This window comes from Saccopteryx bilineata, chromosome 6, assembly GCF_036850765.1.
Source record: "Saccopteryx bilineata isolate mSacBil1 chromosome 6, mSacBil1_pri_phased_curated, whole genome shotgun sequence".
NCBI classification, from domain to species: Eukaryota; Metazoa; Chordata; class Mammalia; order Chiroptera; family Emballonuridae; genus Saccopteryx; species Saccopteryx bilineata.
The window spans coordinates 29,434,131-29,575,641 of NC_089495.1; the positions used below are offsets into that span (position 1 = coordinate 29,434,131).

Below are 141,511 nucleotides of genomic sequence, written 5' to 3' on the forward strand. Positions count from 1 at the left end.
TTTATGAGTTTATTTAAGTCAAACTGACAACAATTGCCAGGAAGCAAAATCTCCATGGATTGAGAAAATGTTCCAAAGAATGGCAGTTTAGCAGTGTATTTTATCCACTAGAATAAAAGGAGACATAAGAAGATTACATTAAATCCACTGGTGGTCAATGGGGAGGGGAGCCAAGCAGAGAAATCTCCGAGACTGGATAAAAAACAAAATGGAGAGACACGTACTTCCTTTACATTGATGGGTACAGGATAGTTAATACTTAACGTTTACAGCACAGAGATGGTATTCAGGAACAAGATAACGAGGGATTCTGTGGTCTTGTGCTCTATTGCACAAGATTACAGGGGGTCCTCGGGTTACAACACAGTTCCGTTCCTACGACAGAGACATAACCCGAATTTTGGTGTAAGTCAAAACACACCCTAGACTAAGTCACTTAGCTATCCTAACACAGTGGTAAAATCATAATCTAGAACATAAACATACAACTAAGCCACAGAAAAAGGAAAAGGACATGAATATACTGTACTGTCCACTGCACTGTGTATTCTTCCACCCTGTGCAGTCAAACTAGTTCACCCACGTAGTCCGTAAGTATGACACTAACAGCGTAAGCTGAAACACTCATGTCTCAATTGTTTAAAGTTTTTATGGGCATGAGCATCGTGAACTCGAAACGCATATATCGAGACTGTCATAACCTGAGGAGCCCCTGTACTTTGACATTTCAAAGTAATCTTAGGTGCAAAAAGACAGCCTGACCTGTGGTGGCGCAGTGGATAAAGCGTTGGCCTGGAACGCTGAGGTCGCCGGTTCGAAACCCTGGGCTTGCCCAGTCAAGGCACATATGGGAGTTGATGCTTCCTGTTCCTCCCCCCTTCTCTCCTCCTTCTCTCTCTCTCTCTCTCTCTCTCTCTCCCCCCTTCTCTAAAATGAATAAATAAAATCTTAAAAAAAAAAAAAAGACAATAGACAGGCTTGCTTAAGGTAAAGGTTGACCTTAGTCAAGGAAGCCACAGGCCTAGGAGCAGACTACCTGCCAGGGTTTACTTTTAGGAGTTTTTATGTTTAGACCATCCTATACGGTTACTTACAGTCTCTGAGTTTGGAAGGCCCTTCTTGCAAGCCTCCTCTGAGCTTGTCAGGTTTGGTGGGTGGCCCCTTTTTCATTCACACGTATAATTAACATCATCATCACAATTCTCTGAAGTAATTTTTATCCCCCATTCTGCAGATGAGAAAATTGAGGCCTAGGTAAATTAAGTGACTTGCCCAAAGTCACACGATCAATAACATGGAGAGACAGGATTTGAATTCCACTTCAGAGTTCGTGCTCTTAGCCACTGTGCTCTTAGTGAGGAGATATTCCATCATCTGGGGGAATGTGAGTAGATTTCACTTGCAGAATGAGTCAGATTTTAATAGAGTCAGGGATTATAACCCTGGGAATGTCTAAATTATACACAGGTACCTGGGATGTGGTGAAATCTGAGCACCAAGGGGAAGCCCTTGCAGCCCCAAATATTCAACTGGACAGGAATGAATTCTTATTCATTCCTTCTGGTTGAGGCACAGACAACTGTCATGAACACGCAGTGTAAATGTTCCAACAGGACAGGCTGCTCAGCACAGTCCCCACAGGGAGGTACAGGCAGAGTGGGGGGGGACAGAGTACTCAAAGTGTCTAGTAGAGCCATCCCGGGAGGGAGGTGGGAGAATGCAGTTGAGGGGTGTCACAGGCTCTGTGCCTCCGCTGTCTTTGTAAGCTGATGGAGCCCTTGAGAAATGTCACATCTGCATTATCAATTCCATTATGGGCTATGATCTTAACCACTGTTTGTCCTAGGTCTGTGTCAGTACCTTGCCTCTGAAAACTGACAAGGCACAGAGGGAGCTAGAAACCTTAATAACTAAAAGATGAACATCCAGGGCAGGGCCTCAGACAGCTGGGAGAGGAGAGCAGGGCCTGGAAGTGGGATGTCTTCTGATTCCATAGATGTTTATAGCCTCCCAACAGTCTCTAAACTCTCACTTTCCTCTGAGTAGTGAAACTTCTTTAGAAGTCCCTGTCACCTGACCTGTGGTGGTGCAGTGGATAAGGTGTCGACCAGGAATGCCGAGGTCGCTGGTTTAAAGCCCTAGGCTTGCCCAGTCAAGGCACATGCGAGAAGCAACTCGCTTCCCTCCCTTTCTTTCTCTCCTCTCTCTAAAAGCAAGAGAAAATTTTCTGTCCTCCTTGACTCCACTGGAAGACTAGGGGAGAGGACCCTGGTTCTACTGCCCGTTGTGCTTTGGGAGTGGACATCTTTAAAGGTCCAGCTCAGAGATCAAAAGGGGGACCAAAAGGAGGAAACCTCAAAGGGAGTGAAACTCTTGGGGGACTTGTTGAGAGCCCCGTCCTTCCCTAGAAAGTATAGAGCAGGGTAGTCAACCTTTTTATACCTACCGCCCACTTTTGTATCTCTGTTAGTAGTAAAATTCTCTAACCGCCCACCGGTTCCACAGTAATGGTGATTTATAAAGTAGGGAGGTAACTTTACTTTATAAAACTTATAAAGCAGAGTTACAGCAAGTTAAAGCATATAATAATAATTACTTACCAAGTACTTTATGTTGGATTTTCGCTAAGTTTGGCAGAATAAATCTTTATAAAACAACTTACTATAGTTAAATCTATCTTTTTATTTATTCTTTGGTTGCTCCGCTACCACCCACCATGAAAGCTGGAACACCCACTAGTGGGCGGTAGGGACCAGGTTGACTACCACTAGTATAGAGCATAGCAGTTAACAAATTGGAGTCCAGAGTACCTGATTCAGATCCTGGTTCTATTACTTATTCACTGTACAACCTTAAGCTAGTTATTTTTAAGGTATCTCTTCACGTCTCAGTTCCGTTTGTTAAAACAGTCATCACCACCCTATTGTGAGGACTAAGACTAACTAAGCTAATTATTACAAAATGCAGTCGACAAGTGTCTGGCACACTGGGAGTACTCAGTGGCATTGCCTTCCTTAGGTGCAGGTCCTGCGGTAGCTCTGGTCTGCTCCAGTCTCAGAGAGAAGGGACAGTGGTTGTTCTCCATCTCCGCTCTCAGCTGCTCCTAATGGAGGCCCTGGCTGATTGTGGGCTAGAAGGTCTCAGCCACTCCTTGACAAGAGGGAATGGATCAGCATGACACTGGGGACAGCAGAGAGGTTGGCAGCTAGCACCTGGCAAAGGCAAGCTGATTTTTGAGAGGAGCATGACAGATGTGAGCCACAGACCCTTAAGGGAATAATTATGGTCTACAAGGGTCATGTGGGTTACACATCTGCCCTAGATTGGACTAAAACGTGTGACCAGCTCTGCTCCCTTACTTCAACCTTGTCCCTATATCATGATGCCCTCCCTACTCCATTCAAGGGCTTATCACACACTAGGGACTTTGGGCAAACTCCCTAGCTAGGTCTCCTGAGGTTGGGAACTACTGGTATGTTTGAGTCATCCTTCTAATCTCACACAAACCTCAAGACAAAAAGCTTTTCATGCAGGCCACTCACTCACTCCACCCTGCACCTCTGAGGACAAATAACCAGGAGCTCCCTGTCAGAAAAAGTTTTGAGGGGAAGAAAAGAGCAATTGAAAAGGAGTCAGAGGGTAAGCTCATGCCCCTGGCTCTTTATCGCTCAGGGAGTGATTCGGTTTCCTCATCCACAGGTAAAATGGGAAAGGAACCCCAGCCCCACTCACCTCCTTGGGTGGGTAATAGAAGCCTAAAGTGATGACTAACAGACAAGACAGCATTTTGTAAATATCTTCACCAGGCACCTCATTCCTGCTTGTGGGGAAGCATCACCTTATTCAATGTAATATGGCATCTAGTCAGCCTCCAAGAATGAGTGTTACAGTGGAATTCCTCTCCAGACTTTCAATTTCTTCATTTAGCAAAAAGCTGTGTGACCCAGGCAGAGACCTGCCTCCTCTCCTCCCCTCTCTGACAAGCTTTACTCTCCTGGGCGCGAGAGGGTTGGATGACAGACCCTGCCTCTGGGCTGTGGCTCTGTGACACACTCCACTCTTGACCCTTCCAGAGGAATGCAGCCCCAGCCCGCCTGTCCCCCGCATAGGGCTCCTGCTGAGGACTCCGCTGCCCTCCTCTTTTCCTCCATTTGCAATCACTATTTATTTATATTTGGAAGTTGAAGGAACCAGAGCCTGCAACTGGGAGAGACTTGTGGAGCCAGAGAGGGAAAGTGAAGAAGCCAGTGTCTGGGCCCATGTCTGCCACCAACGGTAAGGGAGAAAAGCTGCTTCCCTGCAAAGGGGGGTGGGAGACCCCTCAGAGACCACCATGCTGGAAATGGTGCCACACTCACCACCAGCAGGGCCAAGAACGCAGAGAGAGGGTGGTGGTCGCCGTAGAGACCACTTTGGTGGCACAGTGAAGGATGTACAGGAGTTCAGTCCAGGAATCATCCAACCCAAGCTGCCTGCCCGTCAACAGCAAGGCTCTGTTAAGTGGCAGAAAAGTCAGCCTTTGCGGGGAAACCAAGGAAGCAGACACACTGGGCCGCACCTCTCTCTTTCTGTTCCCAGCCCCGTTCCCAGCTTGCATTACAGTCCATCCAAGACTCACAGATAATTCTCATCCCCATCCCCAGTTGTCAAGATCAGACCTTGCTCAAAGCCACCAGCTCTCTGCCTCTGGCAACCCAGTGCCCGCTCTCGCTCACTCGCTCATTCTCATGCCACAACTTACATTCATAAACTGGGGGGGAGGGGGGAGCAGGCAGGGCCCCATTTTGACTCCAGAAATTAGATACCCCAGGATGTTAGGGGTTGTGTGCAAGTCACACAGAACTGTCTGGAATGGGTTCTTCTGACTCACAACACAGTACTCTTTCCATACCCCGCAGATTCCTGCTTTTCCTCTTCTTGGGTCCCCTCATTCCCACTGCACTACCCACCCACAAACACACGCTGAGACGTGGAAAAAGTAAAGATCTAGGCTGTCTGCCTTGGCCTTTGCCCCCTGCTTGACCAACTGACATGCACTCCCCGCTGGGCAAGGTCACACCAGCAGAGGAGGGTCTGGGCCTCCCTCGTCTCAGGCTGTGTCCTGTGGGGGCTGAACTAGGGGTATGAGAGTGACAGCCGGGTTCCAGACTGACCCTTCAGGTCAGAGGCCAAGGGAAGCCGAGTCTCAGCAACCCTAGAGCGGTGAACAACGTTCAATTCAAAACATGGAGCACCAGACATCTCCTGTCAATCCGGTACGTCAAGGAAAGCCCCACAAACACAATCGGGATACGAGCTGGATGCGCATAAGGGAAGGTTTTGAGGAAAGTGATGGCGGTGGGCTTGAAGGTCTGAGATGGGCTGCGGAAAGGGGCAGGAGAGAGAAGGAGTCTGGGTTCCCGGTGGGTGCAGAGGACACGCAGGGCCTCAGGTCGGCTTGCCGGCTCTGGCGCGGAGCAGGGCACCGGCCTGGCTGCGCATCAGCAGGCGCTAGGGCCTCGCGGACGAGCCGGCGAGGGGAGGGCGCCCCCTCGGGAAGGCGGGCGGGGTCTGGCGGCGGCGGGAGCTGCGCGGCGCGGAGTTGCCTCCATCCATGGCACGGGGCGGCGGCGGCGGCGGCGGCAGCAGGGGCCCGGCGCGATCCGTTAGGTCCCAGTCCAGCACTGAGGGGGCAGGAGCCGCCGAGGGGCCCGGCCTCCGCCAGCCCGGGAGCAGCGCGCAGAGACTCCGGCTGCGCTGCGGAGGGCCGCGAGCTCTCCGCTGACAGCCGCGCCGGCGTCCTCCCCGCCGGGGCGCTCGCCGGACATGCCCCCGGGGCGCGGCGGCGGGGACCCCGGGGCTCGCCTCCGCCCAGGGCCCCCCGCCCCGCCCTCGGGCGCCCCGGGCCCCTGCTGAGCACGCCTCCCGCACGCCGGGGGCCCTCCGGGCCGCGCGCAGACCGGCCCCAGCGCTGTCGTCCCCGCGGGGCTATGGGCTGATGGGCGCCGGGGGACGCAGGATGCGGGGGGCGCCCGCGCGCCTGCTGCTGCCGCTGCTGCCGTGGCTCCTGCTCCTGGCGCGCGAGACCCGGGGCGCGCCCGGCTGCCCCGTCCCCATCCGCAGCTGCAAGTGCTCGGGGGAGCGGCCCAAGGGGCTAGCCGGCGGCGCCCCCAACCCAGCGCGCAGGAGGGTGGTGTGCGGCGCCGGGGACCTCCCGGAGCCTCCCGAGCCCGGCCTCCTGCCTAACGGCACCGTTACCCTGTGAGTACCCTACTCGGCCGGCCGGGGAACCAATGGAGACAAGACGTTAGGAGCGGGAAGAGGGGGACTGGGACACGGGACACGGCCGCCACTCAGAGCCTCTGGGAGAGGCCTGAGTCCAGGCACCGAGAGGGAGACTTGGAGAACCAGGGGAGAGACTAGGGCTCCATGGGTGTGGAGGGAAGAAGGCGCTTCGGGGACGGGAGCGACCCAGGGGGAGGCACCGCGGCGCCCACTCACCTGCCCAGGTGAGGGGAACGCGCGCTGGCAGCACGCCCACGCCCCTTGAGTTTCCAGCCGGGTTGTGTTGCGAACTTCGGGACCTGAGGTTGGTCGATGGGGAAAAGTAGGAAAGATCAACGGCCGCCCGGCAGTGGTCGTTAGCACCGTCGGCGCGCCCCTGGCCGGACAGGAGTCTCCCCGGTTCGCCCCGCGGGCCCGGCTCCTCCAGTGGGGGGCGCTGCGTTCGCTCTCGGAGCCTGCCAGCCGGCTTCCAGCCAGTGGGTCTGCTTAGGGCAGGCGGGAGGGTGGGTTCAGGAATCTCTGTCCGGGGGACGCAGGCGCTTCTGGTCCGTATGGGACCCTGGCGTCTCTATTCACTCCTTGCGGACCCCTCTCCCGCCGCGCGCATCTAGGAAGTGAGCTCTCCGCTGAGTCCTGCATCCCGCCCGCCCGCTTCTTTCCTCCCCTGGATGTGACACCAGTTTTGGCTGTTTCTCGATTGACATTTTAGAGCAAAGATTGCTAAGAAAGAAACCTGGCCGAGAGGAAGGCGACTGCCTTCTGGCCTTCCGTCATCCCGTTTCCCCTTGCAGCCGGCGCTTTATTGAGTCCTCGCATTGCTGGCACCGGGCTCCAAGCCTCCTCATGGGGGTCTGAGATCCCCGCAACCTCTCTCCCCACGGCAGCGATTTCCTGCCCTGACCACGTGCTTGGGGCTCCACGCGCACTGTGGAGTGGAGGGTCAGGCAGTCCTGGCAGCCCTTTCCTGTCCTGGATCCAGCCTCCAAGCGGCTTCCCCTTCCCTGTCCTCCTGACCCCAGTGGCAACCGTTTCCCCAACGCCCCTTGCCCGAGTTGGGGCTGGCGCACAGTCTCTCTGATTGTGTCCAGAACAATACAGTAACGCCTCTGGTTGGGCGAGTTCAGCGGCTGCCCACTTCCTGACAGGACAACGCTGGTCAGCCTCTGACGCTGGCCCCTGGCCTGCGCTTTCCCTGACCGGGGTGTGTGTATGTGCAGGGGTGGAGGCAGTATGTGCTCTATCCCGCCGCCCAGCAGCTCAGGGCTATGGCTGTGGCCTGGGAAGGCAGCTGTGGATGCTCATTACAGGTCCTGCTGAGTGTCCACTAGTGTCCAGACAGGCCCAGCATTTCCCAGCCCACTCACTTCTAAAGGAGAAAACTGCTTGCTGTGTGGAGTCGCTGGGCCCGTGACTGTGCCGAGTCCACACTGGGCCGTGACGATTCAGTTCTAAGGGGTGTGTGTGTGTGTGTGTGTACTGGATCTTGTGCCTGTGCTCACACACCTGGGAAGAACGCTGTCTCTCTCTCTGTCTGTTTGTTGGGATTAGGGAATCCCAGCACATTCAAGGCAGAAGGAAGGGGGGAAACACTAAAAGGGGGACTAGCAATACATCTTAGAATGACTTGACAGCTAACCCTTTCCAGCCATGGCTAATTCCCATGGACGCCACTCCAAGGAGAGAGCTGGGCCATCTGGGTGAGACTGTATCATGACAGGGTGGCAGCAGACAGGACTGCTAGATCACCTTCCCACCCCAAACCATCCCTAGAGGAATGACCCCCTTTGTCTCAGGTCACTGGCCTAGCTGCCTTTAGGGTACCTTCCAAAGGAGCAGCCCGTGGAGCCTGGCTGGACGTTCTCCCAGGGACAACAGAAAGGGCAGGCCAGAGAAGACCCGGAGAGCCTCCAGCCCCTCAGACGACAGTGTGACTGAACCTCAGCCGCAGGCATATTTCTTAAACTCTCTCTCTCTCTCTCTCTCTCTCTCTCCTCCCCCCCCCCTCTCTCTCTCTCTCTCTCACACACACACACACACACACACACACACACACACACACACACACGATCCTGATCCTGATTACTGCCCCCCCCCACCCCACTATGCTGGCTCCTGAAGGAAAAAGCAGCCCAGTTGGTCTTCAGCAGAAGCCAGGCCGGGATTCTCCTCCGGGCTCAGTCTGGCCAGCACACCATCCCCACCCCAGTGTGCATCTTGAGGGAAGGAGGACGAGAGGCCTGGAAAGGGGCTGCCGCCTCAGCCTGGCAGAGAGTGGGAGGCCGGAGCACGAACGCCTCCTCCACACCCTCCCACACTCCTGCTTACTCTTCTCGTTCTTCCACACACATTTCCCCCCTCACCTTTCTACCTGTCACCTGGTGCAGACAACAGGACTTGAGCCCACAGCGTTGACAGTGGCTTTGTCTTCCCTCCTCCCCTGCTTTCTTCCAGAATGAGCCCCCAGATCCCAGCCCCTCCACACACCACCCCGCTGAAAGGTCCTCGGGAAGTGGGACTCCACCTTGGGAAGCCTGGCCGGCACTGGGTGCAGGCACTGGTGCTGGGACTGTTTAGGCAGAGAAAGTGCTAGATAGGGGGCCTGTCTGCAAAGAGCCTCTGCTCAGAGAGGCCTCCAAGCGGAACAAAGGCATTTCTGTGAACAACCCTCCTTACCTCACGGAAAACCCTCCCACCTCCACCCCATTACCTCAACTTCTGCCTTCTGTTCTTGTAGACTACGTGCCCCCTCCCACCCTTTGCTCCCCCCACCCAGTGGATTTTCATTTGCAGTTTTCCAGGAGAGTAGACCTCTTGGCTTCCTTCCCGACCCATCTGTCCCCCCCACCCACCACCCACCCCCATCCCGAGGCCCAGTCCCCCAGTCCGCAGGACAGCTGGGGCACTTATGCTCCTGTCCTTTATGGGGGAAAGTTTCCTGGGCTAGGGGGTGGCTTATTACAGGGAGGACCTGGATGTGGGACGGAGGTGCAGACCACTGTCAGCTGTGGACCCACTCCTGGGCAGCAGCTGATGGGCCTGCCCTCTGGTTTGCCCCGACAGAGTACTGGGGAGGAGGCATTATAAGGAACTCCAGAGAAGGACTGATGATAGATAACTCCAGAAGGAAATCTCCTAAGAGGACCTCCCAGGACCTCTGATCAGCCCCTCAGAGGATACCAGCTAGTGTCATAAATTTCTAGACCTGTTTGCACTGCAAAGGGCCTCAGAGGTCCCCATGTCCAGCCCCCACGTCTACGCTTCACAGCCGGGCAAGGGAGGTCTGGGCTCTGGCTAATAGTCCTCATGCTAGCTGACACCACCTCGGGGCCAGCTGGGCAGGTTCTCTTAGCGGTCCTCTCAGGTCAGGGACGCGCTGTTCACCTGGCTGGACTTGGGACCCCATGGATACAAAAGCTGCTTTTAAAAACCTTGTTCCTTCCCAGCAGGACCCAGGCCCTTTTGACCTGGGAACATTCCAAGTCTGGGTGGGGAGGGAGCCAGACACGGGACGGACAGGTCACTACAGATTCTCCCAGAGCCAACAAACCCTCATCCATTCCGCCTACCTGGTGAGGGGGGTCGCCCACCACACAGACTGCCCACATAGGGGAGAGGGGCGTCGCCACGCAGATGTGCCTAGTCATGGCTGAGTCCCTTTGCTGTGAGTTTGGTGATCAGAAGCACTGTGGGGTGCAGGCAGCCACTTCACAGCAACTTGCTCCAGCCTCAGGGAAGTGGTTCTGGGGCACAAATCTCCCTCTGGACCTCCAGCTCTGGACTGAGGCCTCCCCGCAGTGCCCCTCACCCCAGCTACCAGGATCCAGTTAGGGGAGTGTGGGGCAGAGTGTACCCACTGCTATGCACGTCGCCCGAGGGGAGTGGAGCGATGCCGGCTGGAGGGGCGGTTCCACGCTGGCTCCCCCACCCCCTTCGCTCCCAGCCTCTTTCTCCCATATGGTTCTCATAAGGTCTGGGCTCAGAGACAGCAGCCAGAGGAAGTGGCTGTGTACAGAGAGCTTTTGTGAGGGGAGGAGGGGGGCGGGGGGAGGGGGAGAGAGTGAAGAGAAAGAAAAGGGAAGAAAAGAAGGAAGAAGCAGAGGTAGGAGGAGGCCAAGACACTCCAACACAACTTCTTTACCCTGCAATGGTGCGAGGTCTGAGCAGCAACACCCCGCGTGGGGTCCAGGACCCCGCTTTTCTGAAAGGAGAAACCCAGAAGAAGTTTAAGTCCCTCACTGACTCTTGCCACCTGCCTGCTAGAGGGGCAGGAGGCAGCCAGACGCTTCCTGGAGGTCCTGGTATCCCTTGCCCTTCAGGCTCCTCCCCTGGTGCAAGACAGCTCGGTGGGTCGGGGGTCAGGGGGGGGGGGTCCCTGGTCCCTGGTGATCACGGGGCAGAGAACAGAGCACTCTGGGGTTCGCTGATTGAGTCTTGATCACACCCAAGAGACTGGAGAGGCCATAGCACCAAGCTCCAAAGACAACACCTAGAACTGATTCTCCAGTGGGCCCAGGACCAGAATGGGTTATTTGGCCTGCCCTATTCAGAACCCGCGAATGAACCCAGGCATTCCTGATGCCCAAGGAAGCTCCTTGCTGCTGGCTGCCATGGATCACCCCTTTGTGTTGGGGAGGGGGGGGCAACCCCTAGTCCTGGGGGCAAGTCTGAGAATTTCCCCTCAAGTCATAGGCAAGCCAGTGTAATTTGAACCTAACCAGAAATTGACCCTTCAATTTGGGGTCATGTTTTTAAAAGGAGAGAGTGTTTCTAAGTTTATGCCACATGGGAGTCATTGGGATAAGAACCTTTTCCTGAGGGAGAACACGTTCCAGCCACCTCTGAGTTGATCCCTGGCCCCACTCAGGAGGCTTTCCTCACCAAAGCCTAGAGAGCGGGGACGAGCTCCCCCGTGCTGCACAGCCTGGCCAGGACCCCCAGTGCCGCCATCACCCTGAGACAGAGTGCCCTGTGTCTCTGGGATCAGCCCGGGAGCAGGGGAGGAGAGAGCAGGGAAGTGGCCCTGGGCTGAGGAACCAGAAGGAAAATCCGGTATCTGCTAGGAAGGGGCTGTTCAGAGGGGCTGTTTATTTTCATTACCCCAGCCCAGCCGCTCTGTTCTATTTAGGGCCCAGACACTGACAGGACAAGGCTCCCTCCTCCCCTTCCTCCCTCCTCGGGGAGGGGGCATCCTTCCCCAACTCCAGAACATTCCTTTGTTTTTCGGTCTGGGTGATGTGGGTGGGGGAGCAGAGAAATTGGAGTTAGCTGCCCAGGCAGCCTCCCAGGACCCATCTTTTCCGGCCCTGGAAGCGGGGAGAGGCCGATGGGGGAGCAAAGGGTGTGCAAGATGGATGGGGCCAGGTGAGGGGCAGGGGAACCGATCTGTCACAGAGAAGCCGGCGATGGGGCCGAAGGAGGGGCCTGAGAGGGAGTTCCAGCCTGAACTTGAGGGGCCAGACGTCTCCCAGCTGGGAAGGGAAGGTCTGAGCCCCCTCCCCCTCGGGCCTTGTGCCTGCTGGGAACTGTGTAGTGAGGCAGAAACCCTAGACCTCGGGCTCCCAGAGTCTCCATATCCAGGATGGGAAAAGCCATCAAGTATGAGGAGTGAGTCTTCAGGACAGACCCTCCTTCTATAGAGAAGAAAACCCCAAGAGAGGGGCAGACCTGCCCAAGGTCACACAGCTCCTAGCCAGACCCCAGGGCTCCTGCTCTCCCCCGGGCAGCTCTTCCCACGCTGACCAATCAGAGATGTCATCCCTGGGGACAGGGCAGGGGAGATCTGTGAATCCACATCCTCCTCATGGATTTGGGAGCCAGGAAAAAGGGGCATCCACCCCAATCATAGCCGAACAAATTTAAGTGTTTAGGGGGCTGCTGTCATCACACAGAGCATTTGAAACAGACTCACCCAGGAAAAGTGCGGCCATGGCCTCTAATAATGCATTGGTCCTGGTGTTTCCTCTCCCTCTCCCGTCAGCTTCTGGGCTGTATGACCCCTATGGTGTCCCGGAAGAGCTGTTCCGAGAGCAGAGTGAGCTCAGGAGTCAGCTCTGCCAAGTCGGCCTGAGCGGTGGGAGGGGGTGGATAATGAAGGTAAGAGGACGCTGCCCCTAACTCAGGAAAATCAGGGTTCAGCATGAACTCTCTAGTGAGGACCCCACCTTCCCTGGAGCTCTGTCCTTCCAGACACCCACCCACTTATTCATCCAATGTGCTATGTGCCCAGCCCCAGGCCAGGAGCTGAGAGACCTGGCCTCTGCCCTCAGGGTGGCAGAGCCCTGTCATAGAAACTGAATACAGACCCACAACGCAGGACAGGCTCGGACTCCTGCAGAAAACTGGTGGAAGGAGTAGAGCAGTGGTAGTCAACCTGGTCCCTACCACCCACTAGTGGGCGTTCCAGCTTTCATGGTGGGCAGTAGCAGAGCAACCAAAGTATAAATAAAAAGATAGATTTAACTATACTAAGTTGTTTTATAAAGATCTATTCTGCCAAACAGTGAAAATCCGACATAAAGTACTTGGTAAGTAATTATTATTATATGCTTTAACTTGCTGTAACTCTGCTTTATAAATTTTATAAAGTAAAATTACTTCCCTACTTTATAAATCACCATTACTGTGGAACTGGTGGGCGGTTAGAAAATTTTACTACTAACAGAGATACAAAAGTGGGCGGTAGGTATAAAAAGGTTGACTACCCCTGGAGTAGAGATAATTTATACTTGTGTAAAAAAGGCTGATAAGAGATTAGTCCTTTCAAGTTTACTTGTATTTAAAAAGAAACTCACTTTCCACTTTCTTCACCCAAAAGCTTGGCTTCCCAGTGCTAAGATTTTAGGCCATGTGTAGAGAAAGTGTTGATGTAACTTCCCAGCTTCCTTAAGTCAGGTGGACACACAAACATTCCATCCTGCCTGACACGTCTCCCTCCACCTTCCGTGCGTGCGTGGGAGACTGTAGGAACCCTGTCTCATTTGTATCTGAAGGACTACTGTGTTGCACAGAAATGAGCCCACATGGGTGTTCATGTAGGTTAGAAGAATGAATGAATGAATGAATGAATGCCCAGGTTTGAAAGATCACAGCAGACTCTATTCCATGTGCTCAAGCTAGGAAGCTGGGAACCCCCAAATCCCCATCAGAGCACACTGGTCACCTACCACAAACACCTGCTCCCCACCAAGATGGGGTGCCTTGTGGAGAGGGTAAATTAGAGAGAAGGAGACAAGGAAGCCCCATTCATAGGAGCCATCGTGAGACTTCTCTCTCTTGCCCTTGACCTAAGGCCCCGTCTGGACAGCCCAGCTGCGAGGCAGAGGTCAGAGGCTGTCTCAGGACATGATGACCCTGTGCAGCCTGAAAGGAGGGCCTTACCTGAGTCTCCTGCTGACCAGTAGGAGGCCAGGGCTGACGGAACAGGCTTCCAGCCGAGGGACAGGACCATGGAAAGTACAGGAGTGTTGAATGTCCTCTCCAACTTTTATGTCCCCTGCAATGGGGCTAAGTGGACATGAAGACAGCCAGGGAGCGAAAGCCACAGGAAGGCGGCCTTTAGCCTGAGGGTGTGCGCCAGAGGGGAGCCTGGGGACTGGAAGCAGTCTCCCTTTGGGGGGCCCTACTGCATATCACCCACACTAAGATGCACCCCATCCTTGAGGAAAAGTAAGTTATTGCTAATTGACATAGTATGATATATTTGGTGGTTATTTAGGCATTTATTTCAATTTTGTAGCATTTATAATTAAGAGGCGATGATTTATTTAGGTTTTAGACATCTTTGTGGTCCCTGGAATTGCTCAGAGGTCCCAGGCATTGTACCGGCAGGGGAAGCTGGCAGTCCAGTGTCACCTTGATGATCAGGGTGGATTATGGGCCTGAAGTTTTTTTGGTATCAGCCAGCAGAGCACCTTCCTCCCCTAAGACACTGCCAAGGTGCCAGCAGCAGTTATTAGAGACGGGGCCTTCCCAACCTAGAAGACCTCAGGGGTGCCCTGAATTCCAGGCTCAGACTCTCTAAGAGATAGCTCCCCGCCATCCAGACCTGTGGCCCTTGCCTCTCTGGGGCGGGCTGGGCTGTCTTACATGTATGACTGCCTGCACGTGGGAGACCGTTTGGTTCAGGCATGTGCTGGCCCCACGCCCACAGAGTCCTGCCCTGATGACCCCTACAGGGTCATCTTTGATGTCGGGCTGGGATCTGGTGAGTTCCTGTGGCTTCCCAGAGGCCACAGGGCCTCTCTGTAGACGCCAGCCACTCGCTCCCTTGGCCTCTAGCCTCATTAGTGGTAGCTCCGCTGGCTTCTGTTCCCTAAAATAGGACCCTAGCTGGGAGAGCGTTCTGAAACGGACTCGCTGTGCCCCTCTCCTTGGCCAGGTTTCAGACTCTGGGTAGGGAAGAGGGGGCTCCAGGCACTGGCTGCTCTCCTATGAAAATTCGATGTTGGAGTGACAGATGGTGGTGGGAGCTGGGTGGGGGGCTGCAGATGCTGGGCTGGGCCGGCCAGGGGCCTGCACAGCGGAGCCAGCGTGGTTGGGAGGGAAGTCCCCGTGGCTGGCTCCCCGTGGCTGGCTCCCCGGGCTGGTGCAGGGCCAGAGGCTGGTGCAGGCCCAGGAAGTGTCTGCGTGGTAGTTGAGGGGAGAGGGGTTGTTAAGATGGGGCATACTGGCCCCGTGTCTGCAAATGCTGGAAAGAACTGTGGGGCTGAGGCTCCCTCCTCTGCTTGACCAGTGGGGTTGCCCTGCCTGTCGTCCTCCCGTGAGACAGCCTAGCATGGTGGGAGCGTTTTTCTCCCCATTGGGCGAGGCTGTGTGTGTGTTTTCATCGGCCCTAAGCAGCCCTGAAACCGCCAGCTTACTACCTGCCTGTAACAACTCCAGACCCAACCACTGCCCTCACCTCCCTCACCAGACCCACAAGGGCACCTCCAGAGAAATAACCCGACAAGCACAACTGAGGCCATTCTCTGGATAATCTGGGTCTAAAATAAAATTTTCTTAACTCTGTCTGGGTTACTAAGGCCAGAAGACCCAATTCTGGGTAGTGGGGCACTTGAATCATACAAATGTCTGCCTAAAATCTGTCCAAGAACTGGAAATATGGCAAGAAGGGGGCCCAGTGGAGAAGGATGTGATGCTGTTTTCCTGGTGTCCCTGCTTTTGTGAGTGGCTTAGAGGGTGGGGCACCAAGGACATGTTCTCTACAACAAAGGGAAGATTCTCATTTTAAGACTTTCAGGGCTTGCCTGACCAGGCGATGGCGCAGTGGATAGAGCGTCGGACTGGGATGCCGAGGACCCAGGTTCAAGACCCCAAGGTCGCCAGCTTGAGCGTGGGCTCATCTGGTTTGAGCCAAGTTCACCAGCTTGGACCCAAGGTCACTGGCTCGAGCAAGGGGTTACTCGGTCTGCTGAAGGCCCGCGGTCAAGGCACATATGAGAAAGCAATCAATGAACAACTAAGGTGTCGCAATGAAAAACTGATGATTGATGCTTCTCATCTCTCTCCGTTCCTGTCTGTCTGTCCCTATCTATCCCTCTCTCTGACTCTCTCTCTGTCTCTGTAAAAAAAAATTAAATTAAATTAAATTTAAAAAAAAAAAAAGACTTTCAGGGCTGGACTTTGCACCCAGTTAGCCAAGCTGGAAGCTGAGCTACAGCTGACCCCCCCCCCATCCTGCTCCCTCCCCCCCAGCACAACAGAGGCTGCCTCTGGCTGGCAGGCCATGTGGGGTCAGGACGGAGAGGGGTGGAACGCTAGGGACGAGCTGTTCTGGGCCCGAGGCTGGTCCTCACCTGCCTCAGGGGCTGGTCTATGATCTTTGGCTCTGCTACCACGCCACACACATGCAGACACATGACCACCGGCCCGGCCGCCTCAGGATCTCATGCAATCTAGACTTCCTCTCGGGAGGAGCTGGCCCCAGGAGGCTGGAGAAGGGGTGAGGCCAAGAGCCCCACGTGGCTCCTGAGCACCTGCAGTGTCAGGTCCTGACTGAGACGTGCTGGGGAGGGGCATGTACCGGATTCTGAAGACTTAGCCCAAAATAAAATAAAAGAAAGAAGCCTGACCAGGTGGTGGCGCAGTGGATGGAGCGTCGAACTGGGATGCGGAAGGACCCAGGTTCGAGACCCCGAGGTCGCCAGCTTGAGCACAGGCTCATCTGGCTTGAGCAAAGAGCTCACCAGCTTGGACCCAAGGTCGCTGGCTCCAGCAGGGGGTTACTCGGTGGGCCAAGGCGCATGTGAGAAAGCAATCAATGAACAACTAAGAAGTCGCAACGCGCAGCGAGAAACTGATGATTGATGCTTCTCATCTCTCTCCATTCCTGTCTGTCTGTCCCTGTCTATCTCTGCCTCTGTAAAAAAAAAAATAAAAAATAAAAAAATAAAAGAAAGAAAAAGAAAATAAATATCTCAATAACTTTGAATATTAATTACATGGTGAAATAATAACATTTTGGATATATGGGTTAAGTTAAATATTAAAGTTAATTTAAAGCTTTTAAAACTCTTGGCTACTTAAACATTTTAAATTCCATATGCGGCTCGTTTCGTACTTCTGTTGGTGAGCTCTCGGTTAAAAAATTTGGAGTCCACTGACCTGTGGTGGTGCAGTGGATAAAGCATCGACCTGGGAATGCTGAGGTCGCTGGTTCAAAACGCTGGGCTTGCCTGGTCAAGGCACATATGGGAGTTGATGCTTCCAGCTCCTCCCCCCTTCTCTCTGTCTCTCTCTCTCCTCTCTAAAAATGAATAAATAAAATTAAAAAAAAAAATTTGGAGTCCAGGGAATAAAGGCCAAAAATGTCTGGAGAATGTGGGTACTTTCACCCCAACACTAGAGACCTCTCTGGACAGGGTTCTCAAATTAGGATCCCAGGTTTTAATCTCAGAGATTTGGGAGTTGGAGGATTTTTAAATATTATGTTTTCAATTCAATGATCTTTTAAAAATCTTTTCCAGATAACTTTTGATTAAGAGATATTTTCATAGTATAAGATTTTAATTTCTTTCTTGTTTTTTTGATTGTTGTTGTTGTTTTTAGAGAAGCCGGGTTGGGGGAAGCATCAACTCATAGTAGTTGCTTCTCATATGTGCCTTGACCAGGCAAGCCCGGGGTTTCAAATGTGTGACCTCAGCATACCAGGTTGATGCTTTACCCGCTGTGCCACCACAGGTCAGGCAAGATTTTTATTTCTAAAGTCAATGTTTCTCAAACTGTAATCCTCAGACATCTTCACTGGAATTAAGATACTTTTTCCCTCCCCTTAACAGGTTTATACTCAGCCCAAGTTTAAGAAATAATGTTCTCAGGCCTCCCACTTCATAGATGGGGCTGTGGTAATCTGGCAGCCCTATTCCCCCCCCCCCTCTTCCTCTCTTTCTTTAGAGGGAGAAGGAGAGAGAGAGAGATGGAGGGACAGACAGACAGGAAGGGAGAGAGATGAGAAGCATCAGCTCGTAGTGGTGGCTCCCTAGTTGTTCATTGGTTGCTTTCTTATATGTGCCTTGACTGAGAGTGGGTGGTTGCAGCCGAACCAGTGACCCCTTGCTCAAGTCAGCTACCTTGGGCTTTAAGCCAGTGACCTCTGGGCTCAAGATAGTGACCTTGGACTTCAAGCCAGTGACCTCTGGGCTCAAGCTAGCAACCATGGGTTTATATCTATGATTCCCACACTCAATCCGGCAACCCCGCACTCAAACTTGTGAGCCCATGCGCAAGTGGGCGATCTTGGGGTTTTGAACCTGGGTCCTCAGCGTCCCAGGCCGATGCTCTATCCACTGCGCCACTGCCTGGTCAAGCTCCTCTATCTTTCCATACCCCTCCTTCCTCCCTTTGAACCTCCCCCCACGCCTATCAGCATCCTCGCCTCTTCCCTCCCCACAAACCCAGAGAGGAGGCAATCCTGGGAAAGACCCCTCTCCTCTTTGGGGAGATTGGAAGGGATGCCCTTTTCCCACATTCTTCCTGAAAGTTTAGGACTCTTCCCTGATATTCCTAAGGATACTAAGGGGTCTTCTTGCCTTCTCAAAGTTTTTTTTTTTTTTTTTGTAATTTATTGATTTTTAGAGAGAGAGAAAGGGAGACAGAGAAAGGGAGAAACATCAATTTGTCGTCCATCTATTTATGTATTCATTGGTTGATTCTTATATGTGCCTTGACTGGGGAATCAGGCAGGCAACCTTGGCGTATCAGGATGATGCTCTAACCAACTACACTACCTGGCGAGGGTCCTTCTCCAACTTTTAATGTAGCCTCTGAAGCTCATACTCCAGGGGAGAATGGAGGGAATGAACTGGAGATGAGGTGAGGCAGGCTTTGCTTTAAAAGTCACACCACAGAGAGCCGGTCACCACCAAGAGGGCCACGTCAGCCCCACCAGCGCCTGAATGAGACCATTAGAGGCACTAAGAACTAACAAGGCCCTGACCGGTTGGCTCAGTGGTAGAGTGTTGGCCCAGCGTGTTGTTATCCTGTGTTCGATTCCCAGTCAGTGCACACAGAAGTGTCCATCTGCTTTTCCACTCCTCTCCCTCTCGCTTTTCTCTCTCTCTCTCTCTCTCTCTTTCTCTGTCTCTTCCCTCCTGCAACCATGGCTCGATTGGAGTGAGTTGGCCCCAGGTGCTGAGGATGGCTCCATGGCTCCATCTCAGGCTCTAAGAAGACCTCGGTTGTTGAGCAATGGAGCAACACCCCAGATGGGCAGAGCATCACCCCCTAGTGAGCTTACCGGGTGGATCCTGGTTGGGGCACATGTGGGAGTCTGTCTCTGCCTCCACGCCTCTCACTGAATAAAAAAAGACAAAACAACAACAACAAAAAAAACTGACAAGACTATGATTTGCCACCACCATGTGTAATGTGATATAAAACTATCCTAATTCATAAAATAAGAATAGATGGACTCAAATTCTAATTGCTCATATAGTGACTCCTGTGATGTACTTCTGGAAACATCAAGATAATGTTGTGTGTGTGTGAAGCCCTCTGGAAACCCACCCGGAACTCCACACAGTCACACCTCAGGCCATGCAGGGAAATGCCGTCGTCGGAGGGACTGTTAGGTGGGGACTGGGAGGGTAGGAAGGGTCTATCTGCAGAGGGCTAGGAGGGAGGAAGAAGATGAGGTTTCCACCCTTCCCACTGACCAGAAAGCCCCTTCTGTTCTTGCTTCCATTCTGGCCATTGTCCTCCACAAACTTTTTTTTTTTTAATTGGCTTTTACAGAGAGAGAAATGGGGGTAGGGTCAGTAACATTGATGTGTTCCACCCATTCTGCATTCATTGGTTGATTCTTGTATGTGCCCTGACCAGGGATCAAAACCACCACCTTGATGTATCGGGCAGTGCTTTAACTAACTGAGCTACCTGGCCAGGGCTCCATGAGCCTCTGGAACATGGAGCGGCTGGAATGGCAGCTGGCTGGTCCTCTTGCTGCCTGTTGGTATATTCACCCACTCACTCCCAGTGAGCTCTGGGGCGGGACTCTGACAGCTCCTCTCAGCGCCTGCCCGCTCCCTTGCCGTCCAGCTCAGAGGCTGCCCACTCATAAGAAGCCCCAAGGCCTCCCCAAGTCCATCCATAGGAGAAAGAAGAGAAACCCTTCGCCTCAGCCCAGGGCAGGCAAGAGTTTGAGTGGAGAGGCTCATTAAAGCGTTTTAATAAGCAATTAACTCAAGAGCTGGGCCCTTTGGCTGGTCTGGAATGCCCTCCTCCCGGCAGGGAGCCTGGCAGAGAAAGGCTGAGTGGGTGGGCAGAGTGGGTCCAGGCAGTTGGCTTGAGGCCTCTTTCCTCCTCCCCTAAACACAAACGAATAAATAAACAGAACTCTGGATGGGCAGAAAGGCTGGGGGGGGGGGCAGTTTCCTGGTCGGGCTTCTGACAGGCTTAGGGAGGCTGGGGCACTCAGGCCCTCTGAGTTGGGGCCCTCTCTGGGCTGGGAGTGTCCCCTTCCAGTGAAGTCCTCAGCTCACAGAGAAAGTGTTGGAGACCCCAAAGAAGGGCAGCTCCTCCCATCTGCCCCCATACCTACTGGGCTTCCTGCTCTACCTGCCAGAGCCCTGACCCAATCCCGGCCATTCTCCGCACCACTGTCCTCACGACACTGGCTGATGGCGTGAGCTAGACAGAGCTGTGGCAGGCTGGAAGGGGGCATTATGGACTGGACCCTGTGGATCCGAGGTGTAAAGGATCATTGCAACTTTACTACCTACTCAGCCCACCTACCTACAGTGCCCTAAGTCAGACCCAGGCTGTTGAGGGACCCAGGGCAGGCGAAATGTCTGATCTGGGGCTCGGGGGGTTGACCAATCTGCCTGAACCATTTGCTGGCTCTTATAGTCTCCTGGAGTTGATGGTGGGTCTGCTGGTTTGCACAACTCGAGGCGGTGCCATTTATAGCAAATGCAACACGGCTGTGGTGGTGAAAGTAGCAGCCCACTCCGTCCACACTTTCCAGCTTGTACCGGCACATTCTCCTATCTGTTTTCTCCCTCTTCCTTCAGGCTCTTGAGCAACAACAAGATCACTGGGCTCCGGAATGGATCCTTCTTGGGACTGCCCCTGCTGGAGAAGTTGTAAGTGCTGGGGCGAGGTGGAGCCGACTTGCAGGATGCTGGTCATGAGCACTGGTTGCTGAGGGACCCCACAACCCAGAGCCTGCCGGCCAAGAGTCAGACCCACTGGGACCCAGCCCAGGATCTGACCACCAAGTAGAAGGCAAAGAGGGGTTGGTCTGCGAGAGAGACCAGCTTCTTCCCCAGTGACAGCAGAGAGGAGGAGAGAAACCTCGCTAGGCAGGGATGGGGCTAAGGGAAGCTCATTAATGCTTTTTAATGAGCAATTAGCTATGAGGACTGAGCCACATATTTGGCTCGAGGCCTCTGCCTCCTCCCAGCTGGGGGCCCAACATAAAGAAAGGGCTGAGAGAGGGTTTAGTGTGACTGAGACCTCTTTCCTCCTTCCCTAAAAACAAATCAACAAAGCCCCCAGGGGCCAGAGCCCTGGGCCGAGGATGGAGACAGTGATCATACCCTGACCTGCCTCCAACCCACACCCTCCGGCCTGGGTTAGAGCCGCGGCGGCGGCCGCTGTCAGCCTGCCCTGCAGACCCAGACCGGCTGGCCCTGGACTCTGGAGGGCCCTGCTGGCCCAAAAGAAACTTATGCTCAGAGCTGGGGACTTGATTCAGTCACGGGCAAGTCACTTAACCTGCCAAATGAGGGGGTGGATCAGCCCCTCTGTCAGTTCCCTGTTGAGCTGGCACGCTCCCGGACCCACAGGCTGTGCAAGAGTTTGGGGTCCTGTCTCCTCCACAGAAGACTGAGCCTCCTGTCCTTCCTGGAGACTGAATGCTTCCACCTCCCCTTCCTCCAAACCCCTTTCCCGTTTCTGCTCCCACCCTGCTGGGCATTCCCAGGTCCTCCCACAGGGCCCCTGCCCCCTCTAGTACCATTTTGCCTAAAAGGCTTGAATGGGTTCGATGGAGGATACAAAAGAATAAGGTCGAAGCTGCGCTGAAGGAGCCGGAGAGAGTACAGTGTAGTGGAGATCACAGCGGCATGTATATGAGAATGAAGTAGGATGGAGTTTACATCAAGTCCGGCATATATGTGAGAATGAAGTAGGATGGGGTTTACATCGAGTCCGGCATGTATATGAGAATGAAGTAGGATGGGGTTTACATCGAGTCCGGCATGTATATGAGAATGAAGTAGGATGGGGTTTACATCGAGTCCGGCATATATATGAGAATGAAGTAGGATGGGGTTTACATCGAGTCCGGCATGTATATGAGAATGAAGTAGGATGGGGTTTACATCGAGTCCGGCATGTATGTGAGAATGAAGTAGGATGGAGTTTACATCGAGTCCGGCATATATATGAGAATGAAGTAGGATGAGGTTTACATCGAGTCCGGCATATATGTGAGAATGAAGTAGGATGGGGTTTACATCGAGTCCGGCATGTATATGAGAATGAAGTAGGATGGGGTTTACATCGAGTCCGGCATGTATATGAGAATGAAGTAGGATGGGGTTTACATCGAGTCCGGCATGTATATGAGAATGAAGTAGGATGGGGTTTACATCGAGTCCGGCATGTATATGAGAATGAAGTAGGATGGAGTTTACATCGAGTCCGGCATGTATATGAGAATGAAGTAGGATGGGGTTTACATCGAGTCCGGCATATATGTGAGAATGAAGTAGGATGGGGTTTACATCGAGTCCGGCATATACGTGAGAATGAAGTAGGATGGGGTTTACATCGAGTCCGGCATATATATGAGAATGAAGTAGGATGGGGTTTACATCGAGTCCGGCATGTATGTGAGAATGAAGTAGGATGGGGTTTACATCGAGTCCGGCATGTATGTGAGAATGAAGTAGGATGGGGTTTACATCGAGTCCGGCATATATATGAGAATGAAGTAGGATGGGGTTTACATCGAGTCCGGCATATATATGAGAATGAAGTAGGATGGGGTTTACATCGAGTCCGGCATGTATATGAGAATGAAGTAGGATGGGGTTTACATCGAGTCCGGCATGTATATGAGAATGAAGTAGGATGGAGTTTACATCGAGTCCGGCATGTATATGAGAATGAAGTAGGATGGGGTTTACATCGAGTCCGGCATATATATGAGAATGAAGTAGGATGGGGTTTACATCGAGTCCGGCATGTATATGAGAATGAAGTAGGATGGGGTTTACATCGAGTCTGAAGGAAGGACAGTGAGGCTGGAAAGTGCAAGGGGAACAGAGATGCAGTATGTACGTGACGAGGAGTTTAGAGCTTTAACCGTGACAACAACCTTATGAGGTTGTCTCCTGTACACCCCCCTCACAGGGAAGGGAAAACCTCTCCTCCCACCCCCACCGCACCCACCCCACCCCACGGGGCACGGAAGGCGTGATGGCCTGGCTCGGTTAGTGTGGGTGGGCCTACTGGGGTCACGGGGTATGGGATGTTGGCCTTGGTGTATGCACACAGCTCTGTGGCCAGGTCCTTCTGCTCATGGGCTCTGCAGCTCACAGGGTGGTCCAGGCAAGGAGAAAGCACCGCCCCCAGGGTGCTGTTTAACACCTCCTTGCACACCGACAAACAGGGCTGGTTTCACCCTCCCGGACCCGGAGCCAGAGCCGCAGACGGGGCCGTTAGCATTCGGGAGCTCCGATTCCTATGCCCAGGCCAGGCTTCATTTTAGAGGGCTGAGTGGCAGGAAACCAGACTCCTTCCAGGATCTTTTGGAGGAAGACAAACCGCAGCTGCTTCCCCGGCCCTTTGCTTTACCCCACAAGAGCCAGTCACCACCCAGAAACGTTCTCTCTTCTCCTTGGCACAGAAAGCGCCGCTCTGAGCCTTCGTGGCCTCACTGGCTTCTCCCCCTCTTTGCCTCTCGCCTCCTCAGTCAGAGGCCCACTGGGGGTGCCACCTTCTCATCCTTCAGTCTCATGAGGGTAGATCTTCTGATGGAGGGGAAAAGGTGGCCTTTTTCTTCCCACCCATGCCGACATACTGAACTGGACGCCTCTCCCCAGGCTGTGACTCTGCTCACCACACCACAGGTGCATGCAGAGACACAGTCAGAGAACAGTGGGAGGACAACGTGAGAGAGCAAGGACTGCGTCCTGAGTCCTGGGAGGCGGAAGGGTGCTGAGCGTAGAAGGAGCACCTGAGTGAGAACTCAAGGCCCCGAGTCTCAGTTCACACTCTGTTAGGAAGCCTTCTAGTCATTCATTCTAGAGAAATAGATTGAGCCCCCTTTATTTATTATATTTTATTATTCGTTTATATATCACAAATCTTTATTTTTTTATTGATTGATTTTAATGAGAGACGAAGGGGGAAAGTCAGAGAGAGAAAGAAATATCGATTTGTTGTTCCACTGACTTATGCATTCATTTGCTGATTCTTGTGTGTGCCCTGATGGGATCGAACCTGCAACCTTGGTGGGTCAGGCTAACCGACTGAGCTACCCAGCCAGGGCCACAAATACCCTTCATTTATATGCCAAGCTCTGTAGGCCTTGGGAGTGAACACAATAGAAAAATGATGGGATCCAGAAAATAGCAAATAAATGTACAGTATGTCAGGAGACAACAAGTGCTACAAATAAAAACAAAGCAGGGTAAGGGGGTAGAAAGCAATGGGGGCAGGGCTGTTGTTTTATGTAGTGAGGTCAAGGAAGGCCTTGCTGACCAGATGACTAAGCTGAGACCTCAGGGGATGGAGAAGTTAGGAGGAATCTGGAAGGTGGAGAGAGCAGCAGCTGGCAAGGCCCCCCGCATCCAGAGTATGCCCGGTGGGTCTGAGGAATGGGAGGGCAATGTGACTGGGAAGTGGTCAGAGGTGAGGTCAGAGAGGTGCAGGGGTGGCTGTCAGCTTTGGAGCCTCAGTTTCCTCATCTGTAAAAAGGGGGGTGGGAACAGTGATTTGTGAGGTGCATTATAGATGTAAAATTCTGTGATCGTGTGTGTGTGTGTGTGTGTGTGTGAGATATCCACAAGTGCTGCACGTGAAGGAAAAGATCAAAGTGAATATGACCAGTCATTCCAAGGAGGTGACAAAGGGCAGAGGGAGGCACTGTGTTCAGCAGGTGCCCCTGCTTCCTAGGGACGGAAAGGCAGCACAAGGGCTGGAGAACCCAGGGTCTCCAGCCTGGTTTGTCATTACTGAACCAGTCAGGATTCTCCAGAGAAATAGAATCAATTGGAGGGGTGTGTGTGTGTGTGTGTGTGTGTGTGTGTCTTTATATAACATATAAAAATTATTTTACTTCTTTATAAAGAAATTTAAGAAAATGGCTCATGTGCTATGGGGGCTGGCAAATCCAAAATCTGTAGGCAGACCTGCAGACTGGACAGTCAGGCAGGGGTTGATGCTGCAGTCTTGAAACAGAGCTCCTTCTCCGGGAAACCTTAGCTCTTGTTAGTGAGGCCTTCAACTGATTGGATGAGGCCCTCCCATAATATCAAAGGTAATGTCCTTTATTTAAAGTCAACTGATTATAGATGTTAACCGCATCTACAAAATGACCACGCACCACCTAGATGAGTGTTTTATTGTTACTGGCACTATATATGGCATGGCCTAGGGGACACACAAAACGATTCTTGTGTGTGCCCTGATGGGATCGAACCTGCAACCTTCTCCCACAACTACTCTCCCACCATCCTGGAGGTGGGAGAGATCCTGGGCCCCTACTCCCTGGAGATGCTAATTCATCAGGTTGGAAGGGGCCTGAGAATTTTTTACAAGGTATGCAGGCAATTCTCATGCTCATCCGGGGTTGGGAACCAGTGGACCAGATGACCCCGAGACTGAGGGCCTATTCATCGCAAATGAGACGCCGTGGCCTGGCATGCAGTTGGTGCCAGGAAACACTGATCTCTCTGTCCTGTCTGGCTGAGGCGTCCAGGCTTGGGCAGCTGAGTTCATGGCAGCTTAACATCCCACAGTCCATAGCAGCAGGTCCCGTGGGAGGGTTGGAGCCTAGTCTGCTAACTGAAGTGGAGGTCTAGACTGCTCCAGAAAGTGCTGCCACTGCCGCCCTGTGCTGAGCGCCCCTCTTGCCTCTGAGAATGGGTCCAGTGTGAGCCTGCAGGGGGAAGAGCTCTGCATGGTCCCTGGTCAGAAAGCCGGATCCTGAGGCTGGGGAGGGGACAGAGGGCGGGAGGGGACAGAGGGCGAGGAGTGGGAATGAGTCTGAGCTGATCCCATGCTCCGGAGAGGCTAGGGGTGAGGGTGGGGATGTAGAGGACCCGCCCTTATCAGCCAGGCAGGATGGACAGGAAAACCTGAAACAGGGTCCAGCAGAGGCAGCTCATGGCCAGCCCCCAAAGTGTACAGAGGGCAAAGCCACGGTGAGGCCCCCCTCTCTGCACCCACCGCCCAGCAGCACGGACAGGCCTGTTCGTTGCCCAGTCTGCGGGCAGGCTGTGAAGGGCACAGTCCTTGACCCTGCATTAAAAGGGGGGGCCTGGGGCTGAACCCTACCGCTGCCATTTACCTTTTGGGTGCCTGGCCAAGCCTCGGGTTTCTCACCTGGAAAATGGGGCAATGGACGACCCCCTGACAGGTTGTCATGGGAATGGATGAGTCTCTAGGGAGAGAGGCCCGGACAGCGTGGGCTTGTGGTCAGTAAATGTCAGTTCCCTTCTCCTTGGAAGAGTTCCAAGTGGCAAGATGTTCTACGCCCCCTCACTGCGTAGGATGTGTCCGGAGTCCTCCAGCCTGGAGCAGGCAGTGCTGTAGCTGAAATGAAGGGGCTGAAGGTCCTGGAGGCTGGCCCATTCCTCTGGGGCCTCGAATCTCCGCCCGGATCCCCCACCACGCGCATTCCCAGAAGGCTTCCCAGGGCCCCGAGGGAGCCCCAGTGCCAGTGAGAAACCCCCACCCAGGACCAAGTGGGCCACAGGGCACACAGCCCCCCGCAGAGGCCACGGGAGCGAGCCCGGCCTGCGAGTGAGCGAGCGAGTGGATGCGTGTGGACCCCGCCCCCAGAGGCTGCGCGCCGGGAGGAAAGGGCCCGGGGCGGGGAGCGGCTCAGCCCCAGGATGATTTGTCATTGCCTAATGAGATTAATAAGCCCGGGGGGCTGGTATGCAGGGGGATGGGGCACTCATTAGAAGCAGATGGTCATGGGAATGGTGGCAAGTGGGGTCTGGGGGTGGAGTGCCGCTCCCCCGCCAGGTGGTTTCTATTAATCTGTAGGCGGGGCCAAGGGGGCTCGGTCCCTCCTCCCCTTCCCTTCCCCCCGACACTGGGGAGGAATGCGGCGGGGAGGCTGCCCTCGGCTCCGGCGCCGCAGAAGGCCGGGAGGGGAGGCTGATGGGTTTGGGGACAGCCGACTTGGCTTGCTGTTATAGCTCCAATGCCTGGCACAGGGTATGTGCTCAATAAATACCTGTAGAATGATATCAGAGATGAGAGGGGGCCCGGGCCTTGGGGGTGGGAGGGAAGTTAGGACCATCTTGGATTTCCTCTTGGCTACCAGAAGCTCGCCCTATCCACCCCCAGACAGCCTCTGTACCTGCAGGGGTGCTCTGGGCCCCTTCTCAGCCAGCCCCTGCTTTCTAATGAACCCTGGAAGTCCTGGAGGGCCCAGGGAACGCTGCTCTGCGGCTTTCAAACCAATCATTTGGTTTTCAAGCTCACAAGCAGGGAGGTCTGCAGGAGCTGGAGGGAGCCAACTTTGTGCTGCCCCACCCTGTCCAGACGTGGTACACACACAGAGACATACACATGCATACTCTTACACAGACTCACACTCATTTCTCTAACAGCTTTAGTCAGATATAATTTACATACCATAAAGACCTCCCACTTAAAGTGTACAATCCAATGGTTTCCAGTATAGTTACACAGTTGTGCAACCATCATCATAATCTAATTTTAGAACATTTTCATCATCCTCAAACCTTGAATCATTAGCAGTCATTCCCCAGTCCTCCACCCCCTACTTCCCAGCCCTAAGCAACCGCTTAATCTACTTTCTGTCTCTATAGATTTGCCTATTCTGGGGAGTTCATGTAAATGGGATTATGTGGCCTTTTGTAACTGGATTCTTTCACTTAGCATAATGTTTTCAAGGTTCATTCATATGATAGCATGTATCAGCACTTCATTTCTCTTTAGGGCCGAATAATATTGTTTGTATGACTATAGCACATTTTGTTTATTCATTTATCAGTTAATGGACATTTGGGGGTTTTCTGCTTTTTGGTTACTGTGAAAAATGCTACAAGAATATCCCTGTACAGCTTTTTGTGTAGATGTATGTTCGCCTCTCGGGGATATCTACCTGGGGGTGGAACTGCTGGGTCATGTGGTAACTCTGCCATACTGTTTTCCAAAGTGGCCGCACCATTTTACACTCCTATCACTAATGTACAAGGGCAGCCATGGCCAGGAACTCAGTTGGTTAGAACATCATCCCGATACACCAAGGTTGTGGGTTCAATTCCTGGTCAGGGCACATAAGGAGCAACCAATGAATGCATAGATGAGAGGAACAACAAGAAATCAATGTTTCTCTCTCTGTCTCTCCCTCTCTGTCCCCCTTCCTCTCTTTCTAAAAGAAGCAAAAATAATGTGCAAGGGCTTCAACCTCTCCACATCTTCATCACCACTTGCTATCGTCTGTCTTTTTTATTGGACAGGAAGTAGTATCATTGTGGTTTTTATTTGCATTTCCCTAATGACTAATGCTGTTGAGCATCTTTTCATATATTAATCAGTCATCTGTATATCCTCTTTGAAGAGATGTCTATTCAAATCCTTTGCCCCCTTTTCAGCTGGGTTGTCTCTTTATTACTGAGCTGTAAAAGTTCTTTATAAATTCTGAATAGAAGTCCCTTATCAGGCATATGATATATGGTAATAATCTCTCATCCTAAGGGTCATCCTTCACTTTCATAATGGTGTCCTATAAAGAACAAACGTTTTAATTTTTTATTAAGTCCCACTCATCATTCTGCTGTTCTGTTGCTCACACACACACTCTTCCTTACACAGCTTCCTGGGCTTCTCTTTGCCCATGAAAGGTAGAGGGATGATTTGCTCCCAGAAATCTCCACCCTACTCCTTTGACGGCTGACATGGTGTGGGGGGGCATCCTTCTCCATATTGACATACATACCGTGAGAGAGGGGGGTGTGCTGAGTCAAGGGAGCCTGGTCTGAGTCAGGCAAGGGCTATGGGGAAGGGGAGGCTCCATCCATAGGCTGCACCTTCTCCAGGTTCCAAGACCACAGCTCTGTGGAAGCAGAGAGGGGCGGAAGATCCCACATCACAGAAACATCTGTGCGTTCTAATGACCTCATCCAAGAAATGAAGAGATCAGATTAGACAGCCTAAAGTGTGTGTGTGATGGTGGTGGTGGTGGGGTCATAACTTGAGTCCCACCAGCCCGGGAAATCATGTGCCCAATGTTAGGTGTATGCATTTTTCTGGGGTGGGAGTCCATAGCCATCATCAGAGTTTCAAAAGGATGTGCTAAGCAAGAGGTCCGAAAAAAATAACCAAGTCATATCATATCATATCATATCATATCATATCATATCATACCATACCATATCATATCATATCATACCATACCGTATCGTATCATATCATATCGTATCGTATCGTATCGTATCGTATCATATCATATCATATCATACCCTACCCTCCTGCTGCCAAGGAGAGCACTCCAGAGCTGCTCAGGGACCAGGGACCTGGAATCAACGGCTGGGGGTGGGCCTAACCCCATGGGGCTGTCAGACCTCAGCCCAGTGAGCACCCTGGCCTGCGCCCTTCAGGAGGGGACCCAGGACCGGCTGGCCTAAATAAGCAGGCCAGCTCCCCAAATCACTTGAGGGGCTGCCTTGGTCCACCCAGTAAGCCCCTGGACCTCACCTCTGTGGGTGTGAGGCAAGGGGGAAGGAGCGCCCGCCCCTGGGGGCAGCTCCCCTGTCAGTAGGGCCTGGCACGGCAGGGCTGCAGGGAACCCGGGGCAGGCCCCAGCCTTGCTCCCATCTGCAGAGCATCAGTGGGGCAGGCGGGGTGGGGGCTCTCGAGGAGGGCCGGGAGGAAATGAGAATAAACACAAGTGAGCTACAGGGAAGGGGCGGGGGGCTGCAGCCTCGGCCCCTTGGCAGCCCATGAAGGGAAGTGACACAATGAGGAATGTGTTTCCCTCTGCCCCTCCCCCGCATAGGGGTGGGATACAGAGCCCTGAGAATGGCCAGACCCCAACAAGGGCCAGGGGCCACGTGCTGGAGCAGCAGCAGACCGGGGGCTGTGAGGTCGGGTGTCTGGGCAGCAGAAGGGGGGTGACAGGCAGGGAGGGCGCCCCTGGGAGGGCAGGGCGTTTATCCAGTCCTCCCCACTCTCCATTCTGCAGGAGTGCTCTAGGGGCTGCACAATCGCACGTTCCCTGTGTGTGCCCTGCGATGGGGCATCTCCCAGCGGGCCTGGGTGAGGAAGCCATCCCTCTAGGAAGCTGCTGGCTTTCCCTTTCTTCCCAAGGGGCTCAGGGTGGTGGAGGCCGGCCCATTCCTGGGGCTGAGGGAGCTGAGGTATGAGGACCCCTGGCAGTTGGCCGGGCTGAGCAGGGAGTTTCATTGCTGTCTCTCACTCGCTCTCTGTGTGTTTGTATGTTTGTGTCTGTCTGTCTGTCTGTCTGTCTTTCTCTCTCTCTCTCTCAGTATTTACGTTCCCAATTGGGAATGTCAGTGCGAAAACAGGCCCCCTGGTGGGACGGCACCTCCCCATCCTGGACACCCATTTCCTCTCCACCCTGCAGGGAGCTGGCTGAGTTAACCCCCTCCTGCCCGTAGTCCAGAGATGTCCTGAGGCTTTGGCTGGGAGAGTCAGAGCCCCTGCCTCAGTCAGGGCTGGAGCATGGCAGGGGCTCCACCGCCTTCCATCCTGTCTGTGACCTGCTGGAGCTCTGTCCTGAGTGATACTTCCCTTGCCACCTTCTCTCAGCACTGTGGGCTCCTAGGAGAGCCTCGGGAGAGGCAGGCGCAGGGCTGAGCCATTCTCCACTCTGCGGGTCAGGCCGGGTGGGCTCCTAGGAGAGCCTCGGGAGAGGCAGGCGCAGGGCTGAGCCATTCTCCACTCTGCGGGTCAGGCCGGGTGGGCTCCTAGGAGAGCCTCGGGAGAGGCAGGCGCGGGGCTGAGCCATTCTCTGCTCTGCGGGTCGGGCCGGGTGGGCTCCTAGGAGAGCCTCGGGAGAGGCAGGCGCTGGGCTGAGCCATTCTCCACTCTGCAGGTCGGGCCGGGTGATTTACAGCCCTACCCTGAGCCCGGGACTCTGATACTAGGTCAGCACCCATGAGGTCATCAACCCACTGCCTGACCTATTTCCTCACTTGTCAAATGGCAAGATTCACAGAATAGCCATAAAAATACCTCCCTACAGCCAGGCTGAAGATTTTATCTTTGTGAAGCAATTTTCAAAAGACTGTAACACCCATTTTAAAATGATTCTCACAACCACCCCGGGAGGTACTCAGGGCAGCTCAGAGGAGGAACCAAGGCCTCCTGACTCCCCGCCCAGGGCTTGTACCACTTCTTGTTCCCATGTCGCTTCCCGCTTCCTCACCTGAGGCCCTTTCACCGCCCCCTCCTGGCATCTGCATGCTTGCTGTCTTCCTGACCCCTGATGTCAGGCAGGGCGGCTGAGAACACCTGTCTGAGGGGCTGAAGGACCCCTGGAAGTGGGTCCTTCATCCAACTTCCCAGCCAGCGCTAAGGAGAGCCAGAATTTAGAAGGAAACTCGAGTCCCAACACTTCTGGTGACAGAAAAGCTACCTGGCCCCAGGGGAGCAGTGCTGGGCCCTGCGGGAGTGTGTGAGGGCCTCCCAATTTCCTCCTACAGGGACCTGAGGAATAATGTCATCAGCATGGTGCAGCCCGGTGCCTTCCTGGGCCTGGGGGAGCTGAAGCGCTTGTGAGTGGCATGTCCTGCCCCCCAAACCTCCCAGTGCTCCCTTAACCCTGGAGAAGGTCCCATGGATCCCTGAGCAACCACCCTTCCTACTCCCCCCACCGTCCCTTCTTTCCCACCCCTCCCCACACAGCACAGTGGCTGCCGCAGAACTTTGAGACCCCCAACCCCATAGCTTTTCCACCCCTCTCCCCACACAAGCCCCAGTCACACCTGTGTGTCCCTCACAAGCTGATGTGGGGTGGCCAGCTTGCTGAGGTTGTCTGTGTGTATCTTCTAGAGATCTTTCCAACAACCGGATTGGCTGCCTCACCTCCGAGACCTTCCAAGGCCTCTCCAGGCTCCTCAGACTGTGAGTGAGAAGAGAGGGGAGGGAAGGCTCGCGCCAAAGGAGGGCTTGGGAGGAGGAAGGCAGCCGTAGCCCCTGACAGGTCCCTGCATGCTCTCCCCTCCCCTTCTGACGCCAAGAGACCCTTAGATCCACCCCCTCTTCCCTGCCCTCTGCAGAAACATATCTGGAAACATCTTCTCCAGCCTGCAACCTGGGGTCTTCGATGAGCTGCCAGCCCTTAAGCTTGTGTGAGTATCTTTCCCTAGCTCAAGGACTCCAAGCCCAGATTTGTTCCCCTGCCCAGGAGGGAGACATCTAGGCATCGTGACCACAGTGGCTAGCCTTGCGTGTAGACAGACAGTGGCTGAAACGCCACCATATTTGCCTCCCAGGATCGCTGGTCTGGTGCACACATCCCGAAGTCTGCCCTGTCCAGCTCAGTTCCATCCTGGGGCTCCATCCCCACTCCACGAGCCCACACTCCTCTACTAGACTCCATTGTGCCTCTACCCACTCCGCAGGGACTTCGGCACCGAGTTCCTGACTTGCGACTGCCGCCTGCGCTGGCTGCCGTCCTGGGCCCGGAACCGCTCCCTGCAGCTGTCCGAGCGCACGCTCTGTGCCTACCCCAGTGCCCTCCACGCCCAGGCCCTCGGCGGCCTCCAAGAGGCGCAGCTGCGCTGCGGTGAGCAAATCTTCACCCAGCAGCACACCTGCCAGGGACCCTGCCTGCCCCTCGGGCCTGGGCTCCCTCCTGAAGGGCCTGGCCCCAAGTGTCACTGTTCGTAGTGGACGTGTTCTCCGAGTATCCTTTCCTTCAGATCCCACTGGGGGGTTGTCTTTCATTAGCTTTTCTAAACTTCCTTCGGGGCTGCTGCCTCGTTTTCATCCGGGGTGACAAGTGTGCTGTGGAAGGGAGCACTTCTACTTGGTGTAAAACCCTCCCGCCCCTCTCCTGCCCCTCTCCTTCCCGCGGCCCCTGACGGAGGATGCCCGGCCCTGCCTCTGCTTCACGCACCCACACTGGCGCGCCCACGCCCACACACGCAGGCTCCACTGCTCGTGTCTCCTTCCACAGAGGGGGCTCTGGAGCTACACACGCACCACCTCATTCCATCCCTGCGCCAAGTGGTGTTCCAAGGTGACCGCCTGCCCTTCCAGTGCTCCGCCAGCTACCTGGGCAATGACACCCGCATCCGCTGGTACCACAACCGGGCCCCCGTGGAGGGCGATGAGCAGGCGGGCATCCTCCTGGCAGAGAGCCTCATCCACGACTGCACCTTCATCACCAGGTACCGGCCCTGCTGCCCCTTCTCAGCCAGTGCAGGGGGTGGCCACAGCACCCACTCGCCTCCCCCCAAGGAGCTGTGCCCAGATATATTCCTGGGACCATGCCATCTGTGTGTGTGTGTGTGTGTGTGTGTGTGTGTGTGTTTTCATGGACGTCCAGGACTAAGTCAATGGTCTAGATAAGGCTTAGAAATTAAATGCCTGGTAGAAAAAAAATGATACCTGACATTTCTTTAGAGCTTTTCTATGGTATACTATAATGGCTTTTACCTGTGATCAGACTAATCTCTCCAATAGACTTGTAAGCGAGGTGTTATCTCCATGATAAAGATGGGGAAATTGAAACTCAGAAAAACATTATCACAAGGCCAATCAGAATTTACAGGAGTAGGTACTTGTATCCTTCCTCAATTAAAGAATTAGGAACCTGGAGTTCACCCTCCACACCCCGGTGCTGGGCGCCTGTGGGTGGTCAGGCCAGGGGCGCTTAGAAGGGGGCGTGGTCTCGAGTGCCTCAGCAAGCCGGCCCCGCCCGCCCGCCCGCCTGCAGTGAGCTGACCCTGTCTCACATCGGTGTGGGGGCCTCAGGCGAATGGGAGTGCTCCGTGTCCACGGCCCAGGGCAACGCCAGCAAGAAGGTGGAGATCGTGGTGCTGGAGACCTCCGCCTCCTACTGCCCAGCCGAGCGTGTCGCCAACAACCGAGGGGACTTCAGGTTCAGTGTGCTCTGCTGCCCCGGAGACCCAGCCACCTTCCCGACCCAGCCCCCCACCACGCCCCCAGCTCTTCTGAGACCCACGTCTGAGACCAGGGTCTCCCCACTTTTTCTTTCTCTTTCTTTTTTTTTTTTTTTTTTTGCCATTTAGCTCCAAGTCCTGCTGTTGTACTTAGAGACCTCATCTTTTTGTGTATCATCACCATCTGAACTGTATGGTGCGGACCCAGAGGTTTCCCTCTGATTCCTTACATTTAGAGTTTACAAAGCTCTCCCACACGAATATCACATTTCGTATTCCAACGGCCTTCTCAGTGAGGACGGAGTTAGGATTCTTCCCATTGTACAGCTGAGAACACGGAGGCCCAGGAAGGATAAATGACTTGAACCAGAACCTGGAGTCAAGCCCCCGTAGCACTAGCAGTACAAATACAGTTAGAAAGAAGGCAGAGCTTGGGAACACCTTGAAGTGCAGCCCCAAACCTCTCTTCAGGACCCTTCCCTCAAGGGGTCTGGCAAGGGCGGAGCCTTTGCCTTGAGGGGCCTGGGTCATCAGCAGCTCCTTCCTCTGCCCCCAGGTGGCCTCGCACTCTGGCTGGCATCACAGCCTACCAGTCCTGCCTGCAGTACCCCTTCACCTCGGTGCCCCTGAGCGGGGGCGCCCCTGGCACCCGGGCCTCCCGCCGGTGTGACCGAGCTGGCCGCTGGGAGCCAGGGGACTACTCCCACTGTCTGTACACCAACGACATCACCCGGGTGCTCTACACCTTCGTGCTGGTGAGGCCAGGACAGGGCGTGGGGCGCCCCTCAGCTCTGGTTCCAGGGAGTGGGGGTGGGCGGAGAGGCCTCACAGCTGCCCCTTTGCTCCTTGGTGTCATCCGAGCTCTTGCTCTTCACCAGCTTTCCTTTTCCAGGGGGACTGAGACCCCCAAGTCCACACCCAGGAAAGGCAGGCTACCCCAGCTTCATCCCCAGCAGAGCAAGCACAGCCTTAAGGGGGAAAACAAGGACAGCATGAGTCCTCCGTTGTCCTTGGGCCAGGGCGCCTTGAGCCCTGAGGAGCTCACTCCTTGCCCATGATTAGACCCAGCTGGTGGTGGGTGAAACCCCTCACTCCAGACACTACTCCTTGAGCATTAGCACAGAAGGGCCCCTAGGGGCAGTTCTGGGGGACAAGGAGAAAGATTGGACTATCCCCTATCTTGCCCTAACACTCCCAGATGCCCATCAATGCCTCCAACGCGCTGACCCTAGCCCACCAGCTGCGAGTTTACACGGCTGAGGCTACCAGCTTCTCAGACATGATGGACGTAGTCTATGTGGCTCAGATGATCCAGAAATTCTTGGGTTATGTCGACCAGATCAAAGAGGTGAGATTCAACCAGGCCTTCGGGGGCCTCTGGAAACCCCCCTGCTCCCCATTTGCTCAAGCCTCTCACACACCAGCCCCTGAGTCCCAAACCCCACTCCTACCTCAGTGACTCCCTGCCCCGCCCCCAGCTGGTGGAGGTGATGGTGGACATGGCCAGCAACCTGATGCTGGTGGATGAGCACCTGCTGTGGTTGGCTCAGCGCGAGGACAAGGCCTGCAGTGGCATCGTGGGTGCACTGGAGCGCATTGGAGGGGCTGCCTTGAGCCCCCACGCCCAGCACATCTCTGTGGTAATGTGGGTCAGCTGGGAGCTGGCCTCTGTCACCTTCCTCTGTCGGGAGGCTGGCCCTGGGAGGGAACTTAGAGTCACCCAGAAAGGAAGCACTTCTCTCTCAGGCAGCAAGTCCTCCAGCTGTGAGGCAGCTGTGCACCTGCCATGAACACCTAACTTGGCTAGATTCCTCCTCCTGTGGCGTCATAGCCCGAGTAGTCGGGAGCAGTACGGAGGGAGGCCGGTGACACTGGAGAAGTTACAGACGACGTTGTGGTGGGGAACCGAGTTGTAGGGGAACAGCACTAGGACGGAGTGTGGAGTAATAGAGACTTCTGTTCTCTGAGAAGAGGGTGACATTTCCCATGGTGGGTGGTGGACCAATGAACGACCATGGCAGGGCACCTTCTCCGTGCAAGATATTGGGCTGGTCCCTTCAAGGGATACAGGAGGTTAGACAGGGGCCACGCTCTGCAGCACAGTCGGGGAAGCAGAACTAGTCAGTGTTGAGAGGGGAGCAGGAGACAGGGGGGCGAGAATGGGTGGGAGGAAGGGCCTCAGAAGGAGGAAGGCACCATGGCCACGGGCTGGGGAGGCTCCATGCAGACATAAGGTTGAGCAGGCCCGGAGAAGACAGAAGTAAAGGGCAGTGGGCCGTGGACTGAGTAGATCTGCAGAGAGGGATTGTGCTATCAGGCGAGAGAAGGCCAGAACACGGCCGCCATATCCAAAGGGCCAGGTGACAAGTGCCCTGTCCCTAGAACTCAAGGAATGTGGCACTGGAGGCCTACCTCATCAAGCCGCACAGCTACGTGGGCCTGACCTGCACGGCCTTCCAGAGGAGGGAGGCAGGCGGGCCCAGAGCCCGGCCCACGGGCCTCGGCCAGAATCCCTCTCCGGAGCCGGAGCCCCTGGCCGACCAGCAGCTCCGCTTCCGCTGCACCACGGGGAGACCCAACGTCTCTCTGTCATCCTTCCACATCAAGGTGGGCACTGGGGCAGGAAGGAGGCCAAAAGGGGAGGTGGTGAGCTGCAGGTGCCTGGGGGGCTGATGAGGTGAGAAGAGGCAGGACCCAGAAGGAGGGGGGGTAGGGGAGGAGGGCCTGGAGGACACCAGAGTCCCAGGCAGTCAGTCCAGGTGTCTCTGAGGAACTCCTGTGCCCCTCCCCCCAGAACAGCGTGGCCCTGGCCTCCATCCAGCTGCCGCCCAGTCTGTTCTCATCCCTTCCGGCTGCTCTGGCTCCCCAAGTACCCCCAGACTGCACCCTGCAATTGCTGGTCTTCCGAAACGGCCGCCTCTTCCGGAGCCATGGCAACACCTCCCGCCCCGGAGCTGTGGGACAGGGCAAGAGGCGGGGCGTGGCCACCCCTGTCATCTTTGCAGGAACAAGTAAGGGGCTGAGCTCCCAGGATCGCATGGGGTCCCTCCTAAGTGTCTGTCCGGCGCCCTTCCCTCACCCACAGTGCCCCTACACCCTGGTGAAGGTGACAGAGGATGGTGACCTCTCACCATTTCCAAGGAGGATGGGGGGGGGGGGAGACGACACAAAAGAGGTGGTAGAGAAAAGGTTCAGGAAGACACTGGATTTTATATCTCAGATCTGTCAAATTTGGAAAGGGCTATGAGTCCAAACTCTTGAGCTGCCCGGACCCCCCTCCGTGGCACCTCCCTAGCCTGGTGCCGACTCTCCCTCTCAGGGGAGCCCTCCTGAACCCTCTCTCCACCTGGGCTTTCGCTCCCTCAGCATCACTGTCTACCTTCCTGTCCCTGACTCCAGCGCTACAGTCCTCTCTTTTAGGGAATGTCACCATTGCTCTTTTGGCACTTGGAGTGGGCCACCAGCTGTTGCTTTTTTGATTCATCCTGGTGTCTCCCCAGTTAGACTGAGGAGCTGGAGGCCAAGCCCACATTTAATATAAAACTATACCCACCGAGCCCAGCACACACCCAAGGGCGTCCCATGCCTGCTGGGCTACTGCTTAGTTCCACCCGGCCAGCCTCCCACGGCTTGCGCATGCCCATGTGGACTTCTCCCCCGCCCCCAGGTGGCTGTGGCGTGGGAAACCTGACAGAGCCAGTGGCCATTTCACTGCGGCACTGGGCTGAGGGCGCCGAGCCTGTGGCGGCCTGGTGGAGCCAGGAGGGGCCGGGCGGGGCGGGCGGCTGGAGCTCCGAAGGCTGCCAGCTCCGCTCCAGCCGGCCCAACGTCAGCTCCCTGCACTGTCAGCACCTGGGCAACGTGGCCGTGCTCATGGTGAGTGTAGTAGGGCTGGGGGTGAGAGGCCCAGGAACAAGAGAGGTGCTCCAGGTGGGGGTGGGGTTCTTGATCACCCAGGGCCACAGAGAAATAAAGGACAACAGCCTTGTCAGGCCTCAGAACACTCAGGACTCACTCAAGGAAATGTCCCTCTGGTCTCCCCGACATTTTTCGTCTTTCAGGAGATAGGGAGATCCTGCTTCCACTCCCAGAATGAGAGAGGGATCTGGAAGTACCCAGCCTGGTCTTCTGAGACCCAGCCTTCACTTCCTGAGATCCAGATTATTCATGTGGAAAGAAAACCATCTGAGAACATTTCTCCTTTCTGATCACCCTCCTCCCTCAGCCCTAGCTAGGTCCTCCTCCCTCACCACATCTCACACCCCACTCTCCCAGATCCTGAGCAGGCACGCAGCTATATTTGAGACAGAGACTTTGCCCACTTTCCTCGTCCTCAATTTTCGGGCAGGGGGACTGAAAATTCCCCAGACAGGCAGGCAATCGATTGTTAACACTACATAGGCCAGCGTTTTAAGAGTGGATGTCATGGCGCTTCCATCTCTACCCAGATGGACGAGCTGACTAAGGAGAATGCTGACCGGGCCTGGGAAGAAGGAAACGGGCTGGGGGCCTGGCCAGGGCTCCACGGGTGGCCTCTGCTCCTGGCTGCCTAGCGTACACTTCCTCTTTCCCACTCTTCCCAGGAGCTGAGCGCCTTTCCCAGGGAGGTGGGCGGCGCCTGGGCAGGGCTGCACCCGGTCGTGTACCCCTGCACAGCCCTGCTGCTGCTCTGCCTCTTCTCCACCATCATCACCTACATCCTCAACCACAGGTGGGAGCTCTCGAGGAAGGGTGTGGTGGGCAGGCTGCGGTGGGAGGGTGGGTCTCCATAAGTTCTTTCCAGGGTGGGTCCACGTGACTTTCCCAGGCTCTTGCCTAGCATTTTATTAGAAGGTTCTGGGCTGGGAAAACACATTTTGGGGGTTGAGACCTTCCCGCCCTGGCGCCTCTATCACATTCATACGCACGTATGCACACAGGTACCTGCCACTCCCTCTCTGGCCGTCCCGACGGCCTTGAGGCCCCATGGACCTGACTGGGGTTGGGTGGCCCATTAATTACTGTTTCTGGGGCAGCTCCATCCACGTGTCCCGGAAGGGCTGGCACATGCTGCTGAACCTGTGCTTCCACATGGCCATGACCTCTGCCGTCTTTGCAGGAGGTATCACGCTCACCAACTACCAGGTGGTCTGCCAGGCGGTAAGAGGAGAGGGGGCTGGGTTGGGGTCGGGGAGCTCCAAGATTAGTGATGGCGACGCGGGCAGTAGGGAGGTACAGGGGAAGAAAAGGGGAGCTCGGCTAGCAGGCCCCACTCCGTTGTTCTGTGTCCGGTCTTACTTTTGGGATGCGGGGAGCAGAGAGTAGAAGTTGGTAAGAAGCAGAGACACTCGGAGGAGGGACTTCAAATTGAAGAGTGGGGACCTGCAATGGAGGAAAGGTTGGGGACAATCCAGAGAGCAATCACAACGTCACGGAGAGTTGCCAGAGAGGGGGAAACACCTGGGACGGAAGTGGAGAGGGTTACAGCAGGGACAGAACCTAGGGAAGGATCTGGGTGGCGTGGGGGCTGGGAACAGGGAGGAGTGGGAGCGCACTGTGGGCTGAGGCTCCGGCGTGGCCCCAGCGGGAGCAGTCCCAGCCTCGGCGCCTTGATCCCGCAGGTGGGCATCACTCTGCACTACTCCTCACTGTCCACACTGCTCTGGATGGGTGTGAAGGCCCGCGTCCTCCACAAGGAGCTCACCTGGAGGGCACCCCCTCCACAGGAAGGGGACTCTGCCCCACCTGCTCCCCGTCCCATGCTCCGGTACATGCTTCCAGATGTCAGCTTTGCAGTGGAGAAGGGTCCGGGGGCGGGAAGGGCAGAGGACACCAAGTCAATTCTCCCAGAGTGGATGCAGGGTGGGTTCGAGATCCTGGAAGACCACTCTCCAAAGCTAGAAGAGGCAAGTCCTCGGTGGCCCCAGGTTGCTGAAGGTCATGTAGCGGGTGCATCCTTAGGGCTTTCAAGGCATGACAAGGCCAGGAAGGAAGTGGCTTCAACAGCACCAGAGAGGACACTGAGCAGGGATCCTGGGACCCTGAGTGGCACCCCCAACTTCTGCACTTAGGGGGAGATAGAGCAATTCTGGCCTCTGTCCCTTAAAACAGTCTTGGCCAAGTCTAGGGATCTATCAAGCCTGCCCTGTAGGGGTCTTGCATCCTTGACAGAAAGTTCTGACAGAATTTGAGATGGGACAGAGACCCTGAGTCAGGTTCCGAGCACCTGGTTCCTCTTCCTTGTTCCCCATCTCTCTGATCCCAAACCCATTCCCCTCCAGGTTCTACCTGATTGCCGGAGGGATCCCACTCATTATCTGTGGCATCACAGCTGCTGTCAACATCCACAACTATCGGGACCACAGCCCCTAGTGAGCACGCTGCCTGCCTGCCCAAACCTACCCACCAAGCACCAGCTGCCTTCCGCTCTCTGGCAGGGGCACCTGCCCGGCTTACCGGGCCCGTGATCCCACCCACCCCATGCATGTTGACTAAGCCAGTCTCTGCCTGTCAGCTCACTGTATTCCTGTGTCCACAACCACCCAGCCCATGGGTCCCACCTCAGACTTGCTCCCTCTCCTCATCCACTGCTCGTGTCTCTCCTCAGCTGCTGGCTGGTGTGGCGTCCAAGCCTAGGAGCCTTCTACATCCCGGTGGCTTTGATTCTGCTGATCACCTGGATCTATTTCCTGTGTGCAGGGCTGCGTTTGAGGGGTCCGCTGGCGCAGAGCTCCAAGGGAGGGGCAAGCAGGGTCTCCCTGGACCCAGGGGAGGAGCTGAGGGGTTCCACCAGACTCAGGAGCAGCGGCCCCCTTATGAGTGACTCAGGTTCCCTTCTGGCTACTGGGAGCGCAGGCGTGGTGACCGCTGGACCCCCAGAGGATGGTGATGGCCTCTATTCTCCGGGAGTCCAGCTGGGGGCGCTAGTGACCACGCATTTCCTGTATCTGGCCATGTGGGCCTGTGGGGCTCTGGCGGTGTCCCAGCACTGGCTGCCCCGGGTGGTGTGCAGCTGTCTGTACGGGGTGGCAGCCTCGGCCCTGGGCCTCTTCGTCTTCACCCACCACTGTGCCAGGCGCAGGGACGTTAGGGCCTCCTGGCGCGCCTGCTGCCCCCCTGCCTCAGCCTCGCGCGCCTCACCCCCAGCCGTGCCAGCCGCCCCAGAGGACGGTTCCCCAGTGTTCGGAGAGGCGACCCCCTCCCTTAAGTCATCCCCAAGTGGCAGCAGTGGCCATGTGCCGCCCCCGGGCCCCTGCAAGCTCACCAACCTGCAGCTGGCCCAGAGTCAGGTGTGCGAGGCAGGCGTGGCGGCCCGTGGGGAAGGTGAGCCAGAGCCTGTGGGCTCCCGCGGGAGCCTCGCACCCCGCCACCCCAACAACCTTCCCCACGGGCGGCGAGTGCACAAGAGTCGGGCCAAGGGGCACCGCGCCGGGGAGTCGGGCAGCAAGAACCGGCTCAAAGCGCTGCGCGGGGGCGCGGCGGCCGGGGCGCCCGAGATCCTGTCCAGCGAGAGCGGCAGCCTACACAACAGCCCGTCCGACAGCTACCCGGGCAGCAGCCGCAACAGCCCCGGCGCCTGCCTGCAGCTGGAGGGCGAGCCCGCGCTCACGCCGTCCGAGGGCAGCGACACGAGCGCCGCGCCGCTCCCGGAGGCGGGCCGCCAGGGCCAGCGCCGCAGCGCCAGTCGCGACAACCTCAAGGGCGCGCTGGAGAAGGAGAGCAAGCGCCGCTCGTACCCGCTCAACACGGCCAGTCTGAACGGCGCCCCCAAGGGCGGCAAGTACGACGACATCACGATGACCGGCGCCGAGGCGGCGGCTGGCAGCTGCATGAAGACGGGCCTCTGGAAGAGCGAGACCACCGTCTAGGATGGGGCGGGTGACACTTTAGGACTGGCTGGCCATAGGGGCTTGTTACCCCGGCTTCCCGGGGGCCTCAAAGACGTCTGTCTTTACGTCAACAGGTTTGGGGGGAAGTGCCGAGGGCTGCAGCGGGGCTCACCAGCTTTAATCGTGGAGGATGGGTAAAAGGATAGGCAAAGGGCTGCAACCGCGAAGAGGGCCGGCTGTCCCTCTGGCGTGGCGACAGACAATCCCAGCGGCACCGGCAGGGTACATTTCCGTCCCAGCCCAGGCTAGTTTTCGGTTTTCAGTGCCGGCCAGGGTAGGGGGACGGTCCTGCCAGTCTGCAGTGAACAGTGGACGGGCACAGCACAGCCCAGGTAGGCTGCTCCTGGGGCGCCCCTCACACACCTCTTGTCCCCCTGCCTCACTGGTCATCAGCCTCATCAGGAAAACACAGGTGGGCGCCGAGAACAATGTTCTCTCACTCCGTCCTCTGAGCTCAGCCATCTGTGCTTAGATCCTAGGGCCTCTCCGCCATCCGGTTCTTCGCTAACTACAGAGCTAGCCTAACCGGAAGGGACAAGGTGCTGTTTTTTTAGATTAACTATGCAATATGCAGGGGGGGGGGGCAGTGTGAAAGGCAGCATGAGACCCAGTAGGGGGGCGAGTGCGCAATTAGGGAGGGACTCCATTCCCACGGGTGGTGCACACACCACACAGCAGGGCTCCAAAGTGGCACCTGAAGACAAAGCCCTATACCTAAGAACTTGACTCTGCCTGAAGATAATCTGAGGGAAATAGTGCTTAGATTTGGGGCGGAAGTCAGTCATGCCTTAAACCTGGTCCTATAAACAGTCCCCTGAAGAGAGGCTCTACTACAGGACTGCAAGTGGTGTTGTAGAGGCACTTACGTCCAATTACAAGACCATGTCCCGTCTCAGCCTCCCAACACCAAGGGACTAAGGAAGAGCACTTCTCTGCCTCTATGAAGCCACCTAGAAGAACCATTGCAATCATTTGATCTCTAGCTTCCAATTAGGGGAAACCTCCACAACATCAATCCAGCTTCCCAATGCACAACGCCCAGGCCAAATTCTTCCAGGCAGCAGGCAGGGTCCCTACAGCTCCCCCGGGGCCTGTGCCTCCACTTTTAAACACCAGCACTCCCATTTCCCCCCAACCTAAGAAGCAACCACCAGCCTTTCACTACAGGACCCAGTGAAAGTGGAGGGAACCTGGGGCCTTGTGGACAGAATCGTGGGAATGAGGCCTGGTGCAGGTCCCCTCCCCGTCTCCCCATCACCCCGCCTGATCACCAAGGTGAAAGAAGGTACAGGGGAGGAAAGGAAACCCACACGCCTTGCGATGGATCCTGTTATTTATGCTTGCTGCACAGACATATTAGACAGGAAAGAAAGCTTTGTATTATTCTTCCACATATGCTGGCTGCTGTTTACATACCCTGCCAATGCCTTAGCACTGGAGAGCTTTTTGCAATACGCTGGGGAAAGGGGAGGGAAGGGACGAAAAGTGCCAAAGAAAACATGTTTTTAAAAGCTCGGGTTTTATACAATAGAATGTTTTCTAGCAGATGCCTCTTGTTTTAATATATTAAAATTTTGCAAAGCCCTTTGAGCTATAACTTAATCCACCTACAATCCTTTTGTTATGAGGCATAAGATGTCATGATACAATACACATTAACCCACCAACCTATGAAAGGACACGAGGCTGAGAGTTGCCCAGTTCCTGTCCTCTGGGGGCTGATACCATTGGAAATGCCAGAGCACCACACCAGTAAGGAGGCCCCATCAGCCCTGCAGTAGCAGTGGATCCAGTTCAAACCAGGAGCAGCAGAGAGTGACCCTCTCCCAACAGTTTAAGAGGAAAGCCATCCCACAGAATGTGAACACGTGTAAGCTGCTCTCTCTGGTACTCAGGGAGAGGGCTCTCTCCAACCCAGGTGTCCCCACATTTCCTCTGATTTCTACTCCAGGACCTGGGCTCCAAGTAACTGCAGAGCCCCTCTTGGTTCCTTTAAACAGGAAAGACAACACCTAAGGACCTGTACACCCTAGTATCTCTAGATATGACAGGCCTATTATCAAGCTGCTGTCAGAGTGGAGTGAAGTGTCCCTCTACCCTCAATGCACAATGTACATCAAGGAGGGTTAGGCCGCCTGGTAGCCGCTTGTCCAGCAGCCTGGGCTCTCTGAAAGTCCCTCACTTCCTGAGGGGTTCGCAAATACTGCTCTATTTCACTATCAGAAATGCTTTCATCTCCGGTGACTGTGGAGGCAGGGGGCGTGGGGCAGGCCCGCTTTGGGGGCTTCAACATGCAGGGTGGGAGGAGAGGGGCAGGGCCAGGTGGTCGCTTCCTCTCAGGCACATCTAAGGAGCTATTACCCACTTCCTCTTTCCCCTGTCCTTGCCCCAGTCCCCGCCCCTGCAGCTCCTTCTCCGGGGATTCCACCTCCGCTGCTCCTTCCCGAAAGGCTTTGCGGATCAGCATGTGGCGGTGCTGGAGCAGGTCGCCGAGGTGCTTCACCACAGACCGTTTGTCAAGTTTCAGAACCTGCAACCAGGCCAGCTGCTCAGCCATCCGCACCAGCACCGCCAGCAGCTCCTGCAGGCGGGAGGCAGCAGGGTAGGGCAGGTCCACATTTGCCAATTTACAAAATCGAGCCAGGGAACATGTCAGACGCGCTGACGGCTGCAGCGACTGCCACGCCAGGAAAGCAGCAGCAGTGATGACAGGCAAGGGATGCCGCCCAGTCACCAGCCACGTCTCATCCGCCAGCTCCACCAACTGCAGTGTTCGCGACAGCATCCTCTCTTTGTCTTCCACGAATTTGGCTGGCACAGATGGGGAGGCCTGGAACAGTTTGAAGCTGAAATAACCAAAATGAGGGTCTTGTCTCAATGCCTGTGGGGAGAGAGAGGCTGCTCTTCCAAGTGAGGAAGAGTAGTCTACTCAGGAGGGGCAAGTTGTTCTGGCCTCTTGGGAACACTCAAGCGTGCGGGCGGTAAGTTCCACAGAAGTACTGAGGGACAGTGGGGCGAGTCTTCTGCTTGTGAGGTGGAGGGCAGGAGAACGCAGAAGGAAGCTGACTGAGAAACCCCTAGCAGCCATTACTCTGAGTGCTTTACAAATGTTCTTTTGGGGCCCTGGCCGGTTGGCTCAGTGGTAGAGCGTCGGCCTGGCGTGCGGGGGACCCGGGTTCAATTCCCGGACAGGGCATATAGGAGAAGCGCCCATTTGCTTCTCCACGCCCCCCTCCTTCCTCTCTGTCTCTCTCTTCCCCTTCCGCAGCCAAGGCTCCATTGGAGCAAAGATGGCCCGGGCGCTGGGGATGGCTCCTTGGCCTCTGCCCCAGGCGCTAGAGTGGCTCTGGTCACAGTGGAGCGACGCCCCGGAGGGGCAGAGCATCGCCCCTGGTGGGCGTGCCGGGTGGATCCCGGTCGGGCGCATGCGGGAGTCTATCTGACTGTCTCTCCCCGTTTCCAGCTTCAGAAAAATACAAAAAAAAAAAAACCAAAAAAAAAACCCCCAAATGTTCTTTTGGCTTCTCGACACTTTATTATGTGCACTGATAGTTGAAAAACTTGCTCATAGTCATCTAGGAAGAAAGTAACCAAGCTTCAAACTCAAGACTACTTGACACTAATGGCTTTGTTTTCTACTACGTTTGTCAGAGAAAAAAAGAAAAGAAAAGAACGCAGCTACTTATATAAAAAGAACAAGAATTAGCTTCTACTTGAGGCTCTGCCATCCACCTCCTTTCGCAGTTGGTCCTGCTGAGGCAGGGCTGTTCCATGTGGCCATGCAAGCTGCACAGGTGAGTGGTGCACCTCAGAAGTCCTGTGCCAAGGCTAATACCTACTACTTTCTTGCATCATCAGGTTGCTGTGAGGGCAAAGAGACTTGAAAATCATAGCACTCTAGAAATGTCAAATGGGATCAACCTTATTAGTACTAGGCACAGGAAAGAGAGAAGAGACTTTTCTCCCACATTCTTTTAGATGGGCTTTCATCAAGAAGAGACAGCCAGAGGTAAAAGGATTCAGGTGTAAGGACCCGACCGACCCCCACATCTCCCACTAGGCAGGTACCTGCTACAGTAGGTCTTCACCAGGTCTTTCAAGCACAGAGATGGCACATCCAGCCCCAGAAGCTTCACCACCTGCATGTAGGTGCCAGAAAACACATCCAAGTCTGCATACAACAGGGTACAGATGGTTCCCATGGTCAGGGGCCAGTTATGCTGCCGGCAGGTGATTAAGACACAGCACCCAACCAACACTTCCTTCTTTTGCAGCCTGGCAGCACGGATGCCAGAGTGCTGGTATGCCTGTTGGTAGTAGGCAACTGCTGTGTCCTCAAATGTTGATGGCAACTGCAGAACTCGACAGAGGTCTCTCACTCGACGGAGGCCTGGTAAAACCCACAGCAAGAGTTAGAGGGGACAGAGGGTCTACTGTGCAGCTCCCAGCAACTTCTGCTAAACTTGTGTCTCTTACGAAATGCACAAATAAAATAGTCCCTTTCTACAATGATAGGAGTAACGCCTGAAGTCATTCTAAAGGCACAAAGAAATTTGTGGAAAGAAGTCACATTTCAGTCCATCACCATTTTTTGGAGGCCGGTTTGATTCAGGACCAACCCAAAGTTTGATTTGGACTCCTTGAATCTACCTCAAACATACTCCTGAGCAAACCCCAAACTTCTACTGATCTGCTACCTCTCCTAGAACTATTCCCATCTTCTATGTCTAATCACCATTCTCTTCTAATCTACCTTACATGGTAATGCTGCAATCAGGAAGCAAGCATATCGGCTGGAGCATCAGAGAATTTTCTTTAAAGCTACTGTGTCATAAAAGATTGATTCTCACCTCGTTGCTGACTGCGACTAACTTGTTCATTTTCGCCTGTACTTCGGGAATATGTTACTTCTGTAGGGAAAAAAAGGACAACAAATAGCTTGTTTAGCCTTTATCCACAAGACCCATGCCCTCCCACCATACAAAGTCAGGGAGCAGAACTCAAATCATTAGTCATCTTCTGTGGTATAGAAGGTGCCCATCTATACACATTAAAAGTCCATCTGGTTTTCTATATCCACAAGCACTGTGTATTAAATACACGGAGACTGAGGATTATTAGGACTGGGCTAAAGCAGTTCTAAGTGTTCCAAATTTTCAGAAATTTCAGTATGAATTTGTACCCTCCATACAGCCAATCCAGGCAATTTTCCTGGCTGCACATTTTGATGGAGGGCTGATTGGTCAGAGACTTGGAAAGCAAAGGGAAAAAAGATGTGTTGCCAATTAGTACTAAAAACTACTTCAGGGTAATAGTATGTGCTGTACTCCTAAAGAGTTCACCCACAATCCTTCCTCAACGACTACACTGGGTAAATTAAGTGGAACTTTGTTTCTCTTTCATTTACTGAGCGTTTATTATACCTACTAAGAATGTCAGATATTATACTAGATGCTAGGAAAACATAGGTGAATGGCCGTTCTTAATCTTCCGCAGCTCACTCGTTCACTTTAGGTCGTTTTCTCCCGTATTTAAGTGTGTACGTGACAAGAAATGGGAGGGAGATACAAGAAATGGGAGGGAGATAAAAGAAATCCGACTTCAGTCCCTCCACTGTCCCAGGCTGTAACCACAGCCCTGGAAAGCACGGAACAGGTACCTCGGAGGTTGCCCTCATCGCTGAAGGTGGTAGTAAGAACGCCCTCGGTGACCACGCAGCCGCAGTCGGAGCACACCAGCTGGCTCTGCGAATAGTGCGAGTCTTCCACGAGCTCCGTGGAGCCGCAGTCGGGACACCGGCCTCCGCCTGGCATTTCAAAATCTGTCCAGCGCCGCGAAAGCTTTCGGTCACCCAACCCAACGTCGGCAACAGCAACCGTGCAGAAGCAGGAACTAAGAGGGGAACTTTCTAGGAACTGCACTTCTCTCTTCCGGCCAGCGCGACTGCGGTATGGATAGTTCCCTCTGCTCTGCGATTGAACGCCACTTCCGGTCCGTTCCTTTGTGGATCCGGGTGAAAACCTACGCTAAGAAAAGAGGTTCCTGGTCTGGACTGTGTCTTTGGGTTCCCAACTATTTGTAGTTGGTTTGAGATGACTCAGACTAGGGGGTTGAATTTTGGTAAACGTTCTACCTACATGGACATGCATAAGAGACAAGAAATTGTCGTCGTCCCACAACGCTCGTTTCTCGTTTCTAAAGCGTTAGGATTGGAATAGCAGATTCTCCATTTCTCTTTGGTAACGAATGTTGATTTTGGCCCTAGAATAAAGTATGTACCTAAAAGGGCAAGCGAATAGTGTAGTGAGAGTAATAAATTGTGTTCTACTTTCTAGAGCAGTTTCCTTAAGCAAATTGTTTCTTCACTTTGCAGTCTGTTTTTCTCAACAGTAGAATGAGGGAGTAGAATTAAAATCCAGAGTGGCAAAGTCAAATGCTATCAGAGGCTAGGCAACCAATGTCTCAGGGAGTTGGAGTGAAAGAATATGGAGTGCTTTGGCCTTTGACAAACTGGAGGGTTCAAGGAGATTGGGATGTTGTCAAAAGCTTGAGCCACGTCAGCGGTAGAGCGTCGGCCTGGCGTGCGGGCGACCCGGGTTCGATTCCTGGACAGGGCACATAGGAGAAGCGCCCATTTGCTTCTCCACCCCCTCTCCTTCCTGTCTCTCTCTTCCCCTCCCGCAGCCAAGGCTCCATTGGAGCAAAGATGGCCAGGGCGCTGGGGATGGCTCCTTGGCCTCTGCCCCAGGCGCTAGAGTGGCTCTAGTCACGGCAGAGCGACGCCCCAGAGGGGCAGAGCATCGCCCCCTGGTGGGCGTGCCGGGTGGATCCCGGTCGGGCGCATGCGGGAGTCTGTCTGACTGTCTCTCCCCGTTTCCAGCTTCAGAAAAATACAAAAAAAAAAAAAAAAAAAAAAGCTTGAGCCACGGTTCTGGCTCCGAAGTACCTAGCCTGCTATAGTATAGATCAGCAATTGTCAACTTTTTTCATCTCATAGCACACATAAACTAATTACTAAAATTTTGTGGCACATTAAAAGAATATTATATTTTTTGTTGATCCATCTCATGGCACACATAAACTAATTACTAAAATTTTGTGGCACATTAAAAGAATATTATATTTTTTGCTGATCTGACCTCCAAAATAGGTATAATTTTGATTCGTTCACACCAGATGGCTATTGTATTGGCTGTTGTCATGTTTTTATTTGACAATCTAGGGGAAAAGAGGTCAGTGCCCCTTACAAAATTGTCAGGTATTGCGTATTTTAAAAATTCTTGCAGCATACCTGTTGAAAATTGCTGGTACTCATCAATTAGTCTTTTCTTTTTTCTTTTCCTCTCTCTCTCTCTCTCTCTCTCTCTCTCTCTCTTTTAGAGTGAGAGGAAGGGAGAGAGACACATCAATTTGTTGTTTTATCCATCAATGCATTCATTGGTTGATTCCTGTATTTGTCCTGACCAGGCATCAAACTGGCAACCTTGGTGTATCAGGACAATGCTTCAACCAGCTGAGCTACCTGGCCAGGACATAAGGTCAAAGAATCTTGAGCAAAATTGATGCTGTTACCAAAACCAAGCTTACAAATTAAAAATTATGTATGTCATGTTTGAGTATAAATTAAAAGTCACCAAAAAGAGAGTGTATTTTCTTATAACTAAATCTTAATTTCACTCAGAATAAATATTTTAATGCTTAGAAGTTTTAGAATTAGTTGTGTGTCTCAAAAATAAAAAATTGAGCTAAATGACAAGTACAGCCAAAAGCCTGTCCTAATCAATCCAAGAAAGCAGATGGGAATCATCATAGCAAGTTTGGAGAATTTCTGTTTCTCAGGCTGACAGTGAAGAATTTCAGAGAGGCCTCTGGCATTAGTAGATTTTAGAAGCTGTTGTGGGCTCAATTTGAACCTTACACTGGGAATTGGGGGTGCAGAATGAGCTCATCCCTTGCCACTGAGAACAGGAAATCACTGGACAGCTAGTTTCTTTGCAGAATGATTTGAAAGGTAAGGGTGTCTTGTCAGCCCATTAAGAAATAGGGATACTCCCTTGAGGAATGAGATACAGGTTACAGCTACCTTCTTTAGAAGATCAGTAAATTATTATGCATCTTAGAGCTGAAAATTTGAAAAAGAAAAATAGTGCTTATTAGTCTGAAGAGTCAGACTAATAAGGTTACACAATGACTATGTATCCAGTGAAGACTCAGAGCATTTGAGCCTCAAAAATAAAGGGATCTCATTGGACAGAGCTATAGTTTCTTTTGAAAGAGCAATAATCAGCAGTCAAATACAGAGGGCTCCCTTTATATCTGACGAGGCTGTAGTTCCCTGGACTGCAATGCAGAACAAGGACATATATGACAAAAAGAAAAAGAAATAGAAAGATTGCATGTTGTCTATAATCCAAGGCTTGTGCATTCCAAGTCCCCTCTTTTCTAGACTTCCCCACTAGTGTGATATATGTGGTGAAGATTTATTTCTGGTTGTCCAGCAGACAAACATTGGGACACACTTGCATGAGCATGTGCACATGCACCTCAGAATTTCTGATTTAGTTGTTGTTGTCGGTTTTTTTTATTTAGTTTTTTAGTACAGTCAACATTCTTACAGAGTAGGGAAACATGTCCCTAAAAACAACATAATTGACACTGAGGGTGTCTTTTTTACATTATCATATAAGAACAGCGTAAGACTTCTCTCATCTCTAATTTTGTGGAGATCTTGAACAGAACTGCATTTTTTTTAGAGTGGGATTTTTCTTTCTTTGTATTTTTCCAAAGTTAGAAGTGGGGAGGCAGTCAGATTCCCAAATGAGCCCAACTGGGATCCACCTGGTATGCCCACCAGGGGGCGATGCTCTGCCCATCTGGGGCGTTGCTCCGCTGCAACCAGAGCCATTCTAGCACCTGAGGTGGAGGCCATGGAGACATCCTTAGCGCCTGGGCTCATGGAACCTTGGCTGCGGAAGGGGAAGAAAGAGACAGAAAAGAGAGGGGGAAGGGGGGAGGTAAATGGGTGCTTCTCCTGTGTGCCCTGACCAGGAATCAAACCTGAGACTTCCACATGCCGGGCTGATGCTCTACTGCTGAGCCAACCGACCAGGGCCTTAGAGTGGGATTTTTTTTAGAGTGGGATTTTATTACAGTCATCTACCCATGACAGAAGTTTTTAAATTCTACTTTCCCTCACACGGCTTATTGTAAAGTGAAAGAGCAGTTTCATGATCCTCCAACCAGCAACTGTAAAGGATGGAGGGGTAATTCTCTTTCCAGTCACAAGTGTGTGATAGCGTGACATAGGCTTGCCTTCAGACACTAAAAGGCTGGGAGGTGGGCAGGACTCAGGCAGAAGATGGCGCACTTTACTAAGACATATAGATCTGGGATTCTCCACTTTCCCAAGAAATCCGTTTATTTAGAAAATTTATTTCCCTTCCTCTGGGGAATCAGGACAGATACATCGCCTCTGGTGACTTTACCACTGCTACAAACACTTCTGAGAGTTACCATCATTCAATGAGACTGATTATCTATTTAACACATGCTCTTCCAACCCTTCACCCCCAGTCCCCGCCTGTGAAACTGGAACCACGTTTCTCATCTCCGTCTCACCGGTGCTCCCATGGTACCTGACGCACAGGCTTTTAGAATGCTGAGTGCCCCGAATGGGCTGGATTAGAGCAGAAAGCTATTGTGGAGGGGAGGCTGTTGGAAAGGCCACCCCAGCCATGGTTCCGGTGGGAAATACTGACCTTAAGACCAGAGTTCCTTCTAGAGAGGAGACCAAAGAGGAAGGCGCTGAGGGTGTGGGGCCTGAAAGAAGCTTCCCGCCACTTGGTTAGATGTGTGTATTCCAGTTAGTTGTTTGCCTGTCTGCCTTTCCTTTTGCTTGCAAGTCTCTGAGGGAGTGCTCTGGCTTTTTCATCCCTGTGTCCTGGGAACACCCCTAAGTGAGGGCTGGTACTCAGTCAAGAGCTTCGCAAATCCTGTGAATACCTGTGCTCGCGGGTCTGTCAGAAGCAACACCTAGACTTTCTCAGAGGCAGGATCGTCTCCATCCAGAGGGGCTGGCTGCTCTCAGGTCCTGAATCAGGCCTTACCCCTGGGCTTCTCCCAGCTCAGGTGACTGAACTATCACTTTAAACCAGTTTCACTCTGGGCCCTGAGGACACTCTCTTCTTTGTGGCCTTAAGCCTGGCAGTTGGCTCAGGCCTTGGAGCCTTTCTGACAGGATTTCCTTCCCGCCACCCTCAGCTCTGTAGTGGACACTCATGATTCTCCAACACGCACAGGGGACAGCCCCAGTGCAGAGCCTGGCCAGGACTTCCTAAACCTTAGTGCCAAATAACATCCCTCACTCGTATGCATTTTTCCCTTTTGCATTGTTTATTCTGTGACCCCCAACACCTTTTCTCTCTCTTGGGATGAGTATTAATGTGTTCAATTTCTAGAAATCCTAGGAACAAAGGCATCTGATAGGTCTAAGGAGGTGGTCACAGGCCCTCATTTGCTGCATAGAGCATAAATATTAGTCGCCTTACCTGGAACTTCGCTCCTCAGGGAGACTGTGGCCTCTCTGGCCTCATCTTCAGGGAGGATTGAGTTCTATGATCTCTATTTTCCCTGCCTGCCCCAACCCTCAAGGATTCCAAGTGAATCAAAACATTATCTCCTTGGCCCATGAAGTGATCCTAGACTAGGCAGTCAGCAAACTTTTCTGTAAAGGGCCAAATAGCAAATGTTTAGTTTTGTTTGTTTGTTTGGGGTTTTTTTTTCCCCCTGAAGTTGGAAACAGGGAGGCAGTCAGACAGACTCCCGCATGCTCCCGACCGGGATCCACCCAGCATGCCCACCAGGGGGCGATGCTCTGCCCATCTGGGGTGTCACTCCACTGCAACCAGAGCCATTCTAGCACCTGAGGCAGAGGCCATAGAGCCATCCTCAGCGCCCGGGCCAACTTTGCTCCAGTGGAGCCTTGGCTGCGGGAGGGGAAGAGAGAGACAGAGAGGAAGGAGAGGGGGAGGGGTGGAGAAGCAGATGGGCGCTTCTCCTGTGTGCCCTGGCCGGGAATCAAACCCAGGACTCCCGCACACCAGGCCAACGCTCTACCACTGAGCCAACCAGCCAGGGCCAAATGTTTAGTTTTGGCAGATGGTAGGCTCTGTTGCAACTATGCTAGTCTGCTGGTATAACATGGAAAGTCATACACAAGGATGAAAACAAATGAGTATGGCTATATTCCAACAAAACTTTGTGGACACTGCCTGGCCTGTGGTGGTGCAGTGGATAGAACACCGACCTGGAACGCTGAGGTGGCCTGTTTGAAACCCTGGGCTTACCTGGTCAAGGCACATATGGCAAGAAACCAACAGCTAGACTGAAGCAACTAATTCTCATCCACCCTCCTTTGTAGAATCAATTAATAAAACCTTTTAAAAAGCCTGACCTGTGGTGGCGCAGTGGATAAAGCATCGACCTGGAAATGCTGAGGTCGCCGGTTCAAAACCCTGGGCTTGCCTGGTCAAGGCACATATGGGAGTTGATGCTTCCAGCTCCTCCCCCCTTCTCTCTGTCTCTCTCCTTTCTCTCTCTCCTCTCTAAAAATGAATAAAAATTTTTTAAAAATCTTAAAAAAAAAACTTTGTGGACATCTAAGTTTAAATTCCACGTAATTTTCATGTGTCATTTTGATTTTTTAATCATTAAAAAAATGTAAAAATATCCAGTATTCAGTGTTGCGTTGTTGACTGTGGCTATCATTCTATGCATTAGAGATCTAGACACTTTATCCCACATTTGAAAAAAAGGTAGAAATCATTCCTGGCTTGATGGCTGTACAAAAACAGGAAACAGGCTGTTTTGCCTGGAGGTCTGCCCCGTGTTCCAGACCTCCAGCTCAGACAGGTGAGTTCACATTCTTTTAAAAACAAAAAAACAAACAAAAAAAACCCATTTACTTTTATTTTTATTAATTGACCTGAGAGGGAGGAAAGGAGAGAGAGAAACATCAATTCGCTGTTCCACTTATTTCTGCACTCATTGGTTGATTCTTGTATGTGGGCTGACTGGGTATGGAACTCATAACCTTGGCCTATCTGGACCTCCAACCCTGAGCTGTGAGCTGCACAGCCAGGGCTCAATTTTTTTTATTTTTTTAACTACTCACTATGTGATCCTAGGCAAACTAAAGTTCTGATGGCTCTCTAAGACTCATCTGCATAATGGAGATCTTATCTACCTTGATGAGAATTAGAAATAGAGATGTCAGTGATTAGTGAACAGTAAGAACTCAATAAACGGGCCTTCCTTTTGCAGTCAAATTTCAGCCTGAAGTGAGCATCTGATATGCAAAGACAAAAGCAGCTTTCTCTCTACTTGTGAGAGCCTATCACTGTCACCAAGGTGACCATTTCCAGGGCTCAGAATACAGGTTTCTGTATAAAACAGTGGAACATCAGAAGGCTAAGCGAGGACGCTCTCCCTCAGGAGATTTGGTGGCTGTGGAATATGCTGGCCCCACAGAGCTCAAGGAAGCCAGTTCTGAATGTGGAGTGGCAGCGGCTGCCTTCGCAGCAGGGGGGAGACAGCAGATCCCAAAAGATGTTAACTGCTGAGAAGCCTCAGGCATGAGGCCCATTTGCTTAGACACTGGGTTTCAGGCCTACGGGGACAGTGCTGCTGACGGTTTGGCCACGGTCCAAGATGGTAACCACAGCCTATAATGTACAGTTTTGCTGGAGAGGGTGCTCCCCAGCCAGTCCTCAGTCTCGTCCTGAGGGCGGGGAAGGTAACCTGAGCAGGAAGCGACCTAGCTCCTCTTTGCAGTTGTCACAGTTGGTGGTGGTGGTGGGGGGTTTAGCTGGAGCAGATTCTCCCAATATATCACTGTCAGCCCTGGATGCAGACGATCTAAAAGCATGCAGAAATGTTTTGAACAGTGTGTACTGACTGTTCTCATCTTCATTTAGGAATGTATCTATTTGTATGAGGAAAAAATGCCGGGAGGATAAGTAAAAGTAACCACTTGGTCCTGAGGAATTTAGGATTTTCTCTTTCTTCCTCCCAAGAAGGCACATGTGTAACATTACTTCGAGAAATCTACTGACCAAGTGGGTGGACTGGAAACAACGGAAACAGTGAACAGGAGAAACTCAACAAATGGGCCCGCCTTGCAATTCAGGTTCAACCTAAAAGGAGCACTTACCATGCAAGGAGAGAAAGCTTTCTCCCCACTCTCGGAGAGCCGATGGGCCCCGTGGCAGGCCACGGTGAGGGGTGCGCCATCGAGAAGGGATCAAACATGTCCCATCCTCTGGAGGACAAAGGGCATTGGGACCCCTGAGCACCAGGTAAGGTGGCAGCGGTAGGAATCCAGATGAGAGATTCTTGGAGGGTGAAAAACAGTGGTCACCCGTCAAGGGACGTTGCCCAGGAAGACAGAAGAAATTTTTACCGCACACATACTAAACCAAAGACACAGATCCTTGAAAGGTAGTACCATTTTATTTAGTGTTGTAGGAAATTTTAGGTTACTTCTTAAGAACAAAATCAGAGAAATTAAAAATTCCCAAAGTTACAAAGCAGGGAATAACATATAATCCAAAAACGCTGGGCGATCCTTGAAGAGTCCGAGGGAGGAAGGGCCACGTTAGTAGTCCACACACCAGATACCAAGAAACCAGACTTGAGGATGGTGTGGATACTAGATTACGTTCTCCGCCTAAGGCAATTCATCTTTCAGCCTCGGGGGATTTTTAATTAGTAGTTTTAAGAAAAGAAAAAAGAGTCAATTGGGAGAAGGGACCCAGTGAGAAAAGATCCCACCTAATTTAACATTAAATTGCCACTGGCCTTCAATACAGTACGTGGCTGAGGTCATGGACCCTCCTCCTTCAATGCCCTCTGGAGCTCCCACGGTTAGCAAAGCTGGAACCACACACAGTATAGTACCTCACTGGTACCTGCATACACGCACACACCTCTCCACTCAGGTCAACAGCTGTTCCTCACGGCCAAGGGCAGACTTTCTTGCTCCTTCGTTCTGCCTCCCTAATGAGGTTAACACACCAGAATAAAAGGGAAGGGCAGGACACCTGCCAAAGTCCAAGCAATGAGATGATACGAAACAACCAAGCAAATGATTGACTTTTTTTTTTCATGGAGCTGACCTCCAATTGAAATTCACTGCAAGGTGTTTGGTATTTAATCTGATGCTTCCCCAAAGTACGGACTGTTCTTTCTGGAGGCAGTTAGATAAAGCCAAGAAGAGAGCTGCCCCTGCTTCTCCAGAACACAGTCACCGCCCAGGCCCAGCAGTTACGCTATCATTCACAGCAGCTGGAAGCAAGTCCCAATTCTTGTAGAGACGGGCACAGGCCTTCAGACATACGCCAGGTAGAGAAGTCCAGCAGTCCAACTCTCCGAGCCCTGCTAATGGCTCAGAGCGGGCTAATGCTTTTCTTAGATAAATTCTAAGTAGAGTCCTGGAGGACAGCTGTTAGGTAATGACCCTCAGGCTATCTGCTTTGAGAGGTACAGGAATGCTAAAAATTGAATTTTTTTTTTTAGCAGTGGTAGAAACCAGACACCCTTGAAGTAAATTGTCCTTCATTCTCCAGAGTTCCCAAGTGGCATTTCAGAGCACAGGAATCCACTACTCCACCCAGACGTCCCTCTCCAATACTGACGGAGGTACACACCCGAGGTCCTAGCAGCAATCTCCAGACCAAGCGCCCCACCTGGACAGTGCCGGTCTCCGCACCAGCTCCCCGAAGGAGAACCCATTCAGAGCACACGGGCCCCCAGTGCACTTGGGGTATCACAGTCAAAACACAGTTATATCAAGTAAAAAACATGTTGTGGAACAAATATATACATGTACATTTTCAGAGTTCAAGTGAGTATACAGTTCTCTTTGTAGGTATGTAAATAAATTTCATAGCACTACAAAAATACAAGTCATCTGAGATGTTTACAGTGGTCCCCGGTACTGTAGGAGAGTATTAAATAAAATAGCTATCGATAATTAAAAGCTAATTCAATAAATCAAGTTACAGTATCATCCTTCAGATTAAAGTGCTCCAACATAACTAAGGTTGCAGCAAACGTGATTCCTGAAAAGGAATTCTGCTGCCAACAGTCTTGCCTCTTAACCTCAATATAACAAGAACACGGGAAGAGATTCCCAATTTACTACCTGCTGGTACTGCCACCCCAGCCACCTCACTGGTCGGTGACACTCCTCCCTGAGGAGAAAGGTCAAGATCTGATGAGATTCTGTCACAACCAGGGGGGAAAAATGAATAATACAAACACATTCTAATTCCAATATTAAGGTTACTGACAGTGAAACAGCCTGAAGCTGAACTGGTACTATTCATTAAAAAGAGGGCGAGTGTCCTAATTGTTAAAAATATATGTACTAATCTAGTTTTAAAAATACAGAAATCCCAAAATAAGTATCATTTTTCTCTTTATAATTTTATAACAAGGGGGAAAATTGCCAGGAAGAGTTGCCAAGGAAACCAGGGCGTCTAGGCACAGGGGAAAAAGGCCACAAGAATCCTACCAAAATCATTCCATACTTGGTGGCACCATTTTAGTAAGTGCTTGGGTCACCCAATCCCTTATCAAGGCACTGACTAAGCCATTCTAGTCAGCGAGAACCCAGCTGCCATGTGAGAAGGGACTTGGACCAGCTGCCCTAACTGGTGCAAAGTCACTCCCACTCCCCTGTTCTGCGTCTCAGGGGCCCTGTGGATCTACACAGAGCATATTTTAAGGCTAGAGCGTAATGGAAGTTGGTGTTTAGAAAGGGCAAGTTGGCCCTGGCCGGTTGGCTCAGTGGTAGAGCGTCGGCCTGGCGTGCGGGGGACCCGGGTTTGATTCCCGGCCAGGGCACACAGGAGAAGCGCCCATTTGCTTCTCTACCCCCGCCCCCCCTCCTTCCTCTCTGTCTCTCTCTTCCCCTCCCGCAGCCAAGGCTCCATTGGAGCAAAGATGGCCCGGGCGCTGGGGATGGCTCCTTGGCCTCTGCCCCAGGCGCTAGAGTGGCTCTGGTCGCGGCAGAGCGACGCCCCAGAGGGGCAGAGCATCACCCCCTGGTGGGCAGAGCATGGCCCCTGGTGGGCGTGCCAGGTGGATCCCGGTCGGGCGCATGCGGGAGTCTGTCTGACTGTCTCTCCCCGTTTCCAGCTTCAGAAAAATACAAAAAAAGAAGAAAAAAAAAAAAAAGAAAAAAAAAGAAAGGGCAAGTTGTTCATAATCTAAAAGGCACACTCAGAGGCTTTCCTCAAACTCCTCTGCTCCAGTCAAAGTAAGACCAAGTCCAAAAGCCCAGGAGGTTAATGTGATACCAAAATTTAGAATCTGCAGCCAAAGAGCCACACCTGAGCTACTCAAAAGCCAACAAAGTATGTGTAACACAGCACCTTCTCATGTCACCCCGAGTGTTAATGACTAGGGGATACATATTTTATAATCTCAATATCAAAGAAAGGAAAGCCCATGTTAAAATACATTAATACCCCTGGTGCTGTACGAATCTCTGAGCCAGGATCAGCTGTTATGGCCATGTTTTTGGTCAGAGCATAAAATATTTACAACATAAGGCACAGTGGCATTTAAAAATAAAAACCTGGAAACGTACAGTGAAATATCCGTTGTAATAATTAACCTGGCTTCATCTGGTAGAATAGACTCTTTCCAGATAACAAACGAGGGAGATGGTGCCTTCGAGCCTGTATGTATCAGGCATACGGGGTCCTTGACTGCAAGAGGAGGTGAAAATAAACTCACAGAAAAGTCTTGGTGTCCTATGCTGGCCCAGTCACAGCTTCCCTGCCTTTCTGCCAAGCTGAGCCGGAACTCGAAGGATGTTGGGGGTTTCTTCCATGACCCTGACCAGCAGATTGTCAATGTAGTCCTCCAGCTCGCGAACCTGGAACTCCTTCTTGCTTATCGTTTCCTTCTGTTTGAGGACCAACTGGATCAGCTCATCATGGGTTAGCTGCGCATAAGCAAAGGCAGGGTCCGAGGGGGTATATTTCTTAAGAGAGGAAAGAAAGGGGGGAAAAAATAAAATCAACAAAGAGGTCTAAATATCTAAAAGAAATATGAGCCCTGGCCGGTTGGCTCAATGGTAGAGCATCAGCCCGGCATGTGGATGTCCTGGATTCAATTTATGGTCAGGACACACACACACAAAAGAAGTGACTATCTGCTTCTCTTCCCCCACCCTTCTATTTCTCTCTCTCCCTCTTCCTCTCCCACAGCCATGGCTTGATTGATTTGAGCGTATCAGCCCCAGCACTGAGGAGCAAGGCCCCAGATGGGCAGAGCATCAGCCTCAGACTGGAGTTGCCAGATGGACCCCGGTCAGGGTGCCCACAGAAGTCTGTCTCTCTACTCCCCTCCTCTCAACTTAGAAAAGAAGATAGATAAATAAATAAATAAGTACATGAAATATGAAAGAGGGACTCAATGACCATAACCTGAGGCTCAAGAGGTCAGAGTTCAGAGAGGCACAATGTGCTCTAGGAGCTGGGCAAATAAGAAACCGCTGCTACACAGGTAATCATCAAGCTTTAAAGATGAAATGACATCTGAACTAGACCTTGGAGCTGAATTACAGTTATTAATTTCCTCCCCAAATAACAGAATTTTATTTTTAATTATAAAAGAAATATTAGCTCATCATGGGAAATCTCAAATACAGCAGAGGGAAGAAATTGTTACCCATAACTCCAACACATAACATTTAGGTCTCTATCTTATTTTTTTCTCATTTTTTTCTGGTATGTTTTACAACGTTAACATCAGACAGAATATAGTTTAAAGCTTCTTTCAATTGTTTTGAGAGTTTTTCCCCCATCATTAAATTTTATCAAAAACTTCTTTTTTAATGGATGCTTAAAATTCCATTATATTTTAACCATCTCTCTTGCTGGGTATTTAGGTTGCTTTCAGTTTTCACAATTGTATAATTAAAATTTATTAACATAAATCTTGGCCCTGGCCAGTTGGCTCAGCGGTAGAGCGTCGGCCTGGCGTGCAGGGGACCCGGGTTCGATCCCCGGCCAGGGCACATAGGAGAAGCGCCCATTTGCTTCTCCACCCCCCCCCTCCTTCCTCTCTGTCTCTCTCTTCCCCTCCCGCAGCCAAGGCTCCACTGGAGCAAAGATGGCCCGGGTGCTGGCCCTGGCCGGTTAGCTCAGCGGCAGAGCGTCAGCCTGGCATGCAGGGGACCCAGGTTCGATCCCCGGCCAGGGCACATAGGAGAAGCGCCCATCTGCTTCTCCACCCCCCGCCCCTTCCTCTCTGTCTCTCTCTTCCCCGCCCGCAGCCAAGGCTCCATTGGAGTGGGGATGGCCCGGGTGCTGGGGATGGCTCCTTGGCCGCTGCCCCAGGCGCTAGAGTGGCTCTGGTCTCGGCAGAGCGAAGCCCCGGAGGAGCAGAGCATCGCCCCCTGGTGGGCAGAGCATCGCCCCTGGTGGGCGTGCCGGGTGGATCCCGGTCGGGCGCATGCAGGAGTCTGTCTGACTGTCTCTCCCCGTTTCCAGCTTCAGAAAAAATACAAAAAAAAACCACCCATAAATCTTTGGTTATATCTCTAAATATCTCCTTAAGATAAATGCATACAATTAAAAAGGCGTACACACTTAAGATATTTCACACCAACTTTCAAACAGCTATAGAATTTAGTTTACATAATCCAAAGAGAAAAATATGTAGGACTTTGTAATAATTAGAAGATCCTAGGAATGTGATAACCTAAAAAGAATTATAAAACAGTTCAGCGTTACAGAAAGTGAGCAACAGTCATGAAGAGAAAGAGGTGCAAAGAAAACACCCATTAATTCAAGAAACAACAGTGCCCATTGTCACATATTTCCTTCCAGGATTTTTACACGGGATTTTTTCCCACATAGTTGCATAATGATGATGTATATATTCAACTTGTGTCCAACTTTTTCCATGTAATATGACAGATAATCTGTGGATGTAGTTGGCTGCATTATTTTAAAATGGAAGTGTCAAAGCCACCTGAGTAAATAATACAACCCTAGTTACAAATCGTCTAGAAAGGATGGAGGCCCTAAGAAAAACACCTTCACTACAGTAATGATTGGCTAGCTTTTCCTAACCTTAGCTATGCAATTTCTTTCTCTAACCTCTCTCTTACTTTGCAACATTCCAAAGAGTAGTTATTTTGTAAGTATTGTTTATGCCTTAGTACAAAGCATGTATTATATGGCGAGCCAACAGCAGTCTCCAGGAAACTTTCATATTTACTCCGAATAGTTACTAAGTATTGTCCAGGACCAAGAGCTTTGCTGCAGGCAGGCAGAGGGGCAGCCGTGAGGAGGCTTACAAAACATGAGCAAAGTGAGCAGCAGTTGTCTTTGTTTTAAGGCAAGTTATTCTCTCCATCAGGGCCAGGAGATAAGCCCCTGATTAAACAAGCTTTGAAAAGTAAATAAAATGGGAGCCAAGGGTCTTCCTTGCTCGCTTCCCAAAAGCTAGGTGTTATTTCTCTTTCCAGCCAAGCTGCATTCCACAGTAAAAAGAACAGGGGATGGGAGGCCACTAAATGCCTCTAGTTTTCATCATTGTCCCTTTTATGCTGTTCTTTTGCCCAATTTCCTGGTAAATATTGTTAATTCCAGGAAGACAAGTGCTGCCTCTCCCACACAACCACAGAACCCAGCCGGGCTGAGCTGCTCCAGTTACCGTCCGTCTGTAGACTAGAGCTGAAAGATAGTAGGAGTATAGTTCTGGCTGCCCTGGTAATTTTAAGAGAAGGCAGGATGGCTAGAAGATGCTAACCTGTTTTCAGCCACAATCCATGATCACTCCTCAGCCTCTTTTTTTTTTTTTTTTTTTTTTTGTATTTTTCTGAAGCTGGAAACTGGGAGAGACAGTCAGACAGACTCCCGCATGCGCCCGACCGGGATCCACCCGGCACGCCCACCGGGGCGATGCTCTGCCCACCAGGGGGCGATGATCTGCCCTTCTGGGGCATCGCTCTGCCGCAACCAGAGCCACTCTAGCGCCTGGGGCAGAGGCCAAGGAGCCATCCCCAGTGCCCGGGCCATCTTTACTCCAATGGAGCCTTGGCTGTGGGAGGGGAAGAGAGAGACAGAGAGGAAGGAGGGGTGGGAGTGGAGAAGCAAATGGGCGCTTCTCCTATGTGCCCTGGCCGGGAATCGAACCCGGGTCCCCTGCACGCCAGGCTGACGCTCTACCACTGAGCCAACCGGCCAGGGCTACTCAGCCTCTTTTGCTGAAACTCAGATCTCCAGCTTTCAGTGCATGCTTGGCCCAGCGCCTGGTGGCACAGGGAAGGGCACTCAGAGGCAGTAACCACCACCCAGCACTTAAAAACGCTTGCAGGGGGAAAGGAGACCTGAGTAAGACGTTTTAAAAACACAAAAACTCTTTGATATCCTAGACTACACGTGACTGTAATATCCACGACTGATTGAAACTTTTAGATGCACCTTTACAAAAATAAACTTCATTTTTACTGACTACAGTCCCCAATAGTGATTTAGGAAATTCCTCCACGTATCTGAAACACAACATATCCTTGCCCACTAATGGTCATCAATCAGTCAGTAAATCATTCTCCTCCAGTCCATGTGGTAATGAGTCAAAGACCAAGGGTCCGCAACAAGGAGGGATTCTAAATCCTTCTGATTTTAGAACCAGGAAGGGCGGATGACCACAATCAAACCAGAAATCATCTGGGAGGTTGATTTTGTTTTTATAGGGTTTTTTGTTTGTTTGTTTATTTGTTTAATGTTAGCCCAAGCTTTTTAAACAGATGAAACCCTCTAATCCAGAAATATTCTTCCTAGAAATTGAGTTTAAGGAAATAATCTAAAGGAAGGGAAATGTTCAATGCAAGAAATTGTTGACTGTAGTGTTATTCATCTTGCAAAACAGAAAACATAAAGTTGTACACCTGAAATTTATGTAATGTTATTAAACAATGTTATCTCAATAAATTTAATTTTTTAAAAGATTTTATTTATTCATTTCAGGGGAGAGAGAGAGAAAGGGTGAGAGAGAGAGAGAGAAAGAGAAAGAGGGGAGAAACAGGAAGCATCAACTTCCATATGTGCTTTGACCAGGCAAGCCCAGGGTTTCGAACCAGAGACCTCAGCAATCCAGGACGACGCTTTACCCAGTGTGCCACCACAGGCCAGGTCTCAATAAATTTAATTTTAAAAACAGAAAACAACCTAAGTATCCAATAATAAGGAAATGGTTAAGTAAATATTGGTATAACCATTTCAAGAATGATTAAGTAGCAATATGCAAAAAAGGTTATGATATATTACTAAGTGAAAAAGAATTGAAGAGTGTTTCCATGCAGGTGATGGAGCTGGAAATATTACCATTTCCCAACTACCATATTCATCAGTGGATCCTATATAGCCTGTGAATCACAGGTTGATGAGGAACAGGGTATTTCCATTGTCTGAAATTAATTCCCCACAAATTTCCTATTAGTTGTAAAAGGAAAAACAGTAACATAGAGAACCTGGGTGGACACCTCCTAAATGAAGCCATCCAGTTGACACTTCCACTACTGGTACAAACTGATACAATGTGCTTCTTCACACAATGCTATTTCTATAGTTCATTCCTGCCAAAGATGCATAACCTCAAGCAGACCATGAAGAAACACCAGACAAATCCAAACTTAAGCAAATTCTCCAACTTGTCCACACTCTTAAAAAATGGCAATGTCGCCCTGGCCAGATGGCTCAGTTGGTTAGAGCATCACCCGGAAGTGGTTTTCAGTTCCTTTCCGGTCAGGACAAACACAGGTCGATGTTTCTGTCTCTCTCTCTCCCTTCCTCTCTCTCCAAGCAATAAAATAAACATTTTTTTAAATGTAAAGGAAAAAAAAAAAAAAGGCAATGTCTTGAAAAACAAAAAAGGCTGAGAAACTATTCCAGAATAAAGACAACTAGAGAGACAGCTAAACATAATGAATGATCCTGGATTGAATCCTGAACTGGAGGGAAAATTACCCTTAAAAAGGGGTTAATGGGACATTAATGGGACAACTGGTGAAACTGAAATATAGACTATACATAAGAAAAGAGTATCACATCAATGTTAAATTTCTTGATTTTGATAAATGTCCTTAATCTTAGGAATTTAGTATTTAGGGGGAAGAAAAGCTTGATATAAGCAACTTACTCTCAAGTGGTTCAGGGGAAAAAAGTCACGAATATACAAAGAGAAAACAAAGAGGGGGTGGGGGCTGGGAAAGCGAATCCGGTAAAATGCTAACAGTTGGTGAACTGGGATGAAAGGTACACAGGACCTCTTTGTACTATTCTGGCAACTTTTTTTAAAATTTGAAATTACTTCAGACTAAAGTTACAAAAAAGTATATCTACGCAATGATTATAACTACAAGAATTTTATATTCCTGCCAAAAGATAAGAAAGGATACATGAAAATTAAAAGGTCTCATTTGAATGGGTCTGATGGTGGGTGACATTTTCTTCTCATTAAAAGAGAAGTGCCAGTGTCAGTTATATTACTCGAGACACAAAAGAATTCAACATTATTCAGCAGCAAGTGTAGGTGGCTTTCAAAGATGATCCAAGACATGAGACGTATGGTTAAGTTACTCGTGGCATTATCTGCTGCCCAAGGAGAGGTATACAGTGGTGACTCTAGAAATGTTTGTTTTACTTAGATCCCTAAGTAACATGCCCACCTTCTGAGAAGACATACCTTCATAATGGCTTCATTGATCAAGTTCTCACTGATGACAGTAGCAGTTCCCAAGCTGGAGTTAGCGATCTTGGTGGCTGTTGTGTTCATTGGCTTCACAGGATGAAGTCTAAAGAGAAGGGAGAAAAAAATCATTAGACTTTTCTGTAACAGCAAAACTAAGAACTGCCCATCCCTACGATGGCAGCCCGCCAGGGACACAAGGACGGAGAATGGTGACACACTGTTCACATCTCTGGCCTAACACATGCCAATGCGCCTGTAGAAATGAAAGTGGTCAGCACCAGGCAGCCAAACACAAGCCAACACGGAAGACCCTTAGAGCCAGGTGTCCTGACGTCCCCACAAGCCCCTTGTCCTCGTTATCAGTCTCAGGAGAACATTAAAGCTGTGTTCTTATTTTTGGAGGCAACTGCAGCCTAGGACTCCACTGCAAGAGTCCCTGCAAAACCTCTGTCCCTCATCAGTAAACAAAGAGTTGAGAACAAACATGCCAGCTTCACACTGGGCAGTGCCAAAAGGAAGCTTTCAACACCGCCTGGTTCTACCTCTCCATCGCAGTTGCCTTCTGACACCATCGGCAAACTCGTCACTATCTGAAAGCTATCTCTGCTATCTGAAAGCTCCAGATCTGACTGTGCGGGATATTCCTAAATTATTTTTGAAGACCACTACTACATTCTTGCTACAAACACAGGCGTGCCTTGAGGTATTCCCCCACAGGAGCTGCCTCATTTAAAACAGGCCCTCCAACACGGGTGGGCTGCACCCTCAGAACATCTGCGCAGTCAGAAAGCAAAGGGGGACATCGCTCACATTCATGAAGACCATCCTCCCCGACTCTCACCTGTGCTTGGCTGACCCAGGTCCAGCCGAGACTGGATGTGTCTCCGAGGGTGAGACCCAGGCCTGAAGGAGCGGCTTCCTCTTGCCAGAACTGTCCACTTTACCAGGGAGGCCCTCTGCTGTTGCTTGTTTGTGAGATTCTGCTGTACTGGTGTGCTGAGTGTCAGAGTGTGGAGAGCTAGGGAAAGAGTGCGTGGCAGGAGAGGGCTCAGAACAGGGGGGGCTGGGGGGAGGGGAGCCCGGGGCCGCGTCAGGAGGCTGACTGAGCCTCCCATTTCCCATCGGTGTCTCCTCCTCGCCACCACCAGGGCCTGGCAGCTGTGTGTCCAAGCGCGAGCTCTTGCCAAGATACGGTTTGTGAATTCCTAAAGCTGCCGTCTGCTCTGCAGAAGCCCTACCAGCTCCTTCGGGTGCTTTCGAGCTGAGGTCATGCGGGCCATCTGCGGGCACTGCCAAACCATCGGCCTCGCCGCTTGGCACCTCCTGGGGACGGGCAGGTGACGTGATCAAGGAAGAAGCTCTTACTTCCACAGGTGCCACCTTCGCCGTCTCTCTGTCGTCTTCCACCTCATCTACTCTCTCATCATCTGATGCGACTTCAGGAATGGAAGGAAGGGTTAAGTCCAGGTCGGCCATGACTGGAGATTTAACGCCTGAGGCAGACTGAAGGTCACCCAGGGGCTCAGACAATAGGCCTTCATGATCGCTGGCTTTGCTCTGATTTTCAGCCATAAGGCAATCGCCTCCCTCAATCCTAAGGAGTGGAGTGTCTTTTCCTGGGCTTGCCTCACTCACTGGGCCCTCTGAGCCGCTCTCAACAGAGGGGAGGGGAAGGGCATCGGCCATGGCAGCTGGCACACCGGAATCCAGTGGCCTGGGTTCAGTCACAACTGCCCCCTCAGAGTCCTCTGTGTGGGGAGACTCTCTGCCAGGCACATCGCTGGCGGCAGCCCCTTCACTCCTCAGCTCCCGGGAACTCCCTTCGTCCTCCTCCCCCAGTCCAGGGGGCTTCTCCGCCTCCTCTCCCCTAATGAGCTGCTCAGAAAACGACACATGCTTCTTGATTTTTTTTCGGCCTTCACTGACATTCAGACCCATCTCTTCGTGTCTCCGCGTCGCAGAGTCAAGTCGGGGGACCGACTCTCCAGTTTGAAGAGGGGGTACCGTTTGTTTGGCTGAGGAAGTCATTTCGCCACCCCTAACTTTGTTCTCCAAAGACCCAGACTGACTCTTCGAGCCTGTGTTCCCCTGCAGCGAAGCCCTCCCAGCTGGGCTTTCCACCCTGCCACTTCCCAGGAAAAGGGCCGATGTTACTTCTTGGGCCCACTGGGATGAAGGGACGCAGTCCTGCTGTTTTGAGGGGGGAGACCTCAGAAGTGCTGCTTGTCGCCCCACTTCAGGCTGCTTCGGAGGGGACGGCTCGGAGTCATCGCCACCGGCGCTCTCCGCGTCTCTCCCTCTGGTGTCCCCCACCGGTGACTCTGCTGGCCCCCGATGCCCCGGAACGGGTGGCCGTTTGGAACATGTTCCCGAGGCACAAGAATCAGTACCTGGAACTGGTGTCAAACTCTCCTTTTGCAACTCTGCTTTAAGGAGCAAAGAGGGCTCTTCAGAACCGGCCTGGCCCTGGTCGGTGGAAGGCCAGCTTTTAATAGGAGTGGATGTGGAAATGGGAGCAGGCAGGGGAGGTGAGAAAGCGGAGAAGACAGAAGGGGAGTCTGACGACCGTGTCTCTGACTCATGTCCCGACTGAGACGGGGCAGGTGTCTGACCAGAACCGGAAGGGAGAACAGAAGAAAAGGGAGGAGAATCGGGGGAAGAAGGAAGCCTGGCTGTGGGTTGGACCTCTGGAGACACTTCCAGTCTGCAAAAAGGACAAAATAAAATCTGCAGGTCAGTTGCAGACGCCGCAGGAGAGGCGAAAGACATGTAAAAGTAGTCGTTCAAAGGGGAGGACTTATTGTCATATTTGGGGCAGTACCCTGAGAAGTTAAAAGGAACACAATAATATCTAATATATAAAAGGGCCACTTTTAATCACCAAGTACATCTGCCACACAAAAGGGCTTTGCTACAGAAACAGAAAGATCCAGGTAACGTGGCAGCCTAGTTTCTTTTGGGGATATACAAAAAGAAGCTAAAAAGTTCAAAGCAGTAAAAGACACACCCACCACAAGGCAGCACGCACAGATTTTGAAGAGCAGCAACCTGCGTGTGTCTGTGTGTTTGTGTGAAATCAAGGCAAGCAGAATCTCAAAAACGAGCCCGTCCCACCCCAGACACAGAAACATGGAGTAAATGTGAGTCATGCTGAAAAGCAGAACCCCCAAGGCTCACTCAGGCTCTTGCAACCAGACGCAGAGTAAATACACAGAGAACTGTCACAGACACACTCCAGAGTGGACCATGACAGCAAACCAGTACCACAGTGTGGGGAGGAAACGTCACCTCGGCCTCAAGGGGAGAGGTGTGAAGTATTTAAACGCGGGTCCTGCACAGCCACAGCCCAAACCTGGTATTTGCAACGTACAATACTCAGAATCTCCTATCCCCCATGGTGTTCCCCTGGGGTCTGATTATCACACCAGAAGGACCAAGACTCACCGAGGTTTCACAGCTTTGGTCTGGGGAGCCCTGGCAGAAGGAACAGGTGGTGTCCGTTCAGACTTGGGCTCTGGGTCAGCTTCCGGTTCCGTGATCTGCACTTCTTCAAATGGGTTCAGGGATTTTCCCCGTCCAGATACAACGGCCATAGTATCCTTCTCAGATCTCTTGCCGAGGCCTTCGGCAGGTCCTGGCTCATCCTCCCGAAGCACGCCTTCCTTCTCCTGACCCAGGGAGGAAGCAGGACTTTCCCCTTCACTGCCCTTAGCCACGTCCTTCTTTCCTGTCACCAGAGAAAGCAAAGAGGACTTCTTGTTCTCAGACTTTTTGCTGTCTTTGGTTTCTTTCGTGGGCTCTGACTTCGCTGGAGCCATGTTTTCCCTGATGTCCCCACTGACTGGTGGCCAGGATGGTGGCAGTGTCATGGATTTCGGAGAGTTCTTTGTGGAAGACTCAGACAGCCGCTTGTCAGAAGACACGGCACCTCCTTCCCCGGGTTCCTTCCCAGACCGAGCAGCCAGGTTCTCTGTAGATGAGAACAGATGTTTCTTCCTGAAGCCCTGGGGGGACGGGGAAGGAGAGGGGCTGTCTTTGGCCTCATTCTTGCCTTCTGGCTGCTCCACGTAAACATGGTTCCCATTGATGCAGACATTAGAGCGGGAAAGGGAGTCGTTCTTAGACCGGAGGCCACCAAGGAACGAGAGCCCTTCCTTCTTGGGAAGGTTGAAGGTGATCTGGCTCAGCAGCTTAGGATCTGTGCTCACTGTTCTCTTGTGAGACAGGACTGTAAAAAGAAAAATAAAGGAAAAAGGGTATAAGAAGTTAGAGTGGTTCACAACTGGGAGGGGTGGAATTGTTCGTGTCGGAATACGTTTTCAGTTGTCACAACTGGCTGGGGAGTGCACTAGCATCTAGGAGGTAGAGGTCAGGGCCGATCCCAAACATCATACAATACATGGGGCTGCCTCTCACAATAAAGACTTGTCTGGCCCAACTATGAGTAGAGCTAGGGTTGCGAACCCTGCATCTAAACAATAAAAAGGGCAGCACTCTTGGTAGACTAGCAGGATCTGGCCAACAGTAGGGACTTGATCACTCAAATTGTAGTTCAAAATATACAGTTAATCCAGGTTAAGGGAACTGGATTCCTCAGCTTCCATTAAGGACATAGCCCCTAGAGATGTTTTCTCTGAACATATGTACCCTGATTTATCAATGTCACTCCATTAAAATAAAAATAAATTAATTAATTAAAAAGGACATAGCACATGAGGTTTTTGTCTAATAACAGGAGTTCAATGGAAACCTGATGAAGTAATGAGATATCATTAATACTCCAGTTTTGCCTTTCATTAAAAGAAAAAAACCTGGATGCACTCATTCTTGTAGTTCCAGAAGCTTCTACTAATGTACATCAGTTACAGAGCCAGACATTTTAGAAAAGGAATCCATACATTCTTAGAAACCACAGGGCTGAGAAATAGAGAAGGCTTCCTAGCCAAGGTAATAATACATCAGCAGCACCACCATGACAACCACCATCATCACCATGACAACCACCATCATCACCATGACAACCACCATCATCACCAACCACCATCATCACCAATCACCATCATCACCATCATTTTAGTAACTGAGAAGCTGAATTAAAATCTTTCTCTTAAGATTTGTTTGTTTTGTCTCTCTCAAAGCAAAGCAAAGCAAAGCAAGCTGAGGGAGAGAGGCCAGGTAAAGAGGAAGAGGAAACTCACTGTCCGAGGCAGAAGAGGACTCGTCCTCATTGTCATCATCCTCCCACCGGGACGGAAAGTCTCCGGGACGAAGCAGCACTCGGTCTGACTTTGAAGTAGGCAGGACAGACATGGACTGGGAAAGTGGTGTTTTCTGCAAATTAGACTTGGAAAACAAGGTCTTAATCTTTGACTTCTTTTTCTTGTCTTTTGGAGATGACTCATCATCACTGTCGACTGAGGCTGACATGCTGGGGACGATGGCTGATGCAGTATCTGATGCACTGTCCTTATTCTTCCCTTTGATCTTGTCCTTCAGTTTCCCAAAAGGATTCCGAGACTTCTCTTTCACGGAAAGGTCAAACATGCTAGCAGTCATGTTGTTTCTCATAAACTGAATGTCAACCTCAATTTCTCCTCGCTCTTTATCCTTCTTTCCTGGTTTGGATTTCAAGGTATACCACCTACAAGGAAAAAGGCTGAGAGGTTACCTTTGAACTGAAGAGCTTGAAACAGCACTCACAGTCCCTGCTAACTAGCCTCTCCTCTCTGTTATTACCAACCTCTTACACCAACACTTTCTTATGCTTTCTTCTTTGGGGAGCAGAGGGTGGGGTGGGGGAATAAAGACAGAACTTGTAGTTTATTTGAGAAGCCACCCCAAAGATAGAATCTGAGTCTGCACTCAGTGTATCATCACCTAAAATCTTGATTCTATTGATATAAAGTGCTGTCAAAAATAAAATAAATAAAATAAACATTCCCTCAAATCATTTCCTGTAACTGGTATTTTCCTTCAGTAGGGTAAAATGCAAAACCATACACAGATAGTTAAGAAGGTAGAATGCGGATTTACAAGTAAAACACAGAGAAAAGAAAGTGTTTGTAGTCCCTGCCAGGGAGTAATGAAAATTATAAGACAGAGTAAAAATCTATAGAAAGGCCACTTATACAAGGCACCTGGGGTAGTCAAATTCATAGAGACAGAAAGAAGAATGGTGGTCATCAAATAGGGGAAACGAGTGGATGGGGAGTTAGTGTTTAATGGCAATGCAGTTCGAGTTGGGGGGAAAAAAAGCTTTTTAAGATTTTATTAGCCTGACCAGCAGTGGCACAGTGGATAGAGCATCAGACTGGGATGCCGAGGACCCAGGTTCGAGACCCCGAGGTCACCAGCTTGAGCGCAGGCTCATCTGGCTTGAGCAAAAAGCTCACCAGCTTGAACCCAAGGTCACTGGCTTGAGCAAGGGGTTACTCGGTCTGCTGAAGGCCCACGGTCAAGGCACATATGAGAAAGCAATGAACAACTAAGGTGTTGCAACTAAAAACTGATAATTGATGCTTCTCATCTCTCTCTGTTCCTGTCTGTCTGTCCCTATTTATCCCTCTCTCGGACTCTCTCTCGCTGACCCTGTAAAGAAAAAAAAAATTAAAAAAAAAAAGATTTTATTTATTGCCTGACCAGGTGGTGGTGCAGTGGATAGAGCATCGAACTGGGACGCAGAGGACCCAGGTTCGAAACCCCAAGGTCATCAGCTTGAGCGCGGGCTCATCAGCTTGAGCTAGGGTCACTGGCTTCAGCATGGGATTATAGACATGACCCCATGATCACTGGCTTGAGTCCAAAGGTCACTGGAAGGAGCAAGGGGTCACTGGCTCTGCTGTAGCCCCCCAGTCAAGGCACATATGAAAAAGCAATCAATGAACAACTAAGATGCTACAACGAAGAATTGATGCTTCTCATCTCTGTCCCTCTCTCTGACTCTCTGTCTCTATCAAAAAAAAAAAAAGAAAAGATTTTATTAATTTTACAGAGAAAGGAGAGGCGTGTCAGGGGCGGGGGAAGGAACAAGAAGTATCAACTCATAATTGCTTTATTTTAGTTGTTCATCGATTACTTGTTGTGTCTGCCTTGACTGGGCATGCCCAGGGTTTCTGATCAGCAACCTCAGCGTTTCAGGGTGACACTCTATCTACTGTGCTACCACAGGCCAGGCCCAGTCGGGAAAATGTTTCAAGTTTTAGAGATGAATGGTGATGGCTGCACTATAATGTGAATGTGCTTAAAACCACAAAACTGTACACCTAACAATGGTTAAAGTGGTCAATTTTGTTATGCACATATAATCGTTTACCACAATTTTTTATTTTTTTATTTTTTCTCTTAATTTTTAAGTTTTTTATTAAAAGAGCAATGCAAGTCAACTGTAGTAAATAAAGTAAAAAATGAAAAAATTTAAGTCATCTGAAATTCCATTATTTACCATTTATATTTTGGTATATTTTCCTCTATTTCTTCTTTCTGAGCACAAATATATTTTACATAGTGACAATATATATAACGTATATATAATTTGATACCTTTTACATTTGCTACCTGGAAACCTCAGTTCAAACCCCCCTTCCCACGTGTGTCCTCCTCCCCTCCAGTTCTGTGACTTGAAGTGCACCTGTTCTTTCATCCCCTCCATTTCTTTTCAGTCTATTGGCTCCTTCCTGTCTAACTCTTATGGTCCTTCCTTGTTACCACACTTACTTTTTTTAATATTTTATTTATTGATTTTATGGGGGGTAGGGAAAAAGTAGTAGTTGCTTCACTCTAATTGTCCATTGGTTGCTTGTTATATGTGCCTCGACCAGGCAAGCCCATGGTCCTGAACCAGCGACCTCAGCACTCTAGGTCGGTGCTCTACCCACTGTGCTACCACAGGCTAGGCACCACCGTTATTTTTTTAACGAGAAATTGATCCTGACCAGTGGTAGTGCAGTGGATAGAGCATCGACCCAGTATGCTAAGGTCACTGGTTCGAAACCCCAAAGTCACTGGCTTAAGTGCGGGATCATTGAAATGATTCCAAGGTCACTGGCTTGAGCCCTAGATCGCTGGCCTGAGCAAGGAGTCACTGGCTTGGCTTGAGCCCTCCCTTAAAGGCACATATGAGAAAGCAATCAATGAACAACTAAAGGACCGCAACTACGAGTTGATGCTTCTCATCTCTCTGCTCCCCCTCTTTCTCCCTTCCTGTCTCTCTCTCTCTCTCTCTGTTAATCAATTTTTTAAAAAGAAAGAAAAGAGAAATTGAAAGGAGGCATTCTTCCTAGCTTAATAATCAAAAGAAAAAACAAAAAGAAAAAAAGAAGCATTTCAAACATTCAAGTATTTCTCTTGGTCCTTTGCAAACTACTTCAAGATACGGCAAATAGTTTATCAGTTGAACTCCAGTGAAAGACAGACTTGAGAAAAAGGAGCTCTCCCCCTGGCATTTCCAGCTAGTGAGCTGCCAGAATGTGAGTAGCGTGACCCCTGCAGAACACACAGTTCCCAGTGCATGGTCTCCTGACAGCCAGCCCCAGCGTCAGCCTCAGGAACTGACAGCCCACACTCTGACATTCTTTTTAGTGACCTATTTAAGAGCTGAGGGTCATGGGCTTTAAGGAAATGATGGTTTTGCCCAAACAAGCACAATTTCCTCTTTCACCTCCAGCCTGTCTTGCCCACAGTGCAGATCACAGCCCCCACAATTTCAGCTCACCCTACGCTTCAAGGAAGGAAGCACAGGGAGGTAGAAACCTAACACTTAAATAGCACCCACAGCAAACCTGGCACTGCACACACTGAGAAACTCACAGAAGTCTCATAAGAATACCATTTCTTAGGCCCTGGCTGGTTGGCTCAGTGGTAGAGCATCGGCCTGGTGTGCAGGAGTCCCAGGTTCGATTCCCGGCCAGGGCACACAGGAGAAGCGCCCATCTGCTTCTCCACCCCTCCCGCTCTCCTTCCTCTCTGTCTCTCTCTTCCTCTCCAGCAGCCAAGGCTCCATTGGAGCAAAGTTGGCCCAGGCGCTGAGGATGGCTCTGTGGCCTCTGCCTCAGGCACTAGAATGGCTTTGGTTGCGGCAGAGCGACGCCCCCTGGTGGGCATGCCGGGTGGATCCCGGTCGGGCGCATGTGGGAGTCTGACTGCCTCCCCGTTTCCAACTTCAGAAAAAAATACAAAAAAAAAAAAAGAATACCATTTCTTTAGGTCTGAAGTGGGATAGTATACCCATTTTACAGCTAAAGAGATTGAGGTTCACAAGTGAGGTAAATGGTACAAGCTCTTAACACTGTTTAGGGGCACAACTAGGTTCTGAATCCGCTCTGCACTTCAGAGCTCCCACTTGGCCCTTCACCAAGATTCCTGCTCTGTACTCTCTCCTAACTTATCTATGATGGGCCACCTTTTGCACACACAGAAAGGAGGGCTCAACTTTAAACCCTTTTTGAGTCAAGTTTGAGCTTCTAATTTAAACGTCCTGAGATAAAAGTAGAAAGAGGGGAAACCCACCAGAGCTTGCCATCAGTCATAAATCATAAGCTTTCCTAAAGTCCAGTGTACAAAGTCATCCAGAAGAACTTAACCTGCATTATCAAAACACAGCCAAGACCTCCAAAATGACGGGAGCTATGATTCTGGACCCTGAGGAGAAATCTCTTACGGTTTTTAAACCACAACACGCAGCTGGGGAGAGAGGGGATGCAATGTCCTACGAGACAACCAGGCCTCTGCCAGCCTAGTGTCTTTCCAACACATTTTCCAGGACCTGGCCTGGAATACTTTGCATATTTTTCACTTAAATGTTGAGAGGATTATTTGTATTTTCCTCTCCTGACAGTCATGTGCTAAACGGTAGCCTTGGTGATGAAGGCTGGTTAGCTTTTGTAAATACCAGTTGTAGGCACCTTGAAAAGGGAAGTTGCTGAATGCTGAACACTGAGGGCTTAGATGACCACACCAGCCACAAGCAGAGAGCTTCACCTCTCCACCCAGGAGGTGTGAAGACAGGATAGGCCTTCAGAGAATATCTGACAGTTCTGGAGACCAGGCCCGCCTTTCCAAAAATATTAGTGTCAAAGTCTGTTTACTTTGAGCAAAGTTCCAACCAACTGTAGAATCCTCTCTGAGGGCCTATTATTACCTGATGCACAGATTCAATCCCCAAGTGCTAGAGTGAAATTTGTTTTGGAAACTTCCAACGCCACTAGGAGGTGTGAACACACACTTCACCAGCTGGTCCTGCCCACTTATTTTCACAAACAAACCAAACACCAGGTAGCCCAGAACAGCCACAGGGCTATTTTAGGAGGTGAAAGGCAGACTGATTCATAGGCAGGTAAGTATCCATGCAAACTTTGCAGAATTTTAAAACACCTGTGCTGAGTTTATTAAAGCTAGAAAGGAAGACAGGGATTGTTTCTTTTACTATCAATGTTCTCCACGGGATATCTGACACAGGCACAATTTGATAACAGTAGTGGAAACCATGATCCAAAAATCACCCTAAGGAATCCAAACAAGAACATGCAACTGGATTTTAATCTGTAAACATCAATTCACCTTTTAAGCGTGTCTGTTCTTTCTTTGTTTATTTTTTATCGGTTTCTTAGAACGAGGGATGGAGAAAGTGAGAGAGAGAGAGACAGGAACATCGATCTGTTCCTGTGTGTGCCCTGACTGGGGATAGAACCAGCAACCTCTGTGCTTTAGGACGATGCTCTAACCAGCTGAGCTATCCACCCAGGGCTCTGTTCATTTGCTTTCAGGTTCACTCAATTCCAGCGCCTTGCGGAAGTAGTTCATAAATAATAAAGTACAGCCACACAGCATGTGATGTCAGTGTGGGTGTGTTAAGCATTACCTTTCACGCAGGCCCAGAAAGCTTGCATTATCTCAGAAATCAGGGCTGGGTTCATTTTCCTAGCCCAAAGGGCAGAGAGCAGAAAGAAACCCATAATCCCAATATATCAACTTTACTTTTAAATCCACTTCTAGAAAAATCCTGCAACCTATCAAAAAAAAAGAAAATCAAATTACCCTTTCTGTAAGCAAATAATGATTTTTTTTTTTAAGTGAGAGTAGGGGAGACACAGAGACAGACTCCGACATGTGCCCCAAGGTAATCCCGTCTGGGCCGACACTCTGCCCATCAGGCCGCTTGCCAAGCCATCCTCAGCGCCTGAGGCAGAGGCTCAATGGAACCGTCCTCAGCACCCAGGCCATGGCTGCAGGAGGGGAAGAAAGAGAAAGAAAGAGAGAGAAGGGGAGGAGGAGGGGGAAGGAGGAGGGGGAAGAAGGAAGGAGAAGGGTGGAGAAGCAGATGATCACCTCTGTGCCCTGATCGGGAATCAAACCCAGGACATCCACACACCTGGCTGACACTCTATCACTGAGCCAACTGGCCATGGCCACAAATAATAATTTTTACTTATAATTAAAACTCAATTCTGCAAAAATTAAAAGAATCTCTGAATACATAAGAAGTGTCAGGAAACTTATATAAACTATATCTTAAAGTAATAATGGGCATAGGGTAAAAACTGAAATCATAATGAAAACTTCAGTATGCCTGCCCCTCCCCGCCCTGCCCATGCCCCTCAGTCAAGTATAGTCTTGGCAGATATAGGCATAGCATCCAAACAGACTGCCCTACTGTCTGGAGGGTTTGGTGGGGGTGGGGGGTGGTAAAACACAAGGCAAAGCAACAGCTAAAAACAGAAAAATTCATTTAAGGCTCCTATACTTTCAAAAAGAGGCCCTTTAAGAGCAATAGGGAATGTAAAAAAGAATGACCTGGGTACAGGAAGGACAAGAAGTGGGGTGCAGGACACAGGATTCCCGCCACCGCACTCCACAGTGGCCAGGTTGGGGAGCTACTGCCTAGATCTGCATTGTCCAATCTCCTGGCTTCGAAAGTCATTTTGAGAACAGCTAAAACCATCCAACCATGCCCAATCCTCAGGGCTGATTTGCCTCGGAACGTAGTTTCTCAAACACACGGAGAGCGGATCACGGGGGCCTTCCATCGGAATGTGGCAGGGTGAGGGTAGTCTGGCTCTGCTCTTGGGAAATGAGAAATGCAGGCATTGGGGATTACACTGGCAAAGGACTGACTGGTATGTCTCGAAATGATCTTTCTTCAGATGAAGCAAGCAGGTTTTTCTTTCAAAACATTCTTGAGGGCAGACACGTACAGAGAAATGAAGGCTCCAAAGATTTGGTTCAAATGTTTTTACATACCAGGCACTGAAAATACAAAACGAAGAGGCCAGATTCTGCCCTAAGAAGGTTTCCCTCTGGGGGTGGGGGGCTGCGGAGGACCCAGACAGTGTGTTTACAAACATCGTCACACAGTGTTTGTGACACTGGACAAGTACTGCCTTTTCTTTCTAACTCTGAAGCATGAGAAAATAATCAGACATGAAAAGAAACTATAGTTTCATCACAGATGAGGACTCTCACACAAAAATACAGTTCTCTGCTCATTTAAACCCCAGGGGCTATAAGAATCACCTACTTAGGGATCCAGCAGAATGAATTAATACTGCATCCTTGATTGGACACAGAAATGCAAGGCAAAGGAAGACCACAGCTCTATAAGTTACTTCAACATCTTAGTGTTTAATCTCAAGGGAGCCTTGTCTATGGGTCCAGTCTGGACTCAAGGATTAGTGATGGACTGCCTGTTGCCCTTCCCCTGCAAAATCTCAACCATGACTTGTATCATGAGTCATCGCCACCATAACGAAACATCACGACCAAGCATCATGACACAGGGGATTATGACTCCAGGTCAGGAAAGAAGAAAGAACAGAATAGCATCTAACATGGTGTTTTGAGAAGAGGGTGCATATAGATCTTTCTTAGATGAAGAAAAAGTTTTTAAATTTTTATTTATTGATTTGAGAGAGTGCGAGAGAGGAAGCGAGAAAGAAAGAGTGAGAGAGAAACACTGATCTGCTATTCCACCCATGCATTGGTTTACCCCTACACGTGCCCTGACCGGGAAATGAACCTGCAACCCTGGTACATTGGGATGATGCTCCAACCAACTGAACTACCCAGCCAGGGCAGCTGAAGAAATTTTAGAAAGCAGTTCCTTAATTGTCTTTCCGCAGAGAATAAAAATAAGGCTGAAAATCATGTGAGGTTAGCAGCTGAGAACATTTTATAAGGGTTCTGAAAAGGAGTGGTGGATAAAATGCCCAGACTCTTCTCTTAGTAGCCTAGAAGCAACGCATAGCAAACAGGGACAGAAATGTTTATGACCTATAAAACATTTGTGCTGTGTGTCCTACAGAAGGTAAGTAGTTTAACCAGTTTTGTTATTGACCAAGGTGGCTGGTCATCATTACCTAACTCTGAACATAGAATTACCAACGAGCCAACCTCACGTCCCCAGGTGGCCCTCCCCACCCTCCTTCCCCCCGCCCCTGCCCATTTTCAGCTGCTTGAAAGAACTCTTGGTAAATCATGACAGCAGCATATGAATCATTTTTTCACCCTGATTTTAGCCATTCTAGTGGCATCAAAGGCTATCTATAGCCATCAAACTCAATCCTAAAAGTTGGTAAAGGAGAGATAACAGAAAAAGCAGACAGAAAATGCTTTTAGTCCTTTCTATATTATTTGCTCTACAGAAATTCTATTAGAAAGTAATCAAAACAGGTTACAGAAAATGTTTTAATTTTTTTAAAAATTGACTCACTCGCCTGACCAGGTGGTGGCGCAGTGGATGGAGCGTCGGACTGGGATGCGGAAGGACCCAGGTTCGAGACCCCGAGGTCGCCAGCTTGAGCGTGGGCTCATCTGGCTTGAGCAAAGAGCTCACCAGCTTGGACCCAAGGTCGCTGGCTCCAGCAGGGGGTTACTCGGTCTGCTGAAGGCCCACGGTCAAGGCACATGTGAGAAAGCAATCAATGAACAACTAAGAAGTCGCAACGCGCAACGAGAAACTGATGATTGATGCTTCTCATCTCTCTCCGTTCCTGTCTGTCTGTCCCTGTCTATCTCTGCCTCTGTAAAAAAAAAAAAAAAAATTGACTCACTCTCATGCTAATCCAACCATTACCTTTTTATGTATTCTCTTAAAGTCTTTTTCCTGTACATTTTAACAATCACCAGCTCAGAGACTTTAGGAAAGTTATTTAACATCTCTGTGGCTCAGGCTCCTCCACTAAAACAGGGTTAAAAGCACTGAACTTGTAAAGGATGTTATAGAGATTAAATGGCTTCATATATATAAAGTGCTTAGAATAGTGCTTGATATTAATAAGCACTCGATAAGTGTTTGCTATAATTATTATTTAGTTGTAGCCAAAGTACACATGCAATTATTTTTTTAAGTGAGAGGAGGGGAGATAAAGATACAGACTCCCACATGCGCCCCAACCAGGATCCACCAGTGACCCCTGTAAGGGGCCCATGCTTGGAACCGAGATATTTTTAGTGCCTGAGGTGGAGGCTCCATGGAGTCATCCTCAGTGCCCAGAGCTATCCTCAGTGTCCAGAGCCAACACACTTGAATCAATCGAGCCATGGCTTCAGTAGGGAAAGAGAGAGAGAGAGAGAGAGAGAGAGAGAGAGAGAGAGAGAGAGAGAGACACGACAGTGGGAGAGGTGAAGAAGCAAATGGTCACTTCTCTTGTGTGCCCTGACCAGGAATTGAAGCTGAGACTTCCACACGCCAGGTTGATGCTCTACCACTGAGCCAACCAGCCAGGGCTTATGCAGTTTTATTTGTAGTATGCTATATACATTATTGTCTTACAGTCTTCACACCTGTCATTTCTATTTTTTAAATTTTATTTAGAAAATTAAATTTAAAGGGGCGACATTGATCTACAAGAGTACTTATGTTTCAGGCAAACATTTCTATAGCATTTGAACTGTTGATTATGTTGTATACTCATCACCCAAAGTCAAGCCATTTTCTTCACCATATATCTGTCCCTCTTTGCTCCCCTCCTCGTATCTTCCTCCCCCCACTTCCTCGCCCTGGTAACCATTTCACTTTTATCTATGTCCATGAGTCTCAGTTTTATATCCCACCTATGCGTAAAATCATATAGTTTTTTCTGATTTACTTATTTCACTTAGTATAATGTTCTCAAGGTCCATCCATGTTGTTGTAAATGGCAGTATGTCATCATTCTTTTTTTTAAATTTTATTTAGACAATTTTAACGAGGTGACATTGATCAATTATAGTACATAGGTTCAGAGAAAACATCTCCAGATCATTTTGACATTTGATTATGTAGTATACCCATCATCCAAAGTCAAATTGTCCTCTGTCAACCCTATTTGGTTTCCTTTATGCCCCTCCCCTCTCCCCACCCCCTCTTTCTCCTCTCTTCCCCTCCCCCTGGTAACCACTGCACTCTTGTCCATGTCCATGAGTTTCAATTTTGATGTCATCATTCTTATGGCTAAGTAGTATTCCACTGTATATATATATATGTACCACATCACCTTTATCCAATCCTCTATTGAAGGACACTCCAGTTGTTTCCATGTGTTGTCCACTGTGAATAATGCTGCGATGATCATGGTGGTGCAAGTATCTTTATGTACCAATATCTTCAAGTTTTTTGGGTAAATACACAGTAGAGGGATTGCTGGGTCACATGGTAGTTCTATTTTTAATTTTTTGAGGGACCACAATACTTTCTTCTATAATGGTTGTACTACTTTACATTCCCACCAGCAGTAAATGAAGGTTCCTTTTTCTCCACAGCCTCTCCAACACTTGTTATTACCTGTCTTGTTGATAATAGCTAGTCTAACAGGTGTGAGGTGGTATCTCATTGTAGTTTTTTTTCTTTTGTATCTTATTTTTTTTACAGTCCTTTTTTTATTATTAATTTTAATGGGGTGACACTGATAAACCAGGGTACATATGTTCAGAGAAAACATCTCCATCATTGTAGTTTTGATTTGCATTTCTTTAATAGCTAGCAAAAATGATCATCTTTTCATATATATATTGGCCACTTGTATGTCTTCTTGGGACATACCCATCATTTCTAATGACTGTACGACATTCTGTAGAATGTGTATATACCATATTTTATCCATTCAAATGGTTCTCAAAAAGGAATTTAAGATATCTACAGTTTCGATTGACAAAGAATCCAAATATCCATCAAATACAAATAATAATGATTTGCATTTGAAGGGGGTAGGAAAAGACTCAATTACAAAATTAGTTTGTATTACACAATTTCCAAAATTAAAAAGTATATAGAAACTTTCAAAATGTTTATTTTATTGATTTTAGAGAGAGAGACAGAAATAGAAACATTGATCCTGTATGTGCCCTGACTGGGGATTGAACCAGCAGTTTCTGTGCTTCAGGATAATGCTCTAACCAACCTAGCTATCCGGCCAGGGCTATAGGAACTTTTAAAATACCCTGATCAGTGTATATACTCTGTAACCGACTGAGGGATGAATTAGTGATTCTCAGGGTTTCTACACCGGTAGGAGAGACACGAAACAGAGGGCTTCCAAACTATTTCAGACATAGGCCAAGATGGCATAGTTAAACTGACTGAAGTATAAGGTTCAGGGCATGTTTTCTAAGTTGAAAGCAATACTAAACTGCTTGTAGGCAAATACTAAACTAAAGAGAATAGCAGGTCTACTTCTGCAATTACTGACCAATTTTTTTACTTGATCATATCTCAGAAAAACACAAATGTTAATATTCTACCATCAGATCAGGTATCTTGCCTCTAGTCCACATTTAAATGCTACTGATGTATATTCTATTGGTCTCACGCAACCACAGGGTCCTTTATCACTCACGCAAAGAGACTTCAAGGACGGAAAAAGAAAATGCAATGTTCTGGCTCACCACCTTTGACCAGGACAAAAGAAACAAACGAACTTCAGCATGACTGACATCAGAAAACATTCAGCCTCCTCTCCACCCCACAAACAGACTCACACACTCCTTTCTGTGAGAGTTCCTGGCAAGGAAGCAGAGTATCTATGATTTATCTTATAATCCAGGTAAGTCCCACCAAGGAGGAGAGGAAAACCCCCACACCAAGAGCACTTTAAACTCCTGTTTTAACAACCCATGATCAGTAAAATGAAAAGCTCCATTGGTAGAAAAGAAAAATTCCACGGGACTGGCACTGTAGGAGGCGACACTCCTGAAGAAATACCCGGACCCAGCCTACCGCTGGCTCCCTGCACACAGGACACCCATTCTTTATGATCACAAGAGGCCTTTTCAGACCAGACTTTCTGGAAGCTTTAATTGTTCTACCTAGGTTAGCCCTGTCCCTTTCAATAAAAGAGTACTTATTTTAAAAGTGAAGTGTGCAGCGGCCATGCCTCTAGAAACATTTTTCTGGGATTTCTTATAAAAGCCTTCCCTCTACTTCATTCAGAGGCTGGCATTCAGAAAAAGACACTTAATTACCACTGTCTTTTCTCTCTCCACAGGCACATTCCTAAATGTGTCCCTCAGGGACACCCTGGAGACTAAAGCCAGGATTTTTTTTTCTAACACATTATCTACAGACTTCTCCCTGCAGGAAAGGAATTTCTCGTCTCATTAGTGACTGGAAGCGCTCCTTGGCCAGAAGCATCAGTAGCCACCACGCTGCAGAAGGCAGCCTGCTTCTTCAATGTTCAGAACGGGCGTGGACAAGCAAGCCATACCCCAGACAGGGACACTGAAAACACAGAGCTTTGACCTCGTACTTCGGACACCCCTAGTCTTTAATCCACTGGACTAAACGTAAGATTAAACAATTCTCCACGTCCACTCAGGCAAACGACCGCCTGCCCAAACACCCAAGCACGCACTCACCCACTCTGAGAGACCATGAGCCCTGTGTTGGTCACACAGCAAAGAAAAGACCAAAGTGGCCCCTGGCTAAGAGAGAAACAGGTGAAAGTCAGGCTTGGTCTCCTGAGGCGGCTGGGGCAGAAGATCTGACCCAGGCCAACTTAAGAGGTGTAGAGAGAACTCTTGCCAAGTTCTTTCCAAGACAAACAATCCTGGCAGCAGGCTTCCTTTCTTCAGAGGTCAATACAAGGGTCTGGTTGTTGATTTTGTTGGAATTCAAAGGCCTGAGAATTTAGAGATCTACACCAGGCCCCAAACCAAAGGCCACCCACCTTCAGCTCTGAGCTGAAGGTAAGAACTAAAATGACCCTCTATCACCCTCTCCACCTGGGCTAGGGCTTCCCAATCCTTCTGGAGCCCAACCAGAGCTAACGTCCCTTGAAACGTATAGGGTGAGAAGCACAGTTCTCTAGGACAGATGGCAATTAAAACTGAAGTTTTTTAATAGCTATCTAAGATTACTGTTAAAGAGGAAGAAGAATGATGTCAGCAAATATATATATTTTGAATTGAAGACATTGTAATCAACACATGTATTGCTTTTAATGTAATTATAACATTTTAGTTAATAACTACAATTAAAATGACAGATACTACCTTCCCACTGATGGTTGTGATAGAAATACAATAGAAGTCTTTGTAACCAAAAGGAAGTTTAAACAAAAGGAGAAAGGCACAGTACTCTGCACACCTACTTTCCCTAATGTGAAAAACATTTAAATGGTTCACTTACTTGCCTCCAGAGTTTTATTGTTCATTTACGGGCTTATTTTTCCTAATGTTACAATGTTATTTTTCCTTTTCTTTGTCCTATATTCCTTGAAGCAGTGACTTCATCAGCTGTGTTGGAACACACCAGTAAGACTACATCGGCTAGGCTATTACAAAACAAAGGCTTGGCCTGTGTTAAAACTGTTAAGTACTTGAAGACACACATATACACACCCTGGTTTTAATGGTGTTTCCTACTAATGCACTGCAGACTCAACTCACAGGTGTCACTGCCCAAAACTGTCTCTGTGATGGTGACCTCACCCTGTCACAGTGACGGTTGGAGAAGGAAAGCAGCCACCACTTCCTGGTTCATTTTCAACAGCAAGCTCTCCTTGTTTTATTTGTTCATTCTTATCGCTTCCTCTCACTCACCCCACCCACATCCAATCCAGCACAGGCCAAGCCAACTGCGCCTCCAAAATATTTCTGAAATCCACCCACCTCTTGTCCAGCTCCATGGCCATAACCCCAGCCCAAGCCACCGCATTGGTCACGTGGATTACTGCAGTGGCCATCTTGTTTGTCTGGTTCCAGGCTAGGCCTGCTTCAAATTTATTCTCCACCCAATCGCCACAGTGATTTCTGACAAAATGGATCACACTCTCCCTATGCTTTTAATATTCAGTCCTTTCCCAGAGCCCTGCCCTCCTCGTTGGCCTCAATCTACACAATCTCTCTAGCTTCCCAGGTGTTGCTACCTGGGTAGCACCCCAGCCCCCAATAAGGCCTCCTTCCTCTACTTGTCACTAGAAAAATGCCTCCTTATCCTGCAGGTCTCCACCTCAGAAATCTATGTGCAAACTTCTTCTTTAAATCATGTCCTAGCTGCTCTTTTCTCTTATGCCACTCTGTTCTCTTTCCACACAGTACTTATCACAGTACCTGATTACTTATTTATGTGTTCATTTGTTTAATGTCTATATCCTCCCACAAGGTTCTGAGCTTCCTGAAAGCAGGGATCACGTCTGTTTTGGTCACCACTGTTTACACTGCACCTGGCACACAGTAGGTATTAAAAAATATTTATGAAAAGTATGGATAAAGACAAGGGGGGGGGGAGCAGTTAGAATTTTCCCCATGCTAACTGAATGTCTTACAAATAAAATTATAATCAAATAACCCAATGAGAAAAACAAAGGGACATCTTTAATAGCACCAAAACAAAGACTCTGTGGCACATTCCTTTTTCTGAATCATATCACTCCATTGTCATAAGCAGGTTGGGGTTCATCCCGGAGCTGACAGAGAACTGACTTGGGCACTGAGCTATCAGTTTCCTACACTGGAGTGGGAGGGGACTGTGACCGGGTGAGAGGCAGGAGGGTTTCCAGTAAGGCCCAACATTATCTTCAAGGGGAATCCCAAGAAAGGAAAAACTTCACAGCGTTGCTCAAATGTTCCAATTGGTTACGAAAAACTTAAGAGTGTGCTAAGGAAACCTAAAAGTATAAGCATAAATACTGACTATTTATAATCTGTGAATTGTACATCTCTACAGGCCTCTAGATCACTTTCCTGCATCTGCCTCTCCCAGAAAAACAACTCTCTAGCCTTTTTTTCTTTTCAATAACCCAATTTCCTTTGGCAACTTATCACAGTATCCTTCTACACTTATAGCTGTTCAAAATAGTTAGCCTTTACTAATACCCAACTCCTTTCACATACAACCAAACTCCCCCTTCAGTCTTAAAGAGATACAGGAAAATGACTCTCCATCACTCACTCTCTCTTCATAGCTGGAAGACTATTCCAATATTAAGTTTCATTATATTTAGTTACACAAAGGCCTTCTAGTCATTAGCCTGAACATTTATTTTAATCTGTCTTCAATAGATAATTTCCCCCAATTTAGTTGCTCTTAGTATCCTAAAAAGTTTTTTTAATTAGTCTAGGATCCCAAACTGCATGAGTCTACAGAACTGAGCAGAGAAACTCACATGTTAATCACCTGATTCTGCCTCTCAGATTCATGTTTGTTTTATGACCACGAGACTTAACTGATTCCCATGAACTGAGGCCCAACGGAGACGCCAGGTCTTTAACAGATAAGTATAAGTGCAAAACCAATTCATTTCTATTTCTTCTTAAGTAAAGGGGCTATGCACTCTTCCCTATTAAATGTATCCCATCCTGTATGTCCGCTTCTCTTTGGTGTTAAGACGTGTGTCATCACACTAAAGTCAAGGTTCGTAAAATCTGAGTCATCATAAAAAGCATATTCTCCTGACTCCAAAGATATAGATGGGAGCTTATCGAGAGAACAGATAAAAATAACACAGTTAGCTCTTAATGCCTTGAGTTTCAGCTTCTAGATCCATGAAGAAAATCATACTCAATCCTTTTTATGAGAGATGAACACGTGTGCACACACAAATTTACAGACCATGATTTGAGCTTTTGTTGTGTTTTGCTTTTTAATGTCTAAGGTGGAGTCAAACCATTAACAAATATTTCAAATGACTTCCCAGCCCAACCAGTTTCTGTTAAAATTCTATCTCTCATTCTCTAAATCTCAGCTATTTTGAGGGCCCAAGTGATGTACCCTAGCATGAGGCAGTTTGTTTAATTGGGTTACCCCAGCATCTCGGAAAGTCCCAGGAAAGTGACAGATGGAAAGCTTTTAGTTTCACCTACTGCTAGAGGAGCAAAAAAGCTTTCCTTTGCAGTTTAAAAAAAAAAAAATCAACTAAGCACCATTTTCCTACAAGCTGATATTATGACTAAGTGGTAATCAGCTCATGAGATAGAGACAGGAGTAACCATCTAGGTTTAGGATTACATTGAAGAGGATGAGAAAATGAAGATGCAAAGACTCAACTCCTGAAATACAGAGCTTAAGGAGGTTTTCATTCTTCACAAAGCAGTAACAGAATTTTTAGACTCTATACACAGGCCTCATTAATGCAGGAAACCCAGAAATAGCTTACAAACATTAATTAAGTCAGGCAACAAGCTCCATTCATAAATAGGGAAACTTGGGTGTTGAGAAACCAAGCAGGCTGAAGCCCAACAATGAGTCAGGAGCAGAGAGGGCACCAGACCAGGAATCTGGAGTCCCCATCTCTGGCAGGGAGGCGCACTCTACCTTTCAAGGGAATAAAACAGTCCCGTAAGAACAGATGGTAGAGACGGATGATAATGTCCACACACCTTGGGTCGGGTCCAAACAAAGGACTGCCAACGGCGCCCAGTTGTAGCTGGAAAGGAAGCCAACGCAAGGCCCTAAATGTCATCTAATATAATGAAAAATGAGCGTAGCTTCAACCCCTCCTTAGCAAAGACACTGCTCACCTTATGGCTTGTAAGTTGATGCCATGAAGATACCCCATCCATCCTCACCTCAAGGCTCTCTATTTTTATCTGATTTGAGTTCAGAATTGCCTATTCATCTTTGGCCAGATAAGCGAAACAGGTATTATATTTGCAAGCAAGCATGCTGAAATCGGACCCACCCTACAGAAAATGGGCATCTGGTAACTCCAAACCTCCTAGCTTTTCCTGTCTCCTTCATAAGGGAAGTTAAAATACTGTTTATATCTAAAACACAAAATGTGAATCAGTGTGCTTTCTAAACTGTAGTAGGGGCTAGGTGGTAACAAGTCTGGCTTGCATATTCAAGGTTCAGCAAGTAGCCAATTAAGCTAAGTGAGGCTAGCTTTGAATACACTATGAACATAATAAAATGTTCCATTCCAGACACCTGCGAAAGAGAACAAATAACCAGGTAACATCTTGGAGTTAACTGGGTTTTACCCAGCTTTCCCTGCAAGAGTGAGATACTCTTAAAACACAACACTTGACTGAGAGCTACAGGTGAGCAGCCATCTGCTGGGGGCACTGCCAGAGAGAACTTGAGGAACTTCAAAGAAAAACAATGCCCACCTCCCAGCTGAGCTTGGCCAAGGGCACATCCTGGCTCCAGCCATCACTGGGAAATCCTTACTAATTTGGGGCCCAGGCAAACAGGGTTACTATTTTCCTGTCTGAAGGTTAAGACCAAACTGCTCTGGCATTATTGGGGAGGACAGGGGAGGGAGAAAGGAGAGGCAAAATTGTCCTCCCCAATTCCTCAAGTGGTGGTGAGGTGGGAGTGGGAGATTGCCATCACCTCCGCTCCCCAGTCCCGGCCCCCACCTCCACCCTCCCCACACTGCACTGCCCCTGTCTGTCCCTGCGTGAGCCTCGAGGGCCAGGGAATGCCAGTGGGCTCTGCTCCTCCAGTTAATCCTCTCTGCGCCGTGGCCCAGCCACTCTCAGGTCAGTGTCCAGTACCGTAAAACACCTAGGAGGCTTTCACATAATTAATGCGCATATCAAATATACACTCTACCCACACTACAAACAGGAATTCATCAGCCCACATGTATTTTCAACTCATCAAAAATTCATTAAGTGCTTACTAAATTCCAAGCTCTTTGCGACGTCCTGCAGATTCGAAATAGCCCCAGGTACCCCTCCCTGCTTTCAGAGCCCACATACAAGGAGAGCTCGGGGGGACAGCCGAGGGAGAGACTGAAGCTGGCTGAGGACAGACACTATTTATTACTGGTCCAGGGAACCCTCTTGGAAGATCTCTCTCTGTCCGTCCCCTTGAGACACAGCAGCGCCGCGACTGCGCGACCACTCGAAACGGATCTCAGCGCCCAGACCACCCCGCCCTGCCCGCGCCCCTGCCCGCAGTCCTCGCCCCCGGCCCGCACTCACTGGGTCTTCCTGCGGCCCTGGTCCCGATGCAGCTCCCGCAGGTCCACCTCGGCGCGGCCCAGGAACTTGTCGAGGCCGAGCAGCGCGCGGTGCAGCACGGTGAGCTGCAGGGTGGCAGCGGCCGCGGGCGCGGCCCCGGCGGACAGCAGCGGCGGCAGCTCGAAGGTGGCCTCTTCCCGCCACACCGGCGCGCCCAGGCTGCGCTCCGACACCGAGGTGGCGTACTTCTCCTTGCCCACCTGGATCACGGCGTACGCATCGCTGGTGCCCCCGGGTCCCTTAGCGCGCAGGCCCCGCGCCTGCAGCACCGTCACCTGCACATGTGTTGGGGACCACACGGCCCCCGGGCCCCGGCCCGCCGAAGCTGCCAGGGACATGGTGACGGTGCTGTAATCCTTCCGAGAGCGAAGAGCAGATCGCCCCGTGCCGCGTCTTCTCCAGCCTGCCCAGCAGCCCGGCCTCATAAAGGCTTCCGGCCACGCCCCCGCCGGGGCCCGCCTCTCCGGGCCCGCCCCGCCCACGGAGCCCGCCCCACCTGCCGCGGCACCGCAGCCGCAGGGCCTCAGGGCGGGGGCGGGGCCGGCGCGGCACGGACAGGGGCGGGGCTTGGGGAATTCCGGTGGTAGGTAGCTGAGGAATGGCAGCGACAACTGACAGAAGTCGCACCGCCCAACCGGAACTGGCCGAAGCACTGACTTCGGAGCCAGACCTCAATTCCAATCTGTCATTGCCCACTGGCATGTGTGTGACTTTGCATAGATTACCTAACGTCTTTTGGTCTCAGTTTCCTCATCTGTAAAAGGAGATAACAATCACCCTTTAGAATTGCTGGGGGGAAAAAAAATGTAGCCTGTTATGTAGAGAGTTCTCAAAAAACAGTAGTTATGAGAAAGATAATGAACATGATCCCAAGTTCATCGCTCTTTCTGCTCTGGCCGCCAGAGTCATTATTGCGGAGGGCGGTGTATTCAGGAATGGTGCCAGGTGGGTAGGAAAGTAGAATGATCCTTTCAAAACCTGAAAAGAGGAAGGTAAAGTGGGGGAGGAGCATGAGGTGGTGTAGGGGGTGTCATATTTTGCCCTGCCCTCACCAAATAAGGCGAGGCTAAGAGGCTGAGTTAGGGAAGGGGAAAAATAAGGGGGAAGTGAAAAGTGGGATTACCAAACCAGACGTCAAGAGCAGAGGCTCCGCCCACCCCCAGTTCCCCATTTCTTCCTGGCTGGAACGTCTTCAGTTTCCCCCAGCTCTTTATCTCTGGACCCCTAGTTCGTCATTTCCTTGTTCCAAATGTCCATTAGATGGTCCTATTCTCTTCATTCCCAATATCCTATTTCAAAGGCTTGCCTCTGAATCACCAGATTGGAAAGGTCACTTTGAAGGTTCTTAGGTTTCAAAGTTAAGGGAAAGGCCCACAGCAGAGAAGTAACTGGTTCAAGGCCCCACGACAGAGCCAGGACTAGAACTCAGGTGTCCTGATTCCCACCCAGTGTTTTTGCTGCATCCCTTGCTTCTTCCAGGTCCTCAGAACCCCAATCTTGGATTGCTGATCTCTAGGCTCTCCTCCCTCCAGTCCACACTGCACATGACTGCACTAACTAACCTACTTGAAATCCTACGATGTTGCCTCACCTGCGTTAACTTCACACTCAGAGATTTAAAGGCATTCCTACTTTGGCCCCACCCTGACTCATTCTCCTTTATCTCTTGAACAAATTGTAACCTGGATAATCTTCCCACCTCCAGGCCTTTAGCACTTGGCTGTCCTGTGGCTACCCAAGTCCTTCCCACTACAAAGCTTCACTCTGATTTCTCCAAGGTTTGGCTTCCGATAGCCCTCTGCCAAGGAGGGGCCAGGGGGTGACTTATTTAACTTGTCTCCTCCACAACCCCTAGCAGAAACCTGGGTACACAATAGGTCCTTCGGAAGTGCTATGAAATTGATGAGTTCCAGTCAATCATGAGGACACATTGTTCTCTTTGACCATGTAGGAAATTACAGCACAAACATTATGCCTCAGGTTTGCAACTGAGGGCGGCTACCGTGTGAGAAAAGCCTATTTAGAATGTTGTAAATATTTAATGTGTTCATGGGAAAAGGAAAGGCACCAGACACGTAAGAGACAGGAAAGCCTAACAGAACTCTGTTGTTTTGTGCTATTTTCCCTTCCTGACAGCCTGTAAATTTCATTCAACCTCATGGCTCCAATCATTGCTGTAAAGATTTATTGAGAACATACTTTATGCTAGGTGCTACCTTCGAATGACACCCAGTTCCAAGGCACTCTATGACAAATGCTATAAAAGAGGTCCTGTATTAATATAATGCTTTGGGTGCTTTGAAAGAAAGTGATTTCTCTAAGCAAGTGGATTTTTATGAAGGAAATACTATTGAGCTGAGTCTTAAAGGATGTACCAGATTTGATGGATAGAGAAAATGATGGGGAAAGAACATTTTGCACAAACAGATCAGCCTAAGCAAAGGCATGGGGTCCAAAGAGTTCATGGTATGTTTAGGGGTTATGAGTACCCACTAGGGCTGGAATGTAAGGTATTTTAGTAGAGCCCAGGAGACAGGTAGTGGAGATAAGATAGCCAAGGGAGGCGGGCCCAGATCATGCAGATCATGAACTCCAGATTTAGGAGATTATACTACAGCAGTGATTCTCGAAGTGTGCGCCAGGGCACATTGGTGCGCCCTATGGTATTCCAGAGAAATATCTGCCTGTTGGGGACCAAAAAACCAACAGGGTTTTTGGAGTTTAGAGTTTTGGGAGACAGAGGTGAGGGGAATTGGCTGTAAGCTGACAGTCTGCCCAACTCCCCGCCTCACTTAGGTTGCAAAAGACTGTTAAGCTGTGGTGCTGGATTGTTTACACTACCCACCATGTTCCCCGGAAAGACTGGAGGCAAGTTTCTTCTATCCTTTGTTTGGTGTAAAGTTGAGATGATATGTATGGTGGGGGTTTTCTGCACTCAACACAATTAAGAGTAAAAAGAGAGGAATTCTTCAATGTATTGACAAGAAAATGAGAGTTTGCCTTTCAAATATATGCCCAAACATTGAAGAAATCGCTAGGACACATCAGGCTCATGTTTCTCATAAAGACAAGAATGAAAAAACACATTTGTGCTGGGACCTGATGAATTTACTAAATCTTATTAGGAATGTATCTATATATATAAAAAGATACCTTTTTTGTCGTTTTATTTTTTAACCTCTGTTTTTCACAAATTCTAAAAAAGGATAACTCAAAAACTGTAACATAAAAATGTTTTGGGTTTTTTTTTTTGCATTTTTCCAAAGCTGGAAACGGGGAGGCAGTCAGACAGACTCCCGCATGCGCCCGACCGGGATCCACCCAGCACGCCCACCAGGGGGCGATGCTCTGCCCCTCTGGGGCGTCACTCTGTTGCATCCAGAGCCATTCTAGCACCTGAGGCAGAGGCCATGGAGCCATCCTCAGCGCCCGGACCATCTTTGCTCCAATGGAACCTCGGCTGTGGGAGGGGAAGAGAGACAGAGAGGAAGGAGAGGGGGAGGGGTGGAGAAGCAGATGGGCACTTCTCCTGTGTGCCCTGGCCGGGAATCGAACCTGGGACTCCTGCATGCCAGGCCGACGCTCTACCACTGAGCCAACCGGCCAGGGCCTTAAAAATGTTTTTTAATGTCAGAATAAATTTAATTTTGTCATATTTATTTTGTTTAATTACCATAATAGCACACTTGGACTTTATTTTTTCTTTAATATTTGACTTAATTATTACAACATATTTCTCAGAAATTTGTATATAGTGCGCCTACAATTATTTGTAGGATTTTAAATGCACCCCAACTTCAAAGTTTGAAAACCACTGTACTACAGTGTTAGACCAGGTGAGACAGCTTACAGAGGATTTTGAGCAGTGGCTTTATCAGGTTATGCTTCAGGTTGTAGGGCAGGAAGGTATAAGCAGAAGTAGCTCAACAGCCAATGCATGACAAGTTAAAGCCAGATACCTTCCTTCATTTTCACCTTGGGACATCTGCCTGCAACCCTACTCTGTCCCAGCCCTTGCCCATCCGATTCTGTGTCTATTCTGTGTGGTACTGCATTAAATAAGGGGTATACTTCCCTTTTTATTTTTTAAATTAAATGAGAGCAGGTGAGGCAGAGAGACAGCTTCTACCCTATGGAGCAATGCTCTGCCCATCTGGGGTGTTGCTCCGTTGCTGGGCAATCAAGCTATTTTTAGCACCTAAGGCAGAGGCCACATTAGCCATTCTCAGCTCCAGGGCCAACTCACTCAAGCCAAACAAGCAATGGCTGCAGAAGGGGAGAGAGAGAAAGACAGAGAGAAAGACAGAGGGAGGGGAGAGGGGTTGAGAAGCAGATAATGGCTTCTCCTGTGTGCCCTGACCGGAAATCAAACTGGGACATCCACACACCCTGGCCTATGTTCTATCACTGATCCAATCGACCAGGGTCCACATACTTCCCTTTCGGTTGTCCTACTTGTCTACTGCTCCACTGCATCCCAACTGAACAAAGTCAGAGATTTTGGGTCAAAACTGATGCTAGCAGTAAAGTTTTTTAGCTCTGGCCTCCCCTCCTCCTCCTCCACACTCACACTGTTAATACAGCCCCCATAATAAAGAGAGCCAGGAATGAAACCTAGCTGGACAGCCTCACAGGCTGAGTATGACATGAAGCATTCCTTCCACTCACGAAAAAGATTAGACGACAAAGGGGAAAGGGAGGCATGGTGGTGAGGGGAGGGAAAAGTATGAGCACTTGTGACCTCATGTGTTTGGTTTCTATCAGACACAAACAGCCTCTGTGGTTAAAGGAAAGGGGGTACGTTTGGGGGAGGGCAAGGCTGCCTGGCCACCCCCAAGGAATCAAGATCAAGAACCTTTTCTCTAGACACTGTACTCTAGCAGGCATTAACTCAGAGGAGTGGGCTCCACAGAGGCAGGAATGGATATCTGTCCGAGAAGAGAGACGCCAGGAGCTCTAGAACAAGGCGTGTCTGGGAGCTGGCTTACTGCTCCCTAACTGCCAGGATGGTCCTTTTCTCCCCTCCCCCAGTCAGAGCACATTGTCCCTCAAGACTCACTGACTGCCCTGGAATAAGAACCCCTCTTCTGCCCACTTTACAGACCCACAGTCTTCGGTCCCGGGCGGTGGACCCTATCAGTTCACCAAATTCCTGGAGTGTTTGCAAACACCTCCCACATCCAGGGTGCGGCCAGATGACTGCTCTCTCCTCTCACCCTGCCCCTCCTTTCGCTCTGACTGAAAGAGGAAAGAGTTTCAGTCGGCCCAGAGCACGTGACAAGGTGCCGGGCAGGTTAGACTGGACAAGTTAGCCACCTATCCTCTCCCAAAGCAGCAGAGCAGAGAGCGCCCAGACTCCAGTCAACTGGTCCACCAGCCTGACCCTCGGCCTCTCCATGGGCAGCAGGTACCTGTGCAGTGAGATCGTGAACAGGCTGTCTTTTATGCTCTGCTGAGGAGAATTCCCTTTTCGGACACTGTGTGGGGCCATGCTTCAGGTGGTGAGGTAGGGCATGCTGAAGGAGGGACTCTCAGTGCCCTGCTAACTGCCAACCCCTCCTGCCCACAGCTCCTCAGTATCCTGCTGCTGCAAGAACACTAACTCAAAAGTCATGTCTGCGGCCTGACTGGGCCGTGGCACAGTGGATAGAGCGTCGGACTGGGATGCAGAGGACCCAGGTTTGAAACCCCAGGTTTGAGACCCCGAGGTCGCCAGCTTGAGAGCGGACTCATCTGGTTTGAGCAAAGCTCACCAGCTTGAGCCCAAGGTCGCTGGCTTGAGCAAGGGGTTATGCGGTCTGCTGTAGCCCCACAGTCAAGGCACATACGAGAAAGCAATCAATGAATATCTAAAGTCCCAAATGAAAAACTGATAATTGATGCTTCTCATCTCTCTCCGTTCCTGTCTGTTTGCCCCTATCTATCCCTCTCTCTGACTCTCTCTGTTTCTGTAAAAAAATAAATAAATAAAGGTCATGTCTGCGGACTCTGGACGACTAATGTGCTATCCCAGTGGAGGAGCAGAATAGGGCTGGGAATGATTGCTGTCTTCCTCCTGTGCCACCGACTCTGAGGTGTGGTGACAAAAGTTTGCATACGTGACTCATTCACTGTTGAGTTTGGTGATCAACCCTCTGGTTTCTCCAGGTCCTTGGCTTCTCCAGGCCCACTTGGCTGACCAAGGAGACTACCTTCCAGGTGTTGGTGCTGGGAGCAAGGGCTTCCTGCCTCGCTTCTCAAGTTGTCAAGTCCCTTCCAGAAGGCTATAGAGAAAGTGTATCTCCTACCTTCCCACTTTCTGCACAAAGCCTTCCCTCTACCTCTCCCTTCAGAATTGTTTCTTGTTTCTAAGCTTATTTCTTGTACTCTGGTTCAGCAATTATTTTATTCACTTGTAGACATCTCAAAGGCAGGAAGTGTGGTCCTCACTGTGTCTAGTTCTCCCAATTTCTTGCAAATAGAAGGTAGTTCAAGCTAACTAGAGGAGGTATAAATTACTTTTAAGCCATCAACATTAATGCATTCATTCCTGCTACAGTCACCTTTAGCACTACTCTGCATAACCATCTTTTTAAAATGTAAGGTTTGTCTGAATAAAAAGAAACATATGTTCATTGTATGCAAGCCATACTCACCTTTTCAGAATAAGTTTCATGGCATACAAGGAGAAAGCAGTCATTTTGAGTTATCTATTCCTCCTTGAACTGTCCCATTAGAAGCCACCTCTCAGCTCTTATTCTCAGCTTCTCCAAGACATGCCATGAGCTTCCATTTTTTTGAGTGCTGGGTCTTCTGGACCCGGACCCCACTGCAGTAGAGCTGGTCAAGAGGTGGGTGTGAGCGGACCCACCATTTCTTTACTCCTCTTCCCTTTTGATGCCACAATACATGCCACAGGACTGATAACTAGGTTGTGGTGTTTTTTTTTTAAATATAGTTGACATACAATCTTACATTAGTTTTAGATGTATGACATAGTGATTCAATATTTTTTTAATTAATTAATTTATTTTTTACAGAGACAGAGAGAGAGTCAGAGAGAGGAACAGACAAGGACAAACAGACAGGAACGGAGAGAGATGAGAAGCATCAATCATTAGTTTTTCGTTGTGCATTGCGACACCTTAGTTGTTCATTGATTGCTTTCTCATATGTGTCTTGACCGTGAGCCTTCAGCAGACTGAGTAACCCCTTGCTGGAGCCAGCGACCTTGGGTCCAAGCTGGTGAGCTTTTTGCTCAAACCAGATGAGCCCACGCTCAAGCTGGCGACCTCGGGGTCTCCAACCTGGGTCCTCTGCATCCCAGTCCGATGCTCTATCCACTGCACCACCGCCTGGTCAGGCGTGATTCAATATTTATATACCTCACAATACGATTACCACAATAAGTCTAGTAACCACCTATCACCATACAAAGTTGTCACCCTGTTGTTCACTATTTTGCCTATGCTATGCATAACATCCCCATGTCTTACTGATTTTCTAACTGGAAGTTTATACCTCTTATTTCTCTTCCTCTTTTTCATCCATCCATCCCCCCTTCCCCTCCCCTCTGGCAACCAGTTTGTTCTCTGTATCGATGAGTCTGTTTCTGTTTTATTTGATTTGGTATGTTGAGTTCTGACCTGAAGAAATTACAATATGGGCCTGGACGCTTAAAGCCAAACCCAATATGACATTTCACGAAGTCCAAGGGGGAGCACCAGAATAAAGCTTTTAACCTCGGGACTCCTCTAGGAGGCAACGCGAGGTTCTTTCCGTAAGTGCCCACTTCTTACCAGCCCCTATAGTTTCTCTATGACTCTCTGCCCATCTTCGGGAAATCCTACCTATTCCAGGATGCAAAACACCTTTCCTACGTCTGAATCAGTCACCCTGGAGTAGCCTTGCCCACCCCCACCCCAACCACCCACACACGCCACGTTTCAGCAAGGGAGGTCAGTGACAACAAAGTCTTATAGAACAGTTCGGGAGCAAATTAGAACACAGACTGTTACATTTCATGATTGAGTCCTCCGATTTAACTTTTCTCCAAAACCTGTTAGACTGAAAATATATACACATGCCCCCAAAATAAACATTTCTTAGAGATGGCACCATCTAAACCCATAAGAAAGAAAATATTGTTGTAATCAATCATACTTTTTAATAAATATATGTATTAAAAGCTAATATATTCAGAAAACAGAAAATGTTTGTAAAAATAGAAGTGGATTTTTTTTTTTTTTTGCAAGAAAGAGAGGAAGGGAGAGAGATGACAAACATCAGCTCATAGTTCCATCACTTCAGTTGTTCATTGATTGCTTTTTATATGTGTCTTGACCAGAGGACTCAAGCCAAGCCAGGGACCCCTTGCTCAAGCCAGCAACCTTGGGCTCAAGCCAGCAACCTTCATATCATGTTGATGAGCCCATCCTCAAGCCTGCGACTTTGGGGTTTTGAACCTGGAACCTCAGCATCTCAGGTTAATGCTCGATCCACTGTGCTACCATCAGTCAGGCAAAATAATTTTTAAAAATTTTTTCAATTATAGTTGGCATTCAATATTATTTTGTATTAGTTTCAGGTGTACAACATAGTGATTAGACTTTCATATACTTTATAAAATGTTCCCTCGATACATAGTTATTACATTATTAACTATTGTTGACTACACTTCCTATGCTGTACTTTAGATTCCATGACTACTTTTTGTTGTTGTTGTTGTTTGTTTGTTTGTTTTATTTTTCTGAAGCTGGAAACGGGGAGAGACAGTCAGACAGACTCCCGCATGCGCCGGACCGGGATCCACCCGGCACGCCCACCAGGGGGCGATGCTCTGCCCCTCCGGGGCGTCGCTCTGCCACGACCAGAGCCACTCTAGCGCCTGGGGCAGAGGCCAAGGAGCCATCCCCAGTGCCCAGGCCATCTTTGCTCCAATGGAGCCTTGGCTGCGGGAGGGGAAGAGAGAGACAGAGAGGAAGGAGGAGGGGTGGAGAAGCAAATGGGCACCTCTCCTATGTGCCCTGGCTGGGAATCGAACCCGGGTCCCCCGCACGCCAGGCCGACGCTCTACCGCTGAGCCAACCAGCCAGGGCCCCATGACTACTTTGTAATACCAATCTGTACCTCTCAATCCTTTCACCTCTTCACTCAGGCCCCCAACCCCATCCCCTCCGGCAACCATTAGTCTGTTTTCTTTCTATGAGTCTGTTTCTGTTTTGTTTGTTCATTTATAGTGTTCTTTAGATTCCGCATAGGAATGGATTTTTTTAAACAAACTTTATTATAGCGTATAACATAGTTGTGATAAAGGGAAGGCGATAAAAAGAAGAATTTTATTTAATTTATTCAACATTATATGCAGAAAAGTACACAAAAATATTCAGCTTGGTGAATTTCTACCACCTAGATCGAGAAAAAGAAGAGTATCAGCACCTACCCAGATTTCCCTTGAGTTCCCTTAGTCACGAGGTCTCTTCCAAAGGCAGCCACTATTCTAAGTTCCATGCCCATAGCTCTGCCCTGCCTGCTCTGAACATTGTATAAATGAGTCATACATCAGGTATTTATTCTAGGTCTGCGTCCTTTCGCTCGCTGTCGTCTTTATGAGCATCACCAGTGGTGTTCACGCAGCAGTCACTTGTTGCTCTTTTCTGTTTTACAGTATTCCATGGTATGAATATACCAGTTTCTTTTTCATTCTACAGTTCGTAGACATTTAGGCTGTTTCTAGCTTGAGGCTTGTAGTGGGCTGAATGATAATCCCCAAAATATACGTGCACATCCTAGTCTCTTGAACCTGTGAATGTTACTTTGTTGAGGAAAAGAAAAAATGGAATTTTTGCAGATATAATTAAGCAAAAGATGTTAAGATGAGGCGTTCATCCTGGATTATCAAAATGGGCTCAGTGTTTCTAAAAGAATAAGGCAGAGGGAGATTACAGAGATAGTAAGGTACAAGGCCATGAGAATGTGGAGGCAGAGACTGTATCCACAAGTCAAAGAATGCTGGAAGAGACAGGAAACAGAATCTCCCCCAGGACCTCTGGAGGAAGTGCAGCCCTGATGGTAACTTGATTTTAGACTTCTGGCCTGCAAAACTGACAACTAGAAAATATATCATTGTTGTTTTATGAGCCAAGTTTGGCCCTGACCAGTGGCTCAGTGGATACAGCATTGACTCAGCGTATTGATGTCCCAATTTCTATTCCTGGTCAGGGAACACAGGAGAAGTGACAATCTGCTTCTCTCCCCTCCCTCTTCCCCTTGTCTTCCTCTTCCCCTCTCACTGGTTAGAGCATGGACCCCAGGTGCTGAGGATAGCTCCTTCAAAGAATGACAGCCTCAGGTGCTAAAAATAGCTTGGTACTCCAAGCATTGGTCCAAAATGAGGTTTCTGGGTGGATTCTGGTAGGGGTGCATGTGGGAGTCTGCCTCACTATCTCCCCTCCTCTCACCTAAAGGAAAAAAAAAGGAACCAAATTTGTGGTAATTGTCTATGATAGCCACAGGACACTGATACAGGCTACTAGGAATAAATTTACTGTGCATTCTTGTATATGTTTTGGTACATATGTATAAACATGCATACACACCTAAATGGAATTGCTGGATTATAGAGTGACTATATGGTTAGTGCTAAAAGATATTGCCAAACAATTTTCCAAAGTAATTATACCAATTTATACTCCTACTGATAATATTTGACAGATCCAGTTTCTCTGCATCTTTGTCAACCTTGGAATTGTGAATCTTTTTTTTAATGTTTATTTTATTGATTTTAGAGAGAGGGAGAGAGCGAGCGAGAGAGAAACAAGAACATTGATCTGTTTCTGTATGTGCCCTGACCAGGGGATCGAACCAGCAACTTCTGTGCTTCAGGACGATACTCTAACCAATGGAGCTACCTGGTCAGGGCTGTCAGTCTTTTCTATTTTGCCCTTCTGGTGAGTATGCAGAAGTTTTAATTTGTATTTTCCTGGTGACTAATAGGATGTATGCTGGTTAACTGGTTATTGAATATAGTCTTTTGTGATGTGTCTATTCATTTCTTTTCTCCATTTTTCTTTTCAATTGTCTGCCTTCTTATTAATTTGTAGGTCTTATCACATATATATATTAATATATATATGGTAAACTTGTCAAAAAATGTAATGCAAATATCTTCTCCACTCTATAGTTTGCCTTTTCACTCTCTTACTGATGTTTTGGGGTAAAAAGAAGTTCTTACTTTTTAATGAAATCTGAGTTAACAATCTTTTCTTTTATTATTAGTGCTTTTGTGTCCTATTTAAGAAATCGTTGCTACTCCAAAGTCATGAATTTATTTTCCTTTGTAATCTTCTAGAAGAATTATTACTTTACTTTTCTCAATTAGGTAAACAACTCATCTGGAATTAATTTTTGTGTATTGTTAAAAGATAATTTTCCAATAAAAAGATAAAATCATGACTCTCATATAGATATAAAAATGAACGTGTTAAAATTTTATTAAACTTATTAAAAAGGAATACTGGCAGGGTGTTTCACCTGTTCAAAGGTGAATACAAAGAACAGACACATTTACAGATTAGAAATATTGAAATGAATATGCAAATGCAGGCAAAACTAGTTTGCCATGATTGGGGGAAGGCGTCCTTGTACCAAACAATTTTTTTTTTTTTTTTTTTTTCAGAGGCAGAGATAGACAGGGACAGACAGACAGGAACGGAGAGAGATGAGAAGCATCAATCATCAGTTTCTCGTTGTGCGTTGCGACTTCTTAGTTGTTCATTGATTGCTTTCTCACATGTGCCTTGACCGTGGGCCTTCAGCAGACCGAGTAACTCCCTGCTGGAGCCAGCGACCTTGGGTCTAAGCTGGTGAGCTCTTTGCTCAAGCCAGATGAGCCCGCGCTCAAGCTGGCGACCTCGGGGTCTCGAACCTGGGTCCTTCTGCATCCCAGTCCGACACTCTATCCACTGCGCCACCACCTGGTCAGGCTGTACCAAACAATTTATTTTTACTTTTGCATTGCTATTTTTTAATTTTGCATTGCTATCAGTTATCTACAAGTTACAGAGTTATGAAATAGTTACTATAAAATCAAAAGCAGATAACCCAGATGGTGTGCTATAGAGCAGTGGTCCCCAACCTTTTTTGGGCCACGGACCGGTTTAATGTCAGAAAATATTTTCACGGACCGGCCTTTAGGGTGGGACGGATAAATGTATCATGTGACCGAGACAAGCGTCAAGAGTGAGTCTTAGATGGATGTAACAGAGGGAATCTGATCATTTAAAAAAAATAAAACATCGTTCAGACTTAAATATAAATAAAACGGAAATAATGTAAGTTATTTATTCTTTCTCTGTGGACCAGTACAAAATAGCTCACGGACCAGTCCGCGGCCCGGGGGTTGGGGACCACTGCTATAAAGCACATAGTTTTCCAATGAAGCACAAAATTTTGCCTACCATACATGTAATAACACCTGTTATAATAGTAGACTGCATCAATTTTAGGCCCAATTCCTAGGAAGTACCGTATGTGGTTATCAATGTGGGATAACCAGGGTTCATGAATTGTCTCCCTACATTGTACCTCCAATATTGATTATCTACAAAGAAATAGGTCATATAGAGAAGTAGGTTAAAAACAGCTGCATCATTTTTTTTTCACAAATAGAAAAACCAAACGAACATATATGCTTGATAGAGCTTAGCTGTAGTTTTAAATTGCTAATTAACCAGTACATACTGTCTTAAAAAAAAAACAACTTGATTTCTGGCTCCAATTTCAAAAGCTGCTTGAATGCCCGATGATAAAGTTGGCCATAAAGAAGCAATTAAATGAACACTGTTCTTTGAACTCTCAGGAAGCTTCCACCTGCAGAACCTGTCTTTAAGAGAAAAGATTTCATCTCCAACTGTAGTGACAGCATCAGAACACAAATTGAGGTCACAAGTAGGCAATTCTAAATTGTCAAGATTTGACGCGGGTTAGACCTCCATAGAGAGACTGAAGGTCACATATGTCACCAGCAAAGATGTGAAAGCTTGACTAGGCGGTGGTACAGTGGATAGAGCATCGCCCTGGGATGTTGAGGTCCCGGGTTTGAAACCCTGAGGTCGCCAGCTTGAGCACGGGCTCATCTAGCTTGACCATAGGCTCGCTAACTTGAGTCCAGGGTCATCAACATGATCCCAAGGTTGCTGGCTTGAGCAAGGGATTATTGGCTCGGCTAGAGCCCCCTGGTCAAGATACATATGAGAAAGCAGTCAATGAACAACTAAGGTGATACAACTATGAGATGTTTCTCACTCAAAAAATAAATAAATAAATAAATAAATAAATAAATAAAATAAAAACATGTAAAATGTATTGGGGTCCACAATTGTAGGTGGGGAACATTATGGCCTTTGAATCATTGGAATGTTCAAGACCCAAGGAATGGCCAAACGCATGAACTGCAACTAGGAATAAGTTTATGCCTTTGAATTTTTTTGTCCAGATTTCAGCCTCATTAAAATATATGTATCCTCCAATACCAGGTCCAGGTCCAATAGCATGAACTCTACCTCTTCCATAAAAAGGATAGAGGTCTCTATGACCATCAGGTGCAAAATACGTCATAATTTCAACCTTACCTCCATTAACCTTTCTGAATTTCAGGAGATCAGATCACTCCATACTTGAAAAGATTTCTGGATAGCATAGTTAACATCCTCGTATTTTATGTCAGAAATGTAATTATTTATTCTGTAGGCGATAAAGCACTTCTTCCATATTGGCTTCCCTTGCACTGTCCTGAAATGATGAACATCAGACACTCCACATTGAGGTTTGTGCATCCTGTCCAGAGTAGCTGTATCCAGTTGCCCAGTCACTTCTAGACCCAAGAACTGCTGCATTTCTTGAATTTTATCCTCTTGAAAGTTCTTATTGACTTTCATTTTTGTCATTGGCATTCTCTCCATTTCAAAGCCATAAAAGCTTCTCAAGTGCCACATTGTTGGCCTCCTGGCCTCTATAGTTAGTCAGGGAAATAGCTCCAGAAACAGCTACCTACAGGACTAGTATCAAAAGAAGAAACTTCATTCTAAATTTCTCCTGAAGTACCTAGATGTATATACCAATTTTAATAAGTATTAAGGGAGAAATCCACAGTAACACTATAATAGAAAGGGATTTAATACCCCACTCACATCAATAGATAGATCATTCAGAGAGAAAATTAATAAGGAATTAATGGCTTTAAAAGTCACATTACTATATGATTCCATACATAGGTGGGACATAAAAATGAGACTCAGAGCCTGACCAAGCGGTGGCGCAGTGGATGGAGCATCAAACTGGGATGCTGAGGACCCAGGTTCGAGACCCCAAGGTCACCGGTTTGAGCGCGGGTTCATCTGGTTTGAGCAAAAGCTCACCAGCTTGGCCCTGGCCGGTTGGCTTAGTGGTAGAGCGTCGGCCTGGCTTGCAGGAGTCCCAGGTTCGATTCCCAGCCAGGGCACACAGGAGAAGAGCCCATCTGCTTCTCCACCCCTCCCTCCCTCCTTCCTCTCTGTCTCTCTTCCCCTCCCACAACCAAGGCTCCATTGGAGCAAAGTTGGCCCGGGTGCTGAAGATGGCTCTGTGGCCTCTGCCTCAGGCGCTAGAATGGCTCTGGTTGCAACAGAGCGACACCCCAGGTGGGTAGAGCATCGCCCCTTGGTGGGCGTGCCGGATGGATCCCAGTCGGGCGCATGCGAGCGTCTGTCTGACTGCCTCCCGGTTTCCAACTTCAGAAAAATACAGAAAAAAAAAAAAAAAAGCTCACCAGCTTGGACCCAAGGTCTCTGGCTCGAGCAAGGGGTTGCTCGGTCTGCTGGAGGGCCACGGTCAAGGCACATATGAGAAAGTAATCAATGAACAACTAAGGTGTCGCAACGAAAAACTGATGATTGATGTTTCTCATCTCTCTCCATTCCTGTCTGTCTGTCCCTATCTATCCTTCTCTCTGACTCTCTCTGTCTCTGTGTAAAAAAATAAATAAAAATATAAATAAATAAAGGGAATCATATAATATGTGACCTTTAAAAAAAAGGAAAAAAAATGAGACTCAGAGACAAGACAAGAGTGTGGGGGTTACAAGGTGGGGGGGGAGAGGGATGGGCTTGGGGGGGCACAAAGAAAACCAGTTAGAAGGTGATGGAAGACAATTGGACTTTGGGTGATGGGAATGCAGCATAATCAAATGTCAAAATAACCTAGAGATGTTTTCTCTGAACATATGTACCCTGATTTATCAATGTTACCCCATTAAAATTAATTTTAAAAAAGTCACATTAAACCAGATCAACTTAATAGGCATTTTTAGAACATTTCATCCAAAAACCAAAGAATACACATTTTTTTAAATGCACATGGAACATTCTTCAAGATAGACCACAAAATAAACCTCAGAAAATTCAAGATTAAAATCACATTATCTTTTCTGACCACGTGGCATGAAACAAACCAATAACTAGCAATGTATTAAAGCAGAAATCAAAAAATTTCCAACAAATAAAAAAGCCCAGGACCAGTGGGCTTCATAAGTGAATTCTGCCAAGGACCAGGGGGCTTCATAAGTGAATTCTGCCAAATGTTCAAAGAACAATTAATATCTCTCTTTTTTAAACTATTTCAAAAATATTTTATTTTATTTTATTTTTTGTATTTTTCCGAAGTTGGAAACGGGGAGGCAGTCAGACAGACTCCCACATGCACCCGACCGGGATCCACCCGGCATGCCCACCAGGGGGCGATGCTCTGCCCATCTGTGGCGTTGCTCTGTTGTGACCAGAGCCATTCTAGCACCTGAGGCAGAGGCCAAGGAGCCATCCCCAGCGCCCGGGCTATCTTTGCTCCAATGGAGCCTCGGTTGTGGGAGGGGAAGAAAAAGACAGAGAGGAAGGAGAGGGGGAGGGGTGGAGAAGCAGATGGGCTCTTCTCCTGTGTGCCCTGGCCAGGAATCGAACCCAGGACTCCTGCACGCCAGGTCGACACTCTACCACTGAGCCAACCGGCCAGGAAATTTTAAACAATTTCAAAAAATTGAAAAAGGAAGAATGTTCCAAACTCATTTTATGAAGTCATTATTACCCCAATACCAAAACCAAACAAAGACATCACAAAAAAGAAAGTTACAGGCCAATATCCTTGATGAACACTGAGGCGAAAGTTCTCAACAAAATATTAGCAAGTTGGAATCAACAATACAGTAAAAGGATCATACACCATGATTAAGTGGGATTCTTCCCAGGGGTGCAAGGATGGCTCAACATTCATAAATCAATCAATGTGATATATCACATTAGCACAATAAAAGATAAACACCATATGATCATTTCAACAGATACAAAAAAAAGCATTTGGCAAAATGCAACATCCTTTTATGATAAAAAAAAAACCCTCTCAACAAAGTGGGTCTAGAAGGAACACATCTCAATATAATAAAGACTATATATGACAAGCCCCCAGCTAATATTATACTCAACAGTGAGAAACTTAAGCCTTTCTTCTAAGATCAGGAAAAAGCAAAAATGCCCAGTATCACCACTTCTATTAAACATAGTACCGGAAGTCCTAGTTACAGCAATCAGACAAGAAAAAATTCAAGTGCTTTGGAGGTATGAGGAAAGGAAAAAGTAAAACTTTCATTATTTGCAGAAGATATACTATAAGTAGAAACCCTAAAGACTCCACCAAAAAAAAGTGTTAAAACTAATAAGTGCAGTCAGTAAAGTGCAGTATACAGAATCAATACACAGAAATCTGTTGTGTTTCTGTACACCAATAATGAATGATCAAAAAGATAAATTAGGAAAACAATCTCATTAAAAATTGTGTCAAGCCTGACCTGTGGTGGCGCAGTGGATAACGCATCGACCTGGAAATGCTGAGGTCACCGGTTCAAAACCCTGGGCTTGCCTGGTCAAGAAAAAAAAAAAAAAAAGGAAAAAAAAAATCCTTAAAAAAAAAAAAAATTGTGTCAAAAGCATAAAATACCTAGAAATAAATTTAACCAAGGAGATGAAAGTCCTACACTCTGAGACTTGTGTCTTCTGCCAGCATCCATAAAATTATGGCAGCCTGATTTGTTCATTTACAAGGAAGGTTAAATCTCAGATCCTTCACAGTTCTTGCCAAAGGGCTAAATGATACAGCAGACTTGCTTTGGTTAATTCTTAGGTTCTACAAAAATCCCAAACAGTTTTTTCATCGTTTTCTAAGAAAAAGCACAGTCTAACAGAGTAAAGCAACCCTTTTTCTGAAATACGCTCTAACCAGTGCCTGGGATCATCTTTTCTATAAAGTCTGTATAAAATCATTTCACATTTTTTCCTAAAAAAATTTTTTTGTAGTTTATTATTATTATTTTTTTGTATTTTTCTGAAGCTGGAAACGGGGAGGCAGTCAGACTCCCGCATGCGCCCGACCGGGATCCACCCGGCATGCCCACCAGGGGGTGATGCTCTGTCCATCCTGGGCACAGCTCTGTCGAGACCAGAGCCACTCTAGCACCTGGGGCAGAGGCTAAGGAGCCATCCCCAGAGCCCGGGCAGTCTGTTGCTCCAATGGAGCCTCGGCTGCAGGAGGGGAAGAAAGAGACAGAGAGGAAGGAGAGGGGGAGGGGTGGAGAAGCAGATGGGTGCCTCTCCTGTGTGCCCTGGCCGGGAATCGAACCCCGGACTTCCGCACGCCAGGCCGACGCTCTACCACTGAGCCAACCGGCCAGGGTCTTTTTTTGTAGTTTAAAAAGTTGACTGCCTGACCTGTGGTGGTGCCGTGGATAAAGCGTCAACCTGGAATGCTGAGGTCGCCAGTTCAAAACCCTGGGCTTGCCTGGTCAAGGCACATATGGGAGTTGTGATGCTTCCTGCTCCTTCCCCCTTCTCTCTCTCCTCTCTCTCTAAAAATGAATAATAAAAAAAAAAAGTTGACAAGTGGGTGTATTCCTTTGACTATTAACACTGATAGGTTCTCTGTATATTTTCTTAATTGTCTGAAGTCTTTTTTTTCACCTCCAGCTTTGCAAATCTTTGTGTGATTATTTCTGTAATTGTGTATTTCATCTGGAACTCCTATCTACAGAAATTTGACCTATGTGATCATTTTCTGAAGTAATTATGTTTTTGTTGCACTACAGTTAACTGTATTAATATATTTAGATTTTAGCTTTGATGTCCATAAAAAGATGTCCTATACTCTGAACACTCTTAAGACATTGAGGAAAGAAATTGAAGAAGATACAAATAAATGGAAATACATACTTTGCTCATGGATTGGAAGAATTAATATTGTAAAAATATCCTTACCACTTAAAGCAATATGCAGATTCAAAGCAATCCTTTTTTTTTTTTTTTTTTTTTTTTGAGATAGAGAGACAGACAGGAAGGGATAGAGATGAAATGTACCAACTCATATAGCTGCGGCACCTTAGTTGTTTATTGATTGCTTTCCCATATGTGCCTTGACCAGGAGACTCCAGTTGAGCCAGTGACCCTTTGCTCAAGCCAGAAACCATAGGCTCAAGCAAATGACCTTGGGCTTCAAGCCAGTGACCTTTGGGCTATAGCCAGTGACCATGAGGTCACGTCTATGATCCCATGCTCAAGCCAGCAACCTCATGATTTCAAACCTAGGTGCTCAGTGTCCCAGGCCAGCACTCTATCCACTGTGCCACTACCAGGTCAGGTTGCAATCCCTATTTAAATACAATGGCATTCTTCCCAGAATTAGAACAACTAATCCTAAAATTTGAATGGAACCACAAAAGACCTTAAAAGGAAGTTTTGAGAAAGAAGAAAGTAAGAGGTATCACACTCCCTGATTTCAAACTACATCACAAAGCTAAGATAATCACAACATGATGTTGGCATAAAAACAGATATATAGATCAATGGAATAGAATAGAGAGCCCGGAAAGAAATCCTTGCTTATACGGTCAATTTATTTATCTACAACAAAGGAGGCAAGAATATACAATGGGGTAAAGACAGTCTCTTTAATAAATGACATTGGGAAAACTGGATAGATACATGCAAAACCTGAAATTCAACCACTTTCTTACACTATATACAAAACTAAACTCAAAATAGATTAAAGATAAAAATATAAGGCCTGAAACTATAACACTTCTAGAAGAAAACATAGGATAAACTCTTTGATCTCACCCTTAGCAATATCTTTCTGGCAAGGAAACTAAAAGAAAAATTAGACAAATAGGACTACAACAAACTAAAAAGTTTTTGCATTGAAGGAAACCATCAACAAAAAAAACCCATACTAAATGGGAGAAGATATTCGCAAATGATATATCTGATAAGGGATTAATACCAAGCTATGTAAGGAATTCATGCAACTTAATACCAAAAAACAAAAAACTAATTCAATTTAAAAATGGGCAAAGGACTTGAATAAATATTTCTCCAAAGTAGACATACAGATGATCAATAGACATGAAAAGATGCTCACTATCACTAATCATCAGGGAAATGCAAATTAAAACCACAGTGAGATATCACCTCACACCTGTCAGAATGGTTATCATTCATAAATCATATTTATTAATAGAGAAAAGAGAGCCCTAATACACTGTTGGTGGGACTATACATTATGCTGTCACTATGGAAAACAGGATGAAACTTGATCAAAAAATTAAAAAGAGAGCTATATGATCCAACAATTTTATTTCTTAGTTTTATCCAAAGAAAACAGAAACATTAATTTAAAGATATATACACCCCTATGTTCATAGCAGCATTACTAGTAATAGCCAACATATGGAAACAACTTCATCAATAAATGAATGGATTAAGAAAATGAATGTGTGTGTGTGTGTGTACACTGCTCACAAAAATTAGGGGATCAGGGAACGTGCAGATACTCCAGTACTTTCAGCTTTTATTTGTATAGTGCATTTTCACCAATGAAATAAAAATTGGTTTTGCATCTCATTTGCATAATCAAACAACTTTCTTTGACTTGTCTGCTTTTCTGATTTAATAAAAAAAATAAAATGCTTCTTTTTTTTTTTTTTTTTTTTGAGATAGAGAGACAGACAGGAAAGGATAGAGATGAAATGTATCAACTTATATAGCTGCGGCACCTTAGTTGTTTATTGATTAATAAAAAATGTTCTTGTAGCCCTGGCTGGTTGGCTCAGCGGTAGAGCGTCGGCCTAGCGTGCGGAGGACCCGGGTTCGATTCCTGGCCAGGGCACACAGGAGAAGCGCCCATTTGCTTCTCCACCCCTCCGCCGCGCTTTCCTCTCTGTCTCTCTCTTCACCTCCTGCAGCCAAGGCTCCATTGGAGCAAAGATGGCCCGGGCGCTGGGGATGGCTCTGTGACCTCTGCCTCAGGCGCTAGAGTGGCTCTGGTCGCAACATGGCAACGCCCAGGATGGGCAGAGCATCGCCCCCTGGTGAGCAGAGCATCGCCCCATGGTGGGCGTGCCGGGTGGATCCCGGTCAGGCACATGTGGGAGTCTGTCTGACTGTCTCTCCCTGTTTCCAGCTTCAGAAAAAAAAAAACGAAAAAACAAACAAACAAACAAACAAAATGTTCTTGTTTAATAAAAAAAAATAAAATGCTTCTTTTTTTTTTTTTTTCATTTTTCCGAAGCTGGAGACAGGGAGGCAGTCAGACAGACTCCCACATGCACCCGACCGGGATCCACCCGGCATGCACACCAGGGGGCGATGCCCTGCCCCTCTGGGGCGTCACTCTGTTGCAACCAGAGCCACTCTAGCGCCTGGGGCAGAGGCCACAGAGCCATCCCCAGTGCCCGGGCCATCTTTGCTCCAATGGAGCCTCGCTAAGGGAGGGGAAGAGAGAGACAGAGAGGAAGGAGAGGGGGAGGGGTGGAGAAGCAAATGGGCGCCTCTCCTGTGTGCCCTGGCCGGGAATTGAACCTGGGACTCCTGCACACCAGGCCAACACTCTACCGCTGAGCCAACCGCCCAGGGCAAAATGCTTCTTTTTTTATCACTTCATATTCATTTTGAAATATCCCCTAATTTTTGTGAGCTGTGTGTGTGTGTGTGTGTGTGTGTGTAGAGAGAGAGAGAGAGAGAGAGAGAAATGAAATATTATTCAGCAATTTTAAAAAAAGATGAAATCTAGCCATTTGTGACAACAACATGGATGGACCTAGAATGTATTATGCTAAGTGAAATGAGTCAGACAGGGAAAGACAAATCCTTTATGATTTCACTTATATGTGGAATCTATAAAACAAAATCAACAAAAAGGAAACAAACTCACGGCTATAGACTATGTGTTGATGGTTGCCAGGTGGGAAGAGTGTTGAGGGGACGGGTGTAAAAGGTGAAGGGATTAAGATGTACAAATTGACAGTTATAAAAAACAGCCACAGGAATAGAAAGTACAGCATTGAGAATATAGTCAGTAAAATGTATTGATACTAACTATGGGTGGTGTCAGATGGGTACTAGACTTTTGGGGGGAATCACTTCATAAGTGATATAAATGTCTAATCACTATGTTGTACACCTGAAACTACTATAATATTATATGTCAAGTGTAATTGAAAAATACAAAATTATTTAAAAAAAAAACAGGGCTGAGCATGAATGAAAGGAACAAGTTGAGGCTACTGCAGCGGCGCCAGTGAGAGGTCATGGCAGCTTGGGCTGCACAGTGACAGTGGAGAAAGAGGGACATGAATGCGACCTGGAGATTGCAGGCAGGAGTTTTTCAGGGCTTATTAAATACCCATGCTATGCCATGGGCTGTGTGAGGTCTTGAAGACAAAGCAGAAAACAAGGCGGGTCAGCTGCCTGCCCTGAGGGAGATTCTTTCCTGGCTCCAGGTCTCTGGCTTGTATAACTGTGCAGACAACGATGCCATTCGCTAGATAAAGAACACTGGAAGAAGTAGGAGGAATGTTGAGGGTTAAGTATCTTTGAGACACCCAAAAGGCAAACAGACTATTGGATATTTGGGTCTGGAGCTCAGAGGAGAGGTCTGAACTGGAAATTTATGTACTTCATTCAACCACAGAACCAAACCAAGATATAAGAGACATACCATTAATATATCTTTGTGTACTTAAAGCTGAGCTGGAAGTCGTACAAGAACTAATTCCAAATCCAACATCCTCATTTACTGGATACTTATAATACAGTGAAAAAATAACATGTGTGTGAATGGACAGCCACCACATATCTACATACAGGTATATGCACACCCACTACGTACCTATAAACATGTAATTTGCTTGTACTTTACTGATAAATCTTCTTGTTTGTATTACTACTTTTTCACATACAGCGATCCTGAACTGCTTATTAAATTATGACAGTGTTGGCCCTAGACAGTTAGCTCAGTGGTAGAGCGTCGGCCTGGCATGCGGGAGACCCGGGTTCAATTCCCGGCCAGGGCACACAGGAGAAGCGCCCATCTGCTTCTCCACCCCTCCCTCTCTCCTTCCTCTCTGTCTCTCTCTTCCCCTCCCGCAGCCGAGGCTCCATTGGAGCAAAGTTGGCCCTGGGCGCTGAGGATGGCTTTGTGGCCTCTGCCTCAGGTGCTAGAATGGCTCTGGTTGCATCAAAGCAACGCCCCAGATGGGCAGAGCATCGCCCCTGGTGGGCATGCCGGGTGGATCCCGGTCGGCATGCGGGAGTCTGTCTGACTGCCTCCCCGTTTCCAACTTAAGAAAAATACAAATTCTGACAGTGTTGATCAAAGTCTACTTTATATTAGAATTATTTTAAGCATATGTCTACCTACCCTTCATGAATTTCTAAAGGATACCACCATGTCTAAATTTTATTTGTTCCCCTAGAGCTCTATAGTCAGTGGGTGGAATTGGATTTTCTCCTCCCTCATTCATTCATTCCATCCATTAGAAGTCCAGATTTGCTTCCATGCATACCTTAAGGCACCCTTCACAAACAGCTAAAATTGTATACATAACACAAATAATCATTTTTCTATTACTTTAGTTCCTAATTCTATTATCTTACATGTGTATATATGTATGTATGTGTTTGTATTTATATATATATCATCTATTTCTGTAAAGAAAGTTACAGCTACAATTACACATCTGTTGAGACAGGAAAGAGGCCAATCTGGGTAGTGACATAGGAGTGGCCTGGGAATCAACAGGCATAAATTGTAAATAGTTCAGAATCTTTAGTTCTGAGACCTTCAGCAAATCATTCAATCACTTCCAGCCTCAGTACTCTGCAAGAATGGCATTAAATGATCTCTGTAGGCTCTTATATCTATAAAATTCTTTAAAATCCAATTTGATAGTAAAAATAACTTCAACACTTCGATGCCACAGGCCTTTGTTTGAAACACCTAAGAGAAGGCAGGGAAATATTTCTAAGTATCTGGTATGGTTACATTTGCCTTTTAGGATTGGGTGGGGGAATGTGTAAGTTACAGCTGAAGCCAAGGTTGATGTGAGATGTCAAAAAACGTCATCTGCCTGACCAGTGGTGGTGCAGGGGATAGTGCATCAACCTGGGTCATTGAGAGTCCAGATTTGAAAAACCTAAGGTCCCCAGCTTGAGCATAGGCTCACCAGCTTGAGCACGGGATCGCTGGCTTGAGCATGGAATCATCAACATGACCTCATGGTCTCTGGCTTGAAGCCCAAGGCTCACCAGCTTGAGCAAGGGGTCACTGGCTTGGCTGGAGCCCCCACCAGTCAAGGCATGTATGAGAAGCAATCAATAAATAACTAAAGTGCCACAACTACAAGTTGATGCTTCTCATCTCTCTTCTTTCCTCTCTCTCTCTCTCTTTCTCTCTAAAAAAAAAAAAAAAGAAAACATCACTTGGTTAGAAAGTGGCTTTAAAAAGGAGTGTCAGGCCGTGGCCAGTGGTTCAATGGATGGAGCATCGGCCCAGTATATGGATGTCCCAGGTTCAATTCCCAGTCAGAGCACACAAGAGAAGCAACTATCTGCTTCTCTCACCTTTTCTCTCCCCGTGCTCCCTCTTCCTCTCCTGCAGCCAGTGGCTCAATTGGTATAAGTGACTGCCCCAGGCACTGAGGATGGCTCCATTTGTTCAAGAGCATCAGTCTCAGGAGCTAAAAATAGCTCAGTTGATTCAAGCATCCACCCGAGACAGGGGTTGCCAGGTGGATGCACGTTGGGGATCCACCGATAGTGGATGCAGGAGTCTGTCTCACTATCTCCCTTCTTCTCACTTAAAAAAAAAAAAGTATTATAAGGACAACCTTGTTAAGAAAGGGCAATATGAGGTCTTGCAGCTTAAGAATTGCTTAGGTTTATAACTAGTGTGAAAAAATGACCCCATCAGCTTTTGTACAAAAGTTGAGGTCACCACATGGTATGTAATTCTGATATGGACAGAGGAGTCACTGCAAGTTTCAATCATCTGGAAAAGGTCTTCAGATAGAAAACAGCTCGAGAGGGGGGCCCTGGGGACATTCCCCATTTCTGTCCAGGTCTTGTGTTCTTACCTCTCATAGACCTGGAAGAGCTGTATGGGTGTGTCCTAAGACAGTAGCACTATCCTGAGGCACGCTAGAGACTAGGGAAGAGGGGCTCCTCTAGATGACCTGGTTTCATGTTATTTTCTGATTACATGGTAATTATTTCATTGTCTTTTTAGAAGTCATTTCAAATATTCCAGCCTTATGAGTTTAGAAATTTAGAAGCGCTGCAGGAACTATTAAAGGAAAGGTCATGAGTCCACAATGGCCAAATAATTAAGGGACACAGCCTCCTCAGCCCCCAAACCCATCCTAAAACTTGATGAAGCATCAGGAATGCCAGGGATCAAAAGTCAAGTTTAGCCTGACCAGGCGGTGGCACAGTGGATAGAGCGTCAGACTGGGATGCGGAGGACCCAGGTTCGAGACCCCGATGTCGCCGGCTTGGGTGCGGGCTCGTCTGGCTTGAGCAAAAACAAGCTCACCAGCTTGGACCCAAGGTCGCTGGCTCAAGCAAGGGGTTACTCTGTCTGCTGTAGCTCCATGGTTGGGGCAAATATGAGAAAGCAATCAATGAACAACTGGGGTGTCGCAACGAAAAACTGATGATTGATGCTTCTCATCTCTCTGTGTTCCTGTCTGTCTGTCCCTATCTATCCCTCTCTCTGACTCTCTATCCCTGTAAAAAATTTTAAAAATAAAATTAAAAAAAAAAGTCAAGGCTATATGGTTGTGTCGCCTTTTTCTATAAGAGGTCTTCTTTCTACCATCAGTGTTGGAAGATTCTGGATGTTATGGTCACTAAGTGATGTGGTCATTTTCTTACATTAGAACAAGGTTCGACAATATTAAAATATCTAACCTTTAGAGTCATGTTTTTCTTTCTATTTATTCATACCCAACCCTGTTTCAAAAAGAATTTAATGTTGTTTACAAACTACATAAATGAAGTTAAACAACATAATTTAGAACACCACGAGCGACACGAGGCAGAGGGAAAAAAGGGCAGGGACAGGAAAGTGTGCTAAGAGTGAGACCAGTGTGCTGTAAAGTTCCAAAGACCCACTGGCCTCGGCGTGTTGGTCTTTCTAAAACTTGCTGAAGCTGTCAAACCAGTGTTGTGTTTTCATTCCCCAGAATCCTATCATTGTTAGGGACAAAACCCAGTGGAACAATCAGATCCAGATTCACAGGCTAGAAGGAGACCTCCGATCTAATTCAACACCCTAACCCATGTGGAAAGCACCAGCTCACCAACTGGTCCTCATGAATGCTTTCTGGAACCTGAGTTCATTAGAAAAAAGCGTGCAATTTAGAACTACATTTAAGGAGTTTTCCAAGAGTTTGGTCTGTTTACTTTCTCCTAAGAGCAGTTTGAGCTTTCCATGGAAAAGCCTAAGAGCAGCAGGAGCAGGCAAAACTACTCCAGCCCCTGCCCCCCAGCTGGGTGGAGGGTGAGTCAGCCCTGCTGTTAGGGTGTGTGAGAATGCCTCTGAATTTCTTTACCCCTCCCAGACAAGCAATTGGTGGCCACCACCCAGGATTTCACCTGAGCCACATTCCAAAGACATTTGGGATACCAACACACATGGGAAACACGCACAAGACCAGATCCCAGCCCTCCCTCCTCCTCTGCTCTGGCGGAGGCAAAGGGAGGGAGTTACCAGGGTAGAGGTGCCCAGCTGCGCCACTGAAGTGCTGGTTTCTTCTTCTCGGCTCCCAAGTTTGCTAAACAGCACCACCTGCTGTCTCAAAAGGCAGGAAAAAGCCTGGGAAAGCCTATTCGTGCCAGCCTTATAGATTCACATTCACGCCGCGACTGAGACTCAGAGACGGCAGAAGGAGGGCAGGACATCCAAACCTGCTTTATGCTTTCTCCTCCATGGCCCGTGCCTACTCCACTTCAGCCCCTTCTCCATTAAACGCACCAGATTCCCACAGCCGTGTGTTAATTCTACAACAACGATCATTCCAAAACCAGCTGACCACTGATAAAACAGGTCCTAAACCCAAATTCTGCCTTTGCACCTCTGCACATTCTGGTGCAAAGGGGTCCGGTTTGCTCAGGCTCTGGTAGAGTAAACCCTTAAAAGTTCTCATAGAAGACACGTTGCTAAATTATTTTTTTAAGTTATTTTTTTAATTGCGGTAAAACACGCATAACATAGAATTTAGATTTTAAGTTCCATACTGTTAAGTAATTCACATTCTTGTGCAACGAGTCTCCCAAAACTCTTTTCATCTGAATCCCAGTGACATATTCAATACCACTCTCTGCCGCCGCCCCCCTCCTTCCCAATTCTGACCATTTCCCCTCTCATATCTCAAGTTCTTCTTGATTGCCATACATTATTTTCACTGAGACCATGAATCACCGTGGAGGTTACAATTATATATCCCATTGGCTCAGCCATTTCTCATTTCCCCACAGACTGTCTATCAACACTGGTTTGTTTAGTTTTTGTCTCCCTCTCCCTTAAAGCAGTTCTGGTTTCCTGGTTTCGGCACCTCCTGACAAAGGGAATGCAGAAATGGACAGCAGTTGAGGTTTGCTCGTTTTTTGCTGCTGCAGCTCTGTGAGACATTGGCCACGAAAGGAATGAAGGAATGCCATCTGAGCTGCCGGCATCTCAAGGACATGTCGGGGCCCTGGACAGGCTTCACTGAGCCCCAGAGCCCCCAAAATTGTATACAAATTTCATGTGCACATGAGAACATTGTTCTTTCCAGTGAGACATTCTCTACTTTTCCTCAGATTCTCAAGGGACTCCCTGACCCAGAAAAGGCCAAGAGCCACCAACAGGCACCCATGGAGATTAGCATCTGGGGGGGTGTCTTCATTTATCCAGATTCTTTCTTTTTTTTCTTCTTCTTCTTTATTGAGCTGCCCTACATGTGCCACTCACGACAGAAGCCCTTTTTTTTATCCAGATCCTTTCTTGAAAAATCAGGGGCTGTAAACCACATGATGTTCAACAGCGGCCCTGCCTTTGGTGTCACCATAGTCGTGGATGGAGTGAGGACAACAGAGTGGCAAGGACATCTCAAGAAAAATTGGAGCAAAGAGCTCGGGGGAAAAAAAATTGAAGTGGAATCATGAGGGAGGAGTTGTAAATTTGCAAACATTCCTGGAAAACCAAAGACATGTGGAGGCCAAACAGGACTTTCATAATCCACTGTGGCCTTGGGTGACTCCTTGAGTTCTTCTCTCTTGCGATTTTGAGTAACCACAGAACCTTCCAGAAGACTTCTACTAATAAGAACACTAGTTATGCTCTTTAGAGACATGATCCTATTTATCACAAGCAATGAAAGTGGGTATTTTAATCCCCATTTTACAGAGGAAAAAACAGAGCCTTAAGGAAAATAGCCAGTTTTCCCAAGGTCAGATAAATGCAGAGCATAGATTTGAACTCAGGTCCACCTCACGCTAAAGCACATTCTACTAACTGTAAAACTACCTTTATGTTTTTTTAATTGTAATAAAATGGACAAAAAGTTGTTTTTCATAAGTACAGAATACATCCTCCTTCCTTCTAGCTCCAGCCAAGGAAATCCATTTTCTTCGGAGAAATATACACTAAATTAGCTGTGGATGGGGAGGCGACAACCCCAGAGTGTACGCGTCAGTAATAGGAGGTGCTCTCTAAACTGCTTCCTAAGGGTGGGGCTATGCTAAGTGGAGGGCATAAGGCTGGGGTCTGAACGGAATCATTCAGTGTCATTAAGAGATTTGAGAGATTGTGAACAGATAAGAGGAAGGGAAGAAAAATGAGGTAGGTGGTAGCCAGATGAGTAGTTGGGAGGAACAACAGGGAGGTCTAGTGAGTATTTTACTAAATGTGTCACATTGGATAAATTCACTTCTCCATGTCCCCAAAACTTCAGCTTTGTCATGTGAGATCAGTGTTGAAGGAATGCCGTGATATGTTGAGTTTGCCTCAAAGGGGGCTAAAAAAAAGCCCAAACTGCTGTTGGGAGGCTCACCTCCACTCAGTGTCCCACATGTATTGAGCTCCCGGGTGCAGCACCCGGCCTGAGGGCCCAGGAATACTGCCCTGCAGAGGCAGCTGGCTTAGGTCTGGAAGGGAGGATTGGGTGAATGAGGACTATGTTTAGGCGCCAACTCTGTGTCATGGCATACTGGAGCTGCTGCGAACAGCAGATTCCTGCAGAGCTGAGTAGACTGGCCCTCTCCCCAGAGGCAGCTTCTGGCTCTAATGTTCTGTGGAGCAAAGAACCAATTAATTAAAGCACTATCACAAAAATTTGAGAACCTATTATGTGAGAGCCACGGGCTTCACAAGGCAATATGTCCCCTGTCTTATTTTACATTAAACTGTCTGAGTCAGAGAATAACATACAATAAATACAAGTGTGGCAAGAGAATAAAGAAAAACAGAAAGACAGGAAATAAATATGTTTTGGGGGAATGGAAAACGTTACTTTGTAGGAGGGCTAGAGAAAAAGCCTTTCTGAGGGGCGGTATTTAAGCTAAGAGCTGACACCCGCACAATGAGACAGAGCTAACTGATCCTGTAAAAAGCAGAGCAAGTGTTACTGGCAGAAGAGACAGCACGTGCAAAGGCTCTGAGAAAGGAAGACCCGCTTATATTTGAAGAACGGAAAGAAACCAGTGTGGCTAGTGTAGTAAGCAAGCGAGAAAACCGCACTTAAATCTTAAATCATGCAGTAGGGTGAGGGTCCCTGGTGAATATTCATGAAGAAGATGAGGCAAGCACAGAAGATTTGACTGCCTAGGACCCTAGTGCTAGAAAAGGCGAAGGCCCGCTGGGGGCGCTCAAGAGCAGTTCCAAGTCCAGCACCACCCATTCGCGTCCCTACCGCATCCCACCGGCCGTCAGCCGGAGGCGGACGCGACTCCTCCGCAGTTCGCTCTGCGTTCTTTGTCCCGGGATCCGGAGTCCCAGCCTTAGCCTAGGGCCCCACGCCGATGCCTAAGTCGAGAACGCCTCTTTCTCACCTCTGGGCTCCCACCCACGGGGCAGGCTGGTCGTCAGCCCCATGACCCCGGCACCGTGGTGGAAGTGAGACAGTGGGTAGCGTCCCAGGTGTCCGCGGTCCGCTCGGTTTTGGAGGCCACGTGCTTGGCCCGTCACAGTCTCGACTTTCCTCAGACAAAGCTGGGGGGGAGGGTCCTCCCGACCCTGGGCTCCCCCCCACACACACACCCTGGATTTGAGGCCGACCCTGGAGCCACCCCTGCGGAGAGCAGAGAACTGGGTGTCCTGAAAGACGCGCCCTGGAGCCCCAGTTTATAGTGCAGCCCAGCCACCTGCCAACCCGAGCAGGCCAACCGAACCCCCATTTTCTTTTCATTCACTACCAGGTCTGTGGGATCCACAGCCGATGGGGAAGGGGAGAAGACAGCCCAAGAAACGCGCTGCAAGGCGCGCACCCTCAAACCACCGGCTCGGCGCCCGCTCTCGCGAGTGGACGCGGGGACACACGTCCCTGGGACCTTCTCGAACCCTCTGGAATCCCAGCGCGCCCCCGCAGGGAGAACCTCGGTGATGTGGGGCACTTTAAGAAGCAGATGCACTTGACGACCGAGACCCAGATCGCGACGGGTCGAGGGGCATCAATTACTGTGTATTGGAAAACCTGCTCCTCCGCGTCCTTTCCAGCTCACAGACACCGCACATTTAAAGAAGTCTGTGCCAGCCGGTCCACTTCGGCGGGCCGCCAGCAATGACAGGGAGGAAACTTACTGCCACCCGCAAAAGCGGAAACGCTTTGTTTGGGCAGAAGCCTCCTGGAGCCCTGGCCGTGGTGGAACCTGGCGTGTCTGCAGACACGCTGGCCCGCGTCCCCGTAGACGCAGTCCCGCAGCTCTTCCCTCTCCGCAAGGCACACGCCACACAGCTGGCTCCAGGCCAGCCCGGACCCTGGAGCTCCTCTGGGCCTGCTCTGGGTGTGTATTACCCCTTTAGGGTTAGGTTCAAGAAAGATTGGGGCCCACAGTCACAGAGCTCCAGGGAAAAGCAACCTGGTCTCATCTCTCCAGGCAGAGGAGAACAGAAGCTCCAACTCCACACATGCTATAGAAGGCTTTTCCAGTCTACCTGAATCATTACCAGCTAGAAGCAGCGGTCATTGGGATTTGGACGTGAGCTGCGAAGTATAGAATTGTGACAATTCCAGTGCCATGCGGACTTTTCCTGGATGTGGACTTTTCCTGGACTCCTGCTCCTTGTGACAGCTCCTAACAGACTGAACTGAGGTTGGGTTGCGTTTTTCAGGGATTTGGCATGGTGTTGGGGCCAACTTGGATTTGGTGAACATGTTAAGGACACTACTCTTTTATGTATTCTTGCTGTATTGGCCAAGAGTTTGCTTAAAGGCTTTAATCACTGTAAAAAAAAAAAAAAAAGACTGGGTAAAGAAGATGTGGCACATATAAACCATGGTATACTATTCAGCCATAAGAAATGATGACATCGGATCACTTACAACCAAATGGTGAGAGCTTGATAACATTATACAGAGTGAAATAACTAAATCAGAAAAAAAACAAGAACTGCAGGATTCCACACATTGATGGGACATAAAAACGAGACTAAGAGACACGGACAAGAGTGTGGTGGTTGGGGGTGGGGGGAGGACGGAGAGAGGGAGGAGGAGGGGGAGGGGCACAAAGAAAACTAGATAGAAGGTGATGGAGGACAATCTGACTTTGGGTGATGGGTATCTAACAAAATTGAATGACAAGATAACCTGGACATGTTTTCTTTGAATATATGTACCCTGATTTATTGATGTCACCCCATTAAAATTAATAAAAATTTATTTATTTAAAAAAAAGAAAGCTTGGGGGATGGGAGCAGTCTAGATGGAGTAAGACAGTCAGGACTCAGGCACCAAGCACCTCGACCTTTGCACCCTTTACCTTGGGTGTGACCTTAGCTGGGCAGATTACTGATGCTCCCTAGACAGCAAAGTGAGGATGATAACATTAATAACCTACCTCGTTGAACTGTAATGAGGATTAAATGAGATGATGGATGTAAAGCTCTTGTCTGGATACATACTCAATGACCATTAGCTTCAGTGGTACAGTCTGGATTCCTTCGTTGAGTGAGATGCATTTACTGAAAATTAACTGAGCCTAAGGCCTCATGTCTTCAGTGTCCTAGGCTGGTTTGCAAAGGAAGACAGGCACTCAATATACTCTACTTTACTGAAAAGAGTTGGAAATAATGACCAATTTAGTAACAATGAGCATCTTAACAATCCACATTGTGGTGTATAAATATTTGTATCTGCTGAAAGTGATTAGAGCATCTTTGAGAAACGACTGATTGTAGGCCTGGGGCAGAAAATGTTCAAAAATTTTTGGAACTTTTTGTCATGCCAGAAAGTAAAGCTATCAGGGAGTGCTAGGGTGGTGTCAAAAGATCTCACATACTAATTTAAATTGGCTCAAAGGTCAGACATTTTAAATATCATACGAATAATGTTTGCAGGAGAATAACATGAAATTGTTTTAAATTCATGAATTCATAAAGATTTTCCTATAAAGACTTTTAAAACTGGTAAACTAAGGGAAAGAATCAAACATTATTTATGCTTTTTCTATATAAATCTACCTCACATTAAACAAATCATAGTGAGGGGAAATTTCTATTTATAAAAATATTCCAGCTAAGAGTGAATAAATGATATTAGAATTAGACTATCTGCCAGTCTGCCATTAACTTGCAAAGGAATTAATGGAGCTCAGCAGTACTCATCAGTGGTTACTGACATCACAGTAAAAAACTAGCATCCCATGCTTTCTGGGTTTTTGGGGTTTTTTTTTGCATTTTTCTGAAGTTGGAAATGGGGAGGCAGTCAGACAGACTCCCGCATGCACCCGACCGGAATCCACCGGCACGCCCACCAGGGGGCGATGCTCTCTGCCCATCCAAGGCGTCGCTCTGCCGCAATCAGAGCCACTCTAGCACCTGGGACAGAGGCCAAGGAGCCATCCCCAGGGCCCGGGCCATCTTTGCTACAATGGAGCCTTGGCTGCGGGAGGGGAAGAGAGAGACAGAGAGGAAGGAGAGGGGGAGGGGTGAAGAAGCAGATGGGCGCTTCTCCTGTGTGCCCTGGCCGGGAATCGAACCCAGGACTCCTGCACGCCAGGCCGACACTCTGCCACTGAGCTAACCGGCCAGGGCCATCCCATGCTTTCTGAAGATGTACATCACCATCTGTGATACGATCTTACCAAAACAAAAAAATAAGTTGAACCTGAATCTGATCAAGCCTGTAATTTAGATTTTTATTTTCAAAAAATACAGGGAGACAGAGGAGCATACTAAATGATACCATGGAGATAAAATGAGCAAAATTTAGTCTGTGAGAAGCCTTGCAGAACAACAACCAAAACATCAGTTCTTCAGTTTAAAAAAATTTGAAAGGAAAAAAAAAAAAAAAGAGGGAAGAGGAAACTACAGATTAAAAGAGACATAAAGGACAAAATAATTGTTCCAGTTATCTAAAAATGTGTAACAAATCACTGTTAAATTTAGCATCTTAAAACAATAACAACATTAAATTTGCTCATGAATCTGTACTTTGGGTAGGGCTCTCCAGAAAAATTCATTTTAGCTGGGATGACATGAAGGTTTGAGACTAGAATCATCACATCTATATAATGTTGTGAGTTCTTATTACATTCAGCCTTGAAACGTTACTTAACAGTTCATATGACTGAGGTCTCCCAACTAAGCTTCTAGAGAAAAAGGACTGGATTGTACGTGTGTTTTTTACATTCCCTTTGATACCCAAATACTATGGTCTGAATGTTTGTGTTCCCCTCAAAGTCATACATTAAAACCTAATCACTAATGTGATGGTATCTGAGAGTGACTTAGGTCATGAAGGTACAGCCCTCATGAATGGAATTGGTACTCTTATAACAGAAGCCCCAGAAAGATCCCTCAGCCCTTCTGCCATGTGATGTTACAACTAGAAGATGCTGCCCTGCCCCAGGCGGTGGTGCAGTGGATCGAGTGTCAGACTGGAACACAGAGGACCCAGGTTTGAAACCTCAAGGTCGCTGGCTTGAGCGTGGGCTCATCTGGCTTGAGCAAGGCTCACCAGCTTGAGCGAGGGGTCGCTGGCTTGAGCGTAGGATCATAGACATGACCCTGTGGTTGCTGGCTTGAGCCTAAAGGTCACTAGCTTGAAGCCCAAGGTCACTGCCTTGAGCCCACGGTCGCTGGCTTGAGCAAGGGGGTCACTGGCTCTGCTGTAGCCCCCTGGTCAAGGCACACATGAAAAAGCAATCAATGAACAACTAAGGAGCCACAACAAAGAATTGATGCTTCTCTTCTCTCTCCCTTCCTGTCTGTCTGTCCCTATCTGTCCTTCTCTCTGTGTCTCAATCACAAAAAAAAAAAAAAGAAAAAAAAAGATGCTGTTTATGAACCAGGTGGTAGGCCTTCACTAGACACTGAATCTGTTGGCACCTTTATCTTGGACTTCCCAACCTTCAGAAGTGTGAGAAATAAATTTCCGTTGTTTATAAGGTTCCCAGTCTAGAGTATTTTGTTATAGCAGCCTGAATGAAATAAGACACCAGATCAGGGCCTTAACATAGTAGGTGTTCAATAAATGTGGGATGGCATATGAAGGTAGACATTACCTTTTTCTCTGGGGCTTCCTCCCTTCCCCCACTTTGCTGACACCGGACCAGGGCCTTATAAGTAGATGGAGAGAAAGTGCTTTGCGAAGAGATGAATTATAGCAGTGAATAATAATGAGCACAGGATTTTTGAAAAGACTAAAGCTTTTATTCTAACTCATAGTCATTTTCTTTCTGAAAACACTTCTCTGAACCCTTTGTGAGGAGGACAGCCTCATTGATGCTCTCGGTGATATAATCTATGTTGCAGGCATTGATACAGGTGAAGTTGATCCGACCATTCTTGGGGATGTAGATATGTTTCTCCTTGACCAGGTATTCCACCTGTTGGACTGGTGATAATCACAGGGTCTCAGATCCTAGGGTAGCCACCACTAAATTCCCTTTAGCCCAGGGTAGATTACGGGGGACAGGGAGTGTCAGCATTTACGGAGGGAGGGTTGGTTGGTCTTCAAAGCACTCCACTTTCCTCAGGAAAAAAAATCAACATCTGATGCTAAGCTAGGATTTGGTCACCTGGTTGATTTTCAGCTACAAGTCCAAGTTCAGAATAGAGAGAACTATCCACTCTTAGACACTTACAGTCGAGTCCAAGATAGCTATGGGTTCCATTCTGCTGGGTGATGTGATCCCAGGAGCCAGGCGTTCTCAGGAGCCGGAGCTTCTCCTTAAACTTTTCCTTGATCAGCATAACATTCTCTACAACCTCTTTCAGACTCTCCTTCCTTTCAAAGGAAGGACAGCAGGGATTAGAATGTGAAGTGCCCCCTGCTCTCAACATCATTACCGTTCCACCCTTCTTCCCTTCAAAGCTCCCAACCAGAGTATGAGAGGGCACACTAGTGGAGCCAGGGATCTGAGACGGTTATGAATGGGAGGAAAGTTTCAGCCTGTACTAATTTAAGCAAGCCAAGCAGACTCTTAGGCAGATTTTGCCAGAGTAGCAAGCCCTTGAGGCTTTCTAATCTCCTGCAGTCTGGAAGAGTTCAAATAATTCATCAGCCTGTGTACCAAAAACAATGTCCTATTACCCACTCCCCCAATGGTAGGGCAAGCATTGGCATAGCCACTGCCATGGAAACATAGTGGGCCATCAGTAAAGGTTGATAAATGAATGGAGTAAAGAAGCAACAGGGGCAGGAAGAGACAATAGCTGGGCAGCACCCAGCTGAATCCTCTGAATCAGGAAGTCGGGAGGTGTCCAGAGGCTCTGCCCATCCCTCCCTGCCCCCACCCTTCACCCTTACCATGCTTCCTGCAAAGCGGGGTTACAGAGGATGGAGGTGACAATGCGCGCGCCCATGGTAGGAGGGTTTAGCCACAAGGCTAAGGTGAAGTTCACCAGCTGGGAGAGGACGCACAGCAGGAGCTGGTTGTTGAGTGCCACCACCACTAGGATCCCCGCTCCTTCATCTGCAGCATTGGGACAGACAACCTCATTCTCAGTCTCCTCCACCACTACCAAGGCCTTCCCCTATAACTGCCTCCAGCCTGGCAGAAGCGAGGGGTAACCTACAGGGCCCTCTTCCCGGCCAGCCAGGCTGCTGTCGAGGCCCCAGGAAGTTGCCAGAGGTTCTTCCAGAAAGAGTAGCTGTAAGTAAGAGTCTCAAAGATAGAAGGGACCAGCCTGACCGGGCAGTGGCGCAGTGGATAGAGCGTCAGACTGGGATGTGGAAGACCCAGGTTCGAGACCCCAAGGTTGCCAGCTTGAGTGAGGGCTCATCTGGTTTGAGCAAAAGCTCACCAGCTTGAGCCCAAGGTCGCTGGCTCGAGCAAGGGGTTACTCGGTCTGCTGAAGGCCCACGGTCAAGGCACATATGAGAAAATAATCAATGAACAACTAAGGTGTTGCAAAACGCAAGGAAAAACTAATGATTGATGCTTCTCATCTCTCTGTTCCTGTCTGTCTGTCCCTGTCTATCCCTCTCTCTGACTCTCTCTGTCTCTGTAAAAAATAAAAAAAAAAAAAAATTAAAAAAATTGTTAATTAGAGAGAAATAAAATAAAAAAAAGATAGAAGGGACTAGAAAGGTAACTAGTTCTTAACACCTCATCTTCTAGATGAGGAAACGAGGCCTAAGGGGGGAAATGATGTAACTGGAGCTAGTAGTGTTAGTAACTGAGGCTGAGGTGACCAGAGAGAACCCAAGGCCTAGCTCTTCTCTTGTGCTCCACGCTGCTCTCCCTGGAGGCCTTGCTCCCCCTGCAGGGCAGGAGGTGGCAAACACAGCCTTGGTGCTGTGGAGTGGCAGCACCTTAGCAGCAGGCCCTCCCTTCTCCTTCTGCCCATACCATACCGTAAATGCCAAAATTCTTGGACAGAGACTGACTGCAGAAGAACTCAAAACCTTCCAACACAAAGTACTGTAAGAATCTAGTGTCTTCTTCCAGGTCACCGGTGGATAAACCTTGATTGGGAATGTCAAAAAATGGGAATATCTGCTTCCTCTGTAGGAGAAAGGAGAATGAGAAAAGGATCAGACTAATGAAGGCCATAGTGGATGGTGAGAGGGGAGGACGTCAGGTGAGACGCTGGGCTCACCTTCATGGTGGCCATCAACTTTTTCCACTGCTGATGTGTCAAGTTGCAGTTGCCAAGGCCCCCGATCACAAAGACACAGCCGTCTGGGGCCTGCTGCAGGTAGACACTGTCTCATTAGGCACTTCCTCTACCCAGTGGTAGTGGCACCAGGACAACTGGAGGTGCCACCCGTCGTCAGTTCCTACCAAAAGACTAGCCAAAGCCAAACCTAGAAAAGGCCTTTGATTATCATAGGGGTGAGGGGGAAAGGAAAATAGAACTGTAAGTCAGGCCTGGGGAGAAGGTTTCGAAGGGGGACCCTCTACCTCCACCACATCGAGGAGCACGTTGGGGTCCATGCACAGCTGCTTGGGGTCCCAGAAGGAGTATTCGTGAACTGTGAAGCCCATGTCCTGGAAGATGGGTCCATACTGTTCTGTGGGAACACAGCCCCACCATCTGGTCCATAGGAAATGGAGAGATGGAGGTAGACACAGCAGAGAGTAGGTCTCCTCAGCCAGTAGGTCACTGGCTGAAAGCAGGGCAGTGGCAGGGAAGGACAAGCTTGGCTTATCCACCATTTGTCATGACAGCGAGTGAGAAGGGCCACAGGGAAGATTGTCAGTGGGGTGGGAATTAGGAACAGCGACAGGGATCTTCTAACACCCTCACTTTGCATAACACTCACCTTTTTTAGAAGAAACTATGTAAACTATTTGAGAATCCTGATGCCAAGTTTTGAGGAACCGGGCCCCAAGTTGGAAGGCACCACTCTCGCCAACAGTGTGCACACCCCCAGCCTGCCAGCAAAAATAAACAGAAATAACACTTTGAAAGAGTAGTGGTGACACTAGTGCCACCTCAGAGTCAGCTCACCCCTTTCTTAAAAGAACTTGTACACATTAGCAGTGTGGGCTGGTGCCCAGAGCGTGGCTTTGCTTCTGATGATGGCTGTGCTCTTCAATGACAAGTTTTGGATGCTGTGAGCCTCAGGTGTCTCCTTTGTCAGTGCCAGCGGGCCCTCCAAAGACCTTGTCAGCTTTGAGATTGTGCAAACTCCAATCTCCATTCTCTGCATCTGGGTGAGGAGAGGAGGGGTCCTTCTTCTCACCCTGTTCTCCACAATGACTGGGCTATGCTTTCCAAAGAGCAGTTCCAAGCAGGCCTGGATGAATGACTTCATGCCTGTCACCGGCATGTACTCATAATCCAGGGAGGGATCCTGTGCGATCTGCAGCCGGACCTTCTGCACCGCGGGAGCAACCCAGGGCTGGCCTTCATTGGTCATGCAGGCTGTGGGAAGAACCAGGGAGCACTCTGGAGGCGGGCTCGGGGCTGCCGAGTCTGGGCTCTGCGGACAGCTTACAAGCAATTCATCTTTCCCGGTTTTGGGGAGGATTTTGGAAAATTACCTTGGAAAAAACAATTACTCTCCCTTTTTTTCCCTCCCTTTTATAAAAACGATGTGCTATTAGTGAATTTTTATCATTTTTATTTTTAAAGAAGACAATGGAAATCTACGCTGTTTTAAAGGGCAAAAATCATGTACAACCTGGGCATTGTAGATACCTGAGCTGAAACAAAGTATCACTGACTTCACAGGGGCGAAGGCTGGCTGCGTGTCAGAAGGGTCCATTTGGGAAACCATTCTTGGTTCAGGAGCAGAAGGGGGAATGAAGGAAGAGGCTGAAAAAAGTGTGGTAGAGGATATACCAGAGTTTATACCAAATCCCTGGAAGCCCCAGAGAAGGGCGGAGGGCACGGAATGACCCAGGACGTTTCCTGCTCTTTTTCCCATTGGCAGTTTTGTTAACAGGAAGAGACCTCCCTACTTGCAGAAGCTTGTGCTGTTCCTGATGCCTGGAATAGAAGACTGCTCCCTAGAGGCAGTGGTGATATACTAAGTCTTAGGCATCTACCTCTATAGGCCAGGAACATCCTCTCAGTGTGATCATCCTGTTTATAGGTCTTTAACAAGCTGCTTTCTAGCTTCTGGGCATGGGGCACATCCAAGAACACTGAAAGCGTGGACATCACTGAGATGGAAGTAGAACCAAGACTATGACTCCGCTCTTGTGCTCTCCTGCTTCTGTTGGAAGCCTTCCTCTAAGCCTGAGCCACACAGGCCTGCCTCTTCCCAGAACCCTGGCAGCTCCAATGCAGAGGCCCCAGCTAACTGGTCACCAGAGCAACGGAACCCAACTCCCGGTCTCCTAGTGGTGCTCCTAAAGGACTATGGCAATATTCTATGGACTTTGAAAAGAAACCCCTGAAAGGTGGCTGGGGGAGGGGCTAGAGACTACCCAGAATTCCCAGACACTTCTCCCTAACTCATTGCTTTCTCTTCTCTGGCTCCAAGTCACCATTTCCAAAATAACAAGTCAGACCTTTAGAAGACAGGGCAGGACAGGCAGCCAGAGAGCCAGGGGAGGGCGTCTCCTATACAAGCGAAACCTCACATCCAACAGTATCTCAACCCTGCAAATCAAGGGACACGTTTAAAAAGCTTCTACTTTCATTCTGGTAAGGGCTCCAGATTTTGTCTGTTTATTTATTTAGTGAGAGCGACAGACAGACAGGGACCAACAGACAGGAAGCGGAGAGAGAGGAGAAGCATCAACTCATAGTTGCAGTACCTTTGTTGTTCATTGATTGCTTTCTCATACGTGCCTTGACTGGAGGGCTCCAGCCGAGCCAGTGACTCTTTGCTCAAGCCAGTGACCTTGGGCTCAAGCCAGCGACCACAGGGTCATGTCTATGATCCCACGCTCCAGCCAGCAACCCTGTGGCTCAAACCATAAGCCAGCAACCTCGGAGTTTTGAACCTGGGTACTCAGTGTCCCAAGCAGATGCTCTATCTACTATACCACCCCCTAGTCAGGCCAGAGCTCCGGATTTTAAAAAGAATAAAAAGAAAGCACTGTTTTCTTCCATAGTTATTTTACTAAAGAGTCCTAAGTTTAGGAACTATATAACTTACAACCCTAATTCTCCCAGTTATCTAAAGAGGCACATATGAGAAAGCAATCAATGAACAACTAAGGTGTTGCAACAAAAAACTGATGATTGATGCTTCTCATCTCTCTCCATTTGCTTCTGATGATGGCTGTGCTCTTCAATGACCCTGTCTATCCTTCTCTCTAACTCTCTCTCTGTCTCTGTAAATAAAAAAATAAATAAATAAATAAATAAATAAATAAATAAAGTCAGCACTGTTAACTGTTTCTCCAGTGGCCAAGGAGCTCGTTGGAAGGCAAAGGTCAAGGGTGGAGAGAGTCTGTAGGCTCAGTCATGCATTTTGCTTTCTTTTCTTTTAGTTTTTAAAAATAACTTCATGAATGATTGTTGTAGACATTGTTGGGATCTCACCGGGATATCCTTTACCAGTCCTGCTGCTGGGTAAGGCTTATCTTCCAGATCCACCTTCTCTGGAGAATTGCCATTAGCTGCCAGGAGCCACCTGGCCTGGAAATTGCCTGGCAGGTTATACTCCTAGCAAGAGGGGTAGCGAATGACTGCCTAATCTAGGTGTACGAAAGACCAGCCACTTGTCTTGGAGTATCTCTGTGGCTCAGTTTGTGCTCCACGACCCACAAGTCAGACCTAAGCTAGACTTGACCTGGGAGGCCGGCGCACTCCCTCTGTGAGTCATGTGTCCTACTCCCTTGTTCAGGCTGTGCCTCCCAGGAACCTGCCTTGAAACAAACAATTAGCGATCCTTCAGGTATTAATGGACTCTGCTTCAATTTGCATCTCAAATCTTGAGCATGATTCTCTTTTGGTGAACTCTGCCCAGATTGACCAAAAGAACACCAGGGTCATCGACCACACCGCATTTCTCTGGCCCTCTTCAGAGCGATAGCTACTGCAAGAACGTTTTATACTCTCCATTTCCACGTCCTCAATTCCCAAGTTCTGGTGCAGCCACTCTAACCAGCACTCTGTCACCTCCACACCATCGAGCTGCTCTCACCAAGGTAACGAACGACAGACCTTCGACAGGGCGTTCTCGGCTCTCCTGTTATTTGGTGTTTCAACAGCATGTGACAAAACTGACCACTTCCTCCTTAAAACACTTTCTTCCCATGGCACCCAAGCTGCTACCTGCTTTTGCTTCTCCTTTCACCTCATTAGTGCTGCTTCTCAGTGGCTTTCCTGGTTCCTTCTATGTCTGACCTCTCGGTGTTAGAGTGCTCCTGGGCTCAGTCCTCCGAATTCTTTTTTTTGTTATGCCTGGAGTTATATTTTCTTTTTTCCAGCTTCATTGAGATATAATTGACATATAACATTGCATAAGTTGACGGTATGCAACATGTTGATTTGATACACTCTGAATTCTCTTTCTATGATCACCATGCAGGTGCACTCATGCACTTCCATGAGCTTAAATACCCCTCTGTCAAACCTATATATTCCTCTTTGACTTCTAACCTACAGAGTTGAAAATCCTAATGCCTACTTGATCGCTTAAGACACAATTAGTAGGCTTTTCAAATTTACTATGTCCAAAAAAGTAACTCAAGAGTTTCACATTCCCCTCACTTCCCCCTGTTTTAGTAAATGGCGAGTCTATTCTGCCAGGAGCTCAGGCCAAAAATCTTGATCTCATCCCGGACTTCTCCCTTTTTCTCTTAGACACTACATCCAAGCCACCAACAGACCTTGTCAGTTTTACCTTGCAACACATTGAGAGTCTGTCCTCTTGATAAAAACTTACTTCTGGGATAAATGGTGGGTAGATAAGCGAAGCATACAGTCTGTGTTTGACAGGGGCTACATGTCTGTGACAACAAAAAATAAAATGAGTTCTTCGGTGAATTTAAACCTGATTGGGGTAAAAGTGGATAGAGAGAGGAGAGAGGTGGGAAATTGGGTTAGGAAGTAGGCACTATCTATCTGAGGCCAGGCCTTTATGTTGAGAGACCTAAATCTTACCCCGAAATGCTTCAGGAAGCCATTGATTGATTTTAAGAAAGAGAATGACATTGTCAGATTTATATTTTAGAATACTCCCCCTGAGAGCTTGTGGAGGATGAATGAGAGGGAAGCCAGAACTAGACAGGAAGGCCAAGTGGGGATTATTTTAGTTAATTCAGCTACGAAGTGATGAAGACCCTGGGCTATGGCAGGGGCTATTGGGCAGACTTGCCAGATGTCCACAAAAATGCCAGACACCAGACCAGGCCTGGAGGCGATGCTGGTACGCAGGGACTGTTCTGAAAACTATCTGCTTACTTTAAACAGTATCCGATATATCAGTAAAACTTTCCACTTCTTTTTGTACCACTTGTATACCCCTCCTCATTTTTTTAAAAAAGAAAAAAACATTCTTTAGTACAACAATTTGCAAGAAAAGCAAGGTCAGGAGTCCAATAGCAGACCACCCAGGTCAATTCCAGCAAGCCAGCAACCCTGTCAAGAAAATGGGCATGAGAGTAGGTAGGCTAAGGGTAAGAATTAGTTTGCTGTTAAGATTAGTTCTTCCTTACTCAGCCATAAGAAATGATGACATAGTGACATTTACGACAATGTGGATGGACCTTGAGAACATTACACTGAGTGAAATAAGTAAATCAGAAAAAGTTTAAGAACTGTATGATTTCACTCATAAGTGGAATGTAAAACTGAGACTCATGGACACAGATAAAAGGGAAGTGGTTACCAGGAGAAGGGAGGGGGAAGGGACGGGAAGGGAGCAGGAAGAACGGTGCAAAGAGGGGACAAATATAAGGTGATGGATAATTATTTGACTTTGGGTGATGGGCACACAATATAATCAACAGTTCAAATGTTATAGAAATATTTACCTGAAATCTATATACTCTTATTGATTGATATCACCTTATTAAATTTAATTTTTTAAATAAAATTAAAAAGAAATAAGCAAAGAAGTAAAAACAACAACAACAAAGATTAATTCTTCCCTCAGGAAGCAAGGGGAAACTATCACACAGCTGGCCTTGGAATCTTGAGGTTGCTGAAGCCGTGAAGTTTGCCGTCAGCCCCATGTGTTTCTCCTTCCCCAGAAATAGTAGGAATTTCTCCACAGTAAAGCAGCTGCCTATGCCTCCCTCCTTCTCCCAACCCCTCTCCCTGCCATTCTGGGGAGTGTGCCAACATCAGGCAGGTTCGGACTTGGGCCCGAGGGGAGGTCTTAGAGGAAGGGTTCACTCTAGGGATCCAGTGACTGCAAGGGAACCCAGAGACACCGTGGGTGGTGCTGAACTGAGGCAAAGCTCTCCTATTCTCACTTCTCTCTTCTGTGGGAAGAAAGGACCCATCCTTTCTTCCTTCTGGGAATACCAACAGTGGAAGCACTAATATTTCATCTTGTCTCTTGCTAAAGAGATTTTGAGAACTATGTTTGTGTGCTTTTGTGTTATAAAATGTGTTGCCTCACCAGCAATTTAGAAATGAGAACTGTAGTAAATGGACTCTGAACCTTTAGCTCCTAATTTTCTTAAAAGATATGTGGATGTGGAGGTCAAGGTATCATAGGATGACTGGTCGTTCCCTCAGAAGTGAAGAACGGAGAATGAGAGACTGTGTTCCTGGGACACCCAATCAAAGTCCCCAAGAGGCCCCTGGCCAGAATAATAGGCCATGGCAGATCATGGAATCTTCCTGAGCTCTTGGTCCCATTGTATTTTCATTTCTGATGGGAAACCTTTTTTTTTTTTTTTTTTTAATTTTTATTTATTCATTTTTAGAGAGGGAGAGAGACAGAGAGAGGAGAGAGAGATGGGGGGGCAGAGGGAGGAGCTGGAAGCATCAACTCCCATATGTGCCTTGACCAGGCAAGCCCAGGGTTTCGAACTGGCGACCTCAGCATTTCCAGGTCGATGCTTTATCCACTGCGCCACCACAGGTCAGGCCTGATGGGAAACCTTTTAAAACACCAGAGGAGGACAGCTAGAAAGAATAACCTTAGGCAGAACTGTGCAGTGGGTCTACACTCACTTTCTACTGTTGTGTAACAAATTACCACAAACTTAGCTTAGAACAACACACATTTATTATCTTACAATTTTCATGCGTCAAAAGTCTGGATATGGGTTAGCTAGTGTTCTGCTCAGGGTCTCACCAGCTTGCAATGAAGATGTCAGCCAGTCCCAACTGAGGTTCGGGTCCTCTTCCAACTCACATGGTTGTTGGCAGAACTGATTCCTTGCAGTTGTAGCTTCCTGAAGGCCAGAAGCACTGTCTCTCTGATTTCTTCTGTCTCTGACCTCTGACCTCCTTTTAAAGGGCCCACCTCATTAAGTCAGGCCCACCCAGGATTATCTTCCTTTTTATTAATTTAAGTCAACTGATAAGGACCTTAATTACCTCTTAGAAATCTCTTTGCCTCTTTCACGTAACATAATCACAGAAGTAACATCCCATCACCTTTGCCATATTCTAATTTAAAAGCAAATTACAGGTTCCACTCACATTCAAGGAGAGAAGATAACCCAAGGACATGGTTTATTGGGGATCATTTCAGAATTCTCCCTACTGTAGAGTCCAAGAGCTTCTGGAGAGAATAGCCCTTCTCTGAGGGGTCACTGGTATGGATAATAATCTTATGAGACCAGGACTCTTAGTTAAAGGGTTCATAAGTGTTTCTCACTGTAGTGGGTTGAATAGTGTCTCATAAAAGATATGTCACCTGGGACCCCCAGAATGTGACTTTATTTGGAATAAGGGTATTTGCAGATATAATTGTGATGAAATCATCCTGGAGTAGGATAGTCCCCAGATTCAATGATGCACATCCTTAGAAGAGACAGAAAAAGAAAACAAAGACACAGAGGGCAAGTGAAAACAGAGGCGAGTGATATTTTAAGTCAGGGAACGCCAAGAATTGCCAGAGCCGCCAGAAGCTGGGTGACAGATGCTCCCCCAGAGCCTCCGGAAGGAACCAGCCTGTTGATACCTGATTTCAGACTGCTGGCCTCCAGATCTATGAGAGGATAAATTTCTGTTGTTTGAAGCCACCAAGATTGTGGTAATCTTTGTGGCAGTCTTGGAAAACTAATACACTCATTAATCATTGTCTCCATAAGAATCACTGTCAAGGAAATGGACTCGGTGATCCCAGATGCAGCATAAACTCCGACCCAGAGATGCCAGTTCCCAGAGAGCAGAGGCACCACAGCAAAGCAGTGTTGTAACCCAACCCATAGTCATCACAGAGTGTACGCAGATGCCCATCTACTTATACCTCTCTTATCGTCCCCTCATTGATGCATTTGTTTCATTCCGCTGCTGTTTTTTAAAAGGGCTAAAATAACTGTGGCTTAAACAAGATAAAAGTTTATTTCTCTTTTATTTAAGAGGCTTAAAAATAAACAGTCCAGAGCAAAAATACTGGCTCTACACTGTTGGACACCCAGGCTCTTACCTGGTTTTTCTGCTGTCTGCAACACATGGTTGCCATCTTATGAGCGGGGGTGGTCACTTCAGTTCTTATCGGCACTCCTGCATATTCCAGTCCTCAGGAAGGGAAGAAGTGGAAATGGGGGAGCTGCCTTTTCCCTTTGGTAGCAGACTTGGAAGCTGCACTCTGCATTTGGCTAGAACTTAGTCACACAGTCCCATCTAGATGCAAGTGAGTCTGCAGTATGTCTACAGTGAGGCCATGTGCCCAGCTGAAACGTAAAAGATCTATTCCAAAAGGATGAGAAGAAGAATGGAGAGTGGGGAGCACCTTCTGCCTACAAGAGACCAATAGACACAGGTCTGACTTACCAGTGGGCTCTCCAATCTAGGGCCCAGGGAGATGGGAGGAAAGGCCTCGAAATGGAAATCCCAGGATGAAAGCACTCCCACCATCCTTCGGACTGATGCTAGGATGAAGCAGAGCCTCGGAAGTGTTGGAGACAGCAGGGATAAGATAAGCATGGAAAGGCCTCGCATAGTTGTGCTCCTCCTTCCCCATCACACCCCTGTGGTGGGTTGACTTGTGTCCCCCTAAGATATGTTGAAGTCCTAACCCTCAGAACTTGTGAATGTGACATTATTTAGAGATAAGGTTTTCACAGATGTAATCATGTTAAAATTAAGTCTTACTGAGTTAAGTTAGGCCCTGAACCAATTACTGGTGTCCTTATAAGAAGAAATAAACTTTGACACAGACATATAGTTGAAGAAGACCATGTGAAAATGGGGACAGAAGTTGGAGTGATGCAGCTACAAGCCCATCAACCAAGGATGGCTGCAAACACCAGAAGCCACAAGAGGCATAGAAAGATTCCTCCCGTCGAGCCTTCAGAGAGCGTGACCCAACCAACACCTTGACTTTGGACTTCTAGTTTCTAGAGCTGTAAGAGAATACATTTCTATTGGTGGTCATTTGTTATGGCAGCCCTAGCAAACTAATACATCACCTTCCTTTTCTGGTTCCTTCGGGATGCTTCTCACAAATCCTGACTATGTCCCATTAAGCACTGACATCTGGAAGTGTTCTCCATCCTAAACCTTCTGTTCATCCTTTAAAATTAGCTCATTATTAATGCTTCATGGGCATTGATAGGGTGAACCAAATCAGAGCCAAAATGTTAGGCACAGGCCAGACCAGGGTTTGAACGTGGAAAGAGAGCCAGAGGGGGAGTTGTACAATGATGTGGATCTGGAGCCAGCAGAATGAGTCTGAGGTGGGGAGAAACCGCAGAGGAAAGATAAGGTAGGGCATGCTCACAGTGACCAAAGACAAGTGGATCCAAGGTCCAGGCTGTCAATAGAAGCAGGACCATATAAGGATCAAAACCAGGAGACCTGGGACTAGTCCCAGCTCCATACTCTAATGACTCCACTTACACTGGAGAAGCCATTTCAGTTTCCAGACCATTTTTACACACAGTCACTCATTAGGTCTTCAAACCCACCCGGTCTGCATGATCTGTGTAGAGCAATAAAATCTCCATTCGATTCACTGGCAAACAACGTGTCAGAGATGCTGAGTAACTTGCTCAGTGTCACGTAACTGATTATTAGTAGTGTATGTAGAAAAAACAAAATAAGATTAGAGTCTGGTACACAAGCAAGCTATTTGATTTCTATGGGGCTCTCTTCTTTATTTGTGTCACTACAACATAACATTTGTAGTGACACCAAATGAAACAGTCATATTTATTTGTGCTCAATAAATGACCATTTCTTTCTTCCTCCCTTTCTTACTTGTTTTCCAGCTGTGAATTCTGTGCTCTTTATACTGCCAACCACAGTGTTGCATTTTACTTACTAAAGTAACCTTGGCTTCTCACAATTCACCTTTGTAGAAGTCAGTTTCTTCATCCACTCTATCAAAAGTTTGGACTAAATCATTTCTAAGGTCCCTTCCAGTTGGTAGAGGCCTAGCGGGAGGGCCTTATGTTTTCAGTAGACCAACATTCCGCACCTGTTGTACCTCACATCACCATCGGGGGCGCCTAGCACCGCCTATGCCCTGGGTGGAGCAGATGTTGAAGATGTTAAGCTCTGCCTAGGATTTGACAGAACTTCAGGAGAGCCAGCTATCCCAGAAACACTCATTACCTTTCAAAAGGCAAGAGAGGGAAGAAAGGTTTATTCTCCATTTATTTTATAGATGAGGAAAGCATTTTGATTTTCCTTAATTTCATAATAGGATGAGTTAATGAAAGATCAGATGGCCTTCTGGAGTTCCTGCTAATCAAACTGAGTTGTGTGTTACGCTTCAACTGCTCACTAATTAGCCTACAGCTGACGCTATCCAGGGCTTTTTGCATGGGGGTGGGGGGGGGGAGTATTAGCAATACTTCCCACTACAGGGACCCACTTCCCTTCTAGACAGACACACAAACACAGACATAGTCCACCAGAAGGCCTGAGAAGGAGCCTGGATCTTTGGTTTTCAAGATGGAAACAGAGGAGCACTATCTCCATAGCCTCCCCCTGTGCCCCAGGACTAGTGGGCGAAGCTGCTCCTACTCCATAAATGGTTGAGGAATGAAGTTGGTGTGGAATTATAGCCCGGTGACTGCCCATTAAGACCACAGCCTGAACTTACCACTGTTCCCCACAAGAATCTACCATGTGGAGAGTCCGAGGGAAACCCGGTATCAGCCTCGCCCTTGCCTTAATTCTGCCTGCTCCATAGCAGTTTCTCTGGAAAACCAGTCACTCGCATTCCCTCTCCTCCAACTCAGCCCCCTTCCCCTGTCATTTCTGCCCCACGCTCAGCTCCTGCTGACAGACTCTGGCAAAGCCAGCGATTCCACGGGCTCTTTCTTTCTCATTGGTCTGTAAGTCTTCACGTCTCTAGGTTCAGAGGACGGTCGTTTGTCTTCCACAGTTCAAGTGCTCAGGCCTCGCGCTAACAAAAGCAGCCTGCTCCCCATCCATGGATGTAAATCTCTCTCCGCCTGACACCTGGCCACAAGTTGCTGGAGAAATGACCAGAGTGGCTGCCTCTCTGTCAGATACACTGGTGACAATTTGCAGATAGAGTGCACAGCCCCAGTGCAAGTCTAAACACTCCGAGGAGTCAGACAGCTGGCACACGGGTATATGTCAAGCAAGTCTCAAGCAGTATGAGTTCCTGGAGAATGTTCAAGGACAATTCTACAAACCAACCCTCCCTCCACTCCCTCCTGTCCACACTCCCAAATCATCCTTCTCCCCTGCCCAGGACTGACTGGGCAGCTTTCCTCAGTGATGTTGGGGAAATATTCAGAGACAAGGACAAAGAGGCCCTCTTACTTATCCCCAGCCTAAAGCAAGACTTCCTTCTCCACTAAGGGTTCAAAAGTTGAGCCCTCGCCCAGAAACCTTCCACACCTCGCACAGCAGAGATCTCACACTGCTCTGGGGTGAAAAGGAGAAAGTCATCTTTGGTATGCAAACATCCTAAGAAATAAAACCTGGGCTCCTGGAGAGGAGAGCGTGGCCTAGGCCAGGTCCCATTAACAGGGAACACCCATATGTGGAAATCCACCAAGCTTATCCTCAGGGCCGATCAAAGTTTTATAACACTGGAGCCCCTGAACCTAGCCAGTGCATTGTATGCTGCTGTCATAGAGCACATTAAACTTTTTATGATTTACAGGCTGCCCTGTAAATCAGCCCAGACAATGGCCTCTGCTCATGGACTTTAAATAAGAACTCACAAAACGATCCGGTGATTTCCATAGAAATTTTTCTTTCCGTAGAAAACTGCCTGATAAGGGTCATAAAAACTGGAATAAGGAAAAAAAAAATTATCCACTGGCTCACACTTGTATCTCCAGTTTTACTTCCAGAGGATAATATAGATTTCTGCAGCCCAGGAAAGGGAGCGGGAAGGTAGAGGTTATGAAAAGAATGGGAAATGTCAGAATATATTTATAACCCAAGACAATTGCCCAACACAACAATGATCTGCGCCCCCAGAAATGCACACTTACAACACAGGACACAACTGGTTTCTGCTGGCAACAGAACCTTACGAAGCCACCACTGGCTTGTAGCACAGGAGTGGGCGTATGCTCCATGGTCCCTGATCCTGAGCCCAGGAGACCCAGTCCGATGGACACTTGTGCTCAGGTCCTATGGATAGCATGGCTTTGCTACTCCCTTGAACTGGATTCTAGGGGTTTTGGAAAGGGGGGGGCAGCAGGAGTGTCCAAGGCTCAAGCTTGCTCCCCGTTATCCAAGCAGATGTTTCATTTCCATTACACGAGGATTAGGAGAAAGGGACAAGGATTAGCCCTAATGTATTGCCCCTGTCCAAAGGCAACTCTAAGAAGGGAGTAAGTGGATTATGAAAAGAAAACAAATGGAGAGAAAAGAGGGCAGTGGATGAACTGCGTTCAATAATATTTATTAAGTTGATTTTAAAAGGTAAAGAAGAGATCCATTCCAACGGTTCACCTTCCTAGGAACCCCAAAAACCCTGAAGAAGTCCTTCTGACACTGTTGTGAGGTAGATCAGAGCTGTTCTGTGTCTAAAGCTGGTGCTTAGAGACCTGTGGTGAGGAAGCCAGGGACAAAAATCCCAAACCCTGACCTTTTTAAGCTTCCTGCTCTCAGCCTGGGCTGCCAAGCCTAGAGAACACTGAGTGGTTCACCAGAACTGGGAGGCAGGAGGAGTAGAAGGAGAGGCGCTCTCTCTGCCCTGAGCACAGGCACACAAGTGAGCAGGGGGCCCCGCCAACACTAGCCTGGCCCCTAGGACAACTGAGCACAGGCAGCGGGACTCCCCGGCTGCTGAGGTATCGGTGGAATTCAGGAATGGGGTTTAGAAAACAGCCCTCAGAAAAGAGAGAGGATGGTTTAAAAAAAAAAAAAAGACAAAAAAATATATATATCTCCCACTTGGTAAGGATGCCTGTCCCCAGTCAGTCCCACCTCCCTTCCGGAGGCCCAGTCATCAGGTTCTGGAGCGCAGAGCTGTCCCACTAGCAAACTCTACAGGCTCGATATAAACAGAGGCCAGAGCTTTCCAAGGGTTCCGGATCAACGGAGCTGTTGTTTCTTGTCCTTCAAGGCCTAAGAAATTCCCCAGGAAGCCCTAGAAAAAAATGAAGATAACAAATCTTGGGGTGGGGGGCCCACAAGGTGAGGATAGGGGAACTAGCAGGAAGGGGTGGAAGTCAAGGGCCCTGGAAAACACATAATTATATAAAATCATCCGTGACCAACCCAGTCACAGACCTCCCCGCACTCCAACCCTGCCCCGTTTCCACCAGCTGGAAGAACTCCCCTCACTGGTTGCTTGGGCCCCTCTGTCCTTTATACCTTAGGTGGAGTCTCACCCTCATACCTATCAAACCTTTCAAAGAAACCAGAACTGAGGCCAAAGACTTGGAAGGTCTCTGCAAGCCAACGCCAGCCCAAGTGGTGGCAAGAAATCCGGAGGGCATAGAACTGAGCTAGAAACCCAAAACTTGAGCTGACCAGGCAGGCAAGAGGCCTCAAGGCAAAGCAGCTCTTTCCTGGAGCGCACACCGGGCGCTGGGATGAAGAACAACCCGTCCATCTTCTTTGCTTTAATTCTGGGGCCGGTTGGGTCGGGTGCAGGGGATAAATGGACCCTGGTTTCCATTTTGGGTCCCTAATCCATGTCCTCCCTTCTTTCAATATAGAGACATTCCCCAGCCCCACCTTCTCCTACCGAACCCCAGACTCAAAAAAAGTTGACCAGAGAAGACACCGAATGCTTCCTAAGCCCGAACTGCCGGCTCCTTCGCCTCGATTACCTACCCGTCGAGTGGTGGGCACTGCCTGGACTCCGCCGGGCTGGTGAGGGCCGCATGGGTGCGGGAAGGGGAGCCGGCGGCGAGGTGCTCCTCGGGTCCGCAGCGGCACAGCAGGCGGCGGAAGGCGCTGCGAAAGTCAGGACTGCGGCAGTAGATGAGCGGGTTGAAGGCAGAGTTGGCATAGCCTAGCCAGTTAAGGGCGAGGAAAGTAGAATTGGGAACCAGAGAGGGGCCCCCGAGGGCGCGCACCACGTTAGCCACAAAGAAGGGCAACCAGCAAAGAGTGAAGGTACCCATGATGAGACCCAAAGTGCGCAGCGCCCGGTGTTCCCGGAGAGGCAGGAGGCGCGCTGGCCGGCGATCGCAGGAGGGCTCCGCTGCGGGCGTAGCGCAAGGCCCCGCGGGCGCTGGGGACCGAGGACGAGACAGAGCCGGCGGAGACTCCTCTGGCGGGAAGCGGCCCAGCTCCCGACTCAGCAAGCGCAGCTGGCGCGTAGCCACGACGAAAACTCGCGCGTAGACGAAAAGCATCACGAGCAGCGGAAGGTAGAAGGAGACGAAAGAGGAAAGCAGCGCGTAGGGCATGTTGGAGGCGAAGGCGCAACAGTGCGGGTTGGAGTGGCAACGCTGCGCCTCGGCATCGGCTCCCACGCGCCACCATTTGCTCATGATGGGCGCAAAGGACACCGCGGCGGACACGACCCACACGAAGACCACCGCTGCCCGGGCGCGGCGTTTGGTGACCAGCGCGCCGTAGCGCAGCGGGGTGGTCACGGCCAAGTATCGGTCCACCGCCAGGGCGCACAGGGTTTCGATGCTGGCGGTCACGCATAGCACATCCACCGAGGTCCACAGCTCACAACCAGTGGCGCCCAGGGGCCAGTGACCAGTCAGCGCCAAGGTGGCCCCCGGTGGCACTACCAGGAGTCCCACCACTAGGTCGGCTGCGGCCAGAGAAGTCACGAACACGTTGGTCATGGTCTGGAGTCTCGGCGTCCGGGCGATGGCCACGATTACCAGCAGGTTGCCTCCCACGATGGCCAGCACCGCCAGCGCCAACAGCGCCCCTGCCAAGGCCACTACCCACGGCACCCCTGGTAGCCCACTCGGGTTGGCAGTATTGGGCGCCAGGGTCGGGGCATCTGACCACAAGGCCAGAGAACTGTTCCCGTCAGGCCGCGGAGCCATTCCCACGTCTTGCAAGCGGTGGGAGGGAGAGGGAAGGGGGCTCCCAGCTCACCCGGCTCAGGGGAGGGGGCGGCAGCGGGGCGTGGGAGAGATCTCCCCGGCCTGGGCCATCTTCCCTAGTTGACCGGGAAAGAAGGTTTAGCCTCCCCCCACCCCACCCCACCCCACACTTAGTGCCACCGCTTAGGGGTTGGAGGGGGGGAGTGGCGGTCCTTAAAGGGACAGCGGCGAATAGTCTCAACGCTCGGCGTCAGGAGGAGAATTGGAGGGTAGGGAGGGAAGCGAGATGGATGTCCTACTTTTCCTTTGGCCAAATCTGGCGTACGGAGGCTCTGACTTCTCCGCAACTAAGTGCGCACTCCTGCCGTGGCCAGTTCCTCACACTCAGCACAGCCGGCACTGGCTTCCTGGCCTTCCCGCTTACCGTGTCAGAGGAAAGGGTAACCCTTTCCACCCGCCGGAGCCCTGCCCTCGTCTAAGACATCGTAAGTAATAGAGGGCAGCCAGTAGCCCCTCTTCTCCCAAGAGGTCATTCCAAAGAGATTTGTCCCCTTTCCCTTCTATTTCACTTAACCTCCCTGCCTCTCCAGCTCCCTGCTCCTCCCCCCCCCCCCCCCAGCTACTGGGGAAATGTGCCACTTTTCAGGAGTCTTTACCCTTGCCCACTCATTTGAATTCGATTTGGACTCATGGAGCCTGGGATGCTGAGAGTTTTGATTTCTCCATCTTCCCCATTATATATTGCCCCTCCCACACACCTCTCCACCGTGAAATTTTCTAGATGGGCCCTTTCTCTTTAAATTCTTCTGTTGTAAAGACATGTTAAAAACAAATGAAAGGTTTGAGGTTGAGGCTTGTCCACATCACCCTCAACTATCCACAGATCTTCCATCACCACCCTCCCAATGGAAAAGTGTTCACTCTTGAAGATTTATTCATGAACTTTTAAAAGTTAGAAGACATTGCCCTGAGGAATTCACATATTGCATCCCCGGGTGCGTGAAATCAGAGGCTTGGTATCTCAATGCCTCTCAAGTCTCTGGTAGTCTCATCAGAAGTTCCCTTCACCTGGAGATGCCCAGAGCCTGCTTCCCCTCCCCCACCCTCACCCAGACGTACAATCGCTTGGTCCCAACAGCCAAGCGATTCCCATCTCTATGCCAGCTCCTCTGACATTGGGTGTGTGGATGCAAGGCTGGAGAATAAGCTCCTAGGTTCAAGTTCAGGGGCAGGAAGATATGGTACTTTTTATTAAGTCCCACCAGAACCTGATCCTTGAGCTGTCTTTCTTCCTCCCCTGAAACAATGAGACAGAAGGGGGACATTTTTCATGGAAAATGCCTCCAGGGCCATGCCCTAGCCTGTCTCTTTTGAACAGCTCTATATTTCAAAAGGACACTGTCTAGTCACTGGTCTCAGCAGCCCCTCTGGGACTCTGGGC

At 48.7% G+C, this 141,511-nt stretch overlaps 5 protein-coding genes and 1 pseudogene across 6 annotated transcripts; 1 reads left to right on the forward strand and 5 right to left on the reverse strand.

Moving 5' to 3' along the window:
* The first annotated feature begins 5,567 nt into the window (after positions 1–5,567).
* On the forward strand, positions 5,568–43,485 carry ADGRA2 (adhesion G protein-coupled receptor A2). Its single transcript, XM_066234061.1, has 19 exons — positions 5,568–6,240; positions 20,772–20,843; positions 31,644–31,715; positions 31,993–32,064; positions 32,220–32,291; positions 32,565–32,728; positions 33,122–33,335; positions 33,884–34,048; positions 34,627–34,825; positions 35,269–35,418; positions 35,549–35,710; positions 36,453–36,677; positions 36,865–37,081; positions 37,738–37,946; positions 38,654–38,781; positions 39,086–39,209; positions 39,671–39,816; positions 40,331–40,420; positions 40,657–43,485. The coding sequence occupies exons 1-19, from the start codon at positions 5,978–5,980 to the stop codon at positions 41,915–41,917; spliced, it is 4,005 nt and encodes a 1,334-aa protein (XP_066090158.1). The 5' UTR covers positions 5,568–5,977; the 3' UTR covers positions 41,918–43,485.
* BRF2 (BRF2 RNA polymerase III transcription initiation factor subunit) lies at positions 43,258–47,867 on the reverse strand. The gene is made up of 4 exons (XM_066234062.1): positions 47,598–47,867; positions 46,789–46,848; positions 46,007–46,328; positions 43,258–44,784 (listed from the first exon to the last, which is right to left on the reverse strand). Exons 1-4 carry the CDS (start codon positions 47,749–47,751, stop codon positions 44,055–44,057), a joined length of 1,266 nt encoding a protein of 421 aa, XP_066090159.1. The 5' UTR covers positions 47,752–47,867; the 3' UTR covers positions 43,258–44,054.
* Positions 47,868–55,425: 7,558 nt separating this feature from the next.
* Positions 55,426–88,506, reverse strand: RAB11FIP1 (RAB11 family interacting protein 1). 2 transcript variants are annotated; one of them, XM_066234136.1, is made up of 6 exons: positions 88,055–88,506; positions 69,913–70,355; positions 68,159–68,942; positions 65,556–67,418; positions 64,709–64,817; positions 55,426–58,991 (listed from the first exon to the last, which is right to left on the reverse strand). In XM_066234136.1, exons 1-6 carry the CDS (start codon positions 88,429–88,431, stop codon positions 58,773–58,775), a joined length of 3,795 nt encoding a protein of 1,264 aa, XP_066090233.1. In that variant the 5' UTR covers positions 88,432–88,506; the 3' UTR covers positions 55,426–58,772. The 2 variants fall into 2 exon arrangements, with proteins under 2 accessions (XP_066090233.1, XP_066090234.1); XM_066234137.1 differs by lacking the exon at positions 65,556–67,418.
* A 110-nt stretch (positions 88,507–88,616) lies between these two features.
* Positions 88,617–117,553, reverse strand: LOC136309273 (macrophage metalloelastase pseudogene; annotated as a pseudogene).
* Positions 117,554–122,328: 4,775 nt separating this feature from the next.
* On the reverse strand, positions 122,329–126,736 carry GOT1L1 (glutamic-oxaloacetic transaminase 1 like 1). The gene is made up of 9 exons (XM_066237501.1): positions 126,622–126,736; positions 125,814–125,995; positions 125,391–125,502; positions 125,029–125,138; positions 124,724–124,816; positions 124,479–124,629; positions 123,429–123,594; positions 122,764–122,906; positions 122,329–122,513 (listed from the first exon to the last, which is right to left on the reverse strand). Exons 1-9 carry the CDS (start codon positions 126,734–126,736, stop codon positions 122,329–122,331), a joined length of 1,257 nt encoding a protein of 418 aa, XP_066093598.1.
* An 11,429-nt stretch (positions 126,737–138,165) lies between these two features.
* ADRB3 (adrenoceptor beta 3) lies at positions 138,166–140,070 on the reverse strand. The gene is given in 5 exon segments (XM_066236055.1): positions 138,166–138,194; positions 138,581–138,599; positions 138,601–138,670; positions 138,887–139,067; positions 139,176–140,070. Coding segments are annotated over 5 exon segments (1,194 nt in total).
* Positions 140,071–141,511: the final 1,441 nt, after the last annotated feature.

Excerpts from the sequence above, each read along its gene's own strand:
- BRF2 (XM_066234062.1), bottom strand. The coding sequence starts at position 47,751 with ATGCCAGGCGGAGGCCGGTGTCCCGACTGCGGCTCCACGGAGCTCGTG. Across the intron at positions 46,329-46,788 it reads TAGTCGCAGTCAGCAACGAG|GCCTCCGTCGAGTGAGAGAC; the intron begins GTGAGAATCAAT and ends GGGTTTTACCAG. Across the intron at positions 44,785-46,006 it reads GTGAAGACCTACTGTAGCAG|CTTCAAACTGTTCCAGGCCT; the intron begins GTACCTGCCTAG and ends TGGTTATTTCAG.
- RAB11FIP1 (XM_066234136.1), bottom strand. The coding sequence starts at position 88,431 with ATGTCCCTGGCAGCTTCGGCGGGCCGGGGCCCGGGGGCCGTGTGGTCC. Across the intron at positions 67,419-68,158 it reads ACCAAAGCTGTGAAACCTCG|ACTGGAAGTGTCTCCAGAGG; the intron begins GTGAGTCTTGGT and ends TCCTTTTTGCAG. Across the intron at positions 58,992-64,708 it reads TCAATGAAGCCATTATGAAG|AAATATACCCCCTCGGACCC; the intron begins GTATGTCTTCTC and ends TCCTCTCTTAAG.
- ADGRA2 (XM_066234061.1), top strand. The coding sequence starts at position 5,978 with ATGGGCGCCGGGGGACGCAGGATGCGGGGGGCGCCCGCGCGCCTGCTG. Across the intron at positions 33,336-33,883 it reads GACTGCACCTTCATCACCAG|TGAGCTGACCCTGTCTCACA; the intron begins GTACCGGCCCTG and ends GCCCGCCTGCAG. Across the intron at positions 37,082-37,737 it reads TGTCATCTTTGCAGGAACAA|GTGGCTGTGGCGTGGGAAAC; the intron begins GTAAGGGGCTGA and ends CCCCGCCCCCAG.
- GOT1L1 (XM_066237501.1), bottom strand. The coding sequence starts at position 126,736 with ATGTCCACGCTTTCAGTGTTCTTGGATGTGCCCCATGCCCAGAAGCTA. Across the intron at positions 125,503-125,813 it reads CAGTCATTGTGGAGAACAGG|GCTGGGGGTGTGCACACTGT; the intron begins GTGAGAAGAAGG and ends TTTTGCTGGCAG. Across the intron at positions 122,514-122,763 it reads TAGCTATCTTGGACTCGACT|TCCAACAGGTGGAATACCTG; the intron begins GTAAGTGTCTAA and ends GATTATCACCAG.